This window comes from Periplaneta americana, chromosome 4, assembly GCF_040183065.1.
Source record: "Periplaneta americana isolate PAMFEO1 chromosome 4, P.americana_PAMFEO1_priV1, whole genome shotgun sequence".
NCBI classification, from domain to species: Eukaryota; Metazoa; Arthropoda; class Insecta; order Blattodea; family Blattidae; genus Periplaneta; species Periplaneta americana.
In genome coordinates, this window is record NC_091120.1 from 19,902,193 (window position 1) to 20,046,371 (window position 144,179).

At 35.5% G+C, this 144,179-nt stretch overlaps 1 protein-coding gene and 1 non-coding gene across 2 annotated transcripts; both read right to left on the reverse strand.

Annotated features, from left to right (window-relative positions):
- Positions 1 to 3,127: 3,127 nt before the first annotated feature.
- Positions 3,128 to 103,530, reverse strand: LOC138697566 (homeobox protein Hmx-like). Its single transcript, XM_069822912.1, has 2 exons — positions 102,000 to 103,530; positions 3,128 to 3,986 (listed from the first exon to the last, which is right to left on the reverse strand). The coding sequence occupies exons 1-2, from the start codon at positions 102,973 to 102,975 to the stop codon at positions 3,289 to 3,291; spliced, it is 1,674 nt and encodes a 557-aa protein (XP_069679013.1). The 5' UTR covers positions 102,976 to 103,530; the 3' UTR covers positions 3,128 to 3,288.
- On the reverse strand, positions 55,422 to 55,494 carry TRNAK-CUU (transfer RNA lysine (anticodon CUU)). Its single transcript has one exon. It is a non-coding gene; the product is annotated as a tRNA-Lys (tRNA).
- Positions 103,531 to 144,179: the final 40,649 nt, after the last annotated feature.

Sequence of the window (144,179 nt, forward strand, 5' to 3'; positions counted from 1 at the left end):
CTATAATAATACCGGACAGCTGTATACTAGTAGCATTGGCGCGAGTGCGAAATATCGCGGACCTGACATCTAGCGGAACGGCGTGGAATTACGTCCACAAATACAGTAATATATGAAACACTTAAGAAATGTTGAATAGTATTTAATATAATATTATTATCTTATATCAAAGCTGCATATTATGAGAAATATTGCATACTTCATATCACTTTCTGTAATTTATTGTTACATATTTTTTCTTTGGTTTAGCGAGATAAAATCAGTTCTGATATTAGGAATGAATTTACCTTTATATACGCATTGCTGACAACTGCAAAGATAAAATTGGTAGTAATCTGATGCTTGTAATAATTAGTAAAAGAATGTGGACAACAATAAAATATAATTTGATAAAACCTTAAAATGTCAAATATATTTTAACTTGTAATCATTCATTAGGCCTAAATAAAAAGCTAATTTGTATTTTTCTATCAACACAAAGACGAAGGAATTAGGCCTACTAAAGAATGTTGTTGACTCACGTTTTATGAACTGTCGGAAATCGAAAGTACGATTTGGAGCAATTTGTGATGCCGTAATTTTGTAGCAATTATAAAGAGCACATAATATACACCCTGACATTTTAACACAGCACTAATTAATAAAACAATTAACTAGCCCAGCAACAATATACAATGCAGTTGATTAAGCTTGTTTCGCGAGTATCTCCACACCGGCCGCCTAGGTAGCAGCACCAGCGTCGTTCGCGTGCAGAACTGCTAGCTGTCCGGTATTATTATAGTAAGGTATTTGATTCTACTGAATTTCTGGATTAGTTACAAGCAATGGATGATGAAGAAATTACGTCCGGTCTCCTTGCTACAAAATAGTATAACAACCGAATAGCTTTTTGATGACAGTAGAATGAATCTAATAGGCTGTGATCGGAAATGATAACGGCAAAGTTAAAACTTCGTCAACTTTCACGTTCCCGTTCCCGGGCTCCTGTAAACTTCTCATTAATTGTGAATGCTTACACTTAAATGTATTTTAACAATTTTTTCGTTATCGTTTTCGTTCCCGGTTTATTGTGGACCAGTCTTAAGTGATCTGAACAGAAAAATTAATACAAAAAATTATGAATCCAGGGTATTATTTGCAGGAAGAATGAAGGGTATTTCCCCCATCTGCTCATACACACAGCCGAAGAAATTAATTTGTGAATATATAGGTACCCTTTTTATGAGTATAGCTATTAGGCCTAATATTATATTATGTTACTTAGGCCTACATATTAGATAGTTGGTTATTTTTTAATAACTAGATATTGTTATTGTTCACATATCTCCTTCTCCAGAAAGGTCATAGAACATAATCATGATAGAAGTTTTCATTTTGAAACATTCTTCTTCATGAATGAGTTACTAAAAGTATTTAGTAATGGAAACTCTGTTGTGAAATTATACAGGGTAAAGTTTCAGCATGGAATAGTATCAAAATGAAATTAAAGACTAAATTCATAATATGCGTAGCACTAAAATGAGCATCCAAGAGTTTTAGATATAAATTTTCTGCGTTGAGGGGACAAAGAGGTAAGACCATGGGTGGGCAACTCGTGCTCTCGAAGTGTGAACACAACCTCAGTGCAGGTAGAACGGACACTATACTGTAATGTCTGTAAACAAGTTTGCTCGCGTCTACAGTAAGTGGCGGCTCGTTTTACGTGAAAAACAATATAATCCCCAGATCATTTCCCTTTAGTGATGAGTCGAAAGAGTAAATTTTTTTATTAAGAAGGGAGGTAAAGCTTGTATTACGTTCTATTAACTTTCTTACGCATGACATTTTATGTTACAAATAAACACAGTGAAGATTTTAGTAAAGAAATACTGTCTAGATCTGCTTTAGAACAGCTAAAGGTAAAAATGGGATATCAAGAAGGTGAGACTGATATCAAATATCGTTAGCACGTTGTGCGTGCGAGTTACAGAAGTGCACGACGTATAATCGACTAGCTAAGAACATTTATGGATAAATTTGAAATGTGGCAGTATCATGTAGAATATAGACAACTTCACTTTCTTTGACTATAAATTACTGTATCTTGAAGAGTGATAACAAAATCTTCTTATCAAATACAGGGCCCTATTTCAAGATCTACAGCAGAATTCACTGGTAAGTTTGGAGAAACAGTGACAATTGACAAGGAATCGAGATTTCTCTGAAATTTTTTTGTCTTACAGCCGATAGAAAATCCTGAAAGTTTATAGCTTGAATTGGTAAATCTACAGAACAGCACGCCACTCAGATTCCAGCGAAATCTGGAATCTTACAGTTCGCAATGCTGCCTAAGTCAGAATTTTCAAATATACTCTTTGCTTCCATTTGTAGGCATACTGTATGTGCTCGAGTCAGATTTTAATACAAGAAAGAAGTGTAAAAGGTCTCAATGTACAGAAAGAGCTTAGAAGTAAGTTTATTTCATCTGCCGTGACATTTAAAACATACTTCCTTGAATTTGTGTTTGTTTGCGAATACAGACTATTACATTTCTGAGAACAGATGTAATGTATAAAGACTTGTAAATTCTCGCGTTCTATGTTTCAAATAAGACATATTATAATAATAAATATTAACAAATAGTGTAATAATAAATAAGTGGTGCATCTATGTTTGTTGTCTCTTGAAAAGGTGTATTCAGGTTGTGTTTCCAGTACTAAACTAGGAAATAATATAATTTTCTTATGTGTGTTTAAGTACAGTCTGTCTAAAATTACTATAATTATTGTACCATGCTTCATTCTGAAATTCAAATCATGGAGTAGATATCACGATCGCCTGCATGAGCCGCCACAGAGCACCGTCGCAGTGAACTGCTTTTGCAGCGAAACTACAAACAACTTGTAACTGCTGCGGCTGACTCCGTCTGCCTTTCTCTCTTTCAAGGTTTTTTAGCACTTTGGGAGCACGAGTTGCTCATCCATGGATAAGACGATGGGGAAGGTAAAGATAGAGAGAACAACCATCCCATTTTGTAGGAAAATTACAAACCCCACATTAGACAAGTCCGTCCTTGGAGGTAGTCCCCGAATTAAGTTACACATTGTATAATTCCCATGAAAGTGGAAAGCCCAACAGAATGACCAGGTCTGTTTTTTAAATGCCACACTCGTAAATTCTTTGCTTTATTTACGTTTCATTTATACTTTACAAGTGATATATCATTCATGGATTTCGTCTGTATTTTATGAACATGTCAGCGATGAAATTTCGATCCATAGTCTCCGACACTTATGTTACACTGGAACCTCACGACGAGTGTCCCAAAGAGTGGTGGTTGCTCAGGTGGTGGAAGTACGGGTGCCCCGTGTAGCTCTGCGAAGCGGGGGGTCCTGCCCCCGGGGGCAAGGGGTACGGGTAAGGGACGTGGTGCGCCGCCGAGTACAGCAGCCCCGCGGCCGCCGCGGCGTGTTGGTGGTGGGTGTAGCCCCCCGGGAAGGGCGGGCCCGGGGGTCCCGGCGGCGGAGGGACGGTGGGGCTGTTCACGTCCATGCCCGGGTTCTGCTTCTTCCACTTAGTTCTCCGGTTCTGAAACCAGATTTTCACTTGCGTCTCCGTGAGCGACAGAGACAGGGCGAGGTTGAGCCGCTCGCACACCGAGAGGTAGCGTGTCGTCTTGAACTTGTTCTCCAGCGCCACCAGCTGCTCGTACGTGAACGCAGTTCGCGCCCTACGCGGCTTCCCGCCGCCACTGCCACTGCCACTGCCACTGCCACTACCACTTCCGCTTTTACCGTCACTTCCTGCACCCGCCGGGCCGATCCCGCCGCTGGACCCGCTCGACTTCTTCTTCTTGCCGCTTCCACCTGTGCCACCTCCGCTGCTGTTGCTGCCGTTGTTGCTCTTGCCGTCGCGATCGTCGCTGACGTCACTGCCCAGTTCCTCGCGGTTGCTGCTTGTGTCGTCCAGGTCGTCCCCGGAGTGCAGGTGGTGCAGCAGATCTTTCCCTGTAACCACAAAACAACCCTTATACTTACTTCCTTACTTACAAGTGGTTTTTAAGGAACCCGGAGGTTCATTGCCGCCCTCACATAAGCCCGCCATCGGTTCCTATCCTGAGCAAGGTTAATCCAGTCTCTACCATCATATCCCACAGTCTTCAAATCAATTTTAATATTATACCCCCATATACGTCTCGGCCTCACCAAAAGACTTCTTCCCTCCGGTCTCCCAACTAACATTTTATATGTACACTATCTACCAAAAAGTAATTGGGCACTGTTTTTGCCCCTTTATAACCTCGTGGTACCACCTCTTGTTGCTATAACAGCAGCCACCCTGTCAGGCATGCTCTCCACTAGTTTGTGTAGGATATCCACTGGAATACGTCGTCATTCCTCTTGCAACCTGGCACTCAGTTGGACAATGGAAGTTGGCCCCATGTTTCTGCGGCTACTATGCAGTGGTATGCAGACAATAATGTTCACCGGTTGGACTGGCCGGCACAGAGTCCTAATCTCAATCCCATTGAGTGCCTTTGGGACGAAATGGACCGGCGATTGAGGTCTCGGGAGATGCGGCCAACTTCCATTGTCCAACTGAGTGCCATGTTGCATGAGGAATGACGACGCATTCCAGTGGATATCCTACACAAACTAGTGGAGAGCATGCCTGACAGGGTGGCTGCTGTTATAGCAACAAGAGGCGGTACCACGAGGTTAATTTTTTTTATTGGGTTATTTTACGACGCTGTATCAACATTTAGGTTATTTTAGCGTCTGAATGAATAAAGATGATAATGCTGGTAAAATGAGTCCGGGGTCCAGCACCGAAAGTTACCCAGCATTTGCTCATATTGGATTGAGGGAAAACCCCGGAAAAAGCCTCAACCAGGTAACTTGCCCCGACCGGGATTCGAACCCGGGCCACCAGGTTTCGCGGCCAGACGCGCTGACCGTTACTCCACAGGTGTGGACCATCTGATAGATGTTATTGGATGTAAATGTAATTATTATAAACGGAGAACACAATCACGATAATGCAAGAACTGTATCAAGTTTTCTAGTAATAATAATAATAATAATAATAATAATAATAATAATAATAATAATAATAATAATATCTAATAATAATAATAATAATAATAATAATAATAATAATAATTTCTAGTAATTAGTGTATCAATCTTTGCGTCTGTAACAGTTGTGCAGCATGATTATTCGTTTTATTATTATTTTCTGTGACATTATCTCTGTACTAATATTGTTATTAATCTACTGCTATATCAATAATATTTTGTGCGAGATCGTGCGTATTTGCTTGGTTTCCGCACAAATCCAATCCGCGGAAGGTCTAAAATTCCACATTCAGTATTCCCAACCGAACACACATAACAATTTCCCTCTTCTTACCGCTTAAGTGACATACTAATTTTACTGCTTTAGGCTTTTAACATAATATTTTTAGAGACGTTCAATATAGCAACAATTATAAATTGGAAACTTACCACTGCAATTTCACCTAAATTGCACTTTTAATTATTGTTTTTAAATATTTGTAAAAATTAAGTAAACTCTACAACTCCACTAAAGTTACTGCATTCATGATGCAAGTAACATTAAGGAAGCCGTGAAAAAATCAACAAGATTCCAGACTCATCATAGACTGGGGGGGGGGGAAAGACAGACGTATATCACGGCCTGCTGGAATATAGTAAACACAGAAAACATTTTAAAGCAACAATGTTGAAGATAGATATTTTTGTTTTGCAAATTTGCCGTCATTGAACAGACACCAAGATGGAGATTTCATTGCAACTAATTAGAAATTCCTCTTTCAGGTATGTAATAAATATCTTCGCACACAATAATGTACGATACACGAGCGGTATGTTTTCTTTCAATTCTCGGAAATTAAAAAAGCTCAACTACGTTTCGCTTTTTCAAACTTTTCTTCGAACATGAAAACTTCAACATACTGCTCTTGTAACGCATATTACTATTGTAAAACGTTTGTACATTGTCGCAGTATATAGGCAGAACACTATGTATGGTCCTATCATATTATATATGTGGTAAATCAAATATTGAATAATTATTAATTAGCAATAATAACTGTATATCGAAGTTTTTCATAACTTACTATTTTATTTATAACTTCATGTTCCTCTTTTGGTACGTTCCATTGACTGTTCTATTAAACGTTTGTCATAAACGCAGAAAATAAACCTTATTTTTACCATGTGAGCAAAACATATGTGTATCTCATCTGTCGCCTTCCATACAAGATAAGACATGTCGGTGAGATGACCTTGTACTGCGCTTCTATTTATTACGAGCGTATCACGACAGATCGTATCTCACTCGAGGGTGCGACACTCGACCGAGTTCAAGCGAGCGATTTAACTCCAATGCAGCACTCTGGTCCTTAGACTTACTTTGTGGCTTTTAAGGAACCCGGAGGTTCATTGCCGCCCTCACATTAGCCCGCCATCGGTCCCTACCCTGTGCAAGATTAATCCAGTCTCTACCATCATACCTCAGCTCCCTCAAATCCATTTTAATATTATCCTCCCATCTACGTTTCTGGCTGTCCAAAGCTCTTTTTCCCTCCGGCGTCCCAAATATGCATTTCTACATTCATCCATACGTGCTACATGTCCTGCCCATTTCAAACGTCTGGATTTAATGTTCCTAAACAGTAGAGCAAGTGGACAGCTTCCAATACTTGGGGCGTACTATAAGCAGTAACATGAGCTGCTGCCAAGAAGTCAAAAGAATAATAGCAATAACAAAGGAAGCTTTTAACAGAAAAAGGAGCATCATCTGCGAATCTCTGGAGAAAGAACTAAGGAAGAGACTAGTGAAGTGCTTTGTCTGGAGTGTAGCATTGTATGGGGCAGAAACATGGACATTACGACCAAGTGAAGAGAAGCGACTGGAAGCATTTGAAATGTGGATATGGAGAAGGATAAGGCGTGTGAAATAGACAGACAGAATAAGAAACGAAGCTGTGTTGCAAAGAGTGGGTGAAGAAAGAATGATGCTGAAACCGATCAGAAAGAGGAAAAGGAATTGGCTGGGTCACTGGTTGAGAAGAAACTGCCTTATGAAGGATACACTGGAAGGAATGTTGAACGGGAGAAGAGTTCGAAGCAAAAGAAGATATCAGATGATAAACGACGTTAAGATATATGGATCATACTAAGAGACAAAGAGAAAGGCAGAAAATAGGAAAGACTGGAAAATGCTGGGTTTGCAGTGAAAGTCCTGCTCTTGGGCAGAACACTATGAATGAATGAATGAATGAATTATGTTTCGTGAAGAATACAATGCGTGCAGTTCTGCGTTGTGTAACTTTCTCCATTCTTCTGTAACTTCATCCCTCTTAGTCACAAATATTTTCCTAAGCACTTTATTCTCGAACACCCTTAATCTCTGTTTCCCTCTCCAAGTTTCACAACTATACAGGTAACCGGTAATGTAACTGTTTTAAACACTCATGCTAGGGATGAATTTATAGGGCGTTCGACTGTGTCACTCATAGCATAATGCTTTCCAAACTTGAGAGGTATGGTATTCATGGTTTAGTTTTAAGATGGTTTTCATCATCCCTGAGCGAGAGATAAGTTATCAATATATTGAAAATGTAGAAAGAATAGATAAGTGTATGAAGGCCTACAAATCAAAATGTATTGATATTGATGTTGGTGTCCCTCAGGGCTCAATTTTTGGTCGTGTATAATTTCTTTTGTATGTAAATGACTTGCCTCTTTATTTAAAAGAATATTTTCTTATTATGTACGCTGAGATAGTACGGCTATTGTGAGTGCTGAAAACGAAACAGCTTTAGAACACAAGTGTAATGAGTTGGAGGATCTTAAATTACGGTGTACAGACAATATGCTTTATTTCAATGTTAATAAAACCTGTTTTATTCAATTTCACAATAAACTATTCTAAACAAAAGTGAATATAGTCTGTAGTGAATATTAGTACAGTAGCATCCCGATTATCCGTCATCCTATTAACCGATTGTTGGATTATCCGTCTTTATTGTGCAGGAACCTTATTGAGTACTGAACAATACATTAGTAACTTACGTATTTTTTTTATATTACAAACCTTTGCTCTTACATATTATGGTCTACTGTTCGAGTGACCTGTTTAATTTCTCTCCAAAATGTCTTCCAGAAGTGCCAAAAGAATACATATTGTGCTAAGTATCGAAGAGAAGTGCATATAATTGAGTGGTTTTGGAAAAGAGGAACTGTAGTTCATCTCACATCGGAATGCGAGAATGGATTTAAAACTGTCCGAGATCTCATAAAAAACAAGGATAAAGTGTATTAATTACTTAAATCTATAACATGAGACCTATACTTTTCCTATCTTTCCACGAAAATCCATCATAGAAGTTTCCTTGACCCTTAGAAACCCGTCACTGACATTCATTCATTCATAGTGTTCTGTCACTGCAAACCCAGCATTCGCAAATCTTTCCTATTTTCTGCCTTTCTCTTAGTCTCCGCATAATAATATGATCCATAGGCTATATCAGGGGTCGTCAGCACAGAGCACGCTGGTGCTAGCATCTCTTACCCGCGGAAAACGCAGTGCACTATAGTGCTCTCGTAGCTGCTAGCGGGTATGCTCTCTATCTCTCCCTGTTGCACGACAGTGCGCACGGGACGGCATCGCGTACCCATTGCACATTTCAGCGAGTACTGACGATCACTGGACTATATCACAGTCTAGTATATACAGTCGCGAAACTCAATACGTAGTAAATATGCAAACATTAGATAGTTCCTCACCACTAGGGTCGCTAATATCGCCTCATTACAGGCAATGCAAAATAGTACCGTCACAGTCTATTGTTTCTAGCATCCTCAAAACTCAAGCTTCGTGACTGTATATAGTAGACTGTGGCTATATCATAATGTCTTCAATTATTTGGTATCTTCTTCTGCTCTGAAATCTTTCTCAGTTCACCATTCCTTCCAGTGCATCCTTCAGTAGGCAGTTTCTTCTCAGTCAGTGACCCATCCAATTCCTTTTTTTCTTCCTGATCAGTTTTAGCATTACTCTTTCCAACAGAGCTATTAGGCCTATACTTAAAACTTCTGATCCACTACCTAATGTGTTAAAACACATGACAACGGAGAAAATTACGAAACTGTATTATGCAACACTTAATTTATGAAAGTCTTCTATGGTACTGATTATCCGATTTTTTCGATTAACCATTCAGACCATCCCCTTCATTTCCACGGATAATAGAGGTTCTACTGTATTATCCAACATCAAGTGTGCCAGTGAAATTCAACTAAATTTCTTGGCATAATATTTTTTTATTATTTGAATTGGAAATTACACCTAATTCAGAAAATTAATTTTGTGTGTTACCAAATTAGAAATCTGAGATATTGTCTTTGTCATACAATCATTTAGTCCTTCTATTGGTCCACACCTGTGGAGTAACGGTCAGCGCGTCTGGATGCGAAACCAGGTGGCCCGGATTCGAATCCCGGTCGGGGCAAGTTACCTGGTTGAGGTTTTTTCCGGGGTTTTCCCTCAACCCAATAGGAGCAAATGCTGGGTAACTTTCGTTGCTGGACACCGGACTCATTTCACCGGCATTATCACCTTCATATCATTCAGACGCTAAATAACCTAGATGTTGATACAGCGTCATAAAATAACCCAATAAAATAAAAAAAAAATAAATCCTTCTATTGTGCTGAAGTAGAATCGAGATTATCATATGGCATTTATGCTTCTGGGGTTCAGGTCGAAGATAAGTGATGTTTTTATTGCTCAGAAGGATGTTGTGAGATGCATGGCAGGTGTTCATAATCGTACATCATGTAGAGAATATTTTAAGAGTTTTAATATTTTAACGCTTTCTTACTTATAGATACCATATGGAAATAATTAACTTTATAGCATTTATATACTTGTGTGTTACATATGAAGGTAAATTTTGCTGGATAACTTCTATTTCAATACATTTTCATCAATATAGTTTTGTTTCAAATGTTGCCACTCCCGTAACTTGGTCACTGAATTGGTCCTAATACAGCTATTTGTTTCAACATGGATTGCTTGTAAATTTAATTTGGGTTAGAAAGGGTTAACAGTTTATGCTTTATAGTATATTTTAAGTTTATGAAATTAATACATTCTAATAAGAACCATTTTTATCGAAATAGTGATTTTTATTAATACAACACATTATATATTACAGGGACAGCAAACCTGTTTCATCGGGCAACAAGTTTCGTTCCCTGGTCATTACTCATTTGAAACAGTGACAACAAATTACTGGAACTCTCCCGCTGGATAACACATTCACGAAAGCACATGAAGTTTTCCGAAGGGAACTTAGATTATGGCTGTCGCTCATTATTATTTGTCTTTGGTTTGCACCAGCTATCACTGGTTAAATACAGATGCTGCTAAATGATCGTAGTCTACGTCATAATACGTCACTATGCTTGGCGGGTTATCGCAAACTTTGTGAAAGGCATAACTACAAAACTGAGCACGGCTCCTATACCTTTAATAGTCTATGATTTTTTAAAACTATACACGATGTAAGGGGTATAGGCTAAGTTCCGTGCTTTTCACAGTCTTCGGGGACGGTCTACAGGATCAAAAAATGTTCATGCAACATACAGTCAAAACTTTATAGTTTTCATAGAAAAATATTTCTTTCCTTATTTTATTTGAGTTATATCGTGAGTAAAATTACAAAAACAATCACATCAGTAGATAGGTATATCTAGCAAAGAGTTATATAGGCTATTTGTGTCTTCTATTAGGCCTACGTTTTCGTGAAATTAAATAATACTATTCGCTTAAATTTGTTAATATTCTGGCGTGAGAAACGTGGCAACATGTTCAGCAGGATTCATGCAACTGACGTACTCTGCACAAACGTACAGCTCAGCTGAGTTCAAGCTCCCTGTCCACAGGCCCCCTGCCGAGCGGATGGCAGTTCAGTACAGGTATTCGATAAACAACTTACAATGTCATTCACAGTTTAAGAATATCACGATATGTTATTAATTTATGGAGAAAGTCGTCGTAATTCAAGTGCGACAAGAAGAATGTACTGTCAACGTTTTCCGTAAAGAAAGTTACCTAATCGGCGAACTCTTACCCCGTTTCGAAAATCACACAAGCAGAAAAGTCTTTAAAAATATTACTGCTTTACGGAAGCGGGAGAGATTAAAATTTCGTATTAGAAAAAAAAGTTCTTGTGATCTTGTGCAGTAAACCATTATTGTTTATTTTTTAGACGCACAATAAAAATGGAGCAAATTTTGTTAAATAAAATGGTAATTTACCATAATGTTCTATTAATGATATTGAAAGTTTGCATTTGCTGCTCGTTTTATGTAAACAACAGTTGTCCTCCTCCGCCCCTGCATTGAAACAGAGCATCTGAAGAGTCCACTGCAAGAATGATGGATGTCACTTTCTTGTCGAAAATGAACCAAGACTATCAATGCATAGCTTAAGACATATATAATGTACATTCAGAGTTATATGGCTTTAACACTAATAGTGTCCATACCCGTGGAGTAACGGTCAGCGAGTCTGGCCGCGAAACCAGGTGGCCCGGGTTCGAATCCCGGTCGGGGCAAGTTACCTAGTTGAGGTTTATTCCGGGGTTTTCCCTCAACCCAATACGAGCAAATGCTGGGTAACTTTCGGTGCTGGACCCCGGACTCATTTCATCGGCATTATCACCTCCATTTCATTCAGACGCTAAATAACCTAGATGTTGATACCGCGTCATAAAATAACCCCCCCCCCAAAAAAAACACTGATAGTCATTGTCCAGTAATGATTGGAAAATCACAGTTAAGCTTTGAGCGCTAAGCATTTCAAACTCTCAATTGCTTCTCCTGCAAAATGTATTCCAAATGACATCCATCATTCTTGCAGTGGACTCTTCATATGTTTTGTACCGGTATGTCTGTACCCGCTTGAGCTGTACTGTGTACTTGTAAAACCTCCTCCTCCCCATCTAGCAACGTTGTTTAACGTCAAATATTGTAAACTCTAATAATTAGCCCATTTGAGTTGTGTGGTGTCGTGTATAGTTCCTGGGGTAGCTCATTCGGTAGAGCATTCGTGCGTTAATCGAAGGGCCCCTGGATCGATACCCGGCCCCGGAACAATTTTTCCTTGAAATTATTCAAACTTGCTTTACAGGGAGCTACTACCTGAAAGCCAGATTTGTCTAATAATTGGTTAAGCATGTTAATTAGAAAAAAATTGTGAGAACTTTTCCCTTCCTTATTGACCAGATATTTTGTATTCGACAGATAATGGAGAAAAAATGGGAGTATAAGGGTACAGTGCATCAGTTATTCATAGATTTCAAAAAGGCACATGACTCGGTTAATAGAGAAGTTTATATGATATTGTTATTGAATTTGGTATTCCCAAGAAACTAGTTCGATTAATTAACATGTGTCTCAGCGAAACGTACCGCAGAGTTCGTATAGGTCAGTTTCTGTCAGATGCGTTTCCAATTCACTGTGGGCTAAAGCAAGGAGATGCACTATCACCTTTACTTTTTAACTTTGCTCTAGAGTATGGCATTAGGAAAGTCCAGATAACAGAGAGGGTTTGGAATTGAACGGGTTACATCAGCTGCTTGTCTATGCGGATGACGTGAATATGTTAGGAGAAAATCCACAAACGATTAGGGAAAACACAGGAATTTTACTGGAAGCAAGTAAAGAGATTGGTTTGGAAGTAAATCCCGAAAAGACAAAGTATATGATTATGTCTCGTGACGAGAACATTGTACGATTGGAAATTTATCTTTTGAAGAGGTGGAGAAGTTCAAATATCTGGGAGCAACAGTAATACATATAAATGATACTCGGGAGGAAATTAAACACAGAATAAATATGGGAAATGCCTGTTATTATTCGGTTGAGAAATTTTATCATCCAGTCTGCTGTCGAAAAATCTGAAAGTTAGAATTTATAAAACAGTTATATTACCGGTTGTTCTGTATGGTTGTGAAACTTGGACCCTCACTTTTACAGAGGAATAGAGATTAAGGGTGTTTGAGAATAGATTAGATTAGATTAGATTTATTTATTTAACCTGGTAGAGATAAGGCCGTCAGGCCTTCTCTGCCCCTCTACCAGGGGATTACAACTATAACATGAACAATAAGATTACAATTAATATTAAATTTACAATTACAATTACAATAAAAATTAAAGTACGACAAGAATACCTGATTAATGAAAGCTAGACATTTTATCATAGAAGTTAAGAACAAAGAATATTTTTGTATTTACTAAATTACAAATTAAACCTACAATAACAAAATTCTATAGTGATGAAATTACCGGATATTGAGATATTTTGTGGTAGATTAAAAGAACTATTTACAAGAAACCATGTCTGAACGAGTCTCAATTACTGACCAAGTGCCTAGTAAGTTTGCGTTTGAATTGAATTTTATTTCGACAGTCCCTGATGCTAGCAGGTAGCGAGTTCCAGAGTCTTGGCAGGGCTATTGTGAAAGAGGATGAGTATGAAGAGGTGCGATGGGATGGTATTGTTAGTATTGTTTCATGGCGAGAGCGTGTGTTCAGATTGTGGTGGGAAGAAAGGTAAGTGAAGCGAGACGACAGGTACGAAGGAATAGAAGAGTTCAAGATTTCGAAGAGAAAGAGAAGTGAATGTAAATTTCTTTTCTTATCTAGTTTAAGCCAACCTATTGCTTCCAGGGATGGGGTAATATGATCATATTTACGAACATTGCTTACAAAACGTACACACAAATTATGAGCACGTTGAAGTTTCATTTTGTTGTCGCTGGAAAGGTCAGTCAGTAAAATGTCAGCATAGTCAAAATAGGGAAATACAAGGGTCTGCACAAGGGACTTTTTTAAGCAAGAAGGAAGATGAACATTTATCCTTTTTAGCACATGAATAATAGAATATACTTTTCTGCAGGTTTCTGTGATTTGCATGTCCCAGTTGAGATTATTATCCATGTGAATGCCAAGATTTTTTACCGAAGAACTGAAAGGGATATGCACTGTACTTACTTTAACGGGGGAAATGTCGAGGTGCTTTACAGCGTCGGTTTGCCGTTTGTGTCCTAATATGATTGCTTGTGTCTTTCCAGGATTGATATTAAGATGGAATTTCTTTGTCCATGTCACAATCGAGTCAATGTCTTCGTTCAATTTATCTATAGCGTCATTTATTCGATCTAAGCGGGAAGAGATGTAGCATTGAAGGTCGTCAGCATACAAGTGATAGTTACAATGCCTTACATGAGATGTAATATCACTGACATATATTGTGAACAACAATGGTCCGAGTACCGAACCCTGTGGTATACCTGATGTTATGTTAAGCCAGGAAGAGCTTCGATTCCCGGATACAACACATTGTTGTCTTTCCCGTAAGTAGGATTCGAACCAACTCACAGCAGTCTCTGACAAATGCAGATTTCTCAATTTATGGGTGAGCAGGTCGAAATTTACAGAGTTGAAAGCTTTGCTAAGGTCAAGAAGTGTTAGTATTGTTACTTTATTAGAGTCGATTGCTTCACGAATGTCTTCGGTCACTTTAAGTAGAGCAGTGCTTGTGTTGTGTCCAGCTCTGAAACCTGACTGATACTTGTCGAATAGTTTGTGTTCGTTCATGTAGTTAGTAATTTGTCTGTGTACGATTCTTTCCAGTGCTTTTGATATGGCTGGCAGGATACTGATTGGTCTATAGTCGTTCGGGTCGGTGGGAACTTTGACTTTTGGAAGAGGAAGAACGAAAGCTTGCTTCCATATTTTAGGGAAAGTTGAAGTGATTAAGGAACTATTGAATATGTGTGCAATTGTAGGTATTGCTATGTCTTGTATTTTCTGTATGAGTAATATGCTAATGTTGTCTGGCCCTTGGGCTTTTGTCTTGATGCGTCGGATGGCTTTCATTACGTCAATGGGAGTGACGTCGGTAAAATAGAATTTGTCTCGAGTTGGGGGAGCTGAGTCAGGCAAAACTGTGTCTTGTTTCGTTGTGTCGTTTAAGGTCGGGTCCTTTACAAAGTGTTCGTTCAATCGGTCAAGTGGGATGGGAATGTCTGCTTGTTCACTAGCCCTTCCAAGTCCAATAACCTTCAGATTTTTCCATAATTCGGAAGGGGTTGTGTTGGGTTCTATAAGTTTGTAGGAGTATTTCAGTTTAGCGTTTCTTATTAGTTGAGTCGTTCTATTTCTTAGGTGTTTATAGGAGTTAAAATATTCGTCGTTTTTGTTGCGGGTGTATTTTCTATAAGCTAAGTCGCGTTCGGACATCAGGCTACGTATTTCAGTCGTCATCCAAGGGGCTGGGGTCTTTCTGGTACGTTTGGTCTTTAATGGTGCGTGTTTGTCATAAAGTTGAAGTATTAACGTATTGAATAAGTCTACTTTCTCGTCTACAGTTCGTAATGTCCAGATCATGTGCCATGGAAGTTGCGCAGCGTCTTCTTTCAGTGCAATATCATCTATTCTTTTGATATCCCTGTAAGTAATTACTCTTGGAGTCGATTTAGGACACTGCAGATTAAACGATAGATAAATGATATCATGCCCTGATAGTCCTGGTGCAGGCAACTGTCCATGCGTCAGTACTTTGTCGGCATTGTTAGTAATTATCAAGTCCAGTAATGTGTCTGTACCTTCCGTGTGATGTGTGGGAGCTAGGGGTAGGATTACCATATCAAGGCACTGAAAGAATGATTTAAGTCTTTTAGTCGTACTAGAATGTAAGTCAAGTAAGTTTGAATTGAAGTCACCCATGATTATAACGTTCTCATATTGCGGCGTTACGTTTAGTAAGGCGGTTTCGAAATCATCTACGTCATATATATGTGGGGGTTTATATACGACACACACTAGACATTTTGTAAATAAGGTGCAAATTTCAATGAACATGAACTCGGGTTTGGCAGAGTACTGGTTTGGAGAATGATGAATAATTTTAGGTCGCAAATCGGATCTAATATAACCAGCCACCCCTCCGCCTCTCTTGCCCTCTCTGTCATTACGGCAAAGCGTATAGCCAGGAAGGTTTACGAGAGTGGAAGGAAGATTAGGATGTAACCAAGATTCGGAGATAAGAATAACGTGAATGTCTAAAGGTGAGAAGATAGAAGAAAATTCGTCAAAATGACACAACAGACTTTGAGCATTCACGTGAACAACATTAAGTGACAAAGGAGAGAAAGAAAGCGCAGCCTTGATTATGTCTGCGGTACAGGACAGTGGGCAGGTAGGATTGCTATTGTTCGTGTTAATAGAGGGAACCGGTCTCTGTACACTGACCTCAGGGACTGTCGGGTGAACATGCTGCTTTTTGTTCTCAATTGTACCAACTTATATGCAATTCAAGTTTTTAAATTATTTTCTAGCAATAATAACTTAAAATTACAGTACTAAATGATAAAGAATGTGAAGAAGAAAAATAATTAATTAATAAATAACGTTATTATATAGTAAAAGTTAAAGTGACTTACAGTACTAAATGATAAAAATAAGAATGAAAAAGAATTAATTATTAGGTAAAGTTACTGATAGAGTAAAATTTAATATAGATTGAATATTGCAGTATATTAAAATTAGTTGCCTTACTAGTTTTACGCAGCCGACTCGTTCAGATCATGTCTTCTGGGCATTTAATTCTGTGTTTGTGCTCGCCTACTTTGACAATAATGTCTCCGTCTTGTGTCCACACGTTTTTCAAGCTGTATTTAGTTATGCATTCTTTTAACAGATTATGCCTGGCTTTAGTTAGGTCTTCACGGACGGTAACAAGACTACCCTTTAACAGTTTTTTGTTTCTGAATACCTCAGCCCTCTTTCTATAGCTGACGAATTTGACAATGATAGGCCGAGGCCTATCACTGTTTCTTCGCCCCACTCGGTGACTTCTGTCGATATCACTTTCAGTTAATTTTACTCCTATTTTAGAAGCCACGTCAATGGCGATAGTGTCCGTGTTCTCAGACTCACTTTCACTCACACCGAAAATCCGTAAACACTGTCGCCTCTGATATTGCTCCAGATCGTCCACCTTCATCTGGAGCTGCCTAATGTGCCTGTCCTTCTCCTCTAGAGCTGTTTTCAGGCTTTCTATCACAGCACTGTTTTCAGCAATAGTTTGTTTCAAGTCCTCCACAATGGCGGTCCTGATGGCCTGCGTCAGTACCTGCAGCATGCCGGGATCTTTCAACGCTTCCACCATGACGCGTCGGACAGCTTCTTCGGAGAACTCGCTGGGAGATGACTTCTTATTATTGCTATTTCCACCCATTTTGTCGTAGAAATCGAATGCGAAATAACACAAAATTATATACCACGACACTTTTAAACACTTTCAAATAGTAATGCACTCTAAAACCGCTGATAATAATCACCTAAGTCGGAGCGTAATAACACGTGTCTAGTAGCTATCCGCCATGACAGCTTAATAATAAGGTGCTTAGGAAAATATTTGGGGCTAAGAGGGATGAAGTTACAGGAGAATGGAGAAAGTTACACAACACACAACTGTACGCATTGTATTCTTCACCTGACATAATTAGGAACATTAAATCCAGACGTTTGAGATGGGCAGGGCATATAGCACGTATGGGCGAATCCAGAAATGCATATAGAGTGTTAGTTGGGAGGCCGGAGCGAAAAAGCCCTTTAGGGAGGCCGAGACGTAGATGGGAAGATAATATTAAAGTGGATTTGAGGGAGGTGGGATATGATGATAGAGACTGGATTGATCTTGCTCAGGATAGGGACCAATGGCGGGCTTATGTGAGGGCGGCAATGAACCTCCGGGTTCCTTAAAAGTCGGTAAGTAAGTATAACATGAATAATCATCAGTAAAAAATAATGGCACTTATACCCCTTACATCCTGTATTTGAAGTAAATAAATATTTACGTCTACTTCAAGTAAATGTGTAGCATGTTACAGAATCTCTGAGTTGCGAAGAACGTGTGATGTGCAACGCCTCGTGGGCTTAGAAAACGAAACAGAGAGACAAGCCAATACTAATTTCGGAGTCTAGTCTTCCTTCAAGTTTTCTACCTCAAACTGTCTTCAGAACTAAAACTCTCGAATATCCCCTCTACACCCCCCCAAACTCTCTCCACTTTCTACCAAACCACCCTCTACACTTTCGCTTGTAAATGGTGAATTTAACTAAACACTTTAGTCTTTAAAACAATCCCCCAAACTGTAATTAACAGCCTAGTCTAATTACTTGCTCTCATTTAGAGAGATTATTAACGAAAACTGTTGAGAACATGAACATGAGCGCGGGGGCGGAGACGGGGGGGGGTGCAAGTGTGTGTGTTGGAGTGGGATCATGCAAATTTGCCGCAAGAAAAGATTCTCTCAGCATAGTAACTCACTCCATCCCACCCGCTACGACGACGAGGTTTTTGTTACGAGTTACCATGGTTACCGCCTAAGAGAGCGGGGTAAGGGAAGTAGTTAAGATAGGGCGACGGAGCAAGGGAGGGGCAAGTTTTTGTTTCTTCACCGCAGAGCGAGACAGTCCTATCTCCTGTACACTGGGGCTTAAGGCTTGACTTGTGTGCTAGGGCCCCATTCAAAACCTGCATTACTCATTTTCAATGTCCCATACGCAAGGAATATATAGACAAACTTCCTGTTGATATTTCTCCCATTCTACTGGTTGTATTGTTCTTCAGTTTTTTTTAATTGGTTATTTAACGACGCTGTATCAACTATGTTTGGATAGGTTTCGAAGTAAATCCCAAAAAGATAAAATATATGATTATGTCTCGTGACCAGAATATTGTACGAAATGGAAATGTAAGAATTGGAGATTTAGTCTATCCTTCGAAGAGGTGGAAAAATTCGAATATATTGAAGCAACAGTAACAAATATAAATGACACCCGGGAGGAAATTAAACGCAGAATAAATATGGGAAATGCGTGTTATTATTCGATTGAGAAGTTTTTTTGTCATCTAGTCTGCTGTCAAAAAATCTTAAAGTTAGAATTAATTTATAAAACAGTTATATTACCGGTTTTTCTGTAGGATTGTGAAACTTGGACTCTCACTTTGAGAGAGGAACAGAGATTAAGGGTGTTTGAGAATAAGGTTCTTAGGAAAATATTTGGGACTAAGAGGGATGAAGTTACACAAGAATGGAGAAAGTTACACAACGCAGAACTGCACGCATTGTATTATTATTCACCTGACATAATTAGGAATATTAAATCCAGATGTTTGAGATGGGCAGGGCATGTAGCACGTATGGACCAATCCAGGAATGCATATAGAGTGTTAGTTGGGAGGCCGGAGGGCAAAAGACCTTTAGGGAGGCCGAGACGTAGATGGGAGGATATTATTAAAATAGATTTGAGGGAAGTGGGTTATGATGAAAGAGACTGGATTAATCTTGCACAGGATAGGGACCGATGGCGGGCTTACGTGAGGGCGGCAATCAACCTTGCTTAATAATATTTATTTTCGCCACTCCGTGCTACAGTGTTCATGTTGAATTGACAACACTGGACTGCAAGTGCAAATGAACTGTCCTGCAAGAAGGCTCAAAATTGTGAGTAGTGGGGGAGAGAAAGGGAGAGAGGTAGAAAAGAGAGAGATAGGAATGCAGGGAGAGAAATGAATTACCGAGGCTGAGTAGGAATTAGGGTTCAGTTCGCATATCTTACGGGGGCACAGATCCGATGGTCCGACTATAACAGGAAAACATTAGACTGTGTAACGGCGTAGCTCATATGGTTGGATGCTAAGCTGTTATCCAGGCAACTTGAGTTCGATTCCTAATGCCTTCTCATTTTTTAAAGCTTGATATTATTATTATTATTATTATTATTATTATTATTATTATTAATTTATTTTTTTTTAATTTTTGTTATTCACTTTCAGTTATCAGCTCCTATATTCAAAGCCATGTTGAAATATGCGTGGTATACATCAAAATTAATAAACGAGGGAGAAGTGTTTGTGAATGTGAATGATATCTGTTTCGCAGTAGAAGTGCGGAAAAATGTGTGTGACTGTGGACAATCTTCTTTCATTTGCTATGCATAGTGCAGGAAATATGTATGTTTGTGTGTTTTTACGACATTTATCACAATGAATCGGGACACAATGAAGTGAAATAGCTGCTACAGAAACAGAACAGACACCAGTGACACATCTTACCTGCCTACATGAGCATTATTTCATTATTTATCCTTTACAATACAATGCTAGCTAATTATAATTTGTTTAAAACATGATGAAGCGTTCAATACATTGAGAAATATGATATATCTAAATAGATTACTGTGATCACAATATTAATCATTATTAAAAGAAAAAAATAGGACCACTTAAGATTCGAACTCAGGTTGCCTGGATAACAACTCAGCATCCAACCATATGGGCTACGCTGTTACACAGTCTAAAGCTTCCCTATTGAGCACCTAACGGAAGTATGTCACAAACAATAGCCAATATTTCCAAAACGAGGTGTCATTGCCCACTCATACCAGGTATGGCTTACAGTACGTCTTGTACTTTCATCTCACACAATCTTATTTCATTTGGTGATATACAGAGCGTGTCCTCTCCTTGTGAGTTACGCCGGTGGTTCTTTAAATCTAAAATTGCTTATTTGTTTATAAATTATAAATGGAAATGCACTTTTATCGACGGGCAGTCCAGGGAAGATAAAATTAGGAAGAGCGTGCTTACACAATTTTTTTTTTTTTTTTTTACTAATGACGGGTACATGACTTTCGTCATTTACCCATATGAAGCCAGCTTTGTAGACCAATTTATCACAGAGTGAGCCATAGGAGACTGGTTTTCGCTACACTCGCAATAGGATGAAACGATGTAGATTTGTTGGGATGCCAGTGGGGAATCGGAACTCCCGGAGAAAACCCCTGTGCTACCTGTGCTCACCACAAAATTATAAATCGATTAGCTACACTGAGGATGAAGCGTAGGTCCACAGGATTATACAGGGTGTAAAGGGTATAAGTGTCATTATTTTAACTGATGATTATTCCTGTCATAAGGAAGAAAAAATATCCTTACAAGTTTTTTCTAATTGTAATATTTGAATAATTATTAAAGTTTATAATATTAGATGTTTGACAACATTTATTAAAAAAACTGCATTATGAAAGTAATGCAAAAAAAGATATAAGGACGAACTCGATTCTTTGAAAAAAGGCTGTAATAGCAAAAAGTATACGGAAAATATTAAATTACACAGTCAAAACAGGGCTTCAACATCAAAATTTCACATAGAAAATCAACATCTTTTTCAGCAAGATCAAAAATAAAAATTTCAAAACGCTTCTTGAAGAAACTTAGTTTGAGTAAAAATAGGAGATGCTTTTGTTTTGATACAATGCAAATGTGCGTTGTAATTCGGTGCAATGAATTGTGAAGAAATGTAACCTATTTTATGTTTATTTATTTATTCGTTTATTTCTTTTTTTTATTTGATTGCAGTGCGTTATCATGGTATTTTATGTACTGTATATTTTCCCTTTTCTTCTCTTATACTACATAAATGATTTTAAGTTGTTAAAACATATATAATATAATGTAAAATGAAACGTGAAATGTTACGCTATTATTTTCTGTACTAGAAATGCACTATATATTATATTTGTAAACGTGAACAATTATTTTGTGTCATACTGTGACTGAATATTTACATTACGAGGCAAAAAGTAACTGCACTCTCCATCTCCCATTCCCCTCGATCTACACAACACAGTGGTCCGTGCGTTCGTAACTTCATGCGCGTATGAGGAAGGATCAAAGAATTAACGTACCTTGGTGTAGGCTGTATAAGGATAGGAAAAATTATATCTCTAATGTGAAGTTGCAGTTTTGTTAATACATCCTTCTGGCACGATGCCCTATGATATTATCTAATTTGGTACATCGTAAATTATGATGACTATTTTGTTTATATGACGTCATTCCATTTTCGGTCAATGAAGTGTAACGGAATTTTGAATTCCAACGAATCACAATCATACATTGCGAAAATTTCTGCAGCTCGATTTATCACTATCAATTTATCGCATGGTCGATCTTTTGTTTAGTCAGTGTCACCAACTAAATCGATGAGCATGAATCCATTGTAGGCTTACTAAATAAAGTGCGAAAACCTACTTCCACATCTACAACTTCATCATCTAATTCCATGTCCATTATATCTAAAGAAGATAACACTACTTCGTAATAATTAACTCAGTTGCAAAATTGTCAGAAGACAATGGTATGAAAATTAACGTCTTCAAAACTAATGTAATAATCTTTTCTAGAAAAACTTCTTCACTGAATGTATTAATCAGGTTATTTGTAATCATACTATAAAATGTTTAAATTAAATTATGATTTCAGCAGATAATGAAAACGTATTTATGTTATAATAACAAGAGAAAAGCGCAGTACATGTAATTAACATTTTAAAACCTGTATTTCGCTTTTCTCAATTGGCATTACTGAATAACATTCAATTTCTTTATTGCAGTAATCGTTTTTCATCTGTTTCGACTTCACAATGTCTGAATAGGTTAAGTATTCATAAATATACAATGATTAACATTTTGTGAGCGAATTTTTTAGGAATATATTATTTACATTTTTATTTTATTCACGAAATGTGAATTCCTAATAAATGTCACTCGAAGTCTGAGATTACTATAGATAAATGTCACAAACTAATGTTTGTGTAAATTTCGGTTCTTTTATCAGTTAAGCGTCCTTACTGTACGATAGACTAGTTGTTCGTTTCTGTGAACTATGTCCAGACGACCCTGAAGGCCAGGTTAATAACACAAGTAGTGTGATCTTTCATTGATTTTAAGTAGGCTATACGTAGCCTGTATCTCCGGCCAGCGTCTTGGCATCTGCGCGTTGAGCACTATTGCAGCCACGGCCAGCATGCTTCTGAACGCGCGACACTGAACTGAGTTCCATCAAATAGTTCACTAGGTTCCCTTAACATTCATTTCAAACAAAATAAAAGGTTGTTCATAAAATTGTTACACGCAGATTCAATAGAAACCACTTTCGAGCTGTTCTAATCGGATTTATTAATATTATTATGTTTTTTTATAAAAATAAAGCAGAGAAGAAAATCTAAACAATATAACTTAGACCCTACCTACATACAGCGTGGAAGTGAAATAGCCTTGTAGATTTCCAGAGCGAATACTTACTTACTGGCTTTTAAGGAACCCGAAGGTTTATTGCCGCCCTCACATAAGCCCGCCATATGTCCCTACATTTGCTACAATGCGCAGCAATAAAGAAAACAGATGTTGATTTACCATCGCAGCTCAACAAATACTATTAGGAATGGAAGAAATCCAAGATCCTTAGCATTGATCAACAACTTATGTAACAAAAAATCTATGGCATCATATTGGTGAAAAGTTCATAGTTTTTTAATAAAAAAAATATTTTCCCCAAATGTTTAACAATCTCTTTTTGGGTAACTATTGCGAGTAGGATCGTGATTTTTGTCCACATCGATAGGATATCTAATAAAGAATAATTTATCCCTATGACCAGGCTTCGAGACTTGTGACCCGATACAATAAGTTTACTGTGCATGTACTAGCCTATAGGTTGTTGACTCGCTGCAGGTAGTGAAAGGTAGAGATGTGTTGAGGTAACAACGTTGCTATTAGGAGTAGAGTACGGTAGTATGGGGAAACACACACAAGTACATTCTGAAAGTTAATATACATTACACAATGATAATGTCAAAAGAATGTGAAAAGCATTTATTCTACTGTCATTTATAAGCATTTGTGTTTAATTATACACAGTGTTAATGGTGGAAATAAACATGTAGCAATTTTAATTTCTTCATTTATCATATTGGTCGTCTTTAGGAAGTACAGTTACAGTACCGAATTGCAATGTACTACAAGATACATTTTCAGTGTCTCAAACGTAAATATTTTTCGATTATCTGCCAAACATAGTTTGTACTGTGAAAAGCTGCACTCTACATCGCATGACGTGATAGGAGCAAAACGAAGAAACCTAACATCATTGCAGTCTCTAAGAGACAGTCCTTTGTTCTCGGGTGACTCTATGACCACTAATTTACTGTTTATATTACACAGTGATCCATATCCGTTATTTTTACATAAAATTGATTTCCATTTCTACTTTACACGTTCAGTAACCGGTGTACTTGGTGTCTCCATTAATTCTCTGTTTCATTTCCTCAAGTAATTTGAGGGCTTCCGGCATCTCTTGCTCTGACTTTTCTAACCGTGTAATAGTTTCAGACACAGTTTGTATGAAAACCAAATTATTCATCAGCAGCTTCAAATCCAGAGCGTTTTCCTTGGCGTATTAGTCGGTATTCATTCTACAGTACCCCCACCCACTGTACGCTTTATCACTATACTCAGTGCGCCGTTATGCGGATTTCTATCGGGTCCGAAGTCTCGAAGCCTGCCTATGACTTATTGCAATAGCGTGCATGGTTTTCGTGTAAATTTAATTTCAAAAACCTCTAAATTCAAGCCATTTCACGAAGTAAGCAAGTGGCAACGTCCTGGCAGAGAGAAGCTTACGTACGGAGACTGACCAAGTTCGTTGACCTCTTACACCTGTATCACGAATAGTGTATTAGCGACGATGTTGCCGGACTGCTGAAACTTCAAACTTAATTTTATAATTAACCGGCCATTTAATCACACAATGTAATATAGGTTTTCTATTCACTTACATGTACCCTATTGTCTGTTTCAAGCTGCAGGTTATTTCACTTCCACCTTGTATATCACTTAGATATAAATACAGGGCCCACATTCTCCAAAATTAATTAAACTTGCGTAAAATTAAACCAATTTAACTTTGATGCATGATTAAAACTGAGCTTCACTTTGCTAACAATAGGACTATTTTAGCCTAGGTTCAGTTTAAACCACAACAGATGAAAATGCGTCAATGTTGGTTGTCCTCTTTAATTATTTATGAAGACAAATGAAGAGCAATTTAACAGAAGAGAGAAAGATTTGTGAAATCATCAGTCCTCCAGTGAGCGTGATCTTGAATACAAAATAGTTATGTTCCTTTAAGTCCTAAGTTATTAAAAAAAAACTAAATTTAGAATAATCGTTGATGCCAAACTGTCATATTGACAAAATTACCTCTCTTGAAAATATAAATGATACTGGGTAATGTGTAAAGAATCCCTAAAAATTTGTAATAGGATGTTTTGTATTTTAAAGATTTTGAATTTTAATTTCACTAATAGTTGGTAGGTAGACTGTGGAAGGGAACCCCTCGTTCCAAATAACACACCTTTGACAACCCAGTGATTAATAGGTTTGTTATATTTAGAAGAGTCCCGCGCCGTGGCGTCGTGGTCTAAGGCATCCTGCCTAGGACTCGCGTTACGGAATGCTCGCTGATGGGGGAAGAAATTTTCTCATGAAATTTTGACCAGTGTATGAGACCGATGTCCACCCAGCATCGTGATGCAGTTTGGGAGCTACGATGGGTAGCATAATCCGGTTGTGAAAGCCAGCTATAACTGCTGGGAGGATCCTCGTGCTAACCACACGGTACCTCGATTATGGTTGGATGATCGTCCACCTCTGCTTCGACATGTGAGCGTGAGGCCAGCAGCCGGCTGGTCGGTCTGGGCGCTTCACGGGCTGTAGCGCCACGGATTATCACGGATTATTATTATTATTATTATTATTATTATTATTATTATTATTATTATTATTATTATAACTTTTAAACTTTGCTCTAGAGTATGCCATTAGGAAAGTCCAGGATAACAGAGAGGGTTTGGAATTGAACGGGTTACAACAGCTGCTTGTCTATGCGGATGACGTGAATATGTTAGGAGAAAATCCACAAACGATTAGAGAAAACACGGGAATTTTACTGGAAGCAAGTAAAGAGATAGGTTTGGAAGTAAATCCCGAAAACATTAAGTATTTTATTATGTCTTGTGACGAGAATATTGTAAGAAATGGAAATATAAAAATTAGAAAATTTATCTTTTGAAGAGGCGGAGAAGTTCAAATATCTTGGAGCAACAGTAACAAATATAAATGATAACTTACTCGGGAGGAAATTAAACGCAGAATAAATATGGGAAATGCCTGTTATTATTCGGTTGAGAAACTTTTATCATCCAGTCTGCTGTCAAAAAATCTGAAAGTTAGAATTTATAAAACAGTTACATTACCGGTTGTTCTTTATGGTTGTGAAACTTGGACTCTCACTTTGAGAGAGGAACATAGGTTAAGGGTATTTGAGAATAAGGTGCTTAGGAAAATATTTGGGGCTGAGGGATGAAGTTACAGGAGAATGGAGAAAGTTACACAACATAGAACTGCATGCATTGTATTCTTGACCTGACATAATTAGGAACATTAAATCCAGACGTTTGAGGTGGGCAGGGCATGTAGCACGTATGGACGAATCTATAAATGCATATAGAGTGTTAGTTGGGAGGCCGGAGGGAAAAAGGCCTTTAAGGAGACCGAGACGTAGATGGGAGGATAATATTAAAATGGATTTAAGGGATGTGATGATGGAGAATGGATTAATCTTGCTCAGTATAGGGAAGAATGGCGGGCTTATGTGAGGGCGGCAATGAACCTCCGGGTTCCTAAAAGCCAGTAATTATTAATATTATTATTATTATTACTATTATTACTATTATTATTATTATTATTATTATTACTTACTTACAAATGGCTTTTAAGGAACCCGAAGGTTCATTGCCGCCCTCATATAAGCCCGCCATTGGTCCCTATCCTGTGCAATATTAATCCACTCTCTATCATCATATCCCACCTCCCTCAAATCCATTTTAATATTATCCTCCCATCTACGTCTCGGCCTCCCTAAAGGTCTTTTTCCCTCCGGTCTCCCAACTAACACTCTAAATGCATTTCTGGATTCACCCATACGTGCTACATGCCCTGCCCATCTCAAACGTCTGGATTTAATGTTCCTAATTATGTCAGGTGAAGAATACAATGCGTGCAGCTCTGCGATGTGTAACTTTCTCCATTCTCCTGTAACTTCATCCCGCTTAGCCCCAAATATTTTCCTAAGCACCTTATTCTCAAACACCCTTAACCTGTGTTCCTCTCTCAGAGTGAGAGTCCAAGTTTCACAACCATACAGAACAACCCGGTAATATAACCTAACTGTTTTATAAATTCCAACTTTCAGATTTTTTGACAGCAGACTAGATGATAAAAGTTTCTCAACCGAATAATAACACGCATTTCCCATATTTATTCTGCGTTTAATTTCCTCCCGAGTGTCATTTATATTTGTTACTGTTGCTCCAAGATATTTGAATTTTTCCACCCCTTCGTAGGATAAATCTCCAATTTTTATATTTCCATTTCGTACAATATTCTGGTCACGAGACATAATCATATACTTTGTCTTTTCGGGATTTACTTCCAAACCTATCGCTTTACTTGCTTCCAGTAAAATTCCCGTGTTTTCCCTAATCGTTTGTGGATTTTCTCCTAACATATTCACGTCATCCGTTATTATTATTATTATTATTATTATTATTATTATTATTATTATTATTATTATTATTATCATTATATTTAGAAGGAAGGAAAAGTAGGCTTGGTTCTATTCACTCAGTCACTTATTCATTCATTTGTTCATCCATTCGCGTTTAAAAGCAAAGTTACAAACATTGAAATTTAATAACTAAATGTTAAACACAGCTTACTTGAGAATTGCATTAACTGTAAGATTACTCATAGAAGCAAGCAGAAGCCAAGACGGACTAGAGTTAGGACGCTGTTGCAGCGAGTCGGTGGGAGGCTGAGACACGCCAACACAATATCATTACGTCGAGGGTGGGCGGGCCAATAGGAGAAGAGGCAAGAGTTTCTAATAGAAGCAGAGGGTTAGAGATATTTGCTGTAACTAATTTAATAATTATTGTTGATTCAAGTCCCGCTCTCCGTTTCGCAATCCGGTGGATGGGTCGCCCATAGCGACTGTCCCGGCTTACTCTTGATTTAAATTAATTGCAGAACACGGGGACTCCGCCAAGGGGCGTGTGACCTCACCCACATTTCTCGCATTCTTTATTTCTGTACAAGACCACTATTGCTTTGAAATAGGGATTAAGTTGCAAAATTTGAATTGAATCCGTCAGTATTTCTCTAAGAATTTTCTCAATATTGTAAAATATTTTTAACTGGTCATAAAAAATATATCTGAAGATGTTATCACAAAGTCCGAGACCATGAGACCATGAGACAAAACAAAACGTATTTCAACATCTAACAGACATCATTTTCTCAAAAACCATTAGTCTAAAGCAGACCTACAGAACTGTAGCTCCTCAGAGCGACTGCTTTACTCCCCTTTCTTACCCCATCCACCTTTTCTACCAGTGCGGTCATGGCATTCTAGTTACGCTCGGCTGCATCAACATTCATTCTCGCGGCGGCAGGTATACAATACACTATCAAGAATTACAATGAACAGATAATAAAATCCTTAGGAACATATCTTTAGAAAGTAAGAGAAAAATGAATGAGGAAATAAATAAATTAAAAGACGTAAAATGAATTTTAAAATGTATGTGTGCATATAATGTAAGAAGGTCTGCCTATGTATATATCATCCTATTACTAGTAAAGCAGATTAAATCCACTTTTTGTGTAAAATAAGTTAAGTACAGTCCCCGACTTGTCTTTTCGTGCTCTGTATTCTACTAAAATGAAATAAATCCGAAATATTGCTTGCAGGCAACAAACCAATTACTTTATTTGAAGAATTTATTATGATTGTTCATGCATTAATAAAGTTTTAATTCCTGTTTTTACAAAACTTGTATTACTGGTCTTAACTGGTTTTACTATTAATAGGACGATAAATAAATTGTACGTTGATAAGTGAGTGATAGCTATATGACCGGATGTCAATGCTGTCATTCAACATTGTAACGCACTCCAGCCAAATAAATAAATAAATAGGCTAAACAAATAAATAAATAAACAAACAAATAAACAACCACACATACAGACAGACAGACAAAGAAACACGCGTATTGCAGTTTAAAGAGAACTGGAACATGGCAAAATCTAAACCCGTGAAGAAATACTACTTCCAAAGGAAATGGGAATATGATTATTTTGTTGTTGAAGACGAAAGAATTGCTTGTTTACTGTGTCCCATCCAATTTATTTCCACTCGTCATTTCAATATTAAACCACATTTCAACAAAGCCCATATTAAAAATTATGGAATGCACAAACTTTCGGGTAAGTTCATTATTACGAACTGTATATTGATTATTATTTATATACTGTTAAATTAAGGACGGCACTCGTTGTGTTCATTTTGAATTGAAATTAATAGTGACTTTCAAGATTCATTACTTAAATGCTATAAATTTATGTTTCCGTAGGTGATGATAGGAGGAAAGTTTTCGAAAATCTAAAGCAGGTTAGGTGAAAAGAAATCTCAAAGAAATTACCGACTGGAAATCTAGCATAATTGTAAAACTTGAAACGAGATAACGCATTATAAATACAATGAATTTATTACAATCCTTTTTGAAAATTACATGCCGCCACTGATGGACCTTTGGCGGCAAGAGAATGTAAACAACTCTACGCGGAAGTCAATCATCCCCAAAAGAAGTGGAGTGAGGCTGACGTCATATTTCTCCTACTTGAGAGTTCTGCAGGCCTGGTCTAAAGATAGAGTGATGAATTTTTATACGCATATTTACATTTTATAGACCTCCATACACTCAGTGAAGACTTATTACATTATTTTGTTAAAGTATTCAATTAAAAACATTCACTGAAAAGAATGAGCATAAAATTGTTATGTAAATTAGACTATAATAATTTTTTTATATTTAATCTGAATAAAAAAGTAACAAAAAACTTCACCGGCTAAGCTTATGTCAAATAATATGGACAATAACAAATAACATTTACAAACTCATTTGAGTAGATGTTTCTGACATAAGTAATGATACTAATAGGGCATGTTGAAACTTATTTTTTGTTTCCTATGCACTTCATAATTTAAAAATCTGATAATCATAAACACCCCCAGAAAATTTTTTCCCACATTTTTTATATTTAAAAATAAGTGTTTATTAGATGATAAAAGTTTCAGAAGCATATCTTATTAAGTGAAAATATTAAATTTCTTAGATTGTTTCAGACATGTTTAGTATTTGGAATGAATATATCAATTTCTATTCTAAAGTACTAGGACAATAATACCATACAGCAAGTCAGCTCGTTCAATTATTTGGGGAATATTATAAATTTAAATTAAAACCAAGACATACAAAACAAATTCAATAAATTTAATAGGCTGAATGGAGTAATTAGAAGACATTTTGGAAAATGTAGCCTATGTCAAAGCCTCTGCAACTAAGATTACATAAATCAATAACAAAACAAATGCTCGTGTTTGGGTATGAAACTTGGACGGTTAAAGAAAAAGACAAAAAGCATAATTATAGAGGCCCAACAAATGTATTCTCTTAGATTATATTTCAAATGAGACCATCAGAAATGAGTGGGAAATCAGCAATGTAGTGGAGAATATATCAAGTTATGAAAGACAATGGAGAGTTCATGTAGGGATAATGGTCGCAGACAGACTGCCTGAAAAGCTCTTACTTACAGACTAAGAGCATAGAGAGATGTTGAGAGATGGACCGATGGATTATGAATCTCTGAACAGGCCCTGGGGGCCTAACCTTTGATATGACTGATGATTATTATTATTATTAATATTATTATTATTAATATTATTATTATTATTATTATTATTATTATTATTATTATTATTATTACTTCACGTAACGGTCTGATTTTAAATACATATTCACTTGAAAATACTTCACGTATTGGTCTGATTTTCAATAGATATTCACTTGAAAATACTTCACGTATCGGTCTGATTTTAAAGATATATTCATGTGAAAATACATAACGGATCGATCTGATTTTAAACACATATTCACTTGAAAATACTTCACGTATTGGTCTGATTTTCAATAGATATTCACTTGAAAATACTTCACGTATCGGTCTGATTTTAAATACATATTCACGTGTAAATACTTCACGTATCGGTCTGATTAAGATATATTCATGTGAAAATACATCACGGATCGATCTCATTTTAAATACATATTCACGTCAAAATAGGTACTTTACGAATCGATCTGATTTTAAAAAACATATTGACTTCAAAATACTTCATGTATCGGTCTGATTTTAAAGATATATTCATGTGAAAATACATCACGGATCGATCTCATTTTAAATACATATTCACGTCAAAATACTTTACGAATCGATCTAATTTTAAAAACGTATTGGCTTCAAAATGCTTCATGTATCGTTCTGATTTTAAAGACATAGGCCTATTCATGTGAAATTACATCACGGATCGGTCTGATTTTAAAGACATATTCACGTCAAAATACTTTACGAATCGGTCTGATTTTAAAAACGTATTGACGTCAAAATACTTCAGGTAAGTATCGGTCTAATTTCAAATATATATTCACGTCAAAATACTTCACGAAATATGAATATGTATCTTAATGGATTCATGCTCATCGATTTACGGGGTAATAGTTGGCGACACTGACTAAACAAAAGAACGGCCATGCGATAAATTGATAGCGATAAATCTAGCTGCAAAAATTATCGCGATGTCTGACTGTAATTGGTTGGAATTCAAAATTTCATTAAGTTACACTTCATTGGGCGAAAAATAGAATGACGTCATATAAACGAAATAGATTAATTTTGATGCTGTCATTTATAATTTATGTTTGAAGACTGTCTCCTGATGCAGCCATAACAATCTGATCATCAGCGAATAAGGGCGTTGTAGAATTCATATTATAAATTTGTGAATTTTAATTTTTAGTAGCTCTATTTTTATAATTTATTTTTTTGACTGAGTCTAGAAAACATTGTGTCCATTGGCACTGTAATTAGAATACATAAATAAATAACACTTTTTTGGACATTGTTGCCGAGCGGTTGGCAACTTATCGTGCCGAAAAAAAGACGTAGTTCTATGTCAGAAAGTAGAGGAAGAGAGAATGAAAAAACAGCAGAAAAATAAAGAGAAGTACAAAAGGAAAGGAAAGCAATGGGAGACAGGAAAGCAGCTCAAACTGTCGTAGGCGTTTGCGGAGGACCACAATGCTGTCACTTCAGCGAACGACATGGGCCTATTGGTGATGTTGAGTGCTGCACAAGAATGCACCCCAGCCTTGCCGGCTGAAGGACCCTCGGCGCGCGGAACAAAGTAGGCAATTTTCCTGACTTGCGGAACATCCACCAAGCAGCGGCGGGGGAGGAAGCTTTGACTGCGAAAGGCTTTTCTTATATGTTCCCACTCTGAATCACAGAAGACTACGTATATGCGGCACTTCCCAGCACACAGATTGCAGCTCTTATTGCTATTTTATAGCACTTCTACTTGCATTCTTAAAGCTGCGTGACAAGAGCATTAAGTAAGTCCTGCAGCCCATTTCACAATGCTAACAAATTACAAATTAACAATTTACAAATAACAAGTAAAAGATTACAAATGCTTGTAAACCGTGTTTCACAATGCTAGCTTATTAATTTGAAGAGTTCGAGGGAAAAACGATGAATGTCTCATTTCTGTTAAGGATTAGATCAACCATGGGGAAAAATGGCTCCGAAGGGCCCCTGCACTCAAAGCCGCCTTACCCCACTCCACCGACCCTCTCCTCCGCCTGGTGCTTCTCTAGACACGCTTCATTCAGTGGCGGGTATGGCTTCGATCTCGGGACGTCGGTTTCAGGAAGAGCGGCAGAAAGAATTTTTTGTTACTTACAAAAAGAAGAAAGTCTGTTGCTTAATATGTGGGGTTAAAATTGCGCATATAAAACGCTTCAATATTAAACGCCACTTTAATCGGAATCATGAAGCGGACTTCGGTGATCTTACAAGTATTTATTTACAATTTTAAAAGCTATTTTCGTAATATTTGTAAAAAGATAGAAAACAAGATATGTTTATGGTATTTTCAGGATTTAGATACTTGTTATTTTATTAAGTAGTATCTGGAACTGAACTTATTTAAAACTTTGAGTGCATATTAGGCCTACTTGATGCGTTCTCTTTCCAAGAAAGATTTTCACAAGAACTGCAATGGACATAGAGATGTGTCTGTTCAATAATCCATTTGTATTTGATGTTACCCAAGCATCAGAGCCACTATAGAGATGCAAAAGAGCACGCCACTAAAGTGTTTAGGAAAAAATGGATTACCTACCAGAGGAGCAATTCCCTAATCTGCGCATATTTGCAATGCGTATGGTATCTATGTTTGGCTCAACTTACTGTTGTGAGCTGTTTTTCTTTTCAAAATGAATATGACCAAAATTATCTCCAGGTCTAGGATCACAGACATGCATTTAGTTTCAGTATTACGGTTCAGTTGTTCTATTTTAGAGCCAAATATATCCTTTTTAATCGAGAGCAATCAACAACAACAAAATGAAAACCAGCAGTATAGGCCTACAGTAGTATTTCGTTTCATTCATATCTCATGTATTTTGTTTAATATGTTTTAAAGTTAAATGACAGTGGAGCTTAGTTTTACTTTCTTTAGTATTTATAAAAAGAAACAATTGATTTTGTTGATCATTATATTGTGTTTAATATGTTTTCCAGTTAAATGACAATGGAGCTTAGTTACTTTATTAGTTTTAAAAAGAAACAATTTATTATGTTGAACATTGTATCTTTTAATATATTGTGCAGTTAAATGACAATGGAGCTTTGCTTTTTTCTTTATTGTTTTTAAAAAAGAAATACCTTATTATGTCGATCACAAGGCAGTTCAAGAATTTTTCGTGCACATGATAAAGGAGTAGTTATACAATTGAAAAATATATAATTTGCCTAATGACAGTAGGTGGCCGTCATAATTATTGTATGATACGTGTACTTCATATAAACAAAATACTGTAAAGATTTTGAAACAAGAAATAAGAGCGGCGATATTACTGATGTGCAAGGTGTGTCGAATCCACCACTGCACTTGCCTTAGCAAAACAGCTGCTTTACCCCTCGCCTGTCAATCAAACGAATGTGGGGTGGGTAGGAACGTTCCCTCCCTACTTTGCTTATAGTACCCATAGCTGGATTAGATAATGATCTAATTGAGTCTATAACTGCAAGATGTAGTGCTGTTTCTATATTAGAAAATAAAGGAAAGGATTACTGTATTCGCGGTGATAATTCTCCTTTTTACCATTTTTCATAAGAACAACATTAGACTAAATTTCGTAGTGATCCATTGAATTAGATAATGACATCAACCTTAACAAAAGTGTAACATTCATCGTTTTTCCCGCGAACTCTTCATTTGTAAAGTTTGACGAACTTTACAAAATGAGGTAATGAAATTTACATATAAGCATTATTGGTTATACAATAACGCCAACGATAGTTGTTAACAAAAATCGCTAAGAAGCAGAGTTAAAGTATCTATATTTTTACCACTATCGATACAAATGTTTATATTTTGTACTAAAATAGATTATTCTAAGCTTCCTCATTCATATTTCACGGATAAATGGCAATATAGCGAACGCCAGTAGGGGAAGTTATCCCCACCCACATGAAATGTGCATTCGACACAACACTAGCCTATCACGTAGAGTGTCTGATGAGCTAGTAGGGGAAAGGTGGAAGGGGTCGTGGGCGGAGCTTCTACGTTCGCTATATTGCGATTTGCCCCCCACGTGATACTTTTTTAAAATTGAATGTCAGTCAAAGCTTTGCCGTTCGACAATAGCGCCAGACTTCTTTCTCGAAATAGTGCATCTTTCGCCTACTTTTGAGGCACTGGTGAACTTCTTAGCAAGATACGCAATCCCGTGACATTCAGTGAAAAAAAAAAAAAAAACCTATCACTGAATTAGGGGTATCACGAAATTAGGCAACTTTACTCTACCGTATTTATATTTTTATATATTGACGACAATAGGCCTACTTTTAGTAGAGCCATCGATGTAGCTCAGTCGGCAGACTCGCTGGGCTGCTGATCCGGAGCTGTGTTCGGGTTTGGGTTGGATCCCCCTTTTGTCTTTGGTTTCTTCCGAGGTTTTCCACAGCCGTGGGACTGAAGCCGGATGGTCTATGGCGAGTCCTCGGCATCAACCCCTTTGATTTGATTACCCGGTTGGGTTTTTCAGAGGTTTTCCCCAACCAAAAGGCAAATGCCGGGTAATATTTTGGCGAATCCTCGGACCTCACTTCATCTCACTACATCTCGCCAAAATATTGTAAAAAATTGCACAAAATTGTAAAAATTGTAGAAAATTACTAAATTTTAAAACTGTAAAAATTTGTAAAAATTGTAATTGTAATATTGTAAAATTTTGACTTGTTCCACATCTTAAAGCTTCATTGTTCATGTAAGATCTATGGAATAAAATAAATAAATAAATAAATGGAGTTTCGTGCGCTGTGATTGGTCGAGTATACCAATACGTTGATTGGTTGGTCTATTACTTAAATGGCCAAAGTTAGCGCCAAAGTGTTAGGTATGTTACCGTTTTTTAAGCTAAACCCTTTTCGCAAACAAGGATTAGTTATTACAGAATAAAAACCGCATCACATGTTGACGGTTAACCCCCTTCTTGTGGACATCGTCCGCATGAATGGCAGTGCAACACAACAATTAGACGCGATTACCTAACTAATAATTCCTCCCACTTGTCGCCATCCAACACGGCCCGAGGCAGCGCTGCTGTCACCGCGATGCCCCCTGGCTGTGTCAACACTCCGACTTGATAGCCCGCCGCCCGTCACCATGGCTACCGCAGTGTAAAGCCACTCCCCCCGCGCCATCTGTCTGGCGCTGCATGATTCCAGCAATCCGGTCAGCCTTCGGGCTAATTCCATACATCCAGAGCGACTCGTGTAACATTAACCGCCGCCCTACACAAATATGAACAAATTATTATATAAATAACTAAATAAACAAAATCAGTTGATAAATACGCGTGTCGGCCGTGGACTTGATTAGCAACTAAACAAACCCACAATTGCAATCAACACAGACAGTAATGCACCGACACTTATTGGCTCGTGCAAACACGCTCCTAATTACGCCAAGGACTCCATTTCAGTACCTGTTTGTACATGCGTAATAAGTACAGCGTCTGTATTGATAATATTACAATTCCATTTTGCTCAAAACCTTTCCAGAACAGTGTTCGATCCTCGGTAACTACAAACAGAATTTGTGTAGAACTCAATCAGTATGTTATCTGCTCTCATTTGCTTGGCCAACAATCCAGCATTTCTAGATCATTTTGACGTCAATATGTCTTTAAATTAAGACGATAAGTAAGTATTTTCACGTGAATATATCTTTAAAATCAGACAGATACGTGAAGTAAGGTATTTTGATGTGAATATGTCATAAAAATCAGACTGATATGTGAAGTATTTTGTCGTGAATATGTCTTCAAAATCAGACCGATACATGTTTGACGTCAATACGTTTTTAAAATCAGATCGATTCGTAAAATATTTTGACGTAAACACTTATGTCTTTAAAATCAGACCGATGCATGAAGTATCTTGACATGAATATAATCTTTAAAATCAGACCGATACATGAAGTATTTTGACGTGAATATGTCTTCAAAATCAGACCGATACATGTTTGACATCAATACGTTTTTAAAATCAGACCGATTCGCAAAATATTTTGACGTAAATATGTCTTTAAAATCAGACCGATACGTGAAGTATTTTGACATGAATATATCTTTAAAATCAGACCGATACGTGAAGTATTTTCAAATTAGTGTCTATTTAAAATCAGACCGATACGTGAAGTATTTTGACATGAATGTAATCTTTAAAATCAGACCGATACATGAAGTATTTTGACATGAATATAATCTTTAAAAACAGACCGATACATGAAGTATTTTGACGTGAATATGTCTTCAAAATCAGACCGATACATGTTTGACGTCAATACGTTTTTAAAATCAGACCGATTCGCAAAATATTTTGACGTAAATATGTCTTTAAAATCAGACCGATACGTGAAGTATTTTGACATGAATATATCTTTAAAATCAGACCGGTACGTGAAGTATTTTTATGTGAATAAATCTTCAAAATCACGCCGATACGGTAAGTATTTTGACGTGACTGAATCTTAAAATGAGACCGATACATGTTTGATATCAATACGTTTTTAAAATCAGACTGCTTCGTAAAGTATTCTGACATGAATACATCTTTAAAATCAGATCGATACGTGAAATATTTTGACGTGAATATATCTTTTAATTCAGACCGATACGTGAAGTATTTTGACGTGAATAAATCTTTAAAATCAGATTGATACGTGAAGTATTTTTATGCGAATAAATCTTTAAAATCACACCGATACGTGAAGTATTTTGACGTGAATAAATATTAAAATCAGACCGATACATATTTGACGTCAATACGTTTTTAAAATCAGACCGATTCGTAAAGTATTCTGACATGAATATATCTTTAAAATCAGACCGATACATGAAATATTTTGACGTGAATATATCTTTAAAATCAGACGGATACATGTTTGATATCAACACGTTTTTTTTTTAATCAGACCGATTCGTAAAGTATTAGGACATGAATATATCTTTAAAATCAGACCGATACGTGAAATATTTTGACGTGAATATATCTTTAAAATCAAACGGATACATGTTTGATATCAATACGTTTTTAAAATGAGACCGATATGTGAAATATTTTGACATGAATATATCTTTAAAATCAGACGGATACATGTTTGACATCAATACGTTTTTAAAATCAGACCGATATGTGAAATATTTTGACATGAATATATCTTTAAAATCAGACGGATACATGTTTGACATCAATACGTTTTTAAAATCAGACCGATATGTGAAATATTTTGACATGAATATATCTTTAAAATCAGACGGATTCATGTTTGACATCAATACGTTTTTAAAATCAGACCGATATGTGAAATATTTTGACATGAATATATCTTTAAAATCAGACGGATACATGTTTGACATCAATACGTTTTTAAAATCAGACCGATATGTGAAATATTTTGACATGAATATATCTTTAAAATCAGACGGATTCATGTTTGACATCGATACGTTTTTAAAATCAGACCGATATGTGAAATATTTTGACATGAATATATCTTTAAAATCAGACGGATTCATGTTTGACATCAATACGTTTTTAAAATCAGACCGATATGTGAAATATTTTGACATGAATATATCTTTAAAATCAGACGGATACATGTTTGACATCAATACGTTTTTAAAATCAGACCGATATGTGAAATATTTTGACATGAATATATCTTTAAAATCAGACGGATACATGTTTGACATCAATACGTTTTTAAAATCAGACCGATATGTGAAATATTTTGACATGAATATATCTTTAAAATCAGACGGATACATGTTTGACATCAATACGTTTTTAAAATCAGACCGATATGTGAAATATTTTGACATGAATATATCTTTAAAATCAGACGGATACATGTTTGATATCAATACGTTTTTAAAATGAGACCGATATGTGAAATATTTTGACATGAATATATCTTTAAAATCAGACGGATACATGTTTGACATCAATACGTTTTTAAAATCAGACCGATATGTGAAATATTTTGACATGAATATATCTTTAAAATCAGACGGATACATGTTTGACATCAATACGTTTTTAAAATCAGACCGATATGTGAAATATTTTGACATGAATATATCTTTAAAATCAGACGGATACATGTTTGATATCAATACGTTTTTAAAATGAGACCGATATGTGAAATATTTTGACATGAATATATCTTTAAAATCAGACGGATACATGTTTGACATCAATACGTTTTTAAAATCAGACCGATATGTGAAATATTTTGACATGAATATATCTTTAAAATCAGACGGATACATGTTTGACATCAATACGTTTTTAAAATCAGACCGATATGTGAAATATTTTGACATGAATATATCTTTAAAATCAGACGGATACATGTTTGATATCAATACGTTTTTAAAATGAGACCGATATGTGAAATATTTTGACATGAATATATCTTTAAAATCAGACGGATACATGTTTGACATCAATACGTTTTTAAAATCAGACCGATATGTGAAATATTTTGACATGAATATATCTTTAAAATCAGACGGATACATGTTTGACATCAATACGTTTTTAAAATCAGACCGATATGTGAAATATTTTGACATGAATATATCTTTAAAATCAGACGGATACATGTTTGATATCAATACGTTTTTAAAATGAGACCGATATGTGAAATATTTTGACATGAATATATCTTTAAAATCAGACGGATACATGTTTGACATCAATACGTTTTTAAAATCAGACCGATATGTGAAATATTTTGACATGAATATATCTTTAAAATCAGACGGATACATGTTTGACATCAATACGTTTTTAAAATCAGACCGATATGTGAAATATTTTGACATGAATATATCTTTAAAATCAGACGGATTCATGTTTGACATCAATACGTTTTTAAAATCAGACCGATATGTGAAATATTTTGACATGAATATATCTTTAAAATCAGACGGATACATGTTTGACATCAATACGTTTTTAAAATCAGACCGATATGTGAAATATTTTGACATGAATATATCTTTAAAATCAGACGGATTCATGTTTGACATCGATACGTTTTTAAAATCAGACCGATATGTGAAATATTTTGACATGAATATATCTTTAAAATCAGACGGATTCATGTTTGACATCAATACGTTTTTAAAATCAGACCGATATGTGAAATATTTTGACATGAATATATCTTTAAAATCAGACGGATACATGTTTGACATCAATACGTTTTTAAAATCAGACCGATATGTGAAATATTTTGACATGAATATATCTTTAAAATCAGACGGATACATGTTTGACATCAATACGTTTTTAAAATCAGACCGATATGTGAAATATTTTGACATGAATATATCTTTAAAATCAGATGGATACATGTTTGACATCAATACGTTTTTTTTTTAAATCAGACCGATTCGTAAAGTATTCGGACATGAATATATCTTTAAAATCAGACCGATACGTGAAATATTTTGACATAAATATATCTTTAAAATCAGACGGATACATGTTTGATATCAATACATTTTTAAAATCAGACCGATATGTGAAATATTTTGACATGAATATATCTTTAAAATCAGACGGATACATGTTTGACATCAATACGTTTTTAAAATCAGACCGATATGTGAAATATTTTGACATGAATATATCTTTAAAATCAGACGGATACATGTTTGACATCAATACGTTTTTAAAATCAGACCGATATGTGAAATATTTTGACATGAATATATCTTTAAAATCAGACGGATACATGTTTGACATCAATACGTTTTTAAAATCAGACCGATATGTGAAATATTTTGACATGAATATATCTTTAAAATCAGACGGATACATGTTTGACATCAATACGTTTTTAAAATCAGACCGATATGTGAAATATTTTGACATGAATATATCTTTAAAATCAGACGGATACATGTTTGACATCAATACGTTTTTAAAATCAGACCGATATGTGAAATATTTTGACATGAATATATCTTTAAAATCAGACGGATACATGTTTGATATCAATACATTTTTAAAATCAGACCGATATGTGAAATATTTTGACATGAATATATCTTTAAAATCAGACGGATACATGTTTGACATCAATACGTTTTTAAAATCAGACCGATATGTGAAATATTTTGACATGAATATATCTTTAAAATCAGACGGATACATGTTTGACATCAATACGTTTTTTTTAAATCAGACCGATTCGTAAAGTATTCTGACATGAATATATCTTTAAAATGAGACCGATATGTGAAATATTTTGACGTGAATATATCTTTAAAATCAGACGGATACATGTTAGACGTCAATACGTTTTTAAAATCAGACCGATACGTGAAGTATTTTGAAGTGAATATATCTTTAAAATCAGATCAAAGGATGGGTACCGGACGGAAATGGCGTTGTAATGTTTGCAGGGTTATCCATTCCAACACTGTAACATCGTGATTAATATCAATTGAAATAGGCTAGCTGTGGCAACAATGGTAAACAATGAAAAATGCACATGATGAAAATAATCAGTGGCTCTAGATGACTAGTAAACTCTATAATCTGTATTGGCGCGGCAGGTAGCTAACAAAATTGTATTTTACGTTAGACCATGGAAATATTTTCTTATCCTTGTCTACATAACAAGGTAGGCTACTTTCTCATGTTCATTGCAATTCTCAAATGATTGTTTTAAAACATAAAATTAGGTTCCAATAAAATATTTCAAGAAAGCAAAATTTGTTGATACGTTCTTCTGCTATATTGCGCTCGATATATTAAACGGAAATGTAAAAATCTTGATTTATTTCTTAAGTGATTTAACGTGCCAGATGAATTTGGATTTTGTACGCTGTAAATCGTGCATAATTATTGGCCTAATTCTGACACTGGTGCCAGAAAATGTTACCCAGCAACTAGTATTCCATGACGTCATCACCGCCGTCACAAAACAATTTATATAACGTACCTTTAAGGAAAAGCTAAAATCGTAGTCTGACAAGCATACCAATATTCAAACACGAGAATCATCTCATTAAATAAATATTGTATTGAAACAAAAACCACAACAATGTATTAATCGTGGCCTACGTTATCTTATCATAAATAGAAATGAAACTTAATTCACAGGACTACGAAATACACACATACACTAAATTAATTTATATTCTCTTAGAAAACATTGAAAATACCAGCTCTGAAAAGTATGCCTGCAAGATTGTTTCATTCCTTACACTAACAAGTTTCTCTTTTTTTCACGTACAGAACTTTTCATATTCCTTTCCGTAATCATCTTTTGATTTTTTGTGGAATTAATAAACCTTCAGTTACCTCAGCTTCTTTTACAATTTCCTCTGGGATAGTATCCATATTTTCATTATAATTCATTACTAATTTAGGCCTATCATTAATTTTCCTTTGAATTCTTCAAAACAACAACAAAATAACTTTGTCTTAGAAACGGTTACTTAGCAACCATGCAATATATTACGTCACATCCAGTACTCATGTCTCTAGCAGTCTAGTACGTCATAATATTACATTTTGTAAATTTATAATAGATTTTTTTTTACATATTTTAATGCTAGAATATCATAAATTCTGAAGTCTGATTAGTGTACGCCTAATATGTAGCTAATAGGACGATGTATGCAATGGAGGTGGAAAGGAACTGGCCACCCTACTCCATTATCTCCTGGCCTAGTTGCCTCATAAGTGATGCCTTGTTGTTATCACTTGTGTGGTTCAGACCTGTCTTCGGACAGTTGACTAAACAACAAAAACAATATCATAAAACGTTGTATTTAACACGTGTAAGCCACCGACGTGGCTCAGTTGGTTAAGGCGCTTGCCTGCCGGACTGAAATTACGTTCGGGCGCGGGTTCGATCTCCGCTTGGGCTGATTACCTGGTTGGGTTCTTTCCGAGGTTTTCCCCAACCGTAATGTGAATGCAAGGCAGTCTATGGCGAATCCTCGGCCTCAACTCGCCAAATATCATCTCGCTATCACCAATATCATCGACGCTAAATAACCTAGTAGTTGATGCAGCGTCGTTAAATAACCAAATAAATAAATAAACACGTGTATAATCTTCATTATAAACACTCATGAAAATTACCAAGATTATACACTAGTTACATTTCATTAAGTTGAAGTGCCTTTCTTTAATACGACTCTGAATGTAAATACGTTTATAAAATGTGTATGTGTTTCAAGGGTAACAGGATCAAAAATTGTCATGAAAAATAATTCTATCTGGGAAATCTAAGAGCAAAGGAACAAGACGTTTGAGGACATTTCCATTCATACTATGCTAAGGACTGGTCTCTTGAGAGGACTACCACTGAACATTTTCCATTCTGCAGAAACGAATATAATGGCGAATTGCAGAAAATTGCCAATAAAACTTGGCCATATTCTTCTTCTTTTTATTATTGGTACTGGAATCCAAATTTTGATCAGGTGGCGATTAAAACGAAGTGGAAACCAGACGCAACAACAATGTGTACATAGGAAGCATACGCTAATGAGGTCTTAAATATATTTTGTGCGAGATCGTGCGTATTTGCTTGGTTTCCGCATAAAACCAATCCGCGGAAAGTCTAAAATTCCACATTCAATATTCCCAACCTAACACACACAACAATTTCCCTCTTCTTACCGCTTAAGTGACAGTGATTTTACTGCTTTAGGCTTTTAACATATTATTTTTAGAGACGTTTAACATAGTAACAATTATAAATTGGAAACTTACGACTGCAATTTCACCTAAATTGCACTGTTAATTATTGTTTTTAAATATTTGCAAAAATTAAGTAAACTCTACAACTCCACTAAAGTTACTGGATTCGTGATGCAAGAAACATTAAGGAAGCCGTGAAAAAATCAACAAGATTCCAGATGCCGATGTTATTACTGCAATATGTTATATAAATAATATTGTTAAAATATTAAAATGAAAAATAAATCATTACATAACCTTACTGTTTGTTTTAAGTTCGCATTTAGGGCCTATAGACTGGGGGGAAAAAAGGACAGACGTATATCACGGCCTGCTGGAGTATAGTAAACACAGAAAACATTTTAAAGCAACAATGTTGAAGATAGATATTTTTGTTTTACAAATTTGCCGTTATTGAACAGAAACCAAGATGGAGATTTCATTGCAACTAATTAGAAATTCCTCTTTCAGGTATATAATAAACGATCTTCGCACAAAATAATGTACGATACACGAGCGGTATGTTTTCTTTCAATTCTCGGAAATTAAAAAAGCTCAACTACGTTTCGCTTTTTAAAACTTTTCCTCGAACATGAAAACTTCAACATACCGCTCTTGTAACGCATATTACTATTTTTTCATTCTCTGTTTTCTTAAGAGCATACAAAATCGACTTGAATTCCTTGCTTAGTACGAAACCTCAAATTCCTCTTCTCAACATAACAATAATTGTTAAAGTGTAAAATCCCGAATGATTATCGAAATACGAAAGTTGCCGCTCATAAATAAATATGGCTGGTTGGATATCGATTCAAACGTTAACGAATGTCTCCCCCCCTGAATTTAAACTGTGCTGCTATATTTAGGCTAGAAACATCATTACGTTTGTTTCGGGGGACATAATCATCAGCCTTTGTACCACTGTCATAACTCAATTATAAAAGGGATGTCCCGATAAATGCAATTACATGTATGTTTATATTCACCGTGTAATAGTAAAATAATGGCAGATCGGTGTTTGTTTTGCTTTAATTTAAATCCCCACTTAAACGGTCAATTAGATGCATTTGCATGAAATGTTATATGGCAGATGCAAACTTGTTAGGTAATATCAGAGCACGATGTGATTATTCCACATCAACTGCTCTCAACCTTTGACGAGGACACGCCGCTGCTAGTAGCCGATTATGAAAAGGAACGGCTATTTCGGATCAACCGTTTATCCAAATCGCACATGCTTCCAAACGATGTGACTTCACCCATTCTCTGTAGTCTCTGTAACTCGTACACTGGGCTGCAAAAGAAATGCCGATACGAAATTATATCGTTTTCCGAGAACTTTAGCAAACATGGCGAGGTGGAAAACTATTTTCCTAAGACTATTACACTCTTACTACGTCTTACTACTTTTGACCAATAAAACGGTACGAAAGGACGTATTTCAACCAATCATGGCTGCTTATCGCACAATTTTATCGCGTCCCTAGCATTTGTTTAATTTTATCGCGTCCCTAGCATTTGTTTCTTTGTTTGCCAACTTTTGAAACTGCGCTGGTCTGGACGTCAAAAATATATAAAAAATTACAAACCACTCCAGTCGATGCACAGCAGTTTCAAATATGACTCTCATTGGCATTCAAGAACAAGAATTAATAAAAATCACTGATCCTACCTATGCATCTTCTGAAATCCGATTTACAAATAAATAAAGAGCACCATTCGGAAATCCTGAATAAGTTGAATACACCATGTAGGCCTAAATCAACGAGTTCCACTTCTATTACGCACACGTCCAATATAACATCAATTGAACCATCAACCACATTCAAATTTGAAAATTGTACATTCAATAATTATTCCTTTTAAAATTATTCATGTTTATTTTTTATGTCATCGCCGTTAATTAAAACTTTTCTAACACTTGTGTATATTAGTTAGGTTATGTTATAGCTTCTGCTCTGAGAGGATAAAGAGAACTTCTGCTATATGATATTATGGATAGTTACGTATCAGAGATTGTTTAATATTAAGATTTATTGAATAGTAATCATTACAGTGTCTGTATAAAGACACTACTGCCATCTAGCATGCATCTAGCGTAATATTTGTAATGTTGAGATGGTACAATAATACATTTGAAGACAGTTGTATTTTCGTAAGTCATTTAATATTTTATTGTATTGGAGTACTTCGTTACTTCTAATCTTTATATACTTTCTTCTAATCGTGTAATAGTCAATTAAATCCCACTCGAGTTTTGATTTTATCGATAAATCTGCGAGTGGAACACGAGCAGATTTATCGATAAAATCAAAACGTCTAGTGAGATTACTGTTGATAAAAATATGTAAATACGACTTTTATAATATGTTAACGTTATTATTCAATATGAATTTAATTTAAATTATTGAAATACTTTTATTTTTATAGCATCAATAAGAATACTAAATGAAAATAGTAAAACTACAGTTCATAACATGACCACAGTCTAGTATTATACAGTCACGAAGCACAATACGTAGTACACCGGGAACAGAACAACTAGAGGCTTCAGTGACGTCACTACAGAAGAACCCACACACAGCAGAATTGTTCGTTGCACTACAAACTGAAAACGTTGACCACTTACTTTCACTGATCCAGCTGCGCTCTCACAATACAATAACTTCCGTTCAGAAAATGTTTTGCAGCTGAATGGTACCGTACCTACTAGTGTGGGAGGAGGGGGTGGTCGGACCGCTTAAAAGTAACCGTCTCCAAGCTTCTAGATGTTCTGTCCCCAGTATAAATATGCATCCATAGATAGTTGCTATCACTAAGATCGCTACTATCGCGTCATTACAGACAATGCGAAATAGTACCGGCACAGTCTATTGTTCCTAGCACCCTCAACAACCCAAGCTTCGTGACTGTATATGTATACTAGACTGTGACATGACATTCCACAGCCTTCCTTATTATCCATGGAAACTGTCATTGTTACAATCGATATATACGGTCAGTTCACAGTATAAGAAGAATCAGTAGGGACAACTCTTGTCGGCACCTTTGATGTTGTTGGTACTAAATTCAAGCTCAGTAAGGTCTAGTTCTCAATGAATCCAACTATGTCGCTAGTATGAAACCACTATCAAAACATTAGTAAAATATTTATTTATTTATTTATTTTATTGGTCAATAATACGAATAATCTTGTATGTACATTATCTATCATTAATATTATGTCGCTAGGAAGTCGAAATACTTATATCGATTGTTGACGTTCATGTTCGCACTTCACCGCAACGGACGCCATGATGTATTATGCTGTACTTGGATCAATTTTACCAACATAAGCCTCAAACAGTGACTTGAACGTCAGCGTCAATTAGTGAATATTTTCATGATGATTGCATAGGAACCAATTATTATTATGGTTATATTGCCATTCCCTTGCCTCATGTCTTTAAAATTATTAAAAGATGAGTAATGAATGTTTTCAGTTAATATTAAATTATGCCAGCCCTGTCGTAGATGGAGATCCATCTGGTGGAGGTTCCAGATAATACACCCGGTTTCGTGACATGCGCACTCAGAATTTGTTCCCACGAAATGGCTTAGGTGTCTTTACTGTATGTTCTGTATACTGTGGTCAGTTACGTTTCATATTGTATTAACAAAAACATGTATCAATTTTATTATAAATATAAATAAAAAATTGTATTACAAATACAGATACGGAACTGAAAATTCAATCTAATTGCAACATTTAAGTACACATTTCTCCTTTGGATGGAATAAAACTCTTTAAAAAATTCAGACCAGTTGAAATGTGTTTGTATAATTATTTCATACTTAATTGATGTGTAATTTATTGAAAACATACACCAACAAGGTGAATCATGTATTGATAAAAGAGCAATTCATTCATTCATAGTGTTCTGCCCAAGGGCAGGTCTTTCACTACAAACACAGCATTCTCCAGTCTTCTCTATTTTCTGCCTTCCTTTTTGTCTCCTCATACGATCCATATATCTTAATGTCGTCTAACATCTGATATCTACTTCTGCCCCGAACTCTTCTCCCGTTCACCATTTCTTCTAGTGCATCATCAGTAGGCAGTTTATTCTCAACTAGCGACCAGCCAATAATTTCTTTTCCTCTATCTGATCAGTCTCAGCATCATTCTTTCTTCATCCACTCTTTCCAACACAGACAGATTCGTTTCTTACTCTGTCTGTCCATTTCACACGCTCCATCCTTCTCCATATCTACGTTTCAAATGCTTCTATTCGCTTCTCTTCACTTAGTCGTAATATTCATGTTTCTGCACAATACAATGTTACACTCCATACAAAGCACTTCACTAGTCTTTTACTTAGTTCTTTCCCCAGAGGTCCGCAGAAGATGCTCTTTTTTCTATTAAAAGCTTTCTTTGTCATTGCCTCCTTTTGACTTCCTGGCAGCAGCTCATGTTACTGCTTATAGTACACCTCAAGTATTTGAAGCTGTTCACTTGTTCTACTGCCTCATTTAGAAATCGCAAGTTTACATTCTTTGCTTTTCTTCCTATAACCATGGTCTTCGTCTTGTTGGCACTTATCTTCATTCCATACTGCTTACAGCTGTCATTTAGCTCCAGTAGCATATCGCTTAGTATCATCTCCTCTTCTGCTAACAACGCTATATTATCAGCAAATATTATGCAATTTATTTATTTATTTATTTATTTATTTATTTATTTACTGTCACTCCTCCCATGTTCTGAAAACAGTTTTTCACTAAATACTCCAAGTAGGTGTTGAACAGGATAGATGATAACGGGCATCCTTGTCGAACACTTCTCGCTATTTCACTTCCTTGTGACATTTCTTCTCCCATAAAAGAGCAATGCCTTCTGTGTATCTCTATTTCTATTGCTTCCTAAGCGATGTCCTCGTAACACGATAATATTTCAAATCGATAGCGACTTCGACTCGGCATTTATTTTGCAGCCCAATGTACGTAACTGCTCAGACACTACCCGCAATGAATTCGTCAGTTAAATAACTTCATTTGTTCATTCATGATCTCGCTTCACTTACCTTTCTTCCCACCACAATCTGAACACACGCTCTCGCCATGAAACAATACTAACAATACCATCCCATCGCACCTCCTCATACTCATCCTCTTTCACAATAGCCCTGCCAAGACTCTGGAATTCGTTACCTCCTAGCATCAGGGACTGTCGAAATAAAATTCAATTCAAACGCAAACTTACTAGGCACTTGGTCAGTAATTGAGACTCGTTCAGACATGGTTTCTTGTAAATAGTTCTCTTAATCTATCACAAAATATTTCAATATTCGGTAATTTCATTACTATAGATTTTTGTTATTGTAGGTTTAATTTGTAATTTGTAATTCAGTAAATACAAAAATATTCTTTTTTCTTAACTTCTATGATAAAATGTCTAGCTTTCATTAATCAGGTAATCTTGTCGTACTTTAATTTTTATTGTAATTGTAATTGTAAATTTAATGTTAATTGTAATTTTATTGTTCATATCATAGTTGTAATTCCCTGGTAGAGGGGCAGAGAAGGCCTGACGGTCTTATCTCTACCAGGTTAAATAAATAAATACTAATACTAAATACTAAGTTATATGCCTACTTCAACAAAAATAATGATCAAAAGGGATGCGTCATCTATTATGTTGACAGATCTATCTTCATTTTTTTTAAGTTTATTTATACACGCTTTAAAATCTCTGGTCATATCGCGTATTTTAGAATCTTTTGATTTACCAGTAGGCCGTTTTTACTATTTTTGAGTTCCTGTTTCTATTGTGTGTTGTAGATGGCTTGTGTTCATGTAATTGATTTTAGATATTGATTAATGTTTACGATATTGGTGATTAAGGCGTTGATGAATCATGGTATGTAAATTTCCAATCCGGCATTTGCCTTTGTGACTAAGGGAAACCATGAAAAAGCCCAGTCAGATTGGTCGGCCACGGGGGTTTGAACCCGGAGTCTCCCGAATGCGGGTCTCAACCGCTATTGAGTCAACTCGTTAGATCCTCATTTTTTATATTAATTAATACATGAGTAATGTATTTCGATGATTCTTTATTTCAACGATTTTCATCTTTATAAAATGGGCTGTGTTAAAAACAATTGCTGTAGATCTGTAATCAGGTGGACTTGGAAAGAATTCACGTGAAACTATTTTTGACGTGTGAAAGCTTAAAGAAATATTAAACTTAATTTTTATTTCATAAAAAATATTATTCGTACATAAAAGAGTGTGATTAATAAATGCGGATAGTATAAAAAAATTGCATTTGAGGGAGGTGGGATGATAGTAGAGACTGGATTAATCTTGCTCAGGATAGGGACAGATGGCAGGCTTATGTGAGGGCGGCAATGAACCTCCGGATTCCTTAACAACCATAAGTAAGTAAGTATAAAAACAGAAATAGTTAATTTAACACAGTTTAATTTTCAGGTGCTATTAGGAAAGTTCAGGATAACAGACAAGTATTGGAATTGAGAGAGTTACATCAGCTTCTTGTCTATGCGGATGACGTGAATATGTTAGGAGAAAATCCACAAATAGTTAGGGAAAACACGGAAATTTTACTCGAGGCAAGTAAAGCGATCGGTTTGGAAATAAATCCAGAAAAGACAAAGTATATGAATAACTTATGTCTCTTGACCAGAATATTGTACGAAATGGAAATATAAAAATTGGAAACTTATCCTTCGGAGACGTGGAAAAATTCAAATATCTTGGAGCAACAGTAACAAATATAAATGACACTCGGGAGGAAATTAAACGCAGAATAAATATGGGAAATGCGTGTTATTATTCGGCAGAGAAGCTTTTGTCATCTAGTCTTCTGTCAAAAAGTCTGAAAGTTAGAATTTATAAAACAGTTATATTGCCGGTTGTTCTGTATGGTTGTAAAATTTGGACTCTCACTCTGAGAAAGGAACAGAGGTTAAGGGTATTTGAGAATAAGGTTCTTAGGAAAATATTTGGGGCTAAGAGGGATGAAGTTACAGGAGAATGGAGAAAGTTACGCAACGCAGAACTGCACGCATTGTATTCTTCACCTGACATAATTAGGAACATTAAATCCAGACGTTTGAGATGGGCAGGGCATGTAGCACGTATGGGGGCATCCAGAAATGCATATAGAGTGTTAGTTGGGAGACTGAAGGGAAAAAGACCTTTGGGGAGGCCGAGACGTAGATGGGAGAATAATATTAAAATGGATTTGAGGGAGGTGGGATATGATGATAGAGACTGGATTAATCTTGCACAGGATAGGGACCGATGGCGGGCTTATGTGAGGGCGGCAATGAGCCTCCGGGTTCCTTAAAAGCTATTTGTAAGTAAGTAAGGCTCTATGAATGAATCCAGCCTCTCTGTAATGATTTTTATTCATTACAATTTCAAATAACTCATTGAGTGGTATGCATAAGGTCGTATTACAGTTTGTTTTGACTGTAGAAGATATTTGAAATAGTAGTAACTTCGTTTTGTATGCATAAACCTGATACTACTACTGCGAAGTATGTATTACGCGGCGGCAGTACTATCAAGAGTATTCGATTATATCAATTATCGACAGCACTTCGGGTTTATCCGTGAAGATTCGTTAGTTTCCGCCTTCCATTCATTTATGTTAATATCTTGGAGGGGAAAATTGATTGATGTCTTTAAAATTTAGTTAGTTTAACAAGAAAATGGGAATTACGACGAAGTGGGAAGTGTAAAGAGAGAGGGAGAACACTGCAGTTTCTTAAGGTACCGAACTAAAATATTACCGGCGTTATTAAACAAGTTGCAAACTCCTGCCACAAGAAGTGATAAAGAAAAAGCCATCTAGGCTATGAAAGTTGAGGTGGAAGTTCACAGCGGCAAAAAAATGGACGAAAAGCAAAATAAGAAGAAAGTAAATAACATGAAAAGTAAAGTAAAGTCAAAATCAGACTGGCCCAAAATATTATTCATTGAATTTACATGTAACCTAAAATACTGTAGGCACACAGAGTTTTTTCACGTAAACTAAATGTATTATTAAATACATCATAAAATCACTTTCCTAAAAATATATTTAATAACAATAACAAAAGACAACTACCAGAACTCCAGTTACGTTATCTCAAAATCATCATTTGAGTAATCCAATACAAAAATTGATCATATACTTACTAACTTACTTGCTTGCTTTTAAAGAACCCGGAGGTTCATTGCCGCCCTCACATAAGCACGCCATTGGTCCCTATCCTGTGCAAGATTAATCCATTCTCTATCATCATATCCCACCTACCTCAAATCCATTTTAATATTATCTTCCCATCTACGTTTCGACCTCCCTAAAGGTCTTTTTCCCTCCGGCCTCCCAACTAACACTCCATATGCATTTTTGGATTCGCCCATACGTGCTACATGCCCTGCCCATCTCAAACGTCTGGATTTAATGTTAACACAGAATAAATATGGGAAATGCCTGTTATTATTCGGTTGAGAAGCTTTTATCATCCAGTCTGCTGTCAAAAAATCTGGAAGTTAGAAATTATAAAACAGTTATATTACCGGTTATCCTTTATGGTTGTGAAACTTGGACTCTCAATTTGAGAGAGGAACATAGGTTAAGGGTGTTTGAGAATAAGGTGCTTAGGAAAATATTTGGGGCTAAGAGGGATGAAGTTACAGGAGAAAATTGATCATATAACATATTTTATTCGTGAAACCTATAGGCCTATAACTTCTTATAATCACGTTCTGATGATTCGTCTTTCCTTGCGGGATTTTCAAGCATGGACTTTAATAAATTCTGCCATTTTAAACTGTATAAACGCTTATGCTAAGCTAACGAAGTTTCAAAAAGGGCAGACTACGATTTTTTACCTAGAAGTAGAAGTATATACTTCTTGTTATGCATATAAAATAGTAGTTTATACAGGGACATCATTTTATTTTTACTTTAATTTTTATTGTACCTCAGTTTTTGAATGTACTTCACTCCCACCCCTTCTACTAATGAAGTTCAACCGTCCTCCACACAGATCCAAGACCTCATATACAGTCATAGTAGCCTTACGGTCATAGTAAACAGTACGTTCCAAAAATATGTTCGCGTTTTCCAGTGACGAAAGAGCTTTCAATATTGCATCATTTTCCATTCGCCTACGTCGCATCCCGGTTTCCCCCACCCGCTTCTATTCGCCTCTCTGTAAATGCTAGTGGAACATTAATTTCTGTTAGGAATTGGACGTCTACGTAACATTATACCCATACAATTGTTTAAAATAACTTAAATAAAAGGGCCTCGTAAGTAATTAACTGTCACGTGATTTCCTCCCTTTCTACGACGCTGCGACGAACCACTTGGTCGGACAGTAGATAGCATGTCTGAGTAATTTTAGCTCTTTTCTGAGAACATTAATTCTGTTAGGAATTGGAAGTCTACGTAATAATATACAATTGTTCAAAGTAACTTAAGTAAAAGGGCCTCGTTAATTAACTGTCACGTGATTTCTTTTCTTTCTATGACTCTGCAACAAAACCACTTCGATGGCCAGTAGATAGCATGTCTGAGTAATTTGATCTTTTCGGATCGGGCAGAAGTGAAGATTGAATTTACAGTACGTAAGGTACTCTTTTATAGAGTATGTACAGAATTATTTCAACATGAGTTACTAGTACGAAGAACGAAACTGGTAATTGGAATTACGTACAATAGTCTATAGTGCAATAATATGCACATTAGAACTGAAGCCTGTATCGAAATGAACGGCCACCATTTTCAAAAATGTGTTTAAATATCCATATAATTATTTTTCAATTTAACTTCATTGTCTTTAGTGTACGCTAATTTGCTGTAGACAGTATAATATACACTGCATAATGAATACGTCCGCATGGAAAACTCAGTTCGTGAGTAAAAACACTTATTGTTAATGCTGTACTGTATTTTGATTAAACAAAAACCTAATGAAAATTATAAAACTCAAAATCTCAATAATTCTAGTTTACGTAAATGGATGAACTACTTTTTTCCCTCTTATACCTAGTGAAGTGATTTGTTTGTATATTACGCCAGTATCATCGAACTCCAGTCGTGGAAGGAGGTAGCAAATGGCGTTGATCCAGAGGTATAGGCAAGTTAATATTAAAAACGTTAGTAAAAATAAAATGATGTCCCTGCACTATCAATTCTAGCATAAACTAAACATGGTATTCCACATCAACTTTCTTTTATGCAGAAAATAACTTACTATGGGTTTTTATATATAAAGACCGTAATATATATTACGAAAACCTTAGCAATAGAATTTACTTCAACTTGCATGCCAGCCAAATATTTTAGGTTCTGAACAAAGTGAACTATTCTGTTATTATTCTATTATTTACGTAATGTTAATATTATGCATGATTCCAAAAAAGTAAACTCATCTGTTATTAAATAATTATGCAAACAGCAGTCTGTAACACGTTTATTTTTTTCCAGGTTTATTCTTCGTTAAATGTTGACGTCTCGTGCTGCAATGCATTCGGTTGCGTTACAGTCCAAGTTCAACATCGGAATTACGATACGAACTTCCTAGCTGTCATTACGATAGAAATGAGCAATTTTCTTGAAAACAATCATGGGTTTAATATTATGTGCCACATACGAGAATAGTACATTATGCAACGAGCCTATAATAGTAGTAATTAAGACGCGAGTATGTTTATGAAACGAGCGCAAGCGAGTTTCATAATGTTCATACGAGCGTCTTAATTACCATTATAGTCAAGTTTCATACGACTTTTTATGCTCGACCATATTTCTAACTTGAAATTATTCATAAGTATTCATGTTATTCTTATCTGACTGGGGAGCGGAACTGACCTTTTGCAATACCTCGTAAATTTTGAGATGTGCGCAGACGCGAAAGTATTGATTTTTTCCGAGAAACAAATGTCGACATTGACCTTGATATAATCTAGAGAGTAAAATAAACATTAATCTTGATATAACCTTGAAATTGAATTAGACATTGAAAAACGAGATGACAAATTGAATTTATTTGAACATTATTTGCAATTAACGCTAATTATTATAGTAACAGAACTAGTTGTCTTTCGATTGCATATCCGAGAATAATCGATACTTGCGCTTTCATATTGCCACAATGGTATTTTGTGATTGGTGGAACACCTGAACTTTAATGAATAGGCAAACTTTAATGAGGTCCATTAAAGGGCTGCTACCAGGTGTATAATTACTACATTTCGGCATGGTCGAGCATGAACATTATTAGATTCACAAAGTAGTTGTTCATCTGATGATAGTAAGATATACTGTATCATATTTCAGATTTGCTCCAGTAGCGTGACGTAGGACGAATAGGCACTGTTTTCAAAGTACAATTTTTTTCTGAACATTAGTTTATTATTTTCTTGTTCTAAGACCGTGGACGATTGGAGCACATGTTGGTTACCACCCGGCTGTATATGTTTGTCGTTCTGGTTCACTGACATTGATAGCTGCGCTACTACTTTTCATTCGGTAGAGATATAGTCCAAGCTCACACAACTAAACAGTTTTGGTACCAAGTTCCTAGCTCTGATGATGACATTAATTAACCGTTATGTTGCTTTAATTAAGCGTCATTCTGTTCCTAAGGACAAATATTTACAATATATAAAAATAATAGCTACTTTTTAGAATAACTGTTTAGGAAAGAATCTTCCATGTCACAAATGCGGTTTCTTTACCAAAGGTCACTTAAATATAAAGTGAACTTTTAAAATTGGAGAATACAGAAACAAAAATTTGTTTTAAAATTTACAACGAAAGTTTCATGAAAGTCTACAAAGCACTTGGAAACCAAGGATTGGCAGAATTAATAAAAAATTAATCATTCGCCCAGCGTGGGGCTCGAACCCACGACCCTGAGATTAAGAGTCTCATGCTCTACCGACTGAGCTAGCCGGGCACTTGTGAATCTGATAACAGCGAATAAGGATTATAAAGAATGGACACTTCGCGTCGGTACCTTTGATGTAGCCGGACTGATTTCAATGACCTTGAAGCCAGCTAGAGCTTGAGATTCTGCTTTCTCCCTAGAGTTGGCGCTGACATCACACCAGCTAGCAGTCGACACAGCAAGAATATAACACATAATTAATACATCTAGGAATATTATGTACTCAAATAAAATAAATTGTATCCATAAAATAATAAATCCGTCATTAACTGTAATGTCTAGACTCTAAGAGTTCCTTTATAATGAGAGTTGAGACGTTGACCCCAACAACAATTAAAATATGTAATGATTTGATAGCAGTGAAAATGGAAAAACAAAACTCTTATGAGAATTAAAACCATGTACCTATATTATATTATTATACAAATATTAAACGAATTCGATACTTAATTGTATAATGTATTATATTATTTTATAATATAATTTATTATATCTGAAATATAAAAAATTATTATTACAACTAGTTTGTCACTGAGAAATAAGGAAAAGCTGTTAACTTGAATTTATTTGAAGCAAAGCGTTACTGGATTATGCTATAAGGTAGGGGATGTTTAGATCCTGTGTCTCAACTCTATACTCAGTTATTGTCTTAGCGTATGCTCGATTACACTAACCTCTAGCGCTTGAAAGTGGAACTAAACGCCGGCGCACAGAGAAACAAAACACAGGAAAATTCTCTCAGTGTCCATTCTTTATAATCCCTATTCGCTGGCGCCAACTTATATGGGCCCGTGTGGCCCGAGCCTACCCAATATTATTATTATTATTATTATTATTATTATTATTATTATTATTACTTATGTAGATTTGGTTGAGAGAAACAGAAGGCCTTAACTCTGCCATGTAAAATAAAATAAATAAATAAAAATTAATGAGAGAACGCCATTCGTCAATTATATCTATACTAATAATAAATCTGTAGCCGAAAGTTTTCTGGTAATTTTCGATTTTCCAAAAATAATTGGTCCTAACATATATAATTAACCACCCTGAAACCGAAAATAGCTTTTTTGAAATTTTTGTCTGTCTGTATGTTTGTTACCTTTTCATGCGATAATGGCTGAACGGATTTCGATGAAAATTGGAATATAAATTAAGTTCGTTGTAACTTAGATTTTAGGCTATATGGCATTCAAAATACATTATTTAAAAGGGGGGTTATAAGGGGGTCTGAATTAAATAAATCGAAATACCTCGCTTATTATTGATTTTTGTGAAAAAATGTTACATAACAAAAGTTTCTTTAAAAATATTTTCCGATAAGTTTTATTCCTTGAAAAATTTTGATAGGACTGATATTTAATGAGATAAATGAGTTTTAAAATTACAATAACAACGCCATCTAAGGCGCTGTACTGAAATAAAAACAAATGACTTCGTCTATAAGGGGCCTTGGACAGCAACAATCGAAAGCTATGAAAGATAGCCGACAGAGAATGTTTCTGTGTTTATATGAAGTAATATCGGAAGCTAAATTAACCGATTTGTATAATAAATTATTATTATTTCACCATTGGAAAGTGTCGTTTCTCTAGATGGACATAATGCTATAATGTTATTACAGTAACTTCTGATATAATATAATATAATATAATATAATATAATATAATATAATATAATATAATATAATTTAAGTTATTTGAAGGGTTCAGAACCAAGTGGGCCAAAATTATCCTAAGTTATTACCATAATTCAATGGAAACCTATAACAAGTAAAATAAAATATACACATTAAATCTAAATGATGTCAATCTTCATTAAACTATGGTTGCATGTAATAAAAATTAAGAAACATGTTAAAGGAATATTGTCATTGCACCAAATGAGTGTCTCTGGACCAAAATGATCGCATTTTAATTATTTAGATGCAATTTAAATTAAGTAACATATTAAACGATTTATCCTTCTATCAAACACGAATGTTCCCTGGATCAAACGTCCTATTTTAATTATGTAATTACTTTATATTTATTTCTAACGGGTGCAGCGGAGCGCACGGGTACGGCTAGTATACAATAAGTTTACACAAATAACATCTGAACGCATAATATCGACTTACATATCGTTATTGACATACATAGGCCTATCGATATGCATAGTCGTTTTCGTTCTCGGTTTATTGTGAATCGAATATCTTCACGTTCATGTCCTTCGCTTCCCGTTCTCGGTTTATTACGGACCAGCCTTTAGCTGAAACACAACCTGAGGTAATCAAAGCCTGTAGCCCGTAGTAGGCCTATGTATATAATTCACATAATAAAACACGAACCTCTGGGCGGCATGGAAACTTGACAGGGGACACGAACGCATGCTCGCTCTTCCTTCAAAAGAAGCGTACTAAATCGATTAAATGACGTCATGGCAAGGGAATATATCTCAACAGGAGCTCAAATAATCCGAGCTATAAGATGATGATCCTATGATCCTATTTATTATTCCTAATCCCTCCCCCATCTACGGTAGGATTGTGTTTTATTACCGTGTAACGTCATCGCTATCTCGAGGAGATCTCCGACTAACTGCAGTCAATCTCCCTATTCAGTTACCAGAGATCTGTGTGGGAAAAAGTGTCTTACGGGCGAGCGGTGGTACCGCGTCTTCAAGTAAGGGACTCAGCGGCTTTTGGACCCTGTACACACGCCAATAATAATAATAATAATAATAATAATAATAATAATAATAATAATAATAGTCATCATCATCATCACCACCACAACAATTTTTCCGTCTCCAAGGATTTCTCCCTATTATTATTATTTTTATTGGTTATTTTACGGCACCTTATGAACTGTAATGGGTATCTAGCTTCTGAATAGGGATATCCTGAACTAGCACCAACAGTTAGGGCGCGTGTACTTTGAGGGATGCGCTTTGCGTGTGCATTTGTTTTCCAATACATAAACATTGAGGATTTACGTAGTGTATTAGTACAGTAACTTCTCTCTCATCCGGACAGTAGGGTAGGCAATTATTATTGGCTACTTACAGTACAGTACGTGCCTTCTTCCTCTCCGCCATGTACTTTTTTCCTCCCCCTATTTGCAACCCCGTCGTGCTTTCATAAATCACAGGTTGTGTGTGGAAGAAGTTCTCTATGCTTTCTAAGACATTTACTGATAAACGCTCGAAGTTTAGTTATTTTTTAAAAGACAAACTGGATATTTTGAAGCGGCTGGATGAAGGGGAAGCTATTTCTGGTATCCCAAGAAGTACAGTTCATGACTGGAAGCGTAATCGGGCTGCATTGGAAGAATATTGTGCATCCACGAGCTCTAATGACAAGCGCCGTGCATTGAAGCAGCCTAGTGTTGTCAATTAATACGATAAGGAACTGTTTCTATGGTTTCAAGAACAAAGAAGGAAAGGTACTCCAATATCTGGTCCGATTCTGAAAGAGAAAGCGCTAGATATGCTTAAGAAACATGGAGGTGATAATTTCTCTGCTAGTGATGGGTGGTTGTCAATGTGGAGGGAAAAGTATGGTGTTCGTCCGCTTGCAATTTGTGGAGAGATACCGTTGCAGCTGAAGAATATAAAACTACATTCCGAGATTAGGTGAGTAAACTAGAATTATCTCTCCAGTAGATATACAATTGTGACGAAACTGGTTTAAATATCAAATGGTTACCGAAAAGAACTTTAGAATCTGCATCATACAAAACTGCGCCTGGTTTCAAAATCCAAGAAGAACGTGTGACTGTATTAGCTTGCTACAATGCATCAGGGGCAAATAAGCTTCCCTTGATGTTAATTGGAATAAATTAAAAAATATATTGATTGTAACTATTGATTTAATTACTGTATTATTCAAATATTCACAAATATTTTCTTATCATATTTACTCATATCAATTATACAGACGATGGAGGGATAGTTAACTAATTTCCGTACCGTCTTGCAGTAAGGCGTAGCCTATGAAATCACGTGAATGCCGGACGACGAAGCGGACGGACAACATAGCAATGGATCACAGAGAATTTACTGTATATTAAATACTCTTAAAAACAACTCAAAATGGAAAATTTTTGTTGTGTTCCTAGATGTAAAAACCAGGCAAAGCTTTTTGCTTTCAATCAGGTCTCGAAAGATTCTAAATGTATGCTTTCAACCGTAGCAAATGTAACTAATTAAATTGCTCCTATTAAACAAAAAGAACTACTTCAAATAAGGAATTGCTAGCTACAGTTTAATTTTGGAAAAGAGCAAAGAAAAAACATTTAATAAAAACATATGCAACCTCGACAGCAAGCTATGTTAGCTTAGATTGTATGTAGTACTTGTAGGAGTCCCCGAAGTTTACGACTGCATTTTACAATGGAATATTTGGTCTACAGCAAACTCTCGATGAACTGGGATGTTTATTATCTAGGACGATCCGTAGTGAAAAAAAAATATATATAGGCCTATAAATAATATAGTCTATGTAACTTATTGAAACCGTGTTTTAACTTCAAATTTTCAAAATCATCATGCATAGTATTCAAAACTTTAGGCCCTTAAACTACAAAACGCATGAATAATCGTGATAGTACTGCGATCATATTGTAACATGCAATTAAAAATTGCATTTGTGCCTTCTGCAATTAGAAAAAAAAAAGTACGAGGAATTCAAACCCCATAGTCCCTCCCCTATATAAAAGACATTGGTGGCTGCATACCCTGTTTATCGCGTACAGTACCTACTTACAATACTTATGGTTAAAGAGGAAATACTCACCTTCGACAAAGATCCTTCTCTTTTTTCTATTCGTGCACATCGTTCTCAATGTTCTCGTTTAGGTTCATGAACATTCAAACTCTTATCTACGTATATTCTGCATACTGCAGATTTCCCCATCCATGTTTTATAGGTAGCTCGGTATTATACAAGTTTACGCTGTTATTTATTGTAAATTAAATTAGATTATGAGGTAAGAAAATGCTGAAATATATTAAATTATACTAGGTTATACAAAATAATTATAAATATAATTTTGACACGCTCAGAAAACCAACAAGCCGGAGAACGTAATCAACTGTAGCATATAACATAATATAGCCCTGCGCCGCATGGAACGGTCCTGCCATCTAACGGTGAAACTTCGCATAAGATATCCTATTACATGAAGATGATAGTGCCAGCGAAATGAGTCCAGGGTCCAGCGCCGAAAATTACCCAGCATTTGCTCTTAAAAGTTGAGAAAAAACCCGGAAAAAACCTCAACCAGGTAACTTATCCCATCCAGGATTTGAACCCGGGCTCGCTCGTTGCACGATCAGGCATGCTAACCGTTACTCACAGCGGGGGGCAATACATTGAGTTGAAGTTCTTTCTACGTTATTTGTCTATGGTCAGAACTAGAGCAATACGTGCAGTTCTGCGTTGTGTAACTTTCTCCATTCTCCTGTAACTTCATTCCTCTTAAGCATATTTCCACGTATTCACTACATTTTTGTTCTAGTGATATTTAACTTATTTTATCTTTTGTTTTCATCGTATTTTCCGATAATGGTATATCTATAATGCGATAACTTCAGTTATTTATTATCATAATTTTCCTTACTGTGTGTACCTAAAAGTATTGAGTTCGTTGTATGCTTTGTACTTCACTATTTTATTATTACTACTGCTACTACTACTACTACTACTACTACTACTACTACTACTACTACTACTACTACTACTACTACTACTACTACTACTACTACTACTACTACTACTACTACTACTACTACTACTACTACTACTATTATCATTATTATCGTTATTATGAAAGAAGTATTATAAGATGCAACACTGACTCGTATATATTACCACAGTCCACTATATACAGTCGCGAAGCTCAATATGTACAGTAGTAAAAATGCAAACATGGGTAGTTGCCCACCACTAGGATCGCTACTATCGCCTCATCATCGCAGATCTCTCTCCTAGTAGACGACAAAATATGTTACACTTTCATTGTGTTCTTTTGGAAAAATTAACATCTTCCTTCCATTATTGAAACATTAAATGCATAAAGTTAATTAATTATTTTAATGAAGTATATTAAATTCCACCATAAACTCGAAGATACCTGCAAGAAATAGGTTAATATTATTTTTGTTTGTGCAAAACGAACTGAAATTTACTATAATCGCTTCACTCATTCAAGATTATAGCGATAATTAACTATGAAACCAATAAAAATATTAATTTGCATTTCCCTTTACAACAATAATAATGGAAATATGAATTAATGGAGTAACTTGCGTGTACCGGTACTTGTAGTGTAGGCTTACGTAGTTAACAAAGTGGGATGAGGTTAAGCAATAATAATCACACCAGAATTGGAAATAAAAGTGATCAATAAATTTTATTGTAACAGACTTTTTCTACGTCTCTAGTAAAGTAACAAATAAAAATAACAACAAAATTAAGAGCTATAATTAAAAACATATCCTTTGAAAAAAAAAAAGTAGGCCTAAGCAATAATAATCCCACCAGAATTGAAAATAAAACGTGATCAATAAATTTCATTAAAACAAACTTAATTTTTCTACGTCTCTAGTAAAATATTATTATTCCAATTATTGTATTTTAGCCATTAACATTTTCATTACAACCAATAACGAACATTTCACAAGCATCAATGTGAAATACGCAACGAGCTAGCACTCGATGGAAATACGACACAGTCCAAAGCCGACCGTGGACAGTCTATTGTTTCTAGTTGCTAACCGCTTGGAGCGCTGTATCACGAGATTTGCAAAAAATCACCTCAAGCTTCGCGACTGTATATAGTAGACTGATATTACGTTGTCCACAATATGAATCGATAAGAAGAACTAACGCCGCTCTTTCGAAGACCACGTGAAGTAGCTCAGTGATTATCCGTTTCATGTCTATCCGCTATGACATTAGCAGGAATTGCCATAGCTCTCATCATTTTGCTCTAGAAAAATGTAAAACCTGTCAGCGAATGAATAAGCTTTTCATGTCCCAGGTACACCACAATTCCTGCGGTGACAACTTCACGCTCATAACGAGGATGAAAGACTACAATGAGCCCACAGTCTGCTTCTACAGTGGGTGTATTTAATTCCGATATTATGCATGGAATTATGAACACTAACGACCTTAAAAAGTTGGTAGTCATGTTTTCTATATAAAATGATCAGAGTAATATTCTGTAACATGGAAACAGTTGAATTAATTTTTATTTTGTGCATACCTGAGTAGCGCTTAATAAAAATTGTTGTTGAGTGAATTGGCATTTTGGTTCGGAGCAACACACGGTTTAGAGTTGAACTTTTTACCTTGCAAGCACAAATAAACTTTTTAGTAAGCGAAATGTCGAGATTTAAAGGTAAAACAAATGAATTTAGTGATGTAATACAATTTTTGGCTTGCGCGTTGGGACTCATGCTAGAGATCAGGGTTATAATCTCGGAGACATCAATGAAAATTATAGTAGACATATTATCGTATTGCTTTCCTTTATTTTACGGTCACTATAAAGCCATAACAATGTAATACTGTACGTGGTTCCCAATCGGGGGCCGCGGCAACCTGGGGATCCGCAAAGAATTAGGCTAATGGGAGGACGAGGACATAATAATAATAATAATAATAATAATAATAATAATAATCATAATCATAATCATAACAATAATAATAGGCCTAATAATAACAATGATAATAATAATAATAATAATAATAATAATAATTATTATTATTATTATTATTATTATTATTATTTTATTGGATTATTTTACAACGCTGTATCAACAGCTCAGGTTATTTAGCGTCTGACTGAAATGAAGGTGATAATGCCAGTAAAATGAGTCCGGGGTCCAGCACCGATAGTTACCCAGCATTTGCTCATATTGGGTTGAGGGAAAACCTCGGAAAAAACCTATACCAAGCAATTTTGAGTTCATTTTTTCAAAATTTCAGTAACTTGCCCCAACGGGATTCGAACTCTGGCCACCTGGTTTCGCGGTCAGACCCGCTAATCGTTACTCTACAGGTGTGGATAACATAATAATAGTAATAATAATAATGATAATAATAATAATGATATTTATTTATTCATTTATTCACTCACTCATTTATTCATTTATTCACTCACTCATTTATTCATTTATTCACTCACTCATTTATTTATTTATTTATTTATTCATTAATTAGTTTATTTATTCATTTATTCATTCATTCATTCATTTATTCACTTATTCATTCATTCATTCATTTATTCATTCATTCATTTATTCATTCATTCATTTATTCACTCATTCATTTATTCATTCATTCATTCATTCATTCATTCATTCATTCATTCATTCATTTATTTATTTATTTATTTATTTATTTATTTATTTATTTATTCATTTATTCATTTATTCATTCATTCATTCATTCATTTATTCATTCATTCATTCATTCATTCATTCATTCATTCATTCATTCATTCATTCATTCATTCATTCATTCATTCATTCATTCATTCATTCATTCATTCATTCATTCATTTATTTATGTGCTGGTCAACAGCCATGGGACAAAAATTGCCCAGCACAAGTGATACAATAATAATACAGAATAAAAAGAATTAAATATTGAATACAATTAATTTACAACAATAATAATAATAATAATAATAATAATACTTACTTACTTACAAATGGCTTTTAAGGAACCCGAAGGTTCATTGCCGCCCTCACATAAGCCCGCCAGCGGTCCCTATCCTGTGCAAGATTAATCCAGTCTCTATCATCATACCCCACCTCCCTCAAATCCATTTTAATATTATCCTCCCATCTACGTCTCGGCCTCCCTAAAGGTCTTTTTCCCTCCGGTCTCCCAACTAACACTCTATATGCATTTCTGGATTCGCCCATACGTGCTACATGCCCTGCCCATCTCAAACGTCTGGATTTAATGTTCATAATTATGTCAGGTGAAGAATACAATGCGTTCAGTTCTGTGTTGTGTAACTTTCTCCATTCTCCTGTAACTTCATCCCGCTTAATAATAATAATAATAATAATAATAATAATATAAATTAAAGTAAGTAAATTAAATTGTAATGTTAATCACTAGATGTATATAAATCAAAATAAAAATAATAATAAGGATAAAATAAAAATTAAAATAAAGAAGCTTGAACGAAGAATTTTTTCTCTAATGCATGATATATTTTACTATGAGAATAACAGAGATGATACATCGAAAATTAAGTAGGCCTATAATTTCTGAAAGAATACGTAAGTGATAACAGTGATAAGTTATTGCCAAGAGCAAACTAAGTCTATACATTGAAAGGATCGACTTCGCAGACATATATGTTGCCTTTTTAATGCACCTGGAGACTGAAAGAAATTACAGAAGTTCTACTATAGAAAAGTTTGTGGGCTCTCATATTTTTCGACGGAATACGTAAGGAAGTATTGTTTAAGAAGGAGTCACAGGATATATCACCTTTGAGGATCTTACAAAAAGAACAGATAATCGATCTCATGGCATCTAGCATATAGGTTTTGACAATTTAAATATTCGCATTTTCTCACATAACAATACCCGGAGTTAATGAGCAGAAATCTGAATGAACATAAAGATATAAATTTTCTCTGTATATTTTCTAATTTAGTCGAATCAGCAGCTGTAATCGAGTTCCAAACTGCAGATGCATATTCGAGTTTCGATCGCACCTATGTAGCCTATAGCAGAGCATGGGCGTGGAAAAAGAATAAGTTATTGACCTATTATTCCAAACATTCTGATTGCGTGATTGTAAATGTAACCAAAGTGACTATGAAAATATAATTTACTGCCAATGAATATTCCTAGATCTTTAATACAATCCGTTGTGTTAATTAGAACATTATTTAGACAGAAATTAAATTTCAGTGAAGAAGTTTTCTTAGAAAAGATTATTACATTCGTTTTTGAGATGTTAATTTTCATATCATTGTCTTCCGACCATTTTGCAACTGAGTTAATGCCACATTGAAGTCAGTACTACTTTTGATTGTACGAAAAAAATTTAAATCGTCGGCAAATAATAGACAGAACTTATTCTTTTAGAGCCTACTTAGGCTATATCTATGAATATAATAAATAGGAGAGGTCCTAAAGTAGATCCCTGTGGGACTCCACAATTTGTGTTATGATAATAATAATAATAATAATAATAATAATAATAATAATAATAATAATACATAGTACAAGTTGAAGTTTTGCTTAAATTGATGAAATGTATTAATAGGCACCGTAGGCTACTTCGTTCCAGGAGGCTACTAGATTAAGTAGGCCTATTACTGAAGTTTTTAAATAGACGACGCGCGTCCATCTAGCAAGCGAAATACTTACTTGACGGCTCATGCGACTCTTGTTTCGTCAAATGGGACTGAACACAACATGGACAACTTTAACATTTACAGTAATATTTATAATTTAAATTATTTACCAGCCAGCACGTCACAGAGAATTTCAGATGACGAGTAATGATTTGATAGGATATTATGGAGAAGTAAAATTATGTCTATACATTTGTATGTTTATGCTAATGAAAACAATGTAGCCTACTCCTGCAGAAATGTATAAATAAATAAATTGAAATAAAATGGAGACCTATACTATCAATAGCAATAACGTAATACGCGTATATTTGAATCACTGATTGAAAATGAGGAATATTATTTATGAGTTCATTACAGGTACTTCAAAGTATGAAACTACGAACACATGTTTTTTACTGACTAAATTAATCATGTAAGATAAGACTTGTGCCTAAAATTATATAAACACTAAGGGCCCTATTCATAGACATTCTTAGCGCGGGCTTTTGGTGGATGATCAGCGAACTAACGTTTTTCGTATTCATAAAGCAGTGTTGGCGATATGATATGATATGAATCCTGTTTAGTACGCTCGTAGCACGGGCTAGCGAAATGTCTATGAATAGCACCCTAATATGTTAAAATCTTTAGAGCGTCTAATTACGTTATAAAAATTATTCGGATAGACTTCAGGCCGCTCGACCCCAGAGTGCGCGCCTGTGACACGCTGGCACAACTGCGAGCAACAGACAACAGTCCTGCCTCGAGAGAGACTCCCAATTGCAATGTGTGTACGTGCAAAGCCCTGGACAGTCGCTTAATACAAACAGCAAATATGACTGTTTGTGCAACTCATCAAACATTGTCGAAGTTGTCTCAGCCGTCTAAACTTACGATTCTTGGATTGGTGATATTTTTCAGATTGTCTATTCTACTTCGGACTTATTCAGTGAATAATTTCATAGATCGGTAAGGGAATTATTGCTTTTTTATTGGCCTTTTTCAACAGCTCGCAGCATGACTAATGCCCATTCTAATTCCTGTCTACGGTAAAGAACATCAGAAAAAATATTCATCGGTCATTTCTCGTCCATGTTAAATTTCGACAATGAATAATTTCTTCCGTAGAAATCATCGTTAAAACCAGTATTAATACTACTCATTTTTAATTTCTCTACAGCAGCCGTGGCGAAAATGTGATAGCTATGCATTTTTCTTGCTTCCTGTCTCCCCCAATCCCCACCCTCTCACTCACTGGAGTCAAACTCCGTTCCATTTGTATTTGTCTCTGACCTGCGAGTGGCGTATCATAGCAATGTCTCTCTCGAAACCATGCACCTCTACAAAAACGAAAGTTTCAAGTAGGATGGGGGGACGCTGGCAATATGATGAGAATATTAAATGTGTGATTTGTTCACAAGTATTACGAGGAAAACGGTTGTATTACATAAAACGGCATTATACTACAAATTACTCATGAAACATTAAAAGGTTAAGTATTATTATTATTATTATTATTATTATTATTATTATTATTATTATTTCAATTGCGGTAGTTTGTTCACCAGACGTCAGGATCTTGATTATTTATTTTTTTGCAAAGTCATTAAGGGTGATATTGATTGTGAATCTTTCATAAGCAATATCAGTCTTCGTATTCCTGCTAATGGTTTAAGATTTCATAAATTGTTTTATAATAAGAATCCTAAATCTCTCTCTCCGGTCTGCAGATGCATTAAATATGCTAATTTGCATGGATTCAACTTGGATCCATTTAATGTGTAGTATATCTTTGAGTTTTAACTCACTGATCTAATTTTAATAATTATTTGTCCATATATTTCTTGCATTTGGTCTATTGATTCATGTACACCATTGCATTATTTCAATTCTCATTGTACTAATTTTATAATTTTATAATTATTATTTGATCAATGATTGATGTAGACCATTATATTGTTTGTATTTCATCTCATTGCCATTTTCTATCATTCATTCTCATCATCATTTGTTGTTTTGTTCTGTTTTGTATCGTGCAAAACTGTAATTGGCCTTGTGCTGTTGTTTTTGCACGTTAATATTATAAATAAATAAATAAATAAATAAATAAATAAATAAATAAATAAATAAATAAATAAATAAATAAATAAGTAAATAAGTAAATAAGTAAATAAGTAAATAAATAAATAAATAAATAAATAAATAAATAAATAAATAAATAAATAAATAAATTATTATCTCTGTACGTCGATTCCTTTTTTCATCAGATGTACGAATAATGCGGTTAGATCTTCAATTTAAACTCACACATTTACAATGTAAAGTTACATTGAAAGCTAAATGCAAGGACTTGACAGATGTCGAACTTTTCAAATCTTTGCCAAAAAATAAATATCCGAAGCTTCGTTCTTTCGCTAGCTCTGTTGAAGCCATGTTCGCTACAACTTACGTTTGTGAAAAATTATTTTCAACACTGAAAATAGTAAAAACCAAATTTAGATCACGACTGACAGACAAATACCTTTGTAATGAACTACGACTGGCAGAAAGTGACATAATTCCTGATTTTGAAACTCTGTCGCAGAGACATTCTGAAGACAGTTAATTTTAGGTTGTGATAATGTGTCCTATATTTTCTTTCTTCGTTACACGTACTAAACATTAGTTTGTAACCTTATACTGTATAAAATTATATTTAAGTGTTTGACGTAAGGAAAACGAAAATCCGTTTCAGACAGTTGCTTCACTTCCCCTTCGGGTGTCCGCCTCCCTCCATAGGTGCTATGCACGTTGCAGGTTAAACAGTGGCTCGGCGCACGATCACATTTTCGCCACGGCTGCTCTACAGTCATCATTACATACAGAAGTCTGTGGACCAGCGAGACGTTTTCGTCGACATGTTCCCACTCTTTTCCAGAATAGGACTTCATAATCGTTATGGTTTTGATATAGGCCTATTATGTTAAAATGAGTTCATTCAAATTTTCAAATTCAAATTTATCCATAATATACATTTGAAATGGTACATTTGAATAGATACCCGAAACGAGCATGTGCTCGTGCTAAGGTGCAGTCCATTAGAGCCTACATAAATTTTACAGACATCAATAATAATAAGATGAAAGAGGAGTGGAACGGAGAAAAATTCTCTCCGGCACCGGGATTTGAACCCGGGTTTTCAGCTCTACGTGCTGATGCTTTATCCACTAAGCCACACCGGATTCCCATCCCGGTGTCGGATCGAATCCTCTCAATTTAAGTTTCACCTCTTGGGTTTCCTCTACTGGCCGCCCTCTGCACTAAGTCATAGATGTAGCTTATGAACGTAGGACAATGTCTATGTAACTTATGTGCGGAGGTGCACTCGATATGAGTGACTGATTGGCCGGGATCCGACGGAATAAGCGCCGTCTTAAATCACAAATAATTAATAATAATAATAATAATAATAATAATAATAATAATTTATTTATTTAATCTGGCAGAGCTAAGGCCAGTAGACCTTCTCTTCCTCCCAGCCAGACTCTAATTCTAATTGAATACAATTGCTTACATATTTATTACATTAATATCTAGACATAAAACAACATGAAAGTAAATAATGAAAGTTGGATAAGTAATGTTAGTGTGACAATAATAAACATTGGTAATAAACAGTGACAATATTAATAATAAAATAATAATAATAATAATAATAATAATAATGAGATAATTTAAATATTTATTCTGTGATTTATATAACCATTAAACATTGAGAAATCTGAAACAGCTATTATTGTTAACAAGAATTGCTAGAAAAATATTTAGTTAGTCTCTTCTCAAATTGGTTTGATGTCTGACAGTCCCTGACATTACTCGGTACGGAATTCCAAAGCCGAGGAACAGCCACAGTGAAAGAAGATGAATATGAGGATGTTCGGTGGGAGGGAATGGATAATATTGAGGAGTGTTGTGATCGTGTGTCTAGGTTATGATGGGTGGATAAATTTTGAAAACGAGACGCAAGATAGACAGGAGTGGAGAAATGCAATATGTGAAAGAGAAGGGAAAGACAGTGGATTTTCGTACGATCTTCTAGACGGAGCCAGGACAACATTTCGAGGGATGGTGTTACGTGATCAGCCCGGCGAATATTGCAGACGAAACGGACGCACATATTATGAGCACGTTGTAGTCTCTGCGCCGAAGTAACGCTTAGGTCAGTAAGCAGAATATCACAGTAATCGAAGTGGGGCATCACGAGTGTTTGCACTAATATTTTTTTGATTGAAAAGGGTAGAACATTCTTCAATCGCCTAAACGAGTGGATTAATGAGAATACTTTCTTGCAGGATTTCTGCAACTTGAACGTTGCAATTTAAACTTTTATCCATATAAATACCTAGATTCTTTACTGATTCACTGAACGGAATTTCGGTGCCGTATATTTTAATCGGGGACAAATTTGGTATGGTAATAGTGCTTAAACAAACGTGAATGACCTACAATGATTGTGATTTTTCTGGATTTAGTTTAAGTCGGAATTTCCGTTTCCATGTCCAGATTGTGTCCAGATCGTCATTAATTTTAGTTATTGCATCATTTATTTCGTCAGTGTGGAATTTTATGTATATTTGAAGATCGTCTGCATAGAGATGGTGTCTGCAGTACTTTAGAGATTCTGATATGTCGTTGATATAAATTGTAAATAGTAAAGGGCCAAGAACTGATCCCTGTGGGATCCCTGACCTCACGGCCTGCCAAGAGGAAGAACGATTTCCAGCTATCACACTTTGTTGGCGGCCATTAAGGTAAGAGTCAAACCACAGGACAACGTGCTCTTCTAGGTGTAGTCTTCTGAGTTTACATATTAATAAGTCAATGTCTACAGAATCGAAGGCTTTGCTGAAGTCAAGTAAAGTCATTATTGTCAATTTACGTTCGTCCCGGGCCTCGCGTAGGTCTTCCGTGATTTTAAGTAATGCTGTACTTGTGTTATGTCCGGCCCTGAAACCTGATTGATAAGAGACAAAGTAATTTCTTACGCATGTCATATATATATATATATATATATATATATATATATATATTATTATTATTATTATTACTTTTTTTTCAACACCATAAACATTTCACATCAAAGAAACTAAATCTATACTAATAATAAATCTGTAGCCAAAATGTTTCTGGTAATTTTATATTTTCTAAAAATAATTGGTATTAACATGTATAATTAACCATCCTGAAACCGAAAATCGCTTTTTTTTTAATTTTTGTTTGTCTGTCTGTATGTTTGTTACCTTTTCACGCGATAATGGCTGAACGGATTTCGATGAAAACTGGAATATAAATTAAGTTCGTTGTAACTTAGATTTTAGGCTATATGGCATTCAAAATACATTTAAAAGGGGGGTTATAAGGGGTTCTGAATTAAATAAATCGAAATATCTCGCTTATTATTGATTTTTGTGAAAAATGTTACATAACAAACGTTTCTTTAAAAATGATTCCTGATAAGTTTTATTCTTTGAAAAATTTTGATAGGACTGATATTTAATGAGATAAATGAGTTTTAAAATTAAAATAACTGCCATCTAAGGCGGTGTATTGAAATAAAAAACAAATGACTTCGTCTATAAGGGGTCTTGGACACAACAATCGAAAGCTATGAAACATAGCCTACAGACAATGTTTCTGTGTTTGTATGAAGTAATATAGGAAGCTTAATTAACCGATTTGTATAATTAATTATTATTTCATCATTGGAAAGTATAGTTTCTCTGGATGGACATAATGCTGTAATATTATTACAGTAACTTCTGAGTGAATTGAGGACAGGTAAGATTAAAATAGCTTCTTATGCACAGAAAACTTGATAGGTTATTCTGTATATTCATTTCCTGTATTTCTTAAAATAATGTTTATGAACATATTCATTTTTATCTCAGAGAATTAACGAACAACGAGAGTGTATTGATTTAGTATGCAGTAATAGTACTTTAGCTTAGCAATCCATTATTTTATAATTCAAATTTTAACTATGCCCAGTTGAAACGTGTTAAAATACATAAAATATATATGCAATAAATGCAATGCAAAAAAATTGGGTAATGAGCCAAGCAGATTATGTTGCGCTGTTGTAAAAGCTGTTCCTCCTGAGATTCAAGAGCTCCCACAACAAATTAAAAACTTTCTAATTCGAGTACATCCGTTATCAACACACTTTTTACATAATATAATATAATATAATATAATATAATATAATATAATATAATATAATATAATATAATATAATATAATATAATATAATATAAACATAATAATAAATCTGTAGCCAAACTTTTTCTGTTAATTTTCCCTTTTCCAAAAATAATTGGTAATAACAATTAATAACATTTTAAAGGAATTGTCATTGCACCAAATGAGTGGTCTCTGGATCAAAATGATCGCATTTTAATATCTTAAATACAATTTAAATTAAGTAACATATTAAACGATTTATCCTTCTATCAAACACGAATGTTCCCTGGATCAAACGTCCTATTTTAATTATGTAATTACTTTATATGTATTTCTAACGGGTGCAGCGGAGCGCACGGGTACGGCTAGTAAAAAAAAATAAAAAACAAACACGCTTTTGTGATAGCAACACTAGGAAACGTGGTAACCAAGCTGAATGTGAGATGTGAAACCAATCACTCTGTTAGGTCCGGAGTCATATAAAATTCTGTTATAGCCAGGTTTCATTCCAGAGCTGAGTAAGCTCCGAAGACTGAGGACGAGGCGAGGTAAGGTGTCCAATCTTTACAGCTTCCTAAACGAACAATAAAGTGATATACGCACTATGAAGCTGGCGTTCAGAGTGAAGAGAAGTGAGATTCCCCGCGCTGTCATGTTCTTAACCTCGACACCAGCCCCAGCTAAGATACGACGCGACGTGCTGGCGATATTCTCTCCTTCACGTTGCCACCTTCAGTAACCCCGAGCAATATTTCCAAATCCTCCTTCAAAATCTTACGACATAAAGAGCACTTTCTTCCGCCGCACACACTCGCTTCCCCACGTGCAAGTGTTTGTTTACTGCAGTGTATGTCCCAGACTCTCCCTTTCATTGTAGCTGTAATTTGTTCTCCCATCTTGTTTCCCTACATGTTTTCCGAACAGACTTTATTTACATGCTGGCTGTTGGATCGGAGGTTTGAGGGTTCAAACACGGCCGAGGGCGATGAAAGCCTTAGGCCTATATTACACTATGAAATTTATGTGTCACAGAAGTTTGATAAAATATATATGATAAAATCTTTTACAGTGTAGGCTAATATAGCATACTAGTGGCTTGTGCAGCAAATGCTGCAAACTAAGTTCATTAGACGTTCAAATAAAATTTTTTCAGATTTATTTTCAATGAAGAATAGGCCTATCAGACATTCTCAAAGTTATTTGCTTCCATAATAATGAAAGATACTCTCTCTCGAGCCAATACTGAAGAGAACCACGCATATAAATATCTACACCACACCGCCATTACTAAAATATATGAAAAAGACCCAACCCCTCTTGATTAATAACTATAAAAATATTTTATTTTTAATAATATTATCTTACGTAAGTTTTATAGCTTTCAGTAACATATACTGTATGTACTATATAGCCGCCACTCAGTAAAATATAGAAATCAAAATCTAATTTAAGTTATTCTCTACATCTACTTATATAACCCCAAAAGTTTCACTTTCATATCATCAATATAGCACTAATATGTATAATTAATGAAAAATAGTCATATCATGGCATTAACTACAATAATATTTCATTTCTAATGGTAATAATGTCATCAAACCACCTCAAGTTTTGTAGTTTTTAACATCCAATACACAGCTGTACCCAGAAAATTACACACCACAGAATCGAACCTGTAAATTATTTTTAGTAAGTTAAGTTTTTAATAACCAATTTAATTTGAGCTCTAAATATGTCAGCATTCTTGCAGATCATGGCTTCGTGTAATATTGTTTACTGTAGTGTGTGTTTTGTTTTATTCTGAAATGCAATTAGCTAGTTCTCAAAACTGACGACAGATGGATTTTGGAAAATAGGAAAATTATGTTGAAAAATTGACATTTCACTGAAAAATACTATCTTTCTGAAAAAACTTTGAGTTCCAAGCTTCAAAATGAGGGGTCATTTATTAAAATCCGTTCAGCCGTTTTCCCGTAATTTCCATTACCAGTTCAAATTATATATATATATATATATATATATATGATCACATCTAGCTGTGACATAGTTCTGTGATAAAAGTTATGGTCATCATCATACCTTTGATAAAATCTGTGACTGAGAAGAAAGATAATGGCGGACATTAAGTACACATGGTCCGTGAAAACCATGAAACTTTCAATATCACATTATGAGTCACATGAAATGTTTCATCATCCATTATTAAACACTTATTAGGCCTATATATATATATATATATATATATATATATATATATATATATATATATATATAGGATTTCACATCTTCACACTGAAGTTCTCTCAGTAGAGTTTGATGGATTCCTTTTGTATCTTTTCTCCCTACCCCAATCTCTAACCCAAATCTTCGGCTTGGAGTGTAAATCTGCTAACCAAAAAAATATTTTACAGGGGAAACGAAAAACTAAGTATACATTAACTCTGAAACTTCACCACCTGTACTTTGGATTTGGTCCTAGAGTTTCAGAGTTAATTTATACTCAGTTTTTTTTGTTTCCCCTGTAAAATTGTCATTTTGTTGGTTAGCAAGTTTACACTCTAAGCCATACATGGGCATAATTTTCGGTTACGTGAGGCACTCGATTTGAAATAGTTTGTTTACTAGGAGAGGAGACTGCAGAGTAGGATGGGAAATATAAACTGCTGTGACCTGCGTCACCTTATCGTAATCGCTAAGGCGGTCAGTGGCGAATTATTAGGAAAGCGCTTGGTTAACGTCAGAGACTCGAAAGCTTTTATTCAATTGGGCAAATTAATTCGGCAGCTTTAATCATAAACCTCTTTACTACTTCTCCATCATTGAATTGATTTAAATCACAGGCGAGAAATTGCGTAACTAGCCAATAATATTCCATCACGTTGTCTACGTTTATTTTCTTGAATATTCCGGCGTTTCTCAAGATTACTTAATAGATTTGCACGTTCTCGACCTAAAAAATGTTATGTTTTATTTAACGACGCTCGCAACTGCAGAGGTTATATCAGCGTCGCCGGCTGTGCCGGAATTTTGTCCCGCAGGAGATCTTTTACATGCCAGTAAATCTACTGACATGAGCCTGTCGCATTTAAGCATACTTAAATGCCATCGACCTGGCCCGGGACCGAACCCGCAACCTTAGACATAGAAGGCCAGCGCTATACCAACTCGCCAACCAGGTCGACTTCTCGACCTAAAATAATTTCAGAAAATCATATTTCGTTTTCTACGCACATTTGATATTTTTTTATAAATTTCTTTTGGAAATAATACGTAGGCCTACAGACAACATTTAATTTGTTGTACCTTTTAATGCAGCGTGTTTAAGGTATAATGTCATATATAATATACAATGCAAATGTTGAGATCATAAATTTTCTTCGGAATAGTACGAAAAATAACATTTAATTTGTCTTACCTTCTAATTCAGCATGTTCTTTATGACGTAAGGAGTAATGTCGTTGTATATTACATTTATTAATGCCTAATAGGATTTTCGAGCATAACATACATCGTATGTTCTCCCCTTCTAAACAGCAAAAAACTCTTCCTTCCATTTCTCATGAAATAATAGTTTTCTAAAGCGCACAAACTGCTTTGATAATGCCATTATGCCACCACTGATATTGCTTATGAAACTGATATAGAACCTGCCCAAGCCTAGGGGCTACGTGAGGGAGGAACGGGGACTGTGAAGATGATGTCACTCAGAGCGATAAGCTCTGTGAAGGTCAGTGAGGCATTATTTCTCAAGTGAGGCACGATGTCCATCTCTGCGATACAGGGTTCTAGACAAAATTTCTCGGGAATGTCGTAAAATATCATCATCATCATCATCATCATCATCATCACCCAAACAAGTATAAGGCTCAAGGTCCGTTACGGTCTCAGTGAGTCATTCCCGGTCAACCTTTTCTTTGGACGGCCTAAAGATCTCTTCCCTTGGGGACGGTGTTGAAGCATGGCTTTTGGAATGGTTTATTGTGAGCAATTGGAGGCGAACCAATTATGGCTCTTACTGCTCTTTTCTGGACAAAGAATACCTTCTGGATCTGGAAACCATTACCCCTGATTAGTAAAGGATATTTTACAATGCTCTAGAAGTATTTTTTTTATTTCAGTAGGTTATTTTACGACGCTTTATCAACATGTTAGGTTATTTAGCGTCTGAATGAGATGAAGGTGATAATGCCGGTGAAATGAGTCCGGGGTCCAGCACCGAAAGTTATCCAGCATTTGCTCATATTGGGTTGAGGGAAAACCTTGCGAAAAACCTCAACAACGTAACTGTCCCCGACCGGAAATCGAACCCGGGCCACCTGGTTTCGCGGCCAGACGTGCTAGCCGTTACTCCAAAGGTATGGAACCGTCTTCAAGTCCCCGTACGTAATGTTATAGGAGCTTGAAGCCTTTTTGAAAGTTATGAACAATGAACAAAATTCCCTCCCCACCTGAGCTTGAACTCGCGCTCTTTCAATTCGTAGCGTATGTCTCTACCGACGGGAATAAGATGGTCTTCGCTAGCTTAGCGTAGCGTCATATGATTTTGGTAATTAATTACGTTTGTAATTGGCCCCACCTCAGAAATGGAATTTCTCGCATCGCCAGACTGGCAGAGGCCATGGCTTATGGAAGATCTCCAACAAGAGATGTGTTAAAAATGTTAAACTCTCGGTAAATAGGGGGACTCTCCAAGGTCCATTTATTTTTATGTCTAATTTGCTTAAAACCCATAGGATTAGTAACACCTAGCTTTGTTTACATGAAGCCGATGTAAGAAATTCATTTTCATAGCGAAATAACGAATGGTAGCGAACACATAGCCTGCTATATCGAATTATATATGATTCTCTCCTAGCTTCACATCATAATCGTAATACACGTTCACAGCACAATCTGTTGCTATCAATACCACGTCATCAGGCAGCTCTGTACTCAAGTTCTTTCTCAATAGCCATGGCCCTCTCATGGAATTCGCTGCCACTGGAAATCAGGGGTAGTCTTAGTCCTCAGTTGTTTAAAATTAGGTTATTTAGAAATGTTTTAAATGCACAGAATTAGTTTTTTTAGGTATAATTTTTATTTATTATTATTATTATTATTATTATTATTATTATTATTATTATTATTATTATTATTATTTTACACAGTCATTGCTTTATTTTTCCATTAACACTAATATCTAGGTAATTGTCATTATCTCAATGTAACACGTGCTGTGCTGATCATACTAATTGTGCTATTCCTTTAGTTATGAGATTATATTCATATGTATTAATTCTTTTTTTTTTAATTTAATACTGTATACTACAATGTACTTTCCTGTTTGTGATTATGTATTCAGTCTCTTTTTTTATTATATATTATTTTTTTATCATCATCATCATCATCCTTCACGAATTAGGCCTCTGTAGACCTGTTTCGGCCCCATCTAGCAGTCTTCTTAACGGTCTTCCTGGTCGACGATGTCCTCTAGGTTTATATTGCATCATAATTTTTGGGATTCTTGAATTTTCCTTTCTTCTTACATGATCTAGCCAATTGAATTTGTATCTGGTGATTTTTTCTTCTACTGACTCTACTTCTAATTGTTCTAAAATTTCTTCATTCCTTTTTCGGTCTAAAAGAGTATATCCTGCTGTTCTCCTGAAAAATTTAATTTCCGTTGCTTTGATTCTGTTCATGTCTTTTTTCTTTAATGTCCAAATCTCGCTTCCGTATAGAAGGGTGGGTAATGCTAGTGTATTATATATTTTTATTCTTGTAGATTTTTGCACTAATTTAGCTTTTAATGTATTGTTTATTATTCCTAGAATTTGTGTAAATTTGGTAATTTTCTTGTTCACATCTTTTTCATTTTGATAAGATATTTCACAACCCAGATATTTTTTTATTATTATTATTTTAAAGTTAATACTGATTGTGTATATGTATTCAATCTCTCGTTTCTACTTAATTATGTTTATTATTATTTTTAAGTTAATATTTGTATACCGGTATTTATTTTTCTGTGTGTGATTTGATCCTGGTTGAGTGGAAAAGAAGGCCTGATGGCCTTAACTCTTTAATACTGTATACTGCAATGTACTTTCCTGTTTGTGATTATGTATTCAGTCTCTTTTTTTATTATATATTATTTTTTTATTATTATTATTTTAAAGTTAATACTGATTGTGTATATGTATTCAATCTCTCTTTTCTACTTAATTATGTTTATTATTATTTTTAAGTTAATATTTGTATACCGGTATTTATTTTTCTGTGTGTGATTTGATCCTGGTTGAGTGGAAAAGAAGGCCTGATGGCCTTAACTCTGCCAGGGAAAATAAAACTATTATTATTATTATTATTATTATTATTATTATTATTATTACTATTATTACAATCTCTTTAGAGACAAATAGTGTAAGTTAACAAACTCTCTACATTTACTGTATACCTGAAGACCACATAAATATTCAAGGCACTACTGACGGGTAATCCTAACTATACAAAGCTATTTAGTAACACAAAAGGTTAATATTTGCGAATCACAGGAGTAGCTCAGAAGGTAGGCGTGTTTGCCTACAGATTCGGAAATGCGCCAGGGCGTGTGTTCGATTTTGACTTGAGCTGATTACCTGTTAAATTTTATAATAATGCATAAAATCAATAATACAGTTGTATGACCACTAGATATCGGAAGTTGAGGAAAATACCTATTTTATTTGAATGTTCACATTTAAAAGCTTTTAGTAGGCCTAAATATGAGGAATGAAGCATTCTGATGAAGTATGATCTTGCCTTTTTTGCCTTTTTATTGTTTACACCTTTTTTACTCTAATATGTATCTACTTTTTTGCCCTTTTCTTGTTTTTATAGTATGTACCTTTTTTGCCTTTTTCTTTATATGGCTATTCACTCAACAATACTGCATTTAGGCTATTTCTGCGTTCGAAACTAATGAAATTGCAGTTCTTAAATATGGCACACCCTGTTGCAATGCAGTGTTGTTGTTTCGATTACTCCGGAATCAACTTTGTCCTTACCCAGCACTGCTACCTGACTCCAGCACTGACCTACCCATTAATTCTTGGCTTAGTTGCCTCATGAGTCATGCCTTATTGGTATCACTCGTGAGGTTCAAACCTGTCTCCGTACAGTTGAATAAACAACAACAAACATCAGCTATGAATTGAATGCATGAAACGTTGGATTTCCACGCTGATAACCCGGTTTCGAATCCCGGTGAGTCCAACTGTAATTTGTGGTGGACAAACACTGTGCTTGCTGGTAGGACTCCGCTGCTCTACCGACGTCTCATTATTGTTACATTATTCATCGTCACACTGATTTTGTCCAATAAACGTGACGGAAGTTTGTCCGTTAATCTTGAAAAGTTGTTTGTAGTTTATTGTAGGCCTAGTTCAAATTATGGACGTGAAGTTGTGGATGAATAAATACAGGGACATCATTTTATTTTTACTTCAATTTTTATTCTACCTGAGTTTTTGAATGTACTTCACTCCCACCCCTTCTACTAAAGAAATTCAACCGTCCTCCACACAGATCCAAAACCGCATATACAGTCATAGTAGCCTTACGGTAATAGTAAACAGTACGTTCCAAAAATATGTTCGCGTTTTCCAGTGACGAAAGTGCTTTCAATATTGAATCATTTTCGCACAGGTACTATCGTCCATTTGCCTACGTCGTATCCCGGTTTCCCCCACCAGCTTTTATTCGCCAGCTAGTGGCTGGGCTGTCTTAGCTCTTTTCTGAGAACATTAATTTCTGTTAGGAATTGGTCGTCTGCGTAATATTATACAACTGTTTAAAGTAACTGAAATATAAGGGCCTCGTTAAGTAATTAACTGTCACGTGATTTCCTCCCTTTCTACGACCCTACGCCATAACCACTTGGATGGACAGTAGATAGCATGTCTGAATAATTTTATCTTCTTGGATCGGGCAGAAGTGAAGATTGAATTTACAGTAAGTAAGGTACTCTTTTATAGAGTAGGTACAGAATTATTTTAACATGAGTTACTAGTACGAAGAACGAAACTGGTAATTGGGATTAGCTACAATAGTCTATAGTGCGATAATATGCACAAAAGAACTGAAGCCTGTATCGAAATGAACGGCCACCATTTTCAAAAATGTGTTTAAATATTCATATTATGATTATTTTTCAATTTAACTTCATTCTCTATATTGTACGCTAATGTGCTGTAGACAGTATAATATACACTGCATAATGAATACGCCCACATGGAGAGCTCAGTGAGAGTGAGTAAAAACACCCATTGTTAATACTGTACTGTATTTTGATTAAACAAAAACCTAATGAAAATGGTCAAACTCAAAAGCGCAATATTTCCTAGTTTACGTAAATGGATGAACTACTTTTCTTCCCCCCTATACCTAGTAAAGTGATTTGTTCGTATATTACGTCAGTATCATCGAACTCCAGTCGTGGAAGGGGGTAGCAAAGGGCGTTGACCCAGAGGTAGACTAAAGGCAAGTTAATATTAAAAATGTTAGTAAAAATAAAATGATGTCCCTGTACAAGTGAAACAAGTCTATAGAACAGAGAAACAACTTTTCCAGTGTACTTTGTTAAGTTATCATGGTCTTATGGATGTTTACTTCATGAATTATGGGCGATTCAATATAATTTCAATGCCTTTTATTGCCCTATTTTTGTTGTTTTAGAGCCTTTTTAGGCGCCTAAAATACCATTTTTAGTGCCTTAACTTCCGATGTTTAATGATCACGTTATATTAAAATTTATTCAAAGCTTAAAAAACAATAGACATGTTTCGGGGCTACTGCCACCCCATCTTCAGTGTTGAAAATTGTAATGATACAATAATAAAATATACAAATTTTGCTAATTACAATCAAAAGTGACTTCGTATAAAATCATGAAATATGTAATGTACCCTTCCAAAATTCTAAATACAATCATATTATTAAAATCAAAACTAACATAGCCCTATAGAACACAAAAACCTTGAATGAAATTATGACATAGATTAACAAGAAAACATTTCAGAAATTAAGAATGGACAATTATATGTAATTTGAGATGAACTTACTAAAGAATACTGGACGCAATCTGCTATTCGGTCTGTACATCGCTTTGTGGGAGACGATAATGAACTCTCTGCCGTGCGATGTCTGCAAGGGTTTATATCTGTTCTGGTACTACGTGAATCAATAGCTATTTTCATAAATTGATCAAATAAGATAATTTTTTCTTAGATAGCTTTATCATTTCAAATTATGTGGGTTAATAGTTTTATCTTTGTATATTTCTTCTTCTTCTTCTTCTTCTTCTTCTTCTTCTTCTGCCAATACACAGTTTTGGGTTGTTTCCCGTCTGTGAACTACAAATGGAATTGGTCCGCCCAACGTCGGTGAGGTCGGCCTAAATTTCGTCGTTCTCGTGGATGGTAATACAAAAGTCTCTTTGGTAAACGATTTTCAGGCATCCTAAGAAGGTGGTTTCTCCATTTACGTTGATAATGTTGGACGTCTGCGGTCATTTCCTCAGCTTCCCACTGATTTCTTATGTCTTCGCTCCTAATGCGGTCCCGCAAGGTAACTCCTATCGTAGAAATCTCATTTGTGATGCGTTGATTCTATTTATTTCCTTTTGCCGCAATGTCCAACATTTACTGCCATATAACAGAGCTGGTTTTCATATTATGTTGTGAAATCGGATTTGGACCTCTTTTCGCATTTGTTTCCCAAAGTTCCTTCTCAAGATACCATTTAATTGATTATATTTCAATATATTTTTATTTATGTCTTTTTGATAATTATACAAAGAAATATGACTTTCTAAATATACAAAATCTGTCACTTGTTCTATTATTTTGTTATCAATCACTATTTTTGCTCATATAAGGTTTTTGCTAGAAACTGTCATTACTTTTGTCTTTTCGGTTGATATTTCTAAGATTCTAAAAGGTTTAAAGATGTTTAATTTTATTAATATGTAAAATTTGCATGTCAGAATTTATATCGGTGAAATAATGTTGAAAATCATATTATATGGTCCCTAAAAGCAGAATGTGAATCATCATGATGAGTGCTTCTATGTTCCTTGTATCTGATATTAAAATTTATACCTGTCTGTCCTAGGCCTATACGTAGAATAACATTCCGGGAATTGACAATATAATTTGTATATTCCTGAAAGATTTAATTTATCTGTATTGTTATCCCCAAGTTTGTTTTCTCTATAAATTTATTAATTACTCATTTTGCATAGCCTAAGCTTATTTGAATTCGTGAACTACATTTCTAGCTTTCCAACGTTTTTTGCTTTTCACGTAATTATTATGGCAGTAAACAACCAACTATTTCTCCAGGTTCTCTACTAAGAAACTTTTCTTCTTATCTGTCGGAAAAAGTTTAAATACCAAGAACAATCTCTCGACATCGCATAATATGACTGGTGAATACCTGTAAGCAGAAATGTTCCATTTTCCACAGGCAATGTCAGCACATTGGAGCATTTCTTTGTAGCCAGGATTATTCTCTAATGCATAGGCCTACTTCAATTTTGCAGACTGGAATGTTTTAAAGACCTACATCAACAACATAGTCTAGGATAGGGTGACCAGATTCACATCGATAAAAAAAGAGAACACAAAGCTTCTAAAAGGAGGACACTGTTCGAAAAAAGGGGACAGATATATTATTTACTTAGATTTCTGTAGTGCTCGGGAAAAGCGGCACATGTCAAAAGTGTTAATTTTACAGGAGAAGGAAAAAAATTGTCTTCACACTGGTTTATGTCGATTTGATTTTCTTCTGTATGAATTATTGTAATGGGAGAAATATTTATGTCTGTTTTCCCAAGTGAGAAGATGTTCCCTGAGTTGTCAATAAATCAATAAAATATCCATCTTGAATCTTGAGTACACTACTTTTAACACTTAAATATAAATGGTTGATTAAATGGCAAACTTACTAGTGTTAAATTATATAAGCACGTGTGACTTACAGCTGTTTCGAGGTATCATTTACACCATCATCAGAGCCTACTATGTAAGCCACACGTGCTTATATAATTTAACACTAGTAAGTTTGCCATTTAATCAATCATTTATCAATAAAAAATATTTGTGGAAACTGACTTACGCTACTTTTCCCAAGCATTGCAGATTTAGGCTTAGGCCTATATTAGACTTTAAATTACGTCAATATCTATTTCATTACAGAATATTTACAGTACAGATTTAGGCTTATATCACACCTAAAAGTATGTTAATATCTATTTTATTACAAAATAATTATGAAAAAACTTGATAATAAAAATAATTTTACAGAATATTTACAGTACAGATTTAGGCTTATATCACACCTAAAAGTATGTTAATATCTATTTTATTACAAAATAATTATGAAAAAACTTGATAATAAAAATAATTTTACTGTTAGCTACATATGAAAGTCAAGGGAACTATAATTATTAAAGAAGACAAAAAAAAAATATCTTTTTAGATTTCCATTCGCACCTCGATTTCTCGATTTACTAGCTACCTGTGAACAACGACCATAACAAGGGGAGCAAAGAGAGTTATTATGATCGTTGGCAAAGAGTATAGGCCTATTCCGTCGATACTACTGCCACCTACAGGCAAGTTACTTGAAAAAGGCGTCAAATCAGATAATTTCAAAATATCAAACATACAAGTTACGGAAAGGAGGACATTTCTTGATTTTTAAAAAATCCACCCGGACTCCGGACAAAGGTCTAAAAAGGAGGACATTTCGGGACAAAAGAGGACGTCTGTCACCCTAGTCGGTAAACGATATGAACTACCAAAAAAATACTGACTATACCTGGTAAGGTTTATCTTGTCTCAGTAGCAATAAAACCAAGTCCCTTGAAATGATGGTGGAGATTATAGGAGGGTTGTAAATTTTCAGGATTCCTTTCAAAATTGTGTTATTATACAGGCTACCGGAACTCAGTTTCTTGAAAGACAAGCTCAGTTACGGAACTAAACAGTACGAAGAGAGATATTTTGTTACTTTTTTTGCGCTACAGAATGTTTCAACTAGTCCCTTCCGCCACTGGCATCGCTTCACCCCCCCCCCCATCGCAATAACAACACAGACGAAGTAAGACATATCTCCTTTCTCTCTCTTTTCACAGTGAGACAAGATACATCACACAGACTCTAGTGGTTGACCATGACCTAAATAACAGAAGAAAAAAGTCGAATTTTGATTTTCTGTAACTGTCATAGTTTGCCTAACGTTTTTGAAAAAGATAATAGACAGTTTTTTTTAAGCTACTTTGCCCGGTATGTACGCTGAAGCAGTCATTTGTTACTCTGTGGTGTATTGGCATGTGTTGGGTTTTGGGTGCAATGTCATTCGCAATAACATCCACGTTCAGTCGAAATGTAAACAAATAATGAAACTACTATCAATCTTAAAAACATGTTTTTTTTTTACAAATTAAAAATAAAATTAAAAGAAGTAATAAAAATTTCACTAGACATTTTGTTCAGTGCACAGATATGTATGCGATACCTGTATAATTTTAGCAGTTATATCGTTTACACCCTGTATTAACATATTACCGAGTCGAAAAAAATATAGTTTTACTTTCATTGCTTTATTTTACAATGTGTATCGAGTGCAACGGTTATCTAGCGTCTAAGTGAAATGAAGGTGATATTGCCAGACAAGTCAGTGCAGAAAGTTACCCAGTATTTGCTCTTAATGGGTTAAGAAAAAAAAAACAGAAAATAACTCTACTAGGTAATTGTCCCCAAACACGATTTGAACCGGACCCGCTTGTCTCACGGTCAAACATGTTCACTGTTACTCCACAGCGGTGAACTCATATCTTCCTCAAGCTGTTGTCAACGGATCTCTTACCAATTTCTTCAGGAAATATTTTTCTTAATAATTTTTTTATAAATTTAATTTTGAAGGTAACGATAAAGACAAATATTTCTTGAAGGAATAAGCATAGGTAAAAGATTCAAGATTCTGTTGTTGATATAGGTCTTTAAAACCTTCCAGTAAAAGAATCATGCAGATATTTAATTAATTGTATATTTGATTATGGAAATAATTTACCGTTGTAAAAATACGCAAATTTCATATCATTTTTTACAGGTAATTATTAGCTATTTTAATATTCTGAATAATGTTTTATAAAGTGTAATGTATGTACACTAGGCCTATCTACCAAAAAATAATTGGGCACTGTTTTTTCCCCTTTCGAACCTCGCGGTACCACCTCTTGTTGCCATAACAGCAGCCACCCAGTCAGGCGTGCTCTCCACTAGTTTGTGTAGGATATCCACTGGAATGCGTCGTCATTCCTCTTGCAACATGGCACTCAGTTGGACAATGGAAGTTGGCCCCATGTTTCGGCGGCTACTATGCAGTGGTATGCAGATAATAATGTTCACCGGTTGGACTGGCCTGCACAGAGTCCTGATGTCAATCCCATTGAGCACCTTTGGGACGAATTGGACCGGCGATTGAGGTCTCGGGAAATGCGGCCAACTTCCATTGTCCAACTGAGTGCCATGTTGCAAGAGGAATGGCGACGCATTCCAGTGGATATCCTACACAAACTAGTGGAGAGCATGCCTGACAGGGTGGCTGCTGTTATAGCAACAAGAGGTGGTACCACGAGGTTCTAAAGGGGCAAAAACAGTGCCCAATTATTTTTTGTTAGATAATGTACATTAGACATTAAAAGTTTTGTTCATTTAGTTTTTATAGCAGCTGAGATATAAAATATGAATTTCACTAAATTTTTGCAGTCCAATTTGTAGGCCTACCTCCCCTTTTAAGATGTATACAAACTATTGTTATTCCTTTGACACATATCGCCAAATAATAATAATAATAATAATAATAATAATAATAATAATAATAATAATAATAATAATAATAATAATAATAATACTTACTGGCTTTTAAGGAACCCGAAGGTTCATTGCCGCCCTCACATAATCCCGCCATAGGTCCCTATCCTGAGCAAGATCAATCCAGTCTCTATCATCATATCCCACCTCCTTCAAATCCATTTTAATATTATCCTCCCATCTACGTCTCGGCCTCCCCAAAGGTCTTTTTCCCTCCGGCCTCCCAACTAACACTCTATATTTATTTCTGGATTTTCCCATACATGCTACATGCCCTGCCCATCTCAAACGTCTGGATTTAATGTTCCTAATTATGCCAGGTGAAAAATACAATGCGTGCAGTTCTGTGTTGTGTAGGCTAACTTTCTCCATTCTCCTGTAACCTCATCCCTCTTAGCCCCAAATATTTTCCTAAGCACCTTATTCTCAAAAACCTTAACCTATGTTCCTCTGTCAAAGTGAGAGTCCAAGTTTCACAACCATAAAGAACAACCGGTAATATAACTGTTTTATAAATTCTAACTTTCAGATTTTTTGACAGCAGACTGGGTGATAGAAGCTTCTCAACCGAATAATAACAGGCATTTCCCATTCATGCATAGTAAGTTCATGCATATGTATATACACTTTTTGCTGGTTGTGTAGAAGAGAAGGCCTTACGGCCTTAACTCTGCCAGCTAAAATAAATCATTATTATTATTATTATTATTATTATTATTATTATTATTATTATTATATTTATTCTGTGTTTAATTTCCTCCCGAGTATCATTTATATTTGTTACTGTTACTCCCAGGTATTTGAATTTTTCCATCTCTTCAAAGGATAAATTTCCAATTCTTATATTTTCATTTCGTGCAATATTCTGGAGACGAGACATAATCATATACTTTGTCTTTTAGGGATTTACTTCCAAACCTATTTCTTTACTTGCTTCAAGTAAAATTCCCGTGTTTTCCCTAATCGTTTGTGGATTTTCTCCTAACATATTCACGTCATCTGCATAGACAAGCAGCTGATGTAACCCGTTCAATTCCAAACCCTCTCTGTTATCCTGGACTTTTCTAATGGCATACTCTAGAGCAAAGTTAAAAAGTAAAGACAATAATAATAATAATGATAATAATAATAATAATAATAATATAATAATAATAATAATAGACCTTTCAAATTGGTCTAAATAAGATAAAAGTGACGTGGAGGCACTTGATACGCGAGTTTTAAGTTCTGACTAGGATTAATTTTTACTCCCCTGGGCGCTGTAGCCCGCCATGCCAGGCAGATTATGCACTGTCGCGTGGAAAGAGATCATGAATTCCGCTTGAGAACAAACCAGCTGGAGGAGGATGGATATATTTCAAGTTTCCATCACGATGACTAATTTTTCTACAGTAATTACAGTTGTTATTAAAATGTAAGGCCCAACTGCAGTATACACGAGTCAGCTGACGACTTCTCACAGAGGTTTCATTCAAGCACTTCGGTCTTAAGTGATTAACCAAATTGATTAATTGAAATTGTTTTTGTTCAGTAGAAAAATCACAATAAAATAAATAAAATGGATTTAAATGTATTAAAATGTAAAAATTAAAAATGTTATTGTTTTAAAAATTTGTCGTGATAGAAAAAAAATCTAACTTTAGATCTGTAATCAGCACACTCAAGTTAGGGTTGGTACACTTGTTTTTGTTGAGTAGCAAAATCATTGTAGACCAGTGTTATTTTAAGCTTCAAAAATACTTGGGGTGTACTACTGGGTATTCATTTCAAAGTGTGTCATGACGTCACTGTTGTGAGTCAGCGATTTGAAGCGAGTTTCAGCTTTTATGTCAGAGAAGTTGCCTATTAACCAAGGCGTTCAATCTGAACTTGAGAATGTGTACGGTATAACTTGAACGTCGTAGCAACAGAGGGCGGTCTGTACGGCCTGTGTGCTACCATAACCTCTTTCGAACTGTGTTTTGCGCGGGCAAGTCGTACACAGGCTATTTGTTATCATCGGTTGCGTACCGCAACATTCCACAACACAAATCAAATGCTCCGAGTCCATGTTGACCGTCCAAGTTAATGTCAACAAAAATACTGTACGTAAGTAATCGTATTAACCCTCTCTCCATATCCCGACAGTAAGAAAAAAACTCACCTCAGTACGTGTTTCCAAACAGTTCACATTCCTGCCACTACCGGCGTTACCGTACGTATCGGTAAGTTCTCTTCTGAATGAACGCCGTACTTGCTAGGCAACTTCTCTAGCACATAGGTAATACGCCTCTGCGGAAGTGTAGGAAGATTGAATTCTCTAGGCTCATCGGCTAGCCACATGACGGCATACAGATAGCCGTGACACACTTTGAACTGAACACCCAGTATAAGCAGTAACATGAGCTGCTGCCAGGAAGTCAAAAGGAGAATAGCAATGGCATAAAAAGCTTTCAATTGAAAAAGGAGCATCTCCTGCGGACCTCTGGAAAAATAACTAACGAAGAGGCGAGTGAAGTGCTTTGTGTGGAGTGCGGCACTGTATGAAGCGGAAACATGGACATTACGACGGAGTGAAGAGAAGCGATTAGAAGCATTTGAAATGTGGATATGGAGAAGGATAGAGCGTGTGAAGTGGACAGACAGAATAAGGAACCAAACTGTGTTGGAAAGAGTGGGTGAAGAAAGAATGATGCTGAAACTGATCAGGAAGAGAAAAAGAAATTTTGTTGGGTCATTGGCTGAGAAGAAACTGCTTACTGAAGGACGCACTGGAAGTAATGGTGAACGGGAGAAATGTTCGGGACAGAAGAAGATATCAGATGATAGACAACATTAAGATAATGGATCATATGTGGAGACTAAGAAGAAGGCGGAAAATAGAAAAGACTGGAGAAAGCCGAGTTTGGCAGATGATTGTATAAAGAAGTGTTCATTAGACTAATTATGCGCAAACATTTTTTACAGTAACAATATAAAGGAAAAATTGTTGATACGTCCTTGGTCTCATCCCTAACAACACAACTTAAGTTATCTACCGTATCTGAATCAGGATTTTCAACGTTGATTTTCATGAAGACAAAAATCAGTTTGATTGCCGGGTATTCCAAGGACATTGTCCAAGACTGTTCCTCATTGCCCCCATTGATTACAAGCATCAACATTCAATTTGTTGAGTAGTTAAGAGGATGTTGAAGACGTTTTTATTTTATTCATTATGTATTGTTGTATGTTTGAGGATTTGGCTAATAAGTAGACATCGGATTTTTAGGCACTAAAAATTGCAGTTTTAGGCGCCTAAAATAAGCTCAAAATTTGTAAAATTAGGCTCTATTTCAATGAAAATAGGCATTTTAGGCACATCAAGGTATCATACTTATTTCTTTCACTGAAATTTTTAGTTATACACTAAAATGCGCACAAAAAAGTATGTTTAAACATTAAAAAAGAATACTATATTATATTTATAAACAGAGCTGCACAAATTTAATATATTGAAACTAATGAAATAATGATTATTGATATCAAGATTACTCATTTTAAGTTATTGAAATTCAGTTCCATTCTCAGACTTTATTATAATTATCTGCACAGTACACCACCAAAAATTGTGATTTTATGACACTCTGAAGGCCAGTACAGCTAATCGGTTTCAGACCGAAAACAGTCATTTTTATAGTACAGTATATCTCTGAATCGGTAGCAGCACATGTTGTGACTGTTGCCTGCTTCAAAACTAAGGTTGGTTCTTTGTCGGCATTTATGCCTCCAAACATGTTAAATTCGGTGAAATCTATTGCGAGTGTCGTGAGATTCAAAACATTTTGTTTCCTTTATCAATGGTTTCATGGCCGGTGTGAAGCAAACTTTCCACTTTTTAAATGCCTTAAATTTCGCAGTGAATGCATGTATAAATTATAAAAAGTAAGAGTAAAATGCGAAACTTTACAGTGAGTTAGGCATTTTTAGGCGAATATTAACAAATTAGGCTCTAATAACCGTTTTAGGGCATTTTAGGGCACTATAAAACTCTTTGAATACCTTTCAATTTCCATGAAACACAAATATTAATAATTATTTTTACTTTTCTCCTAAAGAAACAAAATAGGCATTTGCCCTAGAATCCGATGTCTGCTAAGAAGTTATAGACCCTATAATAATTATTACATGAACTATGTTATTGATCTATTAAATAATTCAGAGAGGAAGGGGAGATGTGAATATTGAACTAAATATATTTTTTTACTCAGTCCGTAAAATGGTTGCTTTACAGATAGATGACAGTCCGTAAAATGAACTGTTATAGGAATCAATCCTATAAAATCCACACGACAACATTTTACGGATTGCATTTGTCGTAACCATGATAACACGTTATTCAAGTGGTTGCCTTTGTAAAATTGATATCGGAAATACATTACAATAAATAAAAGCCCACAGTGTGACAAAATGAGTAAGTAATGAAAATAAGATTAAATTTTAGTTTAATGCTAGTTTTAGAAACCACTTTACGGACTGAATACCAAAAAATATTGTACTTAACAAGTACGTGAAGCCTTCACTGGCCTCATATGATATTACTCACTCGACTTACGCCTCGTCCATAAACATCAATAATACTCGTCCACTAAAGATACGTTTCACGTACTAGTTATATAAATAACTATTTCGGAGGAATAACTTATTATTTACAGAAATAGGCCTACTTCAGAACTATTAATTCACATTATTATTAGGTCCATTACTATTACATACATACATACAAATGGCTTTTAAGGAACCCGAAGGTTCATTGCCGCCCTCATATAAGCCCGCCATCGGTCCCTATCCTGTGCAAGATTAATCCAGTCCCTATCATTATATCCCACCTCCCTCAAATCCATTTTAATATTATCCTCCCATCTACGTCTCGGCCTCCCCAAAGGTCTTTTTCCCTCCGGTCTCCCAACTAACACTCTATATGCATTCCTGGATTCACCCATACGTGCTACATGCCCTGCCCATCTCAAATGTACTGGATTTAATGTTCCTAATTATGTCAGGTGAAGATCACAATGCGTGCAGTTCTGTATTGTGTAACTTTCTCCATTTTTCTGTAACTTCATCCCTCTTAGCCCCAAATATTTTCCTAAGCACCTTATTCTCAAACACCCATAACCTATGTTCTTCTCTCAGAGTGAGAGTCCAAGTTTCACAACCATAAAGAACAACCGGTAATATAACTGTTTTATAAATTCTAACTTTCAGATTTTTTGACAGCAGACTAGATGATAAAAGCTTCTCAACCGAATAATAACAGGCATTTCCCATATTTATTCTCCGTTTAATTTCCTCCCGAGTGTCATTTACATTTGTTACTGTTGCTCCAAGATATTTGAATTTTTCCACCCCTTCGAAGGATAAATCTCCAATTTTTATATTTCCATTTCGTACAATATTCTGGTCACGAGACATAATCATATACTTTGTCTTTTCGGAATTTACTTCCAAACCGATCGCTTTACTTGCTTCAAGTAAAATTTCCGTGTTTTCCCTAATCGTTTGTGGATTTTTTCCTAACATAGGCCTATTCACGTCATCCGCAAAGACAAGAAGCTGATGTAACCCGTTCAATTCCAAACCCTGCCTGTTATCCTGAACTTTCCTAATGGCATATTCTAAAGCGAAGGTAAAAAGTAAAGGTGATAGTGCATCTCCCTGCTTTAGCCCGCAGTGAATTGGAAAAGCATCAGATAGAAACTGACCTATACGGACTCTGCTGTATGTTTCTCAGAGACACATTTTAATTAATCGAACTAGTTTCTTGGGAATACCAAATTCAATAAGAATATCATATAATATTTCCCTCTTAACCGAGTCATATGCCTTTTTGAAATCATTATTATTATTATTATTATTATTATTATTATTATTATTATTATTATTATTATTATTATTATTATTATTATTATTATTATTATTACTTGAAATTTTACTTGAAGCAAGTAAAGCGATAGGTTTGGAAGTAAACCCCGAAAAGACTAAATATATGATTATGTCTCGTGACCAGAATATTCTACGAAATAGAAATATAAAAATTGGAGATTTATCCTTCGAAAATGTGGAAAAATTCAAATATCTTGGAGCAACAGTAACAAATACAAAACTGAAATCCTATGAACAAGGGCTACTGTACATATTAACTAAACCATGGAAACATATCTCTGTCACTAGAGAGTTATTGAAATTTATATTTTCCCCGCCATTCATAAAATATTTTGATATGATACCTCTTGCACAAAAGGGGAGATCTATAACTGAAACTTGATTAATATATTTCAGTATTATTTGTATTTATCCTGGTAATAGCGAACAGTTTGACTCGTAGACATTTTGTTTTTCAGCATTAACTTCCCATGATTGCATGAGAAGATTCGAAGAGAACGGCAGTTACGTAGACCTTCGGCCCCCCCCCCCTACTACCAATAATGCATAGGCTAGCACAATGTCAATACGGCGGTTGCTGTCGTCTGCGATACAACAAACTTTTATGTTGATTTTCGAGTTCATCATTTTTTTTCTGGTTATTATATGCTTATTTAAGTTGTGTTAACTCTCGCTAGTGGTTTTATATTTTATTTTATCCATCTTAGTATTTATTTTATTATTCTAATATTTTTGTTTTATTACTATTATTATTATTATTATTATTATTATTATTATTATTATTATTATTATTATTATTATTATTTTTATTATTAATGGATTAATTTGTATTACTATCTTTGTATCATCTCCGTCATGGATATTCTATTGTTGTTGTTATTATTATTATTATTATTATTATTATTATTATTATTATTACTACTATTATTTCTAACATCAATATTATTATTTGATCTCTGTAAAATTTATGTAGACTATTGGACTATACCCGAGCACGAGCTTGGCTCATTTCGGGTATACTTATATTCATATGTATCATTTCAAATGTAAAATTGTGAATATGAGTTCTGGCCATTAATATTGTTTCGATATGAAATAAGTAGCCTATATCTTTAAGATTTCCATGATTATTAGGCCTATATCAATATAGATTAATTATCTTGAAATGTTAAGTAGAATAAATTATTATTCCAGGAAAATATATAGGCTAGGCTCTATTAAGATTTATTAGACGTCGACGTTAACTTCAATTTCTTACTTATCTTTTAAATAGAGAAAATCACTGAATAGAAGTTGAAATAGGCCTATGCTTATCGTCAGGGCCTCAAACTTGAAGGTAAAAAGATAATGATGTTAATGAAATTTCAGAAAAAAGAATAATGCCATACTCAAAATTACCACCTCTATATCACCGATTCTATCGAGTAAATAATATATTACCACAGGTAAAATAGCCCAGTAGTTGATACAGCTTTGCTAAATAATTAACTAAAAATAAAAGACGTCGAAACCGAGGAGGACCAAAAATAAAAGGAAGACAGCAATATTAATGAACATAGAGCCGAAACGATAACAAACTTGAGGATAAATAAGATGAAGATGTTGATGAAATTCCAGTGATACGATAGAATAATGCTATATTAGAAGGCATAATACTTACTTACCTACTTATGGCTTTTAAGGAACGAACGCGGAGGTTCATTGCCGCTCTCTTATAAGCCCGCCATCGGTCTCTATCCAGTGTAACATTAATCCAGTTTCTACCATCATATCCCACATCCCTCAAATCCATTTTAATATTATCCTCCCATCTACGTCTCGGCCTCCCTAAAGGTCTATTTCCCTCCGGCCTCCCAATTAATATTCTGGATTCGTCCATACGTGCACATGCCCTGCCCATCTCAAACGTCTGGATTTAATGTTCCTAATTATGTCAGGTGAAGAATACAATGCGTGCAGTTCTGTGTTATGTAACTTTCTCCATTCTCCTGTAACTTCAGCCCACTTAGCCCCAAGTATTTTTCCTAAGGACCTTATTCTCAAACACCCTTAATCTCTGTTCCTCTCTCAAAGTGAGAGTCCAAGTTTCACAACCGTACAGAACAATCGGTAATAGGCCTATAACTGTTTTATAAATTCTAACTTTAAGACTAGATGACAAAAGCTTCTTAACTGAATAATAACACGCATTTCCCATATTTATTCTGCGTTTAATTTCCTCCCGAGTGTCATTTATATTTGTTACTGTTTCTCCCAGATGTTTTAATTTTTCCCCTCTTGAAAGATAAATTTCCAATTTTTATATTTCCATTTCGTACAATATTCTTGTCACGAGACATAATCATATACTTTGTCTTTTCGGGATTTACTTCCAAACGTATTTCTTTAGTCGCTTCAGGTAAAATTCCCGTGTTTTCCCTAATCGTTTATGGATTTTCTCCTAACATATACACGTCATCCGCATAGACAACTAGACATAATAGGCATAATAATAATAATAATAATAATAATAATAATAATAATAATAATAATAATAATAATAACAACAATAACAATAGCGTAAAAGGATTCCATAATGTAATTACTTCTCCCAATGAAGGATGGCTCTTTTGCCTATTCCACATCTGAGTTACATAGGCCTATGTGAGATTCTTCTACTCTATTTACATTTCATACATTCAGACTAAAGTAACATAGGCATATTTACATTAATATCCCATAAGTCTATTTATCTTGTTTCAATTCTCGTTGGAAAGATAATACGCTGATATTAACACTGATTAGAACCTACCGTATGTTCTTCTGGATATGGGATGTAGGAATTTAACATTGCCTTAAGAAAACTAGATGTATAAAAACAATGAAGAAGTAACTTAGGCTTAGTCAGTGGCCTATGTTTAGGAATTAGCAGACTTTGACAATTTGTAAAAGAAGGTAGTATCATTTAGGCCTATGGTTTCTAAGTCAAAGTCTGACGTCTTGCTTTATAAATTATCAAAGCCTGCGAATTTCTAAACATGGCCCACTGATTATGCCTAAGTTATTTCTTCATTGTTTTTATACGTTGGTTTCTTATGGCAATGTTAAGTCGCTGTGTTGACAGAGCGATTTGGCTCATAAGCAAACATTCTCATGATGGCAGATAAAAAAAATATATTATTTTTACCATGTTAATAATGTCAAAACAAGTGCTTATACAAATTCTGGTAACTCGACCGCAATTACTAGGACAGTAAAAATAGTCTCCCTGGAGCCGTGTATAGAAAGAAAACACAATTTGATGGAAAGACTTATTGGGACAGATACAGCAATTGTTGAGCTATTTTTCAATATATTTCCCACTGAAATTGAGACATTTGTCATACAGTATAGTTCAATAATACTGGAATAGAATCTGTATAACGGAGGTGTCTTTTTTTTTCAGTTAGGCCTACGTCCTTCGATACAATTTTATTGAGTTACTTTCCATAAAGCGAATGATCTATTTTGTAGTTTATTTTCTTGAACTATTCATTCAAAAGACAAAGATAGACAATTACGTCAAATAATTTATTGTATAGCCTACCCAAATTTAGGTAGTTAAATAACTTAGGTATCTGGGCTAACACACACAAAAATACATGTTTTATAATCCTAAAATTACTATGCTACAGTACCCGGCTTCATTTATACGACTCGAAAATTTTATTTCAGTAGATAATAAATGCTATGTGCAATTGGTTTCCCACAGATTCTCATAAAATTTCTATTTTTATAGACTATTGACATTATTTGTAATTCCCTATTCTGTTATTTGAAAGAAAGCAAGACTAAAACATAGCCTATCCACTGAAAAGCTAATAAGTTGATGACAAAAAGAAAAACGGACCGAAAATTTAAAAGGTGGGAAGGAGAAATAAAGCAAACCCCTACAAATTACTGAAGATCAATATTTAAATTGATAGATGTGCCTATGTACTCTTTCTGGAGATATTAGAGTTATTTTTAATATATATCTATATATATATTGATAGCTGTCCCTACTAGGGTTTAATAATCGGCCTCCTAATCAATTCTAAACGAATATTTATATTTAATTGAATGTTTTTAATAGTTAGGCACGCTATAATTGAAACATTTATTGGAAACAGAACAGACAGTTTAGGGCTACACACATTTTATAATGAATATAAGTGACGGTTAATTATGGAAATGGATGACTTCAGTGCAGTGGAGGATATCGTCTCCAGGGTGCTGGCAGGAACTTTTAATTTCTAGAAGACTTCTAAGGACTCGTGTGGAATTGTGCCTCTAGCCCCAATCATAATTCCCATGATGTCTCATGTCTTGATGAAAATACATAATATGTATCTTTATTCTAGCAATAAAAATTATTATTATTATTATTATTATTATATTCTTAATATTATTGTAAAGTATTAACAGTTTGTACTAACAAGATTGTTACTATATTCCATAGGCCTAGTCCTACTTGTCAAGCAACCAACAGCACAATGAAAGCTAACCGTTCAATAAAAATATTTTATGGACATTCGCACTCAAATATAAAAGTACGTAGTCCTTACAAAAAAACTGTGAGAAGCAAGTAATCCTTTGTTAGGAAGCGTAGACTAAGTTATACTACACTTCATGAGTGTGACCCAAGTTGCTAGGGGATATCAGTTGAGCAACAGTGTGGCATATTGTTCACAAATTGCTTTAGTCTATACTTATCCCACTAATTTATAAACAATCTATCTATTATTATTTTTCCAAAACTGAAACTACTTCGTACAAATTTACAGGGCTTTCAAATCCTTTGCGACTTTTGAATAATCCTATTTATCTGTAATGATCTATTGTATTGATTTGTGTTTTTTTTTCTTTTTCTTTTTTAATCTAGATTAAAATTGCACGTTTCTTGTTTATGTTAGTTAATTAGTTAGGATAGAATTAATTATGATATTTAATCACTCTTTTAAAGTTTGTGTGACTTCAACCTGTGTACATTTTTGTGTGGCTTTACTTTGTTCATAGTGTTTTTTTTTCTCTCTCTTCATTTCTTGTGTAGCTTTACTTTGAATATAGTTTTTTTTTTCTGTTTATTTCTATTATTGTATTTGCATTCCTGGTGTTGTGGAAGAGAAGGCCTGATGGCCTTAACTACACCAGAATAAATAAATAAATAAATAAATAAATAAATAAATAAATAAATAAATAAATAAATAAATAAATAAATAAATAAATAAATTTCAATAGCGGGTAGGATTACGTTAATTTTGTAAAGAATTTCTTCCAGGCATCTTAAAATAGTGAAATATTTAGTTTAAGTAAAGATTATATGAATTACAATTAATTTATTCACAAAATAGTTTTGGAGACATTATTTAGCCCTTCCAACTGAATTACATCGTAGGCCTATGTCAAAGGCCAATCATTAGCTCTCACAAGTTAAATACAGATTTGAGGTTACAATTATGTAATAAACGATGATAAATTTTAGGCCTAAATAATGTTTTACAGGTAGGTCTATGATATACGAAATAGGCTATATAATCCAGAATTTTAACGGAACATCTACTTATTGAAGTTAATACTGGAGATTAAAAAAAAATAATTTTCAAGAAATGCAGTTATTAGTTTTGAAGATCTTAGCTGCGAAATAGGCCTAATACGGAGACAAGATACTTGGGAATTCTGTTAGGCCTAGTTTCTTCAATGGCTTACAGTACCATTGATGACTGGGTTTTTGTATCAAGCTGAAGGAAGTAACAATAGGCCTAATGCTGATAAGCTTATACAAAGTTAAGTATAATTTATTGTTATTACTTACTTACTGGCTTTTAAGGAACGCGGAGGTTCATTGCCGCCCTCACATAAGCCCGCCATAGGTCCCTATCCTCTATCATCATATCCCATCTCCCTCAAATCCATTTTAATATTAAGTTATCTTCCCATCTACGTGTCGGCCTCCCCAAAGGTCTTTTTCCCTCTGGCCTCCCAACTAACACTCTATATGCATTTCTGGATTCGCCCATAAGTGCTACATGTCCTGCTCATCTCAAACGTCTGGATTTAATGTTCCTAATTATGTCAGGTGAAGAATACAATGCGTGCAGTTCTGTGTTGTGTAACTTTCTTCATTCTCCTGTAACTTCATCCCTCTTAGCCCCAAATATTTTCCGAAACACCTTATTCTCAAACACCCTTAACCTATGTTCCTCTCTCAAAGTGAGAGTCCAAGTTTCACAACCATAAAGAACAACCGGTAATATAACTGTTTTATAAATTCCAACTTTCAGATTTTTTGACAGCAGACTGGATGATAAAAGCTTCTCAACCGAATAATAACAAGCATTTCCCATATTTATTCTATGTTTAACCTCCTCCCGAGTATCATTCATATTTGTTATTGTTGCTCCCAGATATTTCAATTTTTCGACCTCTTCAAAGGATAAATTTCCAATTTTTATATTTCCATTTCGTACAATATAAGTTACTCGTCACGAGACATAGGGCCCTAATCATATACATTGTTATTGCTATTAGGCCTACTTTTATTATTATTATTATTATTATTATTATTATTATTATTATTATTAGATAGGCTTACCAGCTTTTATTTCACCAAGAATGTTAAAAACAAGGGGCACAATTCAGCGTATAAGGTTATTGCTAATTAAGATGTGTACGAATCTGTCACATTAAGTTATATGACAAAAATGATGAAATTTTCACAAGATTGAGCCTAATGTCACATTTTTAACTGTACGATATTTTCCATAGGCTAATTTGTTAGGCCTACTTATTTATTAATTTATGTAGTCTATTTAGGCCTACTCTGGCAGAGCTAAGGCTATCAGGCCTTCTCTTCCGACCAGCCATACTCTAATTGAATAATCTTCAATTTAACCCAATAATATGATAGTGAGCAGGCGAATAATAGTAGGCTTAAGTAGCATAATAAGAGTAAAAGTAAATAGGCTAATGAAAGATTAGAGAAGTAGCATTAATGAAACAATAATGAACATTAATAATAGTAATAATAGTAATAATAGGCCTACTAATAATAGCCTGACCGTGAAACGAGCGGGCCCGGGTTCAAATCCCGGGTGGGATTTGAGGTTTTTCCGAGGTTTTCCCTAAACCATTAGGCCTAAGAGCAATTTCTGGGCAACTTTTGACGGGTGCATACAAGTTCGGTTTCATCAGATACACACCAGAATTAAACAGTATTAATTCGGTCCGGGGTTCAGAAAGGTACAGTACTAATTCGGTCCGAACTATGCTGGTATAGATAAGTTATAGGCTATATTTATCAAAGAGACTGTTTGGGCTAAGTATATATTATGAACTACCTGTCGTATCGAATCCTACTTTTTATGTTGGTAGGCCTATGATATCGATACTGGCGTGTTTTGATGTTGATAGTGATACTTATTTGAACTTGTTTTCATAATTAGGGGCGGTCGTACCTGTCATTTCAGTCACTGGTAAACATTCTTTGAGTTCGTAGCTACGACAGAAAGAGCGACAAACAGTTGTGAATCATCTAACATATTTCAATTAATAGACGTTCTAAAACGAATTCAAATTGACACTTAACTTACATACAAATTAGAAGTCTAGCAACAAAAAGAAAATCAGACCAATTAAAGAAAGAACAATATAGCCTATTAGAGACAAAATGGGAGAATTTGTATCTAAATCAATAAACAGACTCTAATATATAAAAACACTGTCCTACAAATTTCTCCCAAAAACATAGCTCCTAGTGTCAATATCTACTCTGAAGTTTAAGAAGTGTTGACTGAGATTCATACTGTGCATTGTACATGATAACCAACATTTTTATTTTATTTTATTTATTTATTTATTTAATTATTTATTTAACCTGGTAGAGATAAGGCCATCAGGCCTTCTCTTCCCCTCTACCAGGGGATTACAACTACAATATTAAGAATACAATTAAGTTACAATTATAATTACAATTGAGGAACTTAGAACGAAAAGCAGGTAAGTGACATTATTAAAAAAATGAGGTAAGTGCGTGTTGTGATAGCCCAAAAGGATGTTTCTTTGGGATAAAATCAGGTAAGTGATCACACTGTGCAGTGCTGCTATATGGGCATCATTTCACCAAACTAGTGTAGCCTATAATATTTCATTGCATGTAGAACTTTAACTGTAATTTCCTCAAAACTAGGTTTCCGTCACTTACCTGCTTTTTGTTCTAAGCCCCTCAATTAATATTAAATTTACAAATACAATAAAAATCAAAGTACTAAAAGATTAACTGATTAATAAAAGCTACACAGTTTATTGTAAAAGTTAAGAAGAGAGAAGGATTTCTTTTACTAATTAAGTAAAAATTAAACCTACTCTACGTAGTAAGAAAATGCTTAATAAGCTTGCTTTTGAACGCTACTAAATTCCGACAGTCTCTGATGTCACTGGGTAGGGTATTCCACAAGCGCGAGAGCGAGATTGTGTATGATGATGAATACGATGATGTCTTATGTGTTGGTATGGCTAGTATGCGGCTATTTAACCATGCCTTAAGGTAGGGACAGGCAATTTTATAGTTTGCTGTCTCGAGTCACGAATTTACCCGTTCCTGCCTTATGACGATCCTAAGCCTGCATACAATGGGAAGGAAAATGTTGATTTTCAACCAGCACTGCTCTATTTTCGGTACCTAGTAAACTCCGCTTTTGACGCTGGACCTGGACTCATTTCGCTGGCATTATCACCTTCACCTCATTCAGACGCTAGATAACCATAGCAGTTGATAAAGCGTCATAAAATAACCAATAAAAACAGCAATAATAATAATAAAAATAATAATACTAATATTTACTTACTGGCTTTCAAGGAACCCGAAGGTTCATTGCCGCCCTCACATAAGCCCGCCATTTATTCCTACCCTGAGCAAGATCAATCCACTTTCTATCATCATATCCCACCTCCCTCAAATCCATTTTAATATTATCTTCCCATGAACGTCTCGGCCTCCCTAAAGGTCTTTTCCTTCCGGCCTCCCAACTGACACTCTATATGCATTTCTGGATTTTCCCATACATGCTACATGCCCAGCCCATCTCAAACGTCTGGATTTAATGTTCCTAATTATGTCAGGTGAAGAATACAATGCGTGCAGTTCTGTGTTGTGTAACTTTCTCCATTCTCCTGTAACTTCATCCCGCTTAGCCCCAAATATTTTCCTAAGCACCTTATTCTCAAACACCCTTAACCTATGTTCCTCTCTCACAGTGAGTCCAAGTTTCACAACCATACAGAACAACCGGTAATATAACTGTTTTATAAATTCTAACTTTCAGATTTTTGGACAGCAGACTGGATGATAAGAGCTTCTCAACCGAATAATAACATGCATTTCCCATATTTATTCTGCGTTTAATTTCCTCCCGAGTGTCATTTATATTTGTTACTGTTGCTCCAAGATATTTGAATTTTTCCACCCCTTCGAAGGATAAATCTCCAATTTTTATATTTCCATTTCGTACAATATTCTGGTCACGAGACATAATCATATACTTTGTCTTTTCGGGATTTACTTCCAAACCGATCGCTTTACTTGCTTCCAGTAAAATTCCCGTGTTTTCCCTAATCGCTTGTGTATTTTCTCCTAACATATTCACGTCATCCGCATAGACAAGAAGCTGATGTAACCCGTTCAATTCCAAACCCTGCCTGTTATCCTGAACTTTCCTAATGGCATATTCTAGAGCGAAGTTAAAAAGTAAAGGTGATAGTGCATGTCCCTGCTTTAGCCCGCAGTGAATTGGAAAATTATCAGATAGAAACTGTCCTATATGGACTCTGCTGTATGTATAATAATAATAATAATAATAATAATAATAATAATAATAATAATAATAATAGGTTAATAGCATATTTTTCTTGTTAAAATGTTATTAAGCCTATGCTTAAACATAAAAAAAATTGAAAAAAGAATTAAAATAACTACAATCTATTATTAAGAAGAATTTAAGTGATAAATCCTTCCTTAGTTTATTCTTAAATTAATTTTTTACGAAAGATTTTAAAAATATTCACGAAAACGCCTGCTCCTAGGTATTGGTTATAAATTAGACGACTTTCACGTGCAAAGTCAGCCGCGCTCCTCACCTGAGTTGTCGTCGACCCGGTCCGGCGACGCGGCGTCGAGGTGCGGCCTCCAGCAGCAGGCCGTGGCGGAGACGTGGCCCCCCGAGTCCGCGGCCAGGCGGGGCGCAGCCACCAGCCTGCCTGCCGTGAGCGGCGAGCCCACCGCCTGCTGGTGCTGCAGCAGCGGCCCGCGACCCGTGAACTTGTTCGGGTCCAGAATGTTCTCCACGGAGAAGGCGAGGTTACGCCGCACCGTGGTGGAAGAGCCGCCCCCACCGCCGCCCACAGACAACCCCGACCCCACACTAGACACACTCGACCGGGACGTCTTGTCCAGGACGTTCCCAGACGCGTCCGCCTTCGGCGAGGACGACAGCGAGTTCGTGTTGCACATCACAGGGGAGTGGGAGTCGGACGACTGCATGAGTCTGTGGTTCGCGAGCATGAGGTGCGCGCCGGAGTGTCTGTTCGTGAGGTCCACCGGGGAGGACATCAGGTCGTGGTCGTCGTCCACGTTCAGCTCCTCGTCGTCTTCGCTGCCGTCGTTCATCTCCAGATCCTCCTCGTCTTCGTCCATGTCCACGTCCCTCTCCGCCTCGTCGTAGCCGCGGACGGGCTTGTCCTCTTGGTCCTGGGCGTCCTCGTCCCTCCCGCCGAAGTGCCTCCTCATCAGATCCTCCCTCGGCGCCTCTTCCACATCGCTTTGCTCCTGCTGCGGACTGGAAGCCTCCACTGCCGGCTGGTGCATCGAGATGTCCACGAGAATCTTCTCTCCGCCGGCGTCCACGTTTCTGATGTCTCCGCCGTGGACATGGTGGAAAGAGTGATGTCCGAACGTCATCAGTCTGGGAGGCGGCGACGACCGGATGGGGCCCGGAGTGGAATTACCGCCCGGAGGGTTCTGCTGGAGGACTGGCTGCTGTTGCGAGGGAGACTGGGTCTGCTGCTGCTGCGTTTGATGACACATAAGACGTTGCATCATCATCATAGTCATCATGCTGCAATGCTACTGCTGATGTCTTCGAATCTGGGCGGGGACATCACGGCCACACACTTTGCTACACACCAGACTGCTCGATATTGATATACTGCCGTCGAACAAGTGTTTGAATGTTCTTAACGGACGATCACTCAATTAGTTCACGCACTTCACTTCACCATGTTTATCGACTAGAATACTTCACTTCACAGAAGGCAAATTGAGAGGTAATGTCCTTTGCCACAGCACTTGGTTGTGGGTAGTGTACTACATTCTTATATTGATTCTTCCGTGTCCATCCACGCCGGTAAACAAACGTCAATGGTCTAGTCTTTTAACCCATGTTTGTAATAATGTCTTCGAATAAGCCGCTAAGTACGACGACACTTTCGAAACATTCTGTGTCACCGACAACGGATCTCATGCGCTGCCACACTGCATCGAAGCGCCCAAGGAATGCAAAAGCTGAGCTACTTCATAATAAAGCAAAACGATCCTCGCAGCTTCTAAAACAGTTTCCTCTCAATGAGACACTAACTGCTGCAATCCGCACACACACACGAGGTAACACAGCGCCCCCCTCCACGCCCTCCCCTCCCCGCCCCGCGGCGCCCAGCATCGCCCAAGCAGCGGCAACAAGCTTTAACACCCAACAAAACATGGCGGAGTAAAGTAGAGATTCATCTCCGCGTAGAGCGATGATAGAGCATCTAAGAGAGAGGGCAGAGAGGCGAGGAGGCAGGCAGAGATGATAGCATCCGACAGCTGTGCTCCGGCGGGCGGAGTGGCGGGAGAGCGACGGCTGCCATTGGCTACGGCGGCCGCGAGCGCGATCCCCATTGGCGGAGAGAGTAATAGTGAGACCCTGGAGGAGGGGGAGACCGAAGGTAATAGTGTAATGGGATTGGCTGGTTTTTAGAAAGCCCGGAAATCGGAAGTGAAGTTTTTGAGCGAGCGAGACAGACTCCGCGCCGTGTCGGGGTATGAGTCGAGTTTGTTATCTCTTTGGCGGTTTTGTGGTTGTACAGAGAGAGATGGAGAACGCAATACACTTGTGGCGAGCGGGGAACGGCCTCCCTGCCAGTGATCAGCTCAATAAGGAAGCGGTTTGCCTCCCTCCCAGTTGATGATGTAATTACTTTGTGTCGATATCGCTGTGCAGTAATTATCCCATGTTGTATGAGAGCAGGTAGCGGCCAAGTGAAAATTAAAGGCATCGGTACTTTTCAAAGCAAATTGTTAAAATAGAAAAAACAAAGTACTGCGGGAGATCGATAAATTAAATATTTGAAATTGAGAATATTGTGGTTCGTGCATTCGTATTATTGGAGTAGTTAATTAAAAAAATAGCCCGTAGGCCTATACCAAGACCTTTCGACAGAACGATAAGTAATCTACAGACCTACAAACACAGCAAATCATGAAAAATACACGGTTGAAATCAACCTTTCCAAATTGAAAGAGAGCCGGTAATGTGATGGATTACAACTCCAGTAGCTCTACAATATAAAAATACTCCAAAACTCTATGCACGGCGACAGTTTTACGTAAAAACCTTGTCAATACAGAGAAATGTCACAAAACGCAGACATACAGGCCAATTATCCACAACGTCATATTTAAACAACTTTTGACAGTTTATAAGTTAGGCAAATAGATATGTCTTATGGTTCGTGCATTCGTATTATTGGAGTAGTTAATTAAAAAAAAGCCCGTAGGCCTATACCAAGACGTTTCGACAGAACGATAAGTAATCTACAGACCTACAAACACAGCAAATCATGAAAAATACAGGTTGAAATCAACCTTTCCAAATTGAAAGAGCGCCGGTAATGTGATGGATTACAACTCCAGTAGCTCTACAATATAAAAATACTGCAAAACTCTATGCACGGCGACAGTTTTACGTAAAAACCTTGTCAATACAGAGAAATGTCACAAAACGCAGACATACAGGCCAATTATCCACAACGTCAAATCTAAACAACTTTTCACAGTCTAGGCCTATAAGCCTAAGTTAGGTAAATAGATTATGCCTAAGCTACTGTGTAAGACTGGCTTCTGCGGGACTGAAAAGAAATTTGTACGGTTTAATAGCGGCGCTGTCAACGCACCAACTACAGTGCCATTATAATTTATTTACTTACAAATGGCTTTTAAGGAACCCGCAGATTCATTGCTGCCCTTACATCAGTCCCTATCTTGAGCAAGATTAATCCAGTCTCTACAATCATATCCCACCTCCCTCAAATTCATTTTAATATTATCCTCCCATCTACGTCTCGGCCTCCCCAAAGGTCTTTTTTCCTCCGGCCTCCCAACTAACACTCTATAGCCTATGCATTTCTGGATTCGTCCGTATGTGCCCATCTCAAACGTCTGGATTTAATGTTCCTAATTATGTCAGGTGAAGAATACAATGAATGCTGTTATGCGTTGTGTAGGCTAACTTTCTCCATTCTCCTGTAACTTCATCCCTCTTAGCCCCAAATATTTTCCTAAGAACCTTACTCTCAAATACCCTCATTTCTGTTCCTCTCTCAAAGTGAGAGTCCAAGTTCCAAAACCATACAGAACAACCAGTAATTTAACTGTTTTATAAATTCTAACTTTCAGCTTTTTTTTTTTTTTTGGTACCAGATGACAAAAGCTTCCCAACTGAATAATAATAGGCATTTCCCATATTTATTCTGCGTTTTATTTCCTCCCGAGTGTCATTTATATTTGTTATTGTTCCTTCAAGATAATAATATTTTTCCATCTCTTCGAAGGATGAATTTCCAATTTTTATATTTCCATTTCGTACAATATTTTGGTCACGAGACATAGGCCTAACCATATACTTTGTCTTTTCGGGATTTACTTCCAAATCTATCGCTTTACTTGCTTCAAGTAAAATTTTCGTGTTTTTCCTAATCGTTTGTGTATTTTCTCCTAACATATTCACGTCATCCGCATAGACAAGAAGGTAATGTAACCGGTTCAATTCCAAACCCTGTCTGTTATCTTGAACTTTCCTAATGGCGTATTCTAGAGCGAAGTTAAAAAGTAAAGGTGATAGTGCATCTCCTTGCTTTAGCCCACAGAGAATTGGAAAAGCATCAGACAGAAACTGGCCTACTTAGGTCTATACGGACTCTGCTGCAGACTACGTCACACTGTGACATATTTTAATTAATCGAACTAACTATTATTAATTCCATAAAATAATTATTCCAACAGGTCTACAACTTCTTCAAAGAGATGTTTCACTTTTGTCCCTGTAGGCCTACTTACGTCAAAAACCCCTGATGTTCATACAGAGACTAAATGCCTGTGAAAAATGAACTTTTTTTTAAATGCAAATCCAATCTTTCTAGTCTATATTTAAAGCTGTGACTTATGTAACAATTTTTGTATTATGAAAACTTATTAAAAATTACATTTTTGTAGGGAACAGAATGAGTGTACTTAGATCAATGAATTTTGGGACAGAATTAGACATAGGCCTATCTGAAATGTTTCTTGTGCAATTATCACTTTTTATTTTAAAAATTCGTGGCAACTCATTTATGTAGCCTATTGTAATCCAGATTTTTTCTTTTTTTATTTAGGAAAAATTGTCAATTTCTAAAAATTCTCTTGAGTTTGAAATTCGCGGCAAATTGATCAGAACCACCTCAGCCATTTACATGATAACATTGGGAGTGGGTAAAAACTTGTCAATCATCTTATTCCCTCCATGTTTAGTAAACAGTTGTGGAATTTATTATAAATGTGGAAAGGTTAGATTTAGGCCTATTCTTTGAAAACAAAAAGTGAAAATGGGTCGAAATTCAGTGAGTATGGAGATGAAGTGACAGATTAGCCTATTGTAATGTGGAAGAATGACTCGAGATAATAATCTAACTCTATCCCAAAATTTATTGATATAATTCAGTGGCGTACGTACAGGGACATCACTTTATTTTTACCAACATTTTTAACATTAACGTGGCTATACTCGGAAACACTGTTTCCCCCTTCCATTACAGGAGTTTTATGTTACTAGTGCAATATGTAAACAAATCATTTTACTAGGTATAGGAGGAGAGAAAAGTAGTGTATCCATTTATGTTGTAGGGAAATAGGCTACGATATTACGATTTTCAGTTTGATCATCACTTTTACGGAATTTATCAAAATACAGTAGAGTAGGAACATTTTTTTTCAAAAACTCAACTTTTCAGGCGGCTATGTTCGTTATGTAATGTCTACTTTATTTAGCATATTAATTATTGATGTTATCATACAATATAGAGAGTGTATTTAAATTGAGGGAGTCAAAAGTAAAGGGCTGTAAGTGCACTTAAGTTACTTTTGAGAAAATGGGGTTTAAATATTTAAGCTTTCGTAAAATCGGTGAAATTTTTTATTTAAATTTTAATGTGTGATGCGATTAAAATATCCCTTTGCTACTAAAATTTTAGATACTTTTGCTTACACTGGATGCACTTAACTCATGTTATTACAAATGTCACTAGCATTCCTTTGCTTCTAGCCACCTCAATTCAAAAAAAGATAATCTGAATTTTTAAACAAGTTGCTGAAAATGGTTGCCGTTCATTACAATGCAGGCTTCAATTCAGTACGCATATTATTAAAAAACATTTTGAAGCATATTCTCTGAAATTGAATTTATCGTTTCTTGAATATAATTTTTTAGTACGATATTATTAATATAGATTCTTTCTTCTATAGAAAACGCAATCATATTTATGAAACACACTATACACTGCAGTGTTTACTTCACTGCTTGAAAACTTCGAATGCAACAGCGGCCGTAAGTTTGTGTGTCTGACGGGAGCAAGGACATTAGTGAAGGGGTGAGAGTGAAGTACATTCAGAAATGCAGGTACAATAAAAATGCAAGTAAAAATAAAATGATGTCCCTGTAGAATTTTGTCAAAGGGAGGAAGTCATTATTAGCCTATAATTGTTTACAATTTACATTACTATCGGTATTTAAAATTTTGTACATTATTATTATTATTATTATTATTATTATTATTATTATTATTATTATTATTATTATTTTTATCATCAGCTAAATTTTCATAGGGAAATGTGAAACTAGTTCTGGGAAGAACGTTCGCGACAATATCGTCACGCTGCAGCTGCGAAAAAACATTTGCCATTGCGAAATTTTTACTAACGTCGCGAAAATCACTACGCGACTTCTTTTTTTTTAATTTATTTGAAAATTTTTTTACATTGGTACTATCAATTAACATTTCAACAATATGAGACCTGTGGAGAGGGTGACGTCCATTAACGTTCCTCAAAGCATCAACAAATCAGTGTCTTTTCCTCTTGAGGCGACGATCAGTCCGTGCAGGGGGTAGGTTCCGAGGAATCTGGTTGATTAAGCTATTAGAATGTGTTGACAATGTTGCATATAACAGTGTGTAGGAAGAATGAAGTACAGTCTCTATTTTGGCTAGGTCTAGATCTGAATGAAGTGTTTCATTTCTTATGTACCATAGTGTTCCAGTGATTATCCTTAGTACCCGATTTTGGAATGTTTGAATACGCTTGATTTGGCTTATAGAAGCCGATCCCCTTAATGAACATCCATAGAGCCAAATAGGTTTGAGATGCATTACATATAATATTAACCTTTTGTTGGAAAGGGAAAGACAAGAGCTGAAAAGTATTGCTTTCAATCGATGAAGTCTGTATCTTAATCTCTAGAGGGTGTAAGTGAGATGTTTATTCCAGGTCAAGCGACTGTCTAGGATGAGTCCAAGAAGATATCGTATTTCTTCATGTTGTGGTACTAGTGAACAGTTGAGGTATAATGGAAGTGCTTTTTCTTTTTTGAGGTATGTGAATGTTACTGTTGATGACTTATTTGTGTTCATGGCTGTTCTCCATTTTTTGTTCCGTATTTCAATTTCTTGTAGAAAGTTTTGTAGATTGGTTGTCACTTGTTCACCAGTATCTCCTTTGCTAAGGACAGCAATGTCATCAGCGAACTGAGGTACAGTTAGAGAATCTGATTTAAGTAGGTGTTGGTATATTATGAGTGTAAATTAAATAGAGGAAAGGGGCTAGAATGCTCCCTTGAGGTACACCTGCAGAAATATATCTAATCTGAGACTGTACACCTTCGTAAATTACTGTAGCCTATAAGTTCTTGCTTAAAAATTATAAAATTGAGCTTTGCGGTCGCTTAGGCTTATCAAAGAACTCGGAACGCTAGCGTGAAGTTTATATTAAAAATATGAACTGTGAAATGCATAAAACGTTTCACAATAAAGTCAGAACTCAAACTAACGTTCAGGTGAATAGGCCTACCGCTCTTAAAATCGACAATGCACAATATTTATCACCATCTGCACAACCTTTTCAATATGTTTTGCAACAAATTAAATTTATATTGTGTCAGCTTCATTTTGTTACAAGGTCGGTACTAGGCAGTAGGTCTTTATAATAAGTAGACATAGGATTTTGATGTCCTATAAATCATGAAAAAATGTCCTAAAAATGCATTTATGACCTAAAAATCTTTCAAAAATGCTCTTAAATGCCCTAAAAATTGATCTTATATAATTGGCTTTGTAGGAAAAGAGGTTTTGTACTACTTAACGTATTTAGACTAGTAATTCAACTAAATTCTAGTACCGGTACCAACTTTTAAGTTTATTTAATTTTACATATTTTTTTTTAAGTAGTACACTTTAATTAATTATTTTACATGATGTAGTTTCCATGTAGTTCACCACAAGACCACTCTTATCCGGAATTAGCAGGCATGGAGGAGTCTATATGGAAGGGATAATTGGACTGATCCATTACATGGGGTGTACTACGTTAAAATGGCAATATTTGTGTAGAAAAAACGATTAAAATAATATACAAAATAATGGGTAGGCCCCTATTAATGTACAAAATATGTAGAGAAAATATCGAAATATATAAACATTATTTTACATTAATAATGGGGATATATGGCCAAAATTAAATGAAAATGCCTAAAAAATTACCGAATAAAACAAAAGATGCTCTTGTGAGTTGAAACAGTTTATCACATAACATACAAATACTAAAGCAGCTATGTTTCTGGCTTACTAGAAAAAAGATGAAATTTCATCAAAATTCTAGCCCTAATAATAGGCCTACTTCGAATAATGAGAAATTAAAAATATACGTCAATTGTTTTTCTGCCTTAGGCCTACTTTGCGCTATACTAATATTCGTTGCAAACAAGGACATTACTGATGGACATACATGGATGGAGACTTTCCTCGTAACTAAGCGACGCGACTGGATAGGACAAAAACACTGCATGATGTTAAATAGTGCGGGCAATTTCACGCAAGATCTAATTTTATGGAAATATGACAGGTTAAAATTCGATTTTACAATTTAACATTCTGAATTAAGCAAAAATTAATTACTAAAGTTCAATTATCTAGAATCTAGTGTGTCAGTCATCACACGAAAGCAAAAAATATCCAAAGATAACTAAATTTCAATAAGATAGAATACAGCCTAAATTATGTAGGCCTATCTGCTTGTCTGCTGTTTCTCTTGTCATACCTTGTGACATAGAAATTATTAGTTTTGAAGTCTCCAACTTTCTAAACCAGTAGTTTCCAAACTTCTTGAAGGCGCGACCCCTCTCCCCCCACTACAGTACTGGTACATTTTCACTTGATTATTTAACGACCTGTATCAACTACTGGATTATTCAGTGTCGACAGAATTATTGGTAATAGTGAGATGGTATTTAGCGAGATGAGGCCGAGGATTCGCCATAGATTACTTGACATTCGCTTTACGGTTCGGGAAAATTCGAAAAAATTGAACCAGGTAATGAGTCCAAGAGAAAATCGAACCCACGCCCGAGCGCAAACGCTCTACCGTCTGAGCTACGCCGGAGGCTCGTACTGGTAGCCTATTTAACCCCATTCGAAAAAAAACACAAAAGCCTGTAAAATCGAAAATAATAATAATTTTACTCAAAATCGGTACTTGTAATACATACGAGAAATCTGAATAAGCAAACCCATTTTCCAACTCTTTGGCTTGTTAGACTTGCTTTCCTTGCCGATAGGTTAAATCCAGTAGTGATACCGCGGCGGGAAACTTGCCGCATTTTCGGTAGATGGCAGCACATTATGTTGTTCGGTCAGTTAATGCAAGCATTATGAGTGGATGTGTTGAATATTTGTGGAGTTTTATGTGAGTTACAACTGATTTAATGCGGCAAGTTTCTCAAATGTAGCGTTAAAATTTTTCTTACCTTTCATACAAAGTGTCTGAAGTACAGACCGACTTATTTAGTCCTGACAGTTCAGCGACGCGAAAGAGGGGAAGTAATAGGAGGAGTGGGGAGAGTTCCGGAGTAGAGATCGAGAGGTCGGTAAAGGCAAGCCAGTGAATAACCCAAACACCCCTTGGCGTAACTAAATGGACTCGCCTGTCCCACGCGCACATCTCCGGCGACTGTCAGGACTAAATAATAGTACTGTACTTAGGCCTACTATCGCAACAGCCGTGAAATCACACTGCATTAGGGGTTTCTAACATTCTTCCTCTTGTTGAAGGTTTATTTTTCAGTCGTTGACTTTACTATTTTGTATAATGTTATTAGGTGTTAACCTTTACATAATAAATTATATGACGTATGAACGTTTTCGTTGAGCCGAGCCTGTCAACATCATCAGATACAAACTGTCATTTTACAATATCAATATTCTCAGTATTATCTACACCAGGGGTCGTCAGCACAGAGCACGCTGGGGCTAGGCTCTCTTACCCGCGGAAAACGCAGTGCACTAGGGTGCACTCCGTAGCTGCTAGCGGGTATGCTCTCCATCTCTCCCTGTTGCACGACAGTGCACACGGGACAGCACCGCGTACCCTTTGCACATTTCAGCGAGTGCTGACGACCACTGATCTACACAATCTACAAATACATTGCATGTTTTTTATCACATGGGGATGCAATCTATTAAAAGTATATGAATTAGCTTACTAATGTTCAATTGTAGCTAGTACACGGCCAACATCCACAGAAAACACCTCTACAGCAAAGTAACACGAGCAACAACAGAAAAACGCCCACCATCTAATTAACTACAAACAATTAAACCCAATACATTGGCGGAAAGAACAACACCAAGACTTGCAAAGCATAGGCAGTCACGACAGGCTAGGAATCATATAGGGGAGAGTCGGGTAGTATCGGACATCGGGTAATATCGGACAGTGAGTTTCTTTCATCTACCACACGATGATAGTACATGATTGACATGGTTATGTTTCAGTAATGTCGCATAGAGAAACGTAACCATGTCATTCAGGTACTACCATATGGTGGTAGATGAAAAAAACGCACCGTCCGATACTACCCGATGTCCGATACTACCCGACTCTCCCCTACTATAATATGGAAATATGAATAATTTGTAATACAACATTGTAATTTGCAAATCCTCACATGCATAGCATAACATGGAAGACAGTTAGCTCATCTTTTATTTTATATTTTAATCTCACTTTTAGCTTATATCACTATATCGTTTATAATATTGTCCTCATGTGATGACGTGCAAAAATAGTATAAGTATATTTTGAATGTTGACATTTGGGGTATCCACAATTGAACATTAGAAAGCTAATTCATATACTTTTAATAGATTTCATTCCCATGTGATAAAAAACATGTAATGTATTTGTAGATTGTGTAGATAATACTGAGAATATTGATATTGTAAAATGACAGTTTGTATCTGATGATGTTGACGGGCTCAACGTAAACGTTCATACGTCATATAATTTATTATGTAAAGGTTAACACCTAATAACATCATACAAAACAGTAAAGTCAACGACTGAAAAATAAACCTTCAACATACTTATAGACTTTTCTGAAAATTACGCATAATGAATTGCAAAATTCTTCCTCTTGACTTCACGTGATGTTACTGTCTTGTTCAAAATTCAATATGGCATTTCTACCTGAAGTCTGGTAGAGAATTAAAGGGATAGATGCCGCAGTAAACTATAAAAGAAAATGAATATATATTTTTATAAATTATTCATAAATATATCTAGACTATCTTGAAGGTTATTTAATAAATCCCTTTGTCTATTATTTTATCTCATTAGTAAGTCGATCATTATTCATAAAAATGCCAATGGATTTTTTTTTCTCTGGGGCTACTGAAGAATCGCTGCCCTCTCCATGCTGCCCGTATAGACAATCCTTGTTCTGACGTCATTCTGTTTCGTAATGACGGACGCTAATATGTAAGTTAGGCTACTCCTCGCTGTACTCAACTGAACTCTACTCTTTTGGTACGAACTTTCTACCTATGTACTGAGCTACCTGAACTAAAGACCGCAAATGGGATGCATATTGAGAGAATACAAGTTAACTACACAGAGTGCTTTATTGACGTCACGAGTGTGAGTGCAGTTTACCTCTCAGGTACGATGACTTTACGCTCACAACTAACTGGCAATGGACGTGATTTCGTACCATTTGTTTACCGTTCTTCAACAGTTCTTTGCTTCTCCCGTATTTCTACATATTCTGGCACATTTCTTAACTTCCTCTCCTAGTTTTTCACATACACCCACACGTCTTCACTAATTTATTCGTAGACCTACCTCTGCACTACGTACAGAATTTTTTTTTAATCTCATTATTCCGTACTTCTTTACTTAATTTCGTTGCATTTATCTATTTTTATATCAAAACATCGGTGAGATATGCTGAAAGCAAATAATTCTCGGCATTTGAAACACCAGTTATTTGTTGAAGAGTTCGGACTTCAGTACTTCTCTATGGACAGTTTTAGTGAGAGGAGAATACTTCTGTTATATCCGTAATTCTTACTTAGGGCCTACTTACTGGCTTTTAAGGAACCCGGAGGTTCATTACCGCCCTCACATAAACCTGCCATAGGTCCCTATCCTGAGCAAGATCAATCCAGTCTCTATTATCATATCCCACCTCCCTCAAATCCATTTTAATATTATCTTCCCATCTACGTCTCGGCGTCCCCAAAGGTCTTTTTCCCTACGGCCTCCCAACTAACACTCTATATGCACTTCTGGATTCGCCCATACGTGCTACATGTCCTGCCCATCTCAAACGTCTGGATTTAATGTTCCTAATTATGTCAGGTGAAGAATACAATGCGTGCAGTTCTGTGTTGTTTAACTTTCTCCATTCTCCTGTAACTTCATCCCTCTTAGCCCCAAATATTTTCCTAAGCACCTTATTCTCAAACACCCTTAATCTCTGTTCCTCTCTCAAAGTGAGAGTCCAAGCTTCACAACCATAAAGAACAACCGGTAATATAACTGTTTTATAAGTTCTAACTTTCAGATTTTTCGACAGCAGACTGGATGATAAAAGTTTCTCAACCGAATAATAACAGGCATTTCCCATATTTATTCCGTGTTTAATTTCCTTCCGAATATCATTTATATTTGTTATTGTTGCTCCCAGATATTAGAATTTTTCCACCTCTTCAAAGGATAAATTTCCAATTTTTATATTTTCATTTCATACAATATTCTCGTCACGAGACATAATCATATACTTTGTCTTTTTGGGATTTACTTCCAAACCTATCTCTTTACTTGCTTCCAGTAAAATTCCCGTGTTTTCCCTAATCGTTTGTGGATTTTCTCCTAACATATTCACGTCATCCGCATAGACAAGCAGCTGATATAACCCGTTCAATTTCAAATCCTCTCTGTTATCCTGTACTTTCCTAATGGCATACTCTAGAGCAAAGTTAAAAAGTAAAGGTGATAGTGCCTCTGCTTGCTTTAGCCCACAGTGAATTGGAAACGCAACTGACAGATATACGAACTCTGCTGTACGTTTCACCGAGACAATATCCGTAAGTCTACTTTCCTTAATTTAATTTAATTTTTTGTTCCCTAATTTTAAGAATTTATATTGGATATTGCGTTACGAAATTGACTAAAATAATGATATTTTGGTACGTATCATATTTTAAATTTGCCCCTGTCACACTGTGTTGGAGAGAAAAGTTTTTCTCACTATAAATACTGCCTAAGTAAATACCGTAAGAGGTTCACCTCTCAATCCCTGATGCAATATAGGCCTATTGTTGTTCATTCCAACAAATGGATCTATGAAGGAGGGGAAAATAGTGTAAAGTAAGATAATGTACATGTTCTATATGTGCTTAACGTATAAATTCATTCTAAATATTTGTATTATAATGCTGTAACACATTGAATTCTGCATGTTGTAAACAAATGTAGTAACGTAATGTGAAATAAGCGATATGTGGTTTAACATTTTAAAGTGCATTCAGAGAATACTATAAATAGGCCTATGTAGCTCAAACGAGTGTATCGCCAAGTTTAGTTGTGGTTCTGGTTGTATGAAGACAGTATATTGAACTGTCTTAGACCTATATTACACTATCGAATTTCTGTGTCACAGAATATGATAATTTTTTATCAAATATACAGGGTGTATCTAAATTGGTGTCAAATATTTCGGGGACGTGTTCCTAACACCAAAACATTACAAAAAGTTCATATGAACATTGGTCTCAAAATAATTTATTTCAGAGTTACAAGACAAAATTTAATGTTACAAAAATTGCTCGAAGTGGCTTTCTTCTTCTTCGAAGTGTCCCCTAAACCTGCGTTACATGCTCTGGCGTGCTCTGTTGAAAATTCCTGGAGTGTTTCGTATTTCGTGAAATCCAGTTTGGATACGCTCTCAGAATATCAACATTAAGTACAGGAGTCGCATAAACCAGGGATTTTAAATGTCGCCAGACGAAGAAATCCATTGGATTCAAATCAGGTGATCGAGCAGGCCATGCAATGAATCCCCTTCGACCAATACATCTTTAGGTAAATCGATCGATTACGAACTATCAGACTGAAATGAGATGGAGTAGCATCGTGTTAAAACACATTCGTTGGATGACGTCCAGAAGCACATCTTCAATTAAATAATGCAAATCATTTCGTTCTGTTCACTCACAGAATACATTTTCTTCTGATTTCTTTACTCTACAAAATACAAACAAACAAAAAACCACCAAACAATCAGCGGTCAATGAAGGGACAAATCCTTTAATAACTCCCTAACGAATGGTTTTCAGACCCATGTTCTTATTACATTTTTAAATTGTTTTGATGTTAGGAACACGTCCCCGAAATATTTGACACCAATTTAGATACACTCTGTATAAGATCAAATGTAAGATTTTGACTATATTACACTATGTCAAAACTTTGATTATATCTTTCATCACAGTTCTAATAATGGATCCACAATAGTTCTATGCTTGTTGTAAGTGTACAATATCCAGTCTAATGGTTATTACATTGATACTAAAAAAGAAATCAAAGAAAAACTCGATGCAAAAAACACATTAAAGCAATAACCAGGACATAATACATCTACATATGCCGAACACATAACTAGTGCTAACCACACATACAATAACATAAATACAGACATTGAAATCCTATACATAGATACAACCCAAAAACCAAATACTCAACACACTAGAACAATATGAAATATACAGACACACTAAAACACACCCTGATCAAGTCCTCAACACACAGATCAATTTCAGAAAACACACACTATTTGACACCACATTTCAACACTTTTCAACAATCGAACGCACCCACACAACAGGCAGCGAAGTTCGAGATGACGCAGAGATCTAGTAGGCTCTGAGGATGGTGTGATGAAGCACCGAAACAGCTGTAGGTCGCACATGCTTGCACAATTAACACGAGTAATATCGCCGTTTAATCAGTTATTTAAAGAAAAAAATGTATTTCGTCGGCTAACCTGCTAACCAATAAAAAGGAAATTTTACAGGGCAAACAAAAAACTGAGTATAAATTAAATCTGAAACTTTAGTATCAAATCCAAAGTACAGGTGGTGAAGTTTCAGAGTTAATTTATACTTAGTTTTTTATTTCCCCTGTAAAATTTTCTTTTTGTTAGTTAGCAGATTTACACGCTAAGCCGACTATTTAGGTTAGAGATTGGGGTAAGGAGGAAAGATGCCAAAGGAATCCATCAAAATCTACTGAGAGAACTTCAGTATGAACATGTGAAATGCTATATAGGCCTATACTAAGTATTTAATAATGGATGATGAAACATTTCATGTGACTCATAATGTGATATTAAAAGTTTTGTTATTTTTACGGACCATGTGTACTTAATGTCCGCCATTTTCTTTCTTCTCAGTCACAGATTTTATCAAAGGTTTGATTATGACCATAACTTTTATCACAGAACTATGTCACCGCCAGATGTGCTATATTACACTGTAAAAGATTTTATCAACAGTAATCTCACTAGACATTTTGATTTATCTAGAGAAAATAAAAACTCGAGTGGGATTTAATTGACTATTACACGATTAGAAGAAAGTATATAAAGATTAGATGTAACGAAGTACTCCTATACAATAAAATATTAATTGACTTACGAAAACACAACTGTCTTCAAATGTATTATTGTACCATCTCAACATTACAAATATTACGCTAGATGCATGCTAGATGGCAGTAGTGAGCAATGCCTTCTCGTCGAGAAGTTCTCGATGGCAATGTTACTAGTCAAGAAGGCTTTGTTGATTCAGTTTCATTTTTATTAAAATGCAACATTCCACTTCAATTATCCGAATCCTAGTAATTAACGTCACTTGACAGATGATTTTCAATAAATCTTAATATTAAACAATCTCTGATATGTGACTATCCATAATATCATATAGCAGAAGCTATAACATAACCTAACTAATATACACAAGTGTTAGAAAAGTTTTAATTAACGACGATTACATAAAAAATAAACATGAATAATTTTAAAAGGAATAATTATTGAATGTACAATTTTGAAATTTGAATGTGATTGGTGGTTCAATTGATGTTATATTGGACGTGTGTGTAATAGAAGTGGAACTCGTTGATTTAGGCCTACATGGTGTATTCAACTTATTCAGAATTTCCAAATGAATAATTTTAAAAGGAATAATTATTGAATGTACAATTTTCAAATTTGAATATGGTTGGTGGTTCAATTGATATTATATTGGACGTGTGCGTAATAGAAGTGGAACTCGTTGATTTAGGCCTACATGGTGTATTCAACTTATTCAGGATTTCCGAATGGTGCTCTTCATTTATTTTTAAATCGGATTTCAGAAGATGCATTGGTATGATAAGTGATTTTTATTAGTTCCTGTTCTTGAATATCATATTTGAAACTGCTGTGCATCGACTGGAGTGGTTTGTAATTATATATATATATATATATATATATATATTTTTTTTTTTTTTTTTTGACGTCCAGACCAGCGCAGTTTCAAATGTTGGCAAACAAAGAACAAATGCTAGGGACACGATAAAATTAAACAAATGCTAGGGACGCGATAAAATTGTGCGATAAGCAGCCATGATTGGTTGAAAGACGTCCTTTCGTACCGTTTTATTGGTCAAAAGTATTATGACGTAGTAAGAGTGTAATAGTCAATAGTAATTTCACTAGAGGTTTTGATTTATCTAGAGAAACTCAAAACTCTAGTGGGATTTAATTGACTATTACACGATTAGAAGAAAGTATATAAAGTAATGAAGTACTCCAATACAATAAAATATTAATTGACTTACGCAAATACAACTGTCTTCAAATGTATTATTGTACCATCTCAACATTATGCTAGATGGCAGTAGTGTGTTATGATTAGCTGTTTTCTTGTTATCAGTTTTGCCAACTATGTAATCTTCATTGAACTCTGTGGACGGTCACTAGTCAAGAAGACTTTGTTGATTCAGTTTCATTTTTATTAAAATATTTGCATTCCACTTCAATCATCCGGATCCCAGTAATCAACGTCACTTGACAGATGATTTTCAATAAATCTTAGTATTAAACAATCTCTTATACGTGACTATCCATAATATCATATAGCAGAAGCCATAACAAACATAACCTAAATAATATAAACGAGTGTTAGAAAATTTTAATTAGGGATGATAAAATATACAAGAAACGTTTTAATTAATGATGATGAAATAAAAAATAAATATGAATAATTTTAAAAGAAACGATTATTGAAAGTACAATTTTCAAATTTGAATGTTTTAGTGGTTGGTGGTTCATTTGATGTTATATTGGACGTGTGCGTAAAAGAAGTGAACTCGTTGATGTACGTGGTGTATCCCTCAACTTATTCAGGATTTCCGAATGGCGCTCTTCATATATGACCAGTGATCTTTATTAATTCTTGTTCTTGAATGCCAATGCGAGTCCTATTTGAAAGTGGTGTGCATCGACTGGAGTGGATTGTAATTTTCTGTTTTTTGACGTCCAGACCTTTTCAGTTTGAAATGTTGGCAAATAAAGAAACAAATGCTAGGGTAGTGATAAAAATAAACAAGTGCTAGGGACACGATAAAATTAAACAAATACGAGGGACGCGATAAAATTGTGCGTTAAGCAGCCATGATTGGTTGAAAGACGTCCTTTCGTGCCGTTTTATTGTTCAAAAGTAGTGTGACATAGTAAAAGTGTAATAGTCATATCCTATATTTTATCAAAGTTCTGTGACACAGAAATTTGATAGTGTAATATAGGCTTTATAGGGTTTAGTGCATCAATTATTCATAGATTTCAAAAAGGCATATGTCTCGGTTAAGAGAGAAGTTTTATATGATATTCTTATTGAATTTGGTATTCCCAAGAAACTAGTTCGATTAATTAAAATGTGTCTCAGTGAAACGTACAGCAGAGTCCGTATAGGTCAGTTTCTGTCAGATGCTTTTGCAATTCACTGTGGGCTAAAGCAAGGAGATGCACTATCACCTTTACTTTTTAACTTTGCTCTAGATTATGCCATTAGGAAAGTCCAGGATAACAGAGAGGGTTTGGAATTGAACGGGTTACATCAGCTGCTTGTGTATGCGGATCACGTGAATATGATAGGAGAAAATCCACAAATTATTAGGGAAAACACGGGAATTTTACTGGAAGAAGTAAAGAGATAGGTTTGAAAATAAATCCTGAAAAGACAAAGTATATGATTATGTCTCGTGACGAGAATAATGTACGAAATGGAAATATAAAAATTGAAAACTTATCCTTTGAAGAGGTGGAAAAATTCAAATATCTTGGATCAACAGTAACAAATATAAATGATACTCGGGAGGAAATTAAACACAGAATAAATATGGGAAATGCCTGTTATTGTTCGGTTGAGAAGCTTTTATCATCCAGTGTGATGTCAAAAAATCTGAAAGAATTTATAAAACAGTTATATTACCGGTTGTTCTTTATGGTTGTGAAACTTGGACACTCAGTTTGAGAGAGGAACAAAGGTTAAGGGTATTTGAGGATAAGGTGCTTAGGAAAATATTTGGGACTAAAAGGGATGAAGTTACAGGAGAATGGAGAAAGTTACACAACACAGAACTGCACGCATTGTATTCTTCACCTGACATAATTAGGAACATTAAATCCAGACGTTTGAGATGGGCAGGACATGTAGCACGTATGGGCGAATCCAGAAATGCATATAGAGTGCTAGTTGGATGGCCGGGGGTAAAAAGACCTTTTGGGGAGGCCGAGACGTAGATGGGAAGATAATATTAAAATGGATTTGAGGGAGGTGGGATATGATGATAGAGACTAGATTGATCTTGCTCAGGATAGGGACCTATGGCGGGCTTATGTGAGGGCGGCAATGAACTTTCGGGTTCCTTAAAAGCCAGTAAGTAATATAGGCTTTACATGCTGCTCATGGTCGTACCTACAGTTCACGTTGCAGTTAACCTTGCGGTTTACAAACCCGAAATGCGCTCTCTGATGATGACCCTCCTAACAATTACAATTTTATTTAGAAATTTGATAACATGGCACTCATTCTCAGGAGGAGTTAGGTTATTATTTTGTCCCGCGGAACCTATTAAGTCCACATAATAGTTGGTATTACATAACGCTATTTACAAGCAAGCAAACAAGGTCAGGTTTCGGGGAACGGAGAATTGAAACGTTACGCCCAAATTGACGTTGTAAGTCACACGCGAGAGACCGCACAGGCGGCGTCCCATATCACCCTCCTGACTCGCGTATGACCGTCTGTTAAAAACGGAATTAAAAGAATTAATGGCTATGAACGGGACAAAAGATTCTGCACATCCCTCTAGTATTTACATGCGGTTTCTACCCTCGGGGGAGCTCTCCGATGCCCGTGAGGGAAGTATTTCATCACCCCAAGCCAACAAGTAGTTTACTTCAACGATATTGACACATTGAAATTAGAGGTCCATTCCTTCCACATGTCCCGCGATCCCATCCAATCGATGTGGGATAGGCTATCCCTCGACCGGAGCTCGAGATCATGTCCGACAAAGAATCTGCACAATGCCGCGTCCCTAGAGAGGGCGAGCGCTAGCCGACACAGCTCTTAGGTACAGTCGGTGTCAAGCCAAATAGACACCAGCACTACATTCTAATGTAGCCTATATTAATAGCTAGACCACGGAACTTTATGTACTAATAAATCTGAAAAAATTACAATTACAATAAAAATCAAAGTACGAAAAGATTACCTGACTAATTAAAGCTAGATGATTTATCAACAGTAATCTTACTAGACGTTTTGATTTATCTAGAGAAAGTCAAAACTCGAGTGGGATTTAATTGACTATTACACGATTAGAAGAAAGTATATACAGATTAGAAGTAACGAAGTACTCCAATACAATAAAATATTGACTTACGAAAATACAAAACTGTCTTCAAATTTGTACCATCTCAACATTATAAATATTACGCTAGATGCATGCTAGATGGCAGTAGAGTCTTTATACAGACACTGTAATGATTACTATTCAATAAATCTTAATATTAAACAATCTCTGATACGTGACTATCCATAATATCATATAGCAGAAGTTCTTTTTATCCTCTCAGAGCAGAAGCTATAACATAACCTAACTAATATATACAAATGTTAGAAAAGTTTTAATTAACGACGATGACATAAAAAATAAACATTAATAATTTTAAAAGGAATAATTATTGAATGTAAAATTTTCAAATTTGAATGTGGTTGGTGGTTCAATTGATGTCATATTGGACGTGTGCGTAATAGAAGTGGAACTCGTTGATTTAGGCCTTCATGGTGTATTCAACTTATTCAGGATTTCCTCTTCATTTATTTGTAAATCGGATTTCTGAAGATGCATAGGTATGATCAGTGATTTTTATTAATTCTTGTTCTTGAATGCCAATGCGAGTCATATTTGAAACTGCTGTGCATCGACTGGAGTGGTTTGTAATTTTATATATATTTTTGACGTCCAGACCAGTGCAGTTTCAAATGTTGGCAAACAAAGAAACAAATGCTAGGGACGCGATAAAATTAAACAAATGCTAGGGACGCGATAAAATTAAACAAATGCTAGGGACGCGATAAAATTGTGCGATAAGCAGCCATGATTGGTTGAAATATGTCCTTTCGTACCGTTTTATTGGTCAAAAGTAGTATGACGTAGTAAGAGTGTAATAGTCATAGAAAAACAGAGAATATTTTGTATTTAATGAATTACAAATTAAACCTAGTATAACAAAATTGTATAGTGATGAAATTACCATATATTGAGATATTTTGTGATAGATTAAGGAAACTATTTACAAGAAATCAATTACTGACCAAGTGCCTAGTAAGTTTGCGTTTGAATTCAATTTTATTTCGACATTCTCTGATGCTAGCAGGTAGCGAATTCCAGAGTCTTGGCAGGGCTATTGTGAAAGAGGATGAGTATGAGGAGGTGCGATGGGATGGTATTGTTAGTATTGTTTCATGACGAGAGCGTGTGTTCAGATTATGGTGGGAAGAAAGGTAAGTGAAGCGAGACGACAAGTACGAAGGAAAAGAAGAGTTCAAGATTTCGAAGAGAAAGAGAAGTGAATGTAAATTTCTTTACTTATCTAGTTTAAGCCAACCTATTGCTTCCAGGGATGGGGTGATATGATCATATTTACGAACATTGCTTACAAAACGTACACACAAATTATGAGCACGTTGAAGTTTCGTTTTGTTGTCGCTGGAGAGGTCAGTCAGTAAAATGTCAGCATAGTCAAAATAGGTAAATACAAGCATCTGCACAAGGGACTTTTTTAAGCAAGAGGGGAGATGAACATTTATCCTTTTTAGTACATGGATAATAGAATATACTTTTCTGCAGGTTTCTGTGATTTGCAAGTCCCAGTTGAGATTATTATCCATGTGAATGCCAAAGATTTTTTTACTGAAGAACTGAAAGGGATATGCACTGTACTTACTTTAACGGGGGAAATGTCAAGGCGTTTTACAGCGTCGGTTTGCCGTTTGTGATTTGTACGTGTTACGCAAAAACTATCAATATTTTCGAATCAGGGCATTCGATTTGAGCTTTACGACATAATGTAGGCTATTCCGTGTCATAAAATTGTCGGGAACATTTGAATTTACAAAAGCTAGAAATGAAAATAATTATTAAATAAGATATTCAATTTAATAAGCTAGCATTATATATTGTTTGAGCGGCAGGAGCATGACCTGCTACAGTATGAAGATCATGAGTAAATGTTTGATAATAGCTACAGAATTAATGGTTAATGAAACATCAAAATTAGACAAATATTTGAGGTTCTAACACACGGTTTTCACATTATATACTTATTTAAATCCATGTTCATTTGATTTTCTCATGTTAACACACAAGACTTTTAAAATGTTTACATTGTGGTGAGTTGGAGTTTCCTTCGTCAGTTGATAACCACGTTCTGCATAAAATTGATTGTTATCGAACTGATTCCACACATATTTAATACTAGCCGCACCCGTGCGCTCCACTGCACCTGTTAGAAATAAATATAAAGTAATTACATAATTAAAATTTGATCCAGGGAACATTCGTGTTTGATAGAAGGATAAATCGTTTAATATGTTACTTAATTTAAATTGTATTCAAATAATTAAAATGCGGTCATTTTGGTCCAGAGAGCAATCACTTGATGCAATGACAATTCCTTCAACATGTTTCTTAATTGTTATTACATGCAACCATAGTTTAATGAAGATTGACATATCATTTAGTTTTAATGTGTATACTTTATATTACTTCCTATATGTTTCAGAAGTTACTGTAATAACAATGTAGAATTATGTCCATCTAGAGAAACTACACTTTCCGATGGTGAAATAATAATTAAACAATTAATTAGCTTCCGATATTACTTCATACAAACACAGAAACATTCTATATAGGCTATGTTTAATAGCTTTCGATTGTTGTTGTCCAAAGCCCCTTATAGACGAAGTCATTTGTTTTTATTTCAGTACAGCGCCTTACAGTAGATGGCGTTGTTACTGTAATTTTAAAACTCATTTATCTCATTAAATATCAGTCCTATCAAAATTTTGTATTGAATAAAACTTATCGGAAATTATGTTTGAAGAAACGTTTGTTATGTAATATTTTTCACAAAAATTAATAATAAGGGAGATATTTCGGTTTATTTAATTCAAGCCCCCTTAGAACCTCCCTTTTAAATAAAGTATTTTGAATGCTATATAGCCTAAAATCTAAGTTACAACGAACTTAATTTATATTCCAATTTTCATATAAATCGGTTCAGCCATTATCGCGTGAAAAGGTAACAAACATCCAGACAGACAGACAGACAGATAAACAGACAGACATACAAACAAAAATTAAAAAAAAAAAGCGATTTTCGGTTTCAGGATGGTTAATTATACATGTTAACACCAATTATTTTTGGACAATCGAAAATTACCAGAAAAATTTTGGCTACAGATTTATTATTAGTATAGATTTCATTCAGTGTTTCGAGACTTCACCTTCCGAATTATTTCACATATTTCTTCACTTGGTGTTCATACAAACCGTTTTGAACGTAAAACTGTCACAGTCGTTAATTTTGAAACAATTGGGCCACCTGCTACCCTAATTACAAGTTCATAATTTAAGAAAATTAATAAGTGTTGCGAATCAAGAATGGACAGATACTATTTATTTACAAATAGGAATAGGGTCATATCATCATCATCAGCAGCAGCAGCAGCAGCAGCCGCAGCAGCAGCAGTAGTAGCAGAAGCAGCAGCAGCCAAAGATAGACTTGTTCCGTTCTCATGAAGGATTAAACTGTCCAACCCAACGTTTAAATATCAATCATGCATTCATTACTTTGAATGCGTAAAGTTGAAAGAAAAGTTTAACAGTGTCAATGCATCTTAATGGATACATGATTATCGATTTACGGGGAAACAGTTGGCGACACTGACTAAACAAAAGAATGACCATGCGATAAATTGATAGTGATAAATCGAGCTGCAAAAATTATCGTGATGTATGACTCTGATTAGTTGGAATTCAAAATTTCATTACACTTCATTTGGTCGAAAATGGAATGACGTCATATAAACGAAATAGTCTGTAGTAATGTCACGAGAGGTCTGAGATTTATCTGGGAAATCTCAGACCTCGAGTGACATTTATTAGGACTATTTCGTGAATAAAATAAAAATGTAAAAAATATATCCCAAAAATTCGATCACAAAATTTAATAATTGTAGACTATATTAACGAATACTTAACCTATTCAGACATTATGGAGTTTAAATACTCGTAGATGAATATCGATTACTGCAATAAAGAAATTCGATGTTAATATTCAGTAATGCCAATTGCGAAAAGCGAAATACAGGTTTAACAAAGTTAATTACATGTACTGCACTTTTCTTTTATTATTACAACATAAATACATTTTCATTATCTGCTGAAATCATAATTTAATTTAACAGTAACAGTGGGGACAGCTATATACCAATGCTTATGTATTCACAGCGAGACATGTTGCTACACAGTGAAGCCATCTCTATATAGATAGGCCTAATTAAAGCACGAATTTTATTACGCCATACGGAAGGCAGTTTGATCAAAGACCTTATTATTACTATGCAAGGTCTTTGGGTTTGATATGCGATGATGTTACATAAATTTGAACATCTGACTTTCTATTAATTGTTTCATTTCATTCACAAAACACAAATTTTATAGGCTACAATATAGGTTAAGTTATCTGTGGGATCTGGACCAATGTCAGCTGTGTCTTATTTCGACCGTTACAATCAGTGCTACACGAAAGCATTTTTTATAGCTCGACAAACGCATTCTCGCTGTAGTGTGTAACGGAACTAAAGCTGCATCTACACAGTTCAATATTCCAATCGCCTATGCGTGCAATCTGGGAAGAATATTGAAAGAATCAAGTTTAAAAGGTACGTTCAATTAAGATGCATGAAGATTTTGTGTCTACATGGTGCGCCGTTTTGAACGTGGTCTTCACTACGTAAATATATTAATTAATATTATATATCAATCTTGCATTCATTGCTTTAAAGTTGAAAGAAAAGTTTAACAGTGTAGTTGTATCTTAATGTATTCATGGTCATCAATTTACGGGGAAACAGTTGGCGACAACGACTAAACAAAAGAACGACCATGCGATAAATTGATAGCGATAAATCTAGCTGCAAAAATTATCGCCATGTATGACTGTTATTGGTTGGAATTCAAAATTTCATTACACTTCATTGGTCGAAAATGGAATGACGTCATATAAACGAAATAGTCAATATAATTTTACTAGGCACCAAATCCCAGAACGTTCACCCTTTCTTTTGTATCACAAACTTTCCAAGGAAAGATACACACATATACACGCACACATAGATACATAATGAATCACAAATAATGCGTAAATACAGGTCAACCCTTCAGAATGAGGAACTCTCTGTGACTGTTAACAATGCTCACGTTTGACTACTGAAAAGGGAATTTAATTGAGTGTTTGACATTAACAATCACATTTGATAAACATACCGACAGTTCCTGACAATAGAAGCTATTGTGGTAAACAAGGATAGAACAGCATAAAATACCCACATACAACAGGCCGTAAATTCTCTGTTGGAAACAGAACTTAAGATATGACCTGACAATGGCTGTATGTTACCCTCCTAGGCTATACTTTATTCCAAGTTTTAGTTAAACCTTCTCCATTCGTACACATTTTTTTTTAGCTTCATTGCTTTCGTTTGCATAGCGGTTAACGTTCGGGAGTTTAAAGGCTCATTCACAATGAAAATTAAACAAAACGTAAGCGTTAACTTAAGAATATAAACCAGGTCTACATAAGGTTTGCGCTCTCCGAGCCGGCTCACTGCTCATGAGCGGAATGCAGATATTAGCTGCGCTCTGTATAAGGGTGGACTGGAAGAAGGGGTGACCTCGTACAAACTATACAGAAAAGAAAGTACTATTACGAGTACTTATGAAATGAGTTCCCGTTCAGTGTTTGCAGAACTTTCTTGGACTATTATTAATTAATAAAGAAATATTTATTTTACAAAAATAATAGAAATTCTATAGCTACTTAAATGTACAATATCATTATATTTTTATTTATCAGTACATCAAAACGAGGTTTTATGCTGTTGGCAGTTGAAAGGAACAGTAGCCTACTGATCGTAATGAAACATCAATTACAGATGTTCGATGTCTGTCTTTATTAAAGTTGCTTATAGAAAACAGTTGCTCACAAATACAAATGTTGAGCCAAACATAGCAATCATTTGCACAGCCAGCCTGTGTAGTCGTGGATATTATTGCTAATGTTTAGTCTTGTAAAACTCAACTAGGCTAGTAGTATTATTCAAACGATCTTTACCCCTTCGGTCACATTGAAGATGAATAAGTTCGAGCTGTAAATCGTTAAATGTTAAATGTTTCGTCTTTTAGATTCCTCCATACTCTACTGTAGCAGTAGGTAAGCAACGTGAAACAGTTACTGAGAATAGGCCTACACACTGCACTCCACTAGATAACTGAGTGGTCATTTCCCTCTCCTCTATCTATAGCAAATCTATGTCATTCTGACGTATCTTCCTCTCCTTTTCGGCGAGCGGTAAACTCGGCTCTCCCGCTCCGAAGGAGCGCGCGCGCTCGTTGAGCGCTGTTTGTGCAGGCCTGGTATAAACGTTACGGTAAAATCAAGAAGTCATACCATCATTCACGATGAGACCATAAACGTAACAGCAAAGATACCTGGTAACCATGGAAACATAACAACGACGCCATTTCCTCATATTCCGTCGTAAACTTCAGCGCTCCACGATTGTGTTCTGTTTGCAAATCACGTAAGCATAAGCATGAAAGTTTGGAGTTTGCAAACTTTCATGTTAACGTCTTACGGTAATGTTTGTGTCATTGCTTATGTGAATCATTGTGAATGATGCCATTTGGTAGCCTGGGCGCAAATATCTGTGTTTATGTTACGGTTATGTTTAATTTTCTTTGTGAATGGGCCTTAAGACTGAACGAGAGCGACGAATTTTAAAGGGTGATAAAGTTCTAGGCATAGCTTCCTCCAAGGAGGAAGTAAAGCTGTCTCGAGTGTCGTAGATTTACGGCACTTAAAATAACTGTCTTGATACAGGGCCTCAGGTGAAATTTGTAGTCCATTTCTCGTCCACGTTTAATTTAGACATTGAATAATATCTGTATTTGAGAGCGACGACTTTAACTGAAATACTACTAATAAGTTGTCAATGATTACACCGTTCTGCATTTCAGAACTTATTTTCTGTTGTTTTCAATTTGATAGGCGATTCTAAACGGACTTTTGGTGTTGAATTCGAAAATAATCTCCATTTTCCCCCATCACGTCAGGTTTTCAGACAATTCATGAATAACTAGAAATGAAATTGTAGCTTTGTGAAACGACATAAAAATTATTTTCAACAAGAATTTTGTGAGAAAAACGAGGTCACAATTTGCTATTTGTCACTAATTAATCATTAATTAATAATTATAAGCACCTTCATAACCTTACCTCAATATTGCACTTCAAATTTTGTCCTCCTTGACCTCCTTGCATGTTGTGCAGAGCAGTCCCTTTTTAACATCCAGCAATAGTCCGCAATGTTTCCATTATGAAGCAAAACACGTTTAAGACTTTTCTGAGAAGAATCTATGAAGAACCTTCACTCTTTGGAATTATAGTTTATGTTATAAAATTTTAAGACGGCAAGGACGTCTTGGAAATACACTAAATTTTCTTCTTCAACAAAAAAGGGACAAGTTCCTTCTGGCGATGCCAGTACCATGAAAAATATGTACCTTCAGCCAATACTTTCTTTTCTTTTAACCTAGAACCTAATAGTTCTGCTGATTCTTTAGGCAAATTTAAATCCCTCACTAAATCATTAAGCTCACTTTGATTAAAACATCTATCATCACCAGTATTGTCTGGTTCATAAGTATATTCCACTGGAGATTCAGTTTCAGTGCTTCTGGATCCAAATGGCAGTGTATCTGATTCAGGGGGTTAGCGGAACGGGAATATCAGGATCATGAGTTATGGGCCGAATGACAGAGGGAATGTTAGGATATAGAATATCTTGTTTTTAGCAGTATATCCAGCTACCTTAACTGTACAAAAATAACAATTGTCTCCATGATTTGTAGGTTCTCTCCAAATCATAGGGATACCAAAGGGCAATGACTTTCTTTTTCCATTTTTCCAACTCCTCAACTCTTCAACACAACTACGACATACTTTATGGGGGCACCAGGATTTGTCCTGGTCTCCTAACTTAATGCCAAAATATTGAAAGTAAGTATTCTTTACAAAAGTTTTTATATTCTGTCTCCGTTTTACTAACGTACATGACCCACATATATAGCAAAACAAATTTGGATCATTTACACAACCACGTTTCGACATTTCTATGAAACAACACTATTATGTTGTACTCTCGCAGAAAAATGAGAACTTACACACTTCACTTTTACACGACAACCAACAACACAAAACTGAACCTCTAATTTTAAAACAACTTTTAGAAGCGGATAGGTTTATTATCTCAGTAAGGAAATCTGTAGCCTTATAAGCTGGATTGCACTTCCATAAATAAATAAATAAATAAATATATATATATATATATATATATATATATATATATATATATATATATACAGGGACCCTATGTCATTTCTCTAATTCATTGTTAGTTTTAATAACAATCTTTAAGAATAAATATTTGCTTCATAATTTTTTATGACCTGAGACACTAAACATTTCAACTTTCTGTTTATAGATAACGTTGGGTGCAGACAGATAAAAATCTCCAAGAATAAACAACGGATGTCTTAACCTCAGTTCATTTTAAGGGGAAGGGTACAATTTTGTACATCCCCTAAGGGCGGATACAGTCAGTAGATTTTAATAAATATCAAATACAAACATAATAAAATATATTGTAATACATTTTAAGTAATAAAGTTTAAATTATAAACTATCGTGCCTTTTTAACAAACGACAAGCACACTGTAATATTACTATATTACGAAAAATATTGAAAACATAAAATTTTGAATTGTAAAAAATTCTGACGTGGTACGCGAAAACGGATTTCATCTTTGCAATCAGTGTGAAATTGTGAATCAGAAACGCTCATTTATTTCAAAACAACAAAATCCATGCAGAACGGTTTTATTAATTTGTACTCTCTTGCTACTAACAGTAAGAATGGAGGAGGAACAAGAGGATGCAAGCTGGCTAACAGGACGAATGTTACTACGCCTAACAGGTACATGACCGTGAATGAAATACTTTTGCAAATTAGAAAACGAAACAGTAGAGTATTCTACATAGAGCTACCAAAGCCCAAATTTTTTATCTGACAAGGACTCTGCAGATGAAGACGGCGGAATGTTCGACAACGTAAGTGGAAGGAAACCGAGTGCTGAAGCCGAGGTTATTTTTTGCTAATAGTGACGGAATAGGTTCATAGGAAAATATTTGGGGCTAAGAGGGATGAAGTTACAGGAGAATGGAGAAAGTTACACACACAGAACTGCACGCATTGTATTCTTCACCTGACATAATTAGGAACATTAAATCCAGACGTTTGAGATGGGCAGGACATGTAGCACGTATGGGCGAATCCAGAAATCTATATAGAGTGTTAGTTGGGAGGCCGGTGGGAAAAAGACCTTTAGGGAGGCCTAGACGTAGATGGGAAGATAATATTAAAATGGATTTGAGGGAGGAGGGATATGATGATAGAGAATGGATTAATCTTGCTCAGGATAGGGACCAATGGCGGGCTTATGTGAAGGCGGCAATGAACCTCCGGGTTCCTTAAAAGCCAGTAAGTAAGTAAGTAAGTAAGTAAGTAAGTAAGTAAGTAAATGACAGAATAGGCCGACCAGGCGATATTTGTTTTATGGAGGAAGAGGATGTTGAAGAGTCATTTCTGTGGTAGGAAGAGAAAGATATCGCCAATATACAAAATGCTTGGCAGCTAAGAAGCAAACATCCTGATGGGTGCAGATAAAAAAGTTTTTTATTTTCTTTCACCATGTTAATAGTAAAAAAAGTGCTTATACAAATTTTGGCCACTCGACCGCAGGGCCGTAAAAAAATAAGTTCGCAAGGGGCCGTATACAAAAAAAAAGACAATTTCATTAGAAAAATTTGTTGGAACAGACACAGCAATTGTTGAGCTATTTTTCGACATATTCCCCACCAGAATTTAGACATATGTCATATCATGGGATCGACAGAGAGGTGTAGACGGCTGTCAAACGCTGGTTCCGATCCCAGGCGGCTGACTTCTACGACACAAGGATACAAAAATTGATCCCATGGTATGACAAATGTCTCAATTCCAGTGGGGATATGTTGACAAACAACGCAACAATTGCTGTATATGTTTCAATAAATCTTTCCATGTAATTGTGATTTTTTCTGTAAACGGTCTCAGGGAAAAAAATCGCTTTCTGGAGGGCCTTGTAATTGCGATCGAGTGGCCAAAATTTGTATAAACACTTGTTTTGACATTATTAACATGGTGGAAGAAAGAATTTTAACTTTTTTATCTGCCCTATCAGAATGTTTGCTTGTAAATAGAAAATACGGCTCAGCATTGACTGAATTAGAATTGAAATGGAAGATTTGAAGAAGTCGGCAGATTTCTACGATACAGGGATACAAAATTGATCCCACGGTATGACAATTATCTCAGTTCCGGTGGCGGATATGTTGAAAAATAGTTCAACAATTACAGTATCTGTTCCAATATCTTTTTCCATGAAATTGTGTTTTTTTCTGTAAACGGCCCAGGGAAACTTAGTTTCTGGAAGGCCCTCGTAGAGCATCTAATTATATAAGATAAGATGGAGTGGAATATAAGCGATTCCGACACCCGGAAATAAAAGACGGCGATGTTCTGGAGAAAACTACATTTCTCTGCATACAACGTTCTCGAAATGTGATGTAGGTCTCTGCAGCCCATATTATTTTGTGGTTTCAAGTTTTTACCTTACGACAGAAATATGTGAAAAACATTGAAAATTAATGTAAAGGTTACGTTCGGAAAATGTGTTATTTTGTTTATATATTATGACAATTTCTGCTTTTCTATAAACTTCCGTTTATGTGTGAAAGCACACTAAAGGTGAATCTAACGTGTCCTATAATCAGGAAATCTTTGTTCAGATAGGCCTATTGTAAGTAATTTTCTTATTATTGTATTTTTTGTATTAGCTATTTTGTTGTCAAAGTTCACTTAAGTTCAATAAATAGTTTGTAAGATGTCATTATAAGGAAATAAATAATTCTTTAAGATTTGACAACATAATACCACAGTCTACTATATAGAGTCACGAAGTTCAATACGTAGGGAGTATGCATCCATAGATAGTTGCTAACCACTAGGATCGCTACTATCGCTTCATCAGAGACAATGAGAAATAGTACCGGTACAGTCTATTGTGCCTAGTACCCTCAACAACTCAAGCTTCGTGACTGTATAGCGTTACCATAAGGCCACACCCTGTAATTTCACATATTCACATTAACAATGGAAAACAAAAGCATTGTTGCGTTCAATTACATCTATTTAATCAGTCTACAACGAAATAAACGAAAAAATTCACGAGAAATAATTCAGGCTTTTAAGGTTTAATTGCGCCTCCAAACAATTAAATGAGGTTGAATCACATATCGTCGTTATTCCTGCAATAACTTCTATGTGACATATTTATCGATTTTCAGATTTTTGCTCTATTAAACAACTTAAATAGTGATACAGTAAACAATAAAATCTCCTATAAGTAATTATATTTCTTTCTTTCGAAAATGTAAGAATTCATTATCTCGTATGTACCACTGCCATAGAATGAATAAATGTGCTTTCTTCCTACTGCAAACTTTTGTAAGGAGAAAATCGACAAACGATTAGGGAAAACGCGGAAATTATACTTGAAGCAGGTACAGCGATAGGGTTGGAAGTAAATCCCGAAAAGACTAAGTATATAATAATGTCTCGTGACCAGAATATTGTACGAAATGGAATTATAAAAATTGGAGATTTATCCTTCAAAGAGGTGGAAAAATTCAAATATCTTGGAGCAACAGTAACAAATATAAATGACACTCGGGAGGAAATGAAACGCAGAATAAATATGGGAAATGCCTGTTATTATTCGGTTGAGAAGCTTTTGTCATCTAGTCTGCTGTCAAAATATCTGAAAGTTAGAATTTATAAAACAGTTATATTATGGTTCTGTATGGTTGTTCTGTATGGCTGTGAAACTTGAACTCTCGCTCTGAGAGAGGAACAGAGTTTAATGATGTTTGAGAATAAGGTTCTTAGGAAAATATTTGGGGCTAAGAGGGATGAAGTTGCAGGAGAATGGAGAATGTTACACAAAGCAGAGCTGCACGCATTGTATTCTTCACCTGACATAATTACGAACATTAAATCCAGACGTTTGAGATGGGCAGGGCATGTAGCACGTATGGGCGAATCCAGAAATGAATATAGAGTGTTAGTTGGGAGGCCGGAGGGAAAAAAACCTTTGTTGAGGCAGAGACGTAGATGGGAGGATAATATTAAAATGGATTTGAGGCAGGTGGGATATAATGGTAGAGACTGGATTAATCTTGCTTAGGATAGGGACCGATGGAGGGGTTATGTGAGGGCGGCAATGAACCTCCAGGTTCCTTAAAAGACAGTAAGTAAGTAAGTACTGAAAATGTTTATATTTTACACATAGAAGTTACTGCAGAAACAACGGCGATATGCAGCTGTAATTTTTATCAGTATGCAAAAATATATTTAATAAAACTAGGTTTAAAAAATTAGCTATTTTTTATTTATTACATAGGGAAGAGTCGGGTAGTATCGGACATCGGGTAATATCGGACAGTGAGTTTCTTTCATCTATCACACGATGATAGTACCTGATTGACATGGTTACGTTTCTGTGATGTCGCATAGAGAAACGTAACCATGTCATTGAGGTAGTACCATATGGTGGTAGATGAAAGAAACGCACTGTCCGATACTACCCGATGTTCGATAATACCCGACTCTCCCCTATTTATTTACATATTTTGTCATTTTTAGCTGAATATTTATGTAGGTACATATTTCTCATTTTCGTACTACACAAAATCCGGACTCTAGCGATGAGTCTTCGACCGAAAAGTGTAAGTAATATAAAATTCCTCGCAATGCAGAATGTTCCGAAAATAAAATTAACACTGGCATTAGTTAAAACAAGTCTCTGCTAATAGCAAAACTGGTCCTGATTCCTGGACGAGCCCGTAACTTGCTCTCTGTAATAATGAGCTTAGCGATTCCTCTAGGAATATGAGGAGTGTTTAGCCGAAGAATTGTGCGCCATAATAATGGCAACTAGTTACACAGCATACGGTGTACACAGCCATAAATTGTGTCCTTTATTTGAGCAGCTCGCCCATATGCGCATTATAATAACTATACATGCCCCCTAGACATTTTAAAGTAACCCACGTGCTCATTAATAAGCAATCGGATTGTGTAGTGCCTTTCAAAGCGGCATTACACCACGCCGTCCATCATAAACAGGTCGTGACGACTTTCGGGAATTGGTTCTGCCGCGATATTTCATCCCTCCCGTCCCCCCACCCCCGCCCCCGCCACAGGACGACACTACTATTAATTCTAATAAATAAATTGTTCTATCACTTTATAGCTAACGCGCCGTGCCATATCTAATAGTGCATGCATGGACGCAGTAACAGCAAATTTTCCACTCTGGAAAGCTTCCATAATACAGCACTTGTCTGTAGGAGCAACAGTGAGATAAGGGTCATTTTTGTGTTATCTCTGTCTGTGATATCAGTGCAAGAACCGTACTTGTGACTAATTCTGTTACTCTCTTTTCATTGATAGCAGAGATTCTCAAACTGTCAAGAAAAGAGGATCACTTTAAAGAATGTGAAATTACTCTGATCATCGCAAACAAATACTACAATTACAGTCTTACTAATAAACCGTGTATAGTTTTTATACAGGGACATCATTTTATTTTTACTAACATTTTTAATATTAACCTGTCTATACCTTTAGAGAACCGGAAACACCGTTCGCTACCCCCTTCCATGACTGGAGTTCGATGATATTGGCGTAAAACACAAACACATCACTTTACTAGGTATAGGAGGGAAGAAAAGTAGTTCGTCCATTTACGTAAACTAGGAAATATCGCAATTTTGAGTTCGATAATTTTCATTAGGTTTTTGTTTCATCAAAATGCAGTACTGTATTAAGAATAAGTGCTTTTACTCACGAACTGAGTTATCCATGCGAACGTATTCATTATGCAGTGTATATTATACTGTCTACAGCACATTAGCGTACAATATAGAGAAAGAAGTTCAATTGAAAAATAATCATAATATGGATATTTAAACACATTTTTGAAAATGGTGGCCGTTCATTTCGATACAGGCTTCAGTTCTTTTGTGCATATTATCGCACTATAGTCTATTGCATCTAATTCTAATTGCCAGTTTCGTTCTTCGTACTAGTAACTCATGTTGAAATAATTCCGTACCTACTCTATAAAAGAGTACCTTACGTACTGTAATTCAATCTTCACTTCTGCCCGACCCGCACAGATAAAATTACTCAGACATGCTATCTACTGTCCGTCCAAGTGGTTATGCCGCAGGATCGTAGAAAGGGGGGAAATCACGTGACAGTTAATTACTTAACGAGGCTCTTTTATTTAAGTTATTTTAAACAGTTGTATAATATTACGTAAACGTCCAATTCCTAACAGAAATTAATATTTTCAGAAAAGAGCTAAGACAGCCCAGCCACTAGCCTTTACAGAGGAGTGAGCAGAAACAGGTGGGGGAAATCGGGATGCGACGTAGGCAAAAGAACAGTACCTGTGCGAAAATATGGTTCAGGATTGAAAGCTCTTTCATCACTGGAAAACGCGATCATATTTCTGGAACGTACTATACTCACTAACTTAGTGCTGTTTACTATATGCAGCCTTGATTCTGTCTGGAGGACAGTTGGAACTTCATTAGTAGAAGGGGTGGGAGTGAAGTACATTCAAAAACTCAGGTACAATATAAATTGAAGTAAAAATAAAATGATGTCCCTGTACTAGACTTATGCAGAGTTGAGACAGAAAACTTTACTAATAAATCATGCAGAAGCGATGGATGTATAAACAGTCTGTAACTATACAATGGGAATTGCTTTGAAGTAATTATATACATGAAACCCCTTGTTTAAGCGTTGTATATAGAGAAAAAATGGCCGCCCCTCTAACAGCTGTTCGTATCGACTGTCATTTTATGTTGATGGTTGCCTAGTAACCAAAGAAGAACAAAACAAAGGGCACAGAATAATTAGAATAATATTGCTGTAGCTTGTACTCTTTGACCAAAATATAGTGTGGTAATCGATTAGAGCCAGTTGTACTATCGATACTTAACACGCCACACTAGAGCGCTCTACCGGATGCAATAGAGAACCTCAGATATTCTATTATCTTTCGTAACGAAGTAATGACGAAACTATGACGTAGCTGTGTAACAGTTGTACTATTATACGCGAAGTATGTAGTGATTATTAGCAAGGAATTTACACACGACGTATAAATGAGCTACTCATTGTATAAGTATAAGACAGTTAAACGTCTGTATATAGAGTTTTTATTAGTAAGACCGTTAGTATTCATTTATTTAACCTGGTAGAGATAAGGCCGTCAGGACTTCTCTGCCCCTCTACCAGGAGATTCCAACTATAATATGAAGGATAAAATTACAATTAGTATTAAATTTACAATTGCAATTACAATTACAATTACAATAAAAATCAAAGTACGAAAAGATTACCTGACTAATTAAAGCTAGATAAATTATCATAGAAAAACAAATAATATTTTATATTTACTGAATTGCAAATTAAACCTAGAATAACAAAATTGTATAATGATGAAATTACTAGATATTGAAATATTTTGTGATAGATTAAGGAAACTATTTACAACAAATCAATTACTGACCAAGTGCCTAGTAAGTTTGCGTTTGAATTCAATTTTATTTCGACAGTCCCTGATGCTAGCAGGTAGCGAATAATAATAAGATGTAAACACATTTTTATCCACATGGTAAGAATAGTCATATTGGCTTTCTACATCAAGAACACCTGTGTTAAAATTCAGTTGTAATTCGAGCAGCTTTTTGTGAGATTCTTCAGATTTCCCTGCCAACATTGCATTGTATACAGAGTGATTCATGACTAGGCTGAGGATTTATACAGAGTGATTCACAACTAATAACCCGCGTTTTAGGAATCAGTTCTATAGGCCATTTTAGCATAAAATATCATTTATGAATATGGATCCGATTCACTAATCAACAATGATTTTGCTAAATGTACAATTTCTGCGGTTTCTTATTGTCATCTGCTGATTCCAAAAATGAAGTCAGAATATTTCTACCACCAACCATTCTTTTTTTGCAATTTTAGAAACATTTCATTGCTTTATTTTTATTGCTATAATACACAGTCCTTAACATGCTACTGGAAAGATAATATTTCAAATATTTCATTTTACTGCTTTAAGAACTGACCTATAACTTTGGATCACTGTTGCCTGTGAAGTCAGAATTCATAAAAATCAGTTTTATTCCTCATAAGATTGCGAGAGTTAGTATTAATTCTCAGTTGAATTGGAACTTACAATCATGAAACAAGTTTCATAACCTATGTTTTTTTTTGTCCTAATTTTAACTGTGGTAAAAGTATCTTATAAAGAGAAATATACCTGGAAATATTGTGTAAATCACAAACAATTTTTGTTACGTTTGTGGTTAATTAACTTTGAAAGTACACAGGTGAAATTTACTACACTATTTAAAAGAGCTTACGAGTGTTCTTTTGATTGCAAAATAGATGGGCAAAGGAACTGGGAACTGATACAATGGACATGCAATTAGAAGATGAAGATGTAGATGTGAAAGTAGGATTTCGCACTTTATTTAGTACAATGGATTCATGCTCATCGTTTTACGTGGAAACAGTTGGCGACACTGACTAAACAAAAGAACGACCATGCGATAAATTGATAGTGATAAATCGAGCTGCAGAAATTATTGCGATGTATGACTGTGATTGGTTGGAATTCAAAGTTTCATTACACTTCATTGGCCGAAAATGGAACGACGTCATATAAACGAAATAGTCATAGAAATATAATTATGAACAACAGCAAAGCCACCGGCATAGCTCAGTCTGCTGAGGCGCTTGCCTGCCGATCCGGAGTTGTCCTCGGATGTGGGTTCGATTCCCGCTTGGACTGATTCCCGCTGGTTGCGGTTTTTTCTGTTTTTTCCGAGGTTTTCCAAAACCGCTCACCAACTTTCCAAGGTGTGTGTATTCTGAACAGATCACATCGAAGTTACTATTTTTTTTCTGGATTTTCAAAAAGGATTTTAATTCCAATTTTTTTTCTATGCTTTCCTTACAAATTGAGCTATCAAATAAACAAAATTACAGCGCGATTGAATGTCATAGGAACTACGACATGACAAATGTTTAAGGGAACGAAAAAATATCATATAATATAGTCTTACGTAAGAGGAACACGTGCACCGATCACTTACGATTCTTTCCGCAGTTTTACGAACGTGAACTTACGTCACCAAATGCGTCACTACTGATGTGAACATAGGATTAGCCGTTTAGCGGGCAACGAAGGTGCGAAAACTGTCTATACTATTCCTGATGTTCAGTGCCTGTAAAAATAACACGCCGAAAATGTGGGTCATTTAGCTATCACAGTTATCGGTGTGCATTTTAACAAATTTAGAATCAACGTTACACCAGGATGTTGATTGTGATGATGAAGATGACAATGGCGACAACGGTGATGATGATGAATGGCGAAATTGTAACCCATGGAAAGGAATTCCAGATACTGTCTTTGTTTACCAAATTTTTGACTTGGGTTCGCCAGAAATAAACGCGTGTCTCCAACGTGAAAAGTCGAAACACTAGCTATTTAGTTATTAATTCATAGCGTTCTGTCCAAAGGCAATTCTATCACTGCAAACCCAGCATTCTTCAGTATTTCCTATTATTTGCCTTCCTCTTTGTCTCCGCATTGAACCATATATATCTTAATGTCGTCTATCATCTGATATCTTCTTCTGCCCCGAAATCTTCTCCCGTTCACGATTCCTTCCAGTGCATCCATTCAGCTACTACAGGGCAGTAATTTTATTAATAATACGAATACTATCAATAGGCCTACATCCATTACCATTGCATATTTCCCCTCTATACCAAGAACGCCAGATTTTAAAATATTGCAGAAAATAATCTTGGCACTGTTCTCATGAACTGTTTCTCCATGACCTAAGGTTAACAATTTTTCTTTTACAATTCCCGGGTATAGATATCGACATATGAAAAACTATATCCTACCTTGCGATTTCCATGTTAAACATTTGTACTAAATGAGTTGCTTTTACTATATTCCAATGTATTTTACTTTCTTTTTTCTAGTATTGTATAATTTTCATGTTGTTTAATGTCGATTTTATTATGCTATTATTATTATTATTATTATTATTATTATTAATAATAATAATATTATTATTAATAATATTATTATTATTATTTTGTAATATGTTAGTATTCTGTTCTTAAATTTTTTGTTAAATTTTAACTGCTTGTATACTTTGTGAACTGGTAGAGTGTAGGCTAAGAGAAGACCCTATGGCCTTAACTCTGCCAGTATAAATAAAGAATTATTATTATTATTATTATTATTATTATTATTATTATTATTACTTTTTTGTAATATGTTAGTATTCTGTTCTTTAACTTTTTGTTAAATTTTAACTGCTTGTATACTTTGTGACCTGGTAGAGTGTAAGAGAAGGCCCCATGGCCTTAACTCTGCCAGTAAAAATAAAGAATTATTATTATTATTATTATTATTATTATTATTATTATTATTATTATTATTATTATTATTATTATATTTAATATTCTGTTCTTTTCCAACGACTTGTATTGTTTTTACACAATAATTGATTGTGACTTAAAGAAATGAAAACTGCGCTCGACGAGAACCAGAAGCGACCAATGCAGCAGTCAATGAGAATGACATATCTATCCTCTCTAGTGGACTAAAGAGGTAGACAATAAAATAGCAACAGCTTCAGGCCCAAGGATAGAAGATCTGTGCTTAAAGAAAAGGCAAAAGATAAGCCTAATGATTTGTTACGATCTCGCTCAGGAACTTTCGAGGACGGCAAGAATGACGAAAGATGGATTCAGTGCATCAGTTATGATCAGTGGTTTCATGAAACATGTCAAGGTCGAATAATTTCAAGAGAAAAATTGTTCAAGTCTGCTTCACAGGGAGCTATACCTGAATGCCAAATTTGCATAATATTGTAACGTTTTATTCCTAACAAAAACAATGTAACTTTATTATCTCAACAATAATTCCTTTCTACAATTCACCTTAAACGCTCTCGTCAACAATAGGATTTTCACTCAACACAGTATTCGTTATAGCACTCCACCGACGACAATGACATAAATTGTCATTGTCGTCGGACTATTACGAACAACAATGAACTGTTAATTTTAACTAATGTTCATAAAGCACTATTTACAAATCAGAACTGTCAGTTCTCAGTTCACAGTTCTTCTAGCTCAGTCACTAGAATTCACACTATCTCGAACCACAGACCTTCAGAGACAGTCCACTGTACTCGAACTCAGGTCCCTCCAACTGCGGTCCACTGCACTCGAACTCAGGCCTTCGGATGCTGACACAGTTGCGGACGCACACTCGAGTCGAACTCCGGTACACAAGACTGGCTTGCTTGCTCTGGCTTACTCACTGACTGACTAATCAACTGAAAACCGCTCGAGTTCGCTGGCGTTTCTTCTTTTATAGCAACAGCGACGTAGCCTGGAAAGTTCGAGTTCGCGATATTTCGACGCGTGTGTCCATTCTCGAATCATCTCGCACGCTGCTGCTCCCCTCCTTCACCGCGCGTAGCCTTGCCCCACGAGGCAGATGCGCGCGCAACCCGCCCAAAGACGGCCGACTTGGCCTCTCCTTCGTCGGTCGTGAGATCGAATCTCACGTGGGCGTCACAATATATACATCTCTGTAGGTACATTAACAGAAAACCACAATTCAAGTCACACAGAGTTTGTGCGCTCAAAGTTGGATTTCTGGCGTTGTGTCAGCCCACTTGAGGTGTATGGATATAAACGAAAAATTGAGACGGTGTCGAGTACAGTTCCTGGGTAGCTCAATCGGTAGAGTGTTGGCGCTCTCAGCCAAAGGTCCCGGGATCGATACCCGGTCCCGGAACAATTTTTCCCATGAAATTATTCAAGCCTGCTTCACAGGGAGCTATACCTGAAAGCCAGATTTGCATGTCAAGGTCCTTCAAAGTACCGAAAGAACTTTAATTGTTTCGGTTGCAGGTATGAATCTGACTGAGGAATTTAAAATTAGACTGAATATGGCTAAATATTTTGAATTTAAGGGCAGCGGACTATGAACGCATACAATAATTATGTCAAAAGTGCACTGACACTTTTGGGCCTATCTACCATTTATGATACTTACTTACTTACTTACTGGCTTTTAAGGAACCCGAAGGTTCATTGCCGCCCTCACATAAGCTCGCCATAGGTCCCTATCCTGAGTATGATAGCCATACAGTACATAAATTTTATCACTGAATCTCGAAAGAAAGCTGAATTGAATGACATACAGTTCACTTAATTTAGATTATTCATCTGTCCTACCTAAATAATTTGTTTAAGTGTTGCAAGAAGTCAAAAATACACTGAAACGTAAGATCACATAAGTACAAATTCCTGGTAAATTAATGATCTCATTCGTCCTAAATTTTTATCATTACTTACATATACTTGCAGCTATAAGAAACTCACTTTTTACTTAATTTGAGAAATATTCGTTGGTTTTGTGATATTTTAAAGTATTCGAGTTTGAAAAAAAATAATTGTCACAGCATGTATAAAATTATGAAACTAACTTAATTTTCAAGTTATAAAAATATAAAATTGAATTTTACTATCACAAGGCAATATGTAAGATCTGGTAAAAGCTTGGGACCAATGACATCATTAGTTCTCCAAGAAAATGTACCTATGTGATCTTATGTTTAAATATATTTCCCATTTGTTGCAACAATTAAACAATTTGTAAAGGACAAATTAATAATATAAATCAAATGAACTATAAGCCATTCAATTCAGAATTTTTTTTAAGATTCAGTGGTAAAATTTATGTATCCTATCATAAATCTGGTGGTAGATATTGTCAAAAGTGTTACTACATGTTTTGCCATAATTTTTGTATACATTCGTAACCCTCTGCCCTTAAGGAGTATCACGAAAATACTCTTCTAGGCCTACTATCATGAAATTATACCAATCCTTCTACAGTGCTACATTTTTTTTGTTTATATACTCGTATATCGCTGTGTTAAAAACCTAGGAGTTTACTTTGATACGCATTTAAACTGGAATAACCAAGTAACTCATATTATAAAAAAGTGCTTTCCATACTACATTCCTTAAACAGCATTCGAAAATTCCTCCCGCTATCACTCAAGAAAATACTAGTGGAAACACTAGTAATGCCCTACTTCGATTATTGTGATTCTCTACTGACTGACCTCAATGTCAACCAGTCGCAAAGATTACAACGTGTTCATAATTCTTGTGTTCGCTTCGTCTGCGATGTCCGTCGCGCTGACCACATTACCCCATCCTTCCAAACTCTAAACTGGCTACGGATTAACGAACGTAGAAATTTTCATTCTCTTGTTCTCCTTTTCCAAGTCCTTCACACTTCTACACCTACCTACCTTGCCTCCCGTTTCAGTTACCTGTCATCATATCATAATCTCTTCACACGCACGCAAAATAGCCGCATACTAGCCATACCAACACATAAGACATCATCGCTTTTTTAATTGGGTTATTTTACGACGCTGTATCAACATCTAGGTTATTTAGCGTCTGAATGAAATGAAGGTGATAATGCTGGTGAAATGAGTCTGGGGTCCAGCACCGAAAGTTACCCAGCATTTGCTCGTATTGGGTTGAGGGAAAACCCCGGAAAAAACCTCAACCAGGTAACTTGCTCCGACCGGGATTCGAACCCGGGCCACCTGGTTTCGCAGCCAGACGTGCTGACCGTTACTCCACAGGTGTGGACGACATCATCGTATTCATCATCATACACAATCTCGCTCTCGCGCTTGTGGAATACCCTACCCAGTGACATCAGAGACTGTCAGAATTTAGTAGCGTTCAAAAGCAAACTTATTAAGCATTTTTCTTACTGCGTAGAGTAGGTTTAATTTTTACTTAATTAATAAAAAAAAATGTTTCTCTCTTCTTAACTTGTAGAATAAACTGTCTAGCTTTTATTAATCAGTTGATCTTTTAGTACTTCGATTTTTATTGTATGTAATATTAATTGTAATTATAATTGTAATTGTAATCTTAATATTGTAGTTGTAATCCCCTGTTAGAGAGGAAGAGAAGGCCTGATGACCTCCTCTACCAGGTTAAATAAATAAATAAAAATAAATAAAATAAATCGCTTGCTTGTAAATATTGTATACATTTATTTGAGATAGGAATGCTGACGTGTAACTTCCTGAAATGTAAAAATGTACGTACATTAAAAACACT

What these genes read in the sequence shown, in the direction of transcription:
- LOC138697566 (XM_069822912.1), bottom strand. Translation starts at nt 102,975, where the DNA reads ATGATGACTATGATGATGATGCAACGTCTTATGTGTCATCAAACGCAG. An exon ending in CCGGGTCGACGACAACTCAG is followed by an intron (nt 3,987 to 101,999) that starts GTGAGGAGCGCG and finishes TTGTGGTTACAG; the next exon opens with GGAAAGATCTGCTGCACCAC.